Source organism: Carassius auratus, unplaced genomic scaffold (genome assembly GCF_003368295.1).
Source record: "Carassius auratus strain Wakin unplaced genomic scaffold, ASM336829v1 scaf_tig00004433, whole genome shotgun sequence".
Taxonomy (NCBI): domain Eukaryota; kingdom Metazoa; phylum Chordata; class Actinopteri; order Cypriniformes; family Cyprinidae; genus Carassius; species Carassius auratus.
In genome coordinates, this window is record NW_020523597.1 from 263,228 (window position 1) to 407,406 (window position 144,179).

A 144,179-nucleotide genomic window follows, 5' to 3' on the forward strand; every position below is an offset into this window, starting at 1 on the left:
GAGAAATTAATTTGGGTAATAGACAGAGTTGATAGTTTCTCTATTAATATGAAAACTAATAATTATGATATTTACCAAACGCTTATTTTAAATGTAGTTTATTTTACCCTCATTAAATCTGCATCTTTTTTGTCTTAAAAAATTACCTTTCCCTCTTCCTTACTTAAAAGCATAGATAATAATGACTGACTTCTTGCTGAGGTCCTGATTACCACAGTTTAAAAGATATTTCCCGACAAGAGGTAAGAAAAAAAGAGATTTGGTTTACTACAACAAATTTGTCAAGCAGAGACGAACCAAGTACGTAAACAAGCTGTTCAGACAAACTCTGCATAATTTTCATTTTGTGATCCACTCATTACCTGCTCTCGTAAACGACTTGTCACGGGGACGACAAGCAGCATCAGAACCAATATTCACCCGGCAAGCTAGCTTACATTAAACAAAAAAAAAAAGGAAAACAATAACGAAATGAGAAACCGCGAGATCAACAAGCCATTTCTGTGCAAAATCTGACATTTTAATGACAGCGACAACAAAATTCAGTCACTCTCGCTCTCGGCACGCAGCAAACAAAACTATTAATTAGGTCACTTTACACCATTACAAGAAGTGAGACACTTGTTCGACAACCAGAGACACCCCCGAGTGATAATGAGGGCAGTTTTCTTTTTCTTCACCTAGAGTGTTGAACTTTACATTAGGTGATTATGTGTTTGTCAAAGCAAATCTATGACAGTCTGCCAAAACAATATTCCACTTTAATAAGGGCTCTGACATTCGGTGAGAGGAAACACCAAAACAATATTACACAGAGTAACAGGCTTTAAATGTCTGATTAGTTCAATTTAATGAGCGCTAACAGTCCCAAATCGATAACCAGTCAACAATGGCACCATGCTGACAGTTAAACTCCATATCAAAACTAAATACTTCTCCCTCAACAACAGTATAATGACCTGTCTTTGTTGTAAATCTGATTTTAATGCAGAAAGACGGGCGCACTGACAGGCTCCAGCTGTGTGCTGCAAAAGCAGAGAGGAAAACATATTTCAGCCACAGAAAATAGAAACGGAGAAGGATTTTGGAGTGTTTATCGTGCTGTTGATCAGAGGCATGACCTTTATGCATCTGCAATGACCTTGGTATCATTCACACAGGGGAAAAAAAAGTGTACAAACCGAGGCAGACTTTTCTTTAAATAAACCCTGCTTGTTTTCGGTTCTATATTTCCTTTTATGGAGGAGTAAAAAGTCTGTAAACGTATATAGCATCGGTGCATTCGTTCTACAGCCTCTTAAGGGCTATTCACATGAGAGTCTCATATGATGGGCAAAAGTTACATAAAGATGAGCTCATTTGCATAGCACATCTGATCAAAGGATTATGGGTAGGCGTCTGAATTGTATGTAGCTCAATTAGAAGTCATGCAGGCCTGAAATGTTGACTGCATTATACTGGAGAACAACGTCGGCCCAAGGTGAACAATCATGATATGAAAGAACCTCGGAAGACGAGGGATAATTCTGAGGATGGATAAAACGAGAGAGAAAAGTGTTTTTGCAAGCAGATATTGTAAAGTACTATCAAAATTTATAAGAACTACTTTCTATAATAATATATTAAAATGTCATCTATTCCTGTGATGCAAAGCTGTATTTTCAGCATCATTACTCCAGTCTTCAGTGTCACATGATCCTTCAGAATTCATTCTAATATGCTGACTTAGTTAATGATGAATAGAAGAATATATATATTTGGAAAATGCTTTTGTACCATTATTACAAAAGTTTGAACAGTAGTGTAGATATGAAGATATGAATCAAATCTACTATTAAGTGCCTTTTGGTTCCTCTTTTACATCAAGAGATGAGAAATACTAAGCTAATAAGCTGCTCATGTACACTTCTCGAAGTCATAAAGTGCCCTTCCAAAGTTCGTCCGACCTACAACACAGACCTCTGATCTTTTCTAGGGCAGAACTGTTGCTGCAAGCATCCGTATCGCATAAAAAGTGATCTTTGAAATTCCCAGTGCTCTAAAATGTTCATTAGCATTCAGCTAAATGCAACAGCTATAGATTAATAGACAAGCATGCTAATACAGTGATTTGAGTGGGATCAAATGCAGTCTCTGCTGTCGTACCTCTAGGACAAGCACATTTGATGCCTCATTAAAAGTTGTAAATTGCTTTTAAAGTTTAAGTTAATTAAGTTAAAGATGATTGGTGTAATGTTTTGTGGCACTAGCATCACCATCATATATCAGTAATTGATTTGATGCATGTACTTTTGTTGTTTTAATGTATGTTTGATTCTGTAGGAGAAAACCAGTTTCAAGCCGGTTTAAAGCTCTGAGGCAAACATGCGGTCCACATTACCAGTTTTCCACAGGGCTTTTCCTCTGTGTCCTTTTTTTCACCAGCTCGGCGAAGCTTTAGTGTGCAGCTGCACTCATGCTGAGCTTGTCAAGAAAATCCAGTCCTCTGTTTCCATTCACCACATACGCTTAACATGTCACTTCTGAGCCCATTATCCCTATGGATGCACTGAAAAAGACTTAAGTACAGAGGAGTACAGTCTCCACATGCCATGTGACACATTCAGAGGTTCAAACGAACACTGCAGCTCCAGACACTTTAAATGAAACAGACAATGCAAGGGTTTAATACGAATTTGCACTCGATTCCAATTTTTTAATGGATAATAAATATTAATTGGCTAGAAGTATGAATCACTGCAAGATCAATAGTGTGATTCATACAGAAAATTGTTCTTCATTAGAATTGTAACTAGAACAATAATTAAATAAATGAAATATCTTCTAGATTCAGCCACAGACAAATTAACTCCAGAAATACATTTGTCTTACCAACATACATTTGTCTTTTTGTTGTTATATTGAATAATACTTAATAAAAAAGTCATTTAAGAATAAAACAATTTAAAATACATTAATAAAATATAATCTATGTATGTCTGTGTGTGTGTATGTGTGTGTGTGTGTGTGTGTGTGTGTGTGTGTGTGTAATAATAATAATCCTTGTTTCTCATCTGCACAGCCTTCAGTTAATAAATACATATTTATTCAAATATACTTTTCAATTTTGCACACATCTACAGTATATTTACAAATGTATATAAAATACTATATATTTTGAGAAATGTATATATTCTAATACATAGTTTATCCCACCTGTTAAAATAAATTACAACAAAATCTAATGTTATAATACAGAATAATCATATATAATAAAACAAACATAACATATACATATATACATATACATACATATATATATACACACACACATTTATACATATACATATTCAAATCAAGTCAGTTTTCCTGAGGAAAAAGGGGAATTTGGCAGCAAAGCAGTAAGAGAACCTTTACACCTGAGCTTTTAATCATGAGAATCTTTACAACAGGTGCTTGATGTGAAAGGAAAAAAAGACTGACTATACTCAACACCTTTATGTTTTGAAAATGAAAAACGACACGGGTGGACCGCTCTCTCACCCAAGCAGCTGGATCTAAGACAAGGCCCTGGGGTAAAGAAAGGCCGTTCAGTGATAACCATGTTGTTAGTCTTCGCTCCCCATATTTCACTTCTCCAGTGGAGTTCAGCTCTGATGTGTTATTCTGTTCTGTTTCTGATCCTGTGAAATTATGTGATGCTGGCAGTTATAGCGGTGCCTTTGAGAAGTCATCAGAATGCATCGTGAATGGCAGTCAGACTGCAAATGGCAAACGCAAAAGTGCCTTTCTTTTACAAATTACGAAAGCAGAAAGCAGAGAGAACTCTTTGTCACGGCCGTCCTCTCGCTCAAGCCCCCTTGATCTCTTGCAAACTCATTCTCACTTTCGAAATAAAACTTATCCAGACACCTGAGTCATACCATGTGGAGACAAGGAAGAGGCACAGATTTTTTGTCAGCAGTTTGCTGAAATTAAACTACTTTCTGTTTTGTTTTTTTCTAAATTCACAACCGCTAAGAATCAGTGCTCTTAACCAGCATTCCGAGGTTCCTTCAGGCCCTGTTTTGTTTAAAGCATCAGACCCGAAAGACTAATTATGATAAATGAAAACGAAATGCCTACAGAAATCCCACAAGACTAGAAAGCAGAGACTGGGGTAAACTCACAATTCAGATAAATGAAAAAAGTCATTTTATTCTAAATAAGGACAGATAGGGTAGAACTTTTAAAAAGAATCAAAGTTGGCTTAAAACAAAACTGCACACAAGTCTGATCTTTAGGACTGAATACGTGCAATATTTTAATGAAATCCAATCCAGTTGTGTGACTGAGAAAACTACAGATATTGTTGTTGTTATTGTCAACTAAAGTGTTATTTTTTAACTAAAATTTAAACATTGTAATTAATGGAAATAAAATGCAATAAATATATCGGATTTAAAAAAAATTAACTACTGTAAATGTACAAAATAAAAACTAAAAATGAAAACACACACAAAACAACAATTTTGAAGGAATTTTCACTCAGAAATAGTGCGTTTCACAAATATTTACAAACAAATTAGCAAATTAGAAAAGTAACTGAATTTTTTTTTAAGTAAAAAGACAAACGTCCAATAATCTTTTTTCATTTTTAATCTTTATATATATATATATTCATTTTTTCATTTATGCTGCATTTCACTTTTTTTTTTTTTTTATCTTTTTCATATTACTACTTGAAATCCTATGCTTGTGGTTTTATGCGGTTTTTCGTAATGTCACTAAATGGCATTGGAAAAATAGTGATTTAATCAAAAAAAAAAAAAATTTAAATAAATAAATAAAATACTCCCTTCCTGACATTCGCTACACAAACAGATAGTCCTGCCCCCAAACTCACACAGCCAATGTTAGATTTTGGATAAAAACGTATAGTTATAAATTTTTTAAACAACAAATAACATGAGTATCTTTCATAATTGGAAGAAAAAATGTATTTATATTTTAATACAACATTATATAGGCAAAAGCTGCCATTCTTTGAAATTTCTCAAGGAAACACCTGTATAAGTAGCACTTTTGGACCATAACACTCCTCCGCTGGTATCCATCCTCATCAACACATTTGTGATTCCGTTCACGCACAGTCAAGGTAATATATTCATGGACATATAAAGCAAAATCCCTGACTGCATATGAATATGCATCAAGTGAACATCTGAAGGAAGGAGAAGGGAGGCGGAATGATGTTGTACAGTCACGGAAGATATATGGAATATGACATTCCACACATGGATAAAACTTCAGTAGCATTAATTTGCTCATGAGGATTCACCTCCCCTGTTAGCCTGTTTTCATTTCCATGACATACTTATGCATGCTAGCTGAGAAAAGTGATCCGTAATATACACAATGTGTTTGCCACTGTATTTCATTCTTTACTGTTCAACTTTTGCAAGCAAAAACTATCAATTACATTATAATTTCCAGGGAAAATGTAATTCCCTGCATGGCAGCACATGCTGATATATTACATAACTGATGTATTTTTTACATAAATGATTTCTTATCATTTTTGTTATAAGTAATGTACAGGGTGTTTTATGTCAGTTAGTAGAAGTTTATCATTAGTTTAGTCATACGTTTTACCCTAATGTTGTTTTTTGTCTTTGTGTGACTCCAAGGTGGCCGTTACTGGCGTGCTACCCTAAAAGATACCGTTTTGTACTTGTACCTTATAACTTTGTACTATTTAAGGGCCAATTTTGTACCCCGAGGAACAATTGTGCACATTGCAATGGTACAAAGTTGTACCTTTCATCCTTGGGGAGGCTAAATTAATAAATAAACAAAGGCAGCAAAATCAAGAACCATCAATGCCTCCTGCTCCGGCTCAGACGTCTGGTGCACTGCCTGGATGCATAGACACATCTGATAAATTTGAGCGTGGGCCTGAGATCGAATGTTCATTCATCACTGCGCGCCAGAAACTTCCGCTCACTGTGGAACTGAATTCTAACACAAACTTGCCAATCAAAGTCACCTCTCTCCAAACTGGCTGTTCAAAGAGGCCTCTCTGAATAACATATGGCTGTAACACTGCTGTCTGACTCTGATCACATGGAAACAGTCTGACTGAGGAGCATCAAGATGCCAGCTGCTTTAAAGTGACGGATTTTGGAAACTGCAACACTAGAATTGTTCCTTGCAGAGGTAAACTAGCTTGTTCTTGCTTTCATGTAAATATAGTCAGCATGGCTTTCAGCTAGTTCTGAGCTGAATTTCAGATGACTCCATAGCTTGCTGTTGTCTGTGTTTCTTGTACATACATATACAACGTATGAAATATATAAATGCTAATATGTTAGGTGAAAGCTATGTGAAGTGATTTTCAGTAAACATAAAATATTGATGCAGTCCAGAAAGAAGCCAGCATAGGACCATATCCTGATCCATAAGAAAGCCATATAGTAAGCTATTTGAAATTCCAAATCTTTCTTCACATAGAGAAAAAAACATGCATAACCTGCCCTAAAGAAATCCTGTGGAAGAAGAATTGCATTTCTAACTCTTGGCCATACATGCATGGTAAACCGCCAGGGACCACCATAGACTTCTTTATTTCCCTGCTTAAAATCCTATGTTTGGTTTAGTGCTGCAGAAAGAAGAAAGATGCCAAAAAAGATATCTGTGCCCAGAGGGCTGACTGACACTCTATAGGCATGATGGGAAGTGTGTCAGTCAGTAGTGAAAGCATTTGAAGTGGTGCCGCTATTCTATACAATAAAATCAATATTTAATAAAATACTGTGACCGGGGCTAGTTGTCACACTTCTTTCTCAAGAAAAAAAAAAGGATGAAAATATTGAAAATATAGAGAGCAAATTTCAACTTTATAGTTTACATGTAAAAGGTTCGGAAACGATCTGAAAGGTTGTGCTACAACTGAAAAAAAGCTTTCATATGCCCAAGCAGCTGCTCCATAAAAGCATGCTTGTTTTACAGCATCTGTTTGTTTTAGTGCAACATTTCTAGGGCATTATTTCGAGGTCTACTGAGTTGGCAGCACTACTCTTTTATATCAGGCTTGCATAGCAGGCTCCCTGTAAAACTCATTTGAATACTGCAGCGTTCTCCTATTCAGAGCTTAATTTATCACTGTGTGCCTGCCCAGCATCAAATATTTGCAATCTGACAGTTTTTAAATAACCAAGAGACTTCTATCAAAACAAAACTGTTAGTGTGATATGTAAATAAGAGACTAAAATCTACTTATGTGAACCATACACATAAATATATGCAACAATTTGCTCGGGAAAGGCATTTCTTAGAATTTATATTAAATTTCATCTAAAGCCTTTATCTTTCAGCATCCTTACAAGCGACCCAAACCATTAAAGGAATAGTTCACCTAAAAATGAAAGTTTGCTGAAAATGTACTCTCCCTCAGGCCATTCAGAATGTAGATGAATATTTTTCTTTATCGGAACAGATTTGGAAGAATTTAGCACTACATCACTTGCCATCACTTCACGAATGGATTCTGTGCATTATGGTTTAAAGTTAATATACCTTGATGGATTTGATTACAGGCAGTTTTTGATTTCACAAGACATTAACTGATCAACCAAAGACGTGTGGATTACTTGTGGATTATTGTGATGTTTTCACCAGGTGTTTGGACCCTTATTCTGACGGCACCCATTCACTGCAGATGATCCAATAGTGGGAAATTGATGTAATGCTACATTTGTCCAAATATGTTCCAATGAAGAAATCATGGACGGCCTGAATATGAGAATTTTTAGCAAATTTTTCAATTTTGGGCAAATTATTTCTTTAAACCTTTGTCAGTTAGATCAGGTGTTTTAAAATGCTTTTTAAGCGATGTATTTTCATTTTTAAAGACCAATTTGCATTGTGTTTGAAAAATGAAGCATTATAAAAATAAAAATAATCATGCTTTTTCCTAAATAAATAATTCGTTTTTGTTTGTCATTGTACTTACAGAAGCCAAAACAAATTGAAATATGATGTGCAACTTAAGTTAACATTACTTTTTTCTATGAAATACTTGTACTGAATATTAGAACATGAATATATTAAGCTGGATACATATGCATTAATGAATTCACAAACGGTGTAAGAATTTCATCTTGAATAACTCATTAATGCCATCCAGAACATCCAGTCATATTTACACTAGTCTGATCTGCAGTCCACAAGCCCAAAAGATCTATAGTACTGATGAGAAGACATACAAAGGAAATCCTCAAGGCATCCAAAGAGAGTTCAAAGTATTTTGAGGTAATTCAAATGTTTTCTTCTGTATCCTCGCTCCCAATTACTGGCTCTCCATTGCTGTGTGTAATTTCTTCAAAGGCATCACTGGAAAAATCACAATGAGACCTTTTGAAATTTGCCTTTGTTTATTCGCAGTGGACTTATTTAAAATCCATTATTTCTTCTAGTTTCTCTGTCAGTGTCACTAGCAAGTGTGACCAACCGAAAGACAAACATCATCAAAAGAGCCAGTATCTCTGTATAAAATGAATATTTCAAACCAAAGCCTTCGAATTAGGGCCAAGTACATCAGAGCTTTTACATCAAAAACTGCCACTGGACAGAAACCTCACGCTGGAGAGCAAATAGTTCTAGATCACAAATACACATTAACCGCATGCAGAGACCGCTGGCTGTTCGGAATTTTACTAAAGTCCAGGCGGCCTTTCTAAAGAGCAAATCTAATCAGAGCAATATGTTGTCATATTTTAGTACTATTTATTTAAAAATATACATAATTTGTGCAAAAAGATGAAATGATAAAGGAAAGATGCTAACTTCTAATTATCTAAATATAAATGTAAAATTCTTGTGAGAACTGAGATCTAAAATGACAGTTGTAAGAAACGAGTCAGAACTCAAAAAAAAAAAAAAAGAATTACCCTTTATGTTTTTATATAAACTCAGAATTCAGAGGGGGAAAACTGCGAGATATAAACTCAAACTGCAAGATTTAAACTCAAAATTGTGAGATTTGAATATTGAGAAGTCCGAATTCAGAACTTTCCTTTTTTTCAGAATTACGAGTTTGTATTTTTGTACTTATGCATTTGTATCTCACAATCCATACTTTTTTTTCTCAGAATTGCAACGAAAAAGTCACAAATATGCAATAGACATTACCTTCACGATTACTTCTTTTTTTTAATTCTGTGAAATGAAATCCAGAGCATATGGCTGATTTCATGCCATTGTATAAATGATGCATTTAAATGCCATCACACTTGATCTACAAAAGAGTGCATCTTTAGACTGGGACAAGAAAAAAGTATTTTAACATCAAAAAGAAAAATGACACAAACCACTTTCAAGTAGTCATGCAAGCTTGTCCTCAGCCATCTGGCTTGCTCTGAGCATTGTGCCATTGGAGAAATTACCTGGTGGTGAACAGGCAGAAAACCAGATTAAAGAAACTACTGTATGTAGTGAACTACATGAAGCTCAAAATTGCTAAAATACATCAAAGCCGCTTAAAACAAACACTATACTCTTGCCGCGTCATTACTTTTTTTCATTGCATCAATTTATGTCTCCATAATACTCATGAATAATGCAAAGGAACTAACATAAAGATGCAGTGTAAATATTGTTTCATCGCAGTTGGAAGAGATAGCGTTCTTTAATCTTAATTAGACATGAAGTGATCTATATCTGATTCATGAATAACCTTTTGCCTTTTCTTAGCACATTAGCCCAGACCCGCAGTGTGGAGCAGCAGAAGAATGACCTTAATTTATAAGAAATATCATCCTTGTGAAAAACACAGCATGAGGTGTCGTCATAGTCTCATATACAGACACCACATAATAAATTGTCTGTTCGTCCGCTACATAACTGGATAGTTAATTAGAGAACGTCCTTGCCTGAGTAAGTACATAGTACGCTGCCATAAATTGTGTCCATGGTGCACTTTTCTTATATTAGACTACAGAAAATGGTGGCATTTGAGTACTCAAAGTCTAACTGAAAGTGCTGGCCTCTAAACTTTATACTTCCTCCACATTCTCTCCGGTCACATAGATCAAAAGTTTTCAAACTGGGTCTGGAAAAAGTTTGGGGTTGTTGTTTAAAATACAGTGGAAACTGTAGTATTACAATAACTGTTTTCTATTTCATATATTTTCAAATGAATTAATTCCAGTGATGGGCAAATCTTAATTTTTAGCAGTAATAATTGAAATATTTTACAATTATAAAATGTCTTTACAGCCATTTTACAGCCATGAGCAGCTCTTGCATTGCAGCGGTACAAAAGAAAACTCATATCTCAGCCGTTCTGCTCGCAATCGATACACAAGTGTTGAGTGGAGACACACACAGATCAATGCAGCAACTGCGGCTGTCCGTTTTCTGAAGAGAATCCAGCAGAGCAGGTTCTGATGGATGAAACCGCAGTTCAGAGGTACTTTCTTCCACTTCAAGAACTCTGTCATTCATCATGATGAACCTCCAGGGGTAACGAGGATGGAGATATTTTGCAGTTCGTTTAAAAAGCCATCAAAAACCATCTCGGCCAATTAAGCTATAAAGCAATCAAAGTAGATAAAGGACGCCATGTGTTGGTACTGACAGACCTGAACAACATACGTAAACGCTGGATCAATATTAAACAACACCATAATGCAATGCGTTACCGTCATGTCGATATTCTGTGGGCCTTTCTGCTTCTTCGATCGCCGACCTTGATTTTTAGCAGTGTAATCATAAGTGCACGAGAATGAAGATGCACTGTCCAAGATGCTGACCGTGGTTCCTCCAGGGCGCAGTGGCATCTGGCCGTAGAGGTGAGGCAGTCATGCTTGGGTTTGTGCTGGCTGAGCAACTTTCCATTACAACACAGAGGCCCCGAATACAGCACGATGTCCAGTTGCGGCACAGGCTTCATTACTCATTTGGAAGAACTAGACTTAAAATAGAGGCAGGCTAGTTAAGGGCACTTACGTTGCTCATCTGAGGACATAATCACCTCAGCAACTTTTTACTAATTAAATGCATTGCGTTTCTGCTGCATTATAACCTCGTGATGGCTGTAATTCAGACAGACAGCTGAATTTCATTTTATGGCATATGGCAAATCAGTTTATAAGATTTGTTTAGTTGCAAATAAAGCGTGAAAATCAATTTTTATAAGAAATCTGATTTCTGGAATTTAATTTAATTTAATAATTTAATGTTATACACAATGAAACCAAAACAGTAATGCTGTCACTTGTTATTTTGTGCACTTTATATGCTTAGCTTCACAGGTCAAAACAACATGTAACTACATTGTTAAAACTACTGCATACAATAGTGTGGTTGATATATTAATTATTTCAATACACAACAGAACACTAAACTGAGTAATAGATTCCACAATGCAGTGCACTCAGCTTTAGCTTCCATTTACGGTATAACAAATGAACCAGAAGCAATGTCCTACAGTATTTAAATAAGTATTTTATGTTAGAGCGCAACAGTCAAGTTACATATATTCAAGTACTTTTAAATACTGTATGTTTACATTTTTTCAATGTACTTTTTTTTATTCAAATCAAAGTTTGTAGCTCCTTATTCAAGACATTTCAATATATTTTAAATCCAAATAGGGAAAAATGTATGGGAAAAATACTCGGAAAAAAGCAGCTGAGACAGTGTTGCGCTATACTTTTTATTTATTCTGACCAAAATGGCAAAAACTAATCACTTGTGAAATAGCAGTTTGATTTATTAGCCTTAAAAAATAAGTAAACAAACTAATTTAGTGTAGTGTGAACCAAGCCACAATAAATCGACAAATCCATGGCATCCATGAATGGCCCGCATCCTGTTTTCTGAACTGACACCAAGTGAGAGATTTCCACCACACGGAACAAAACACTTCAGAAACACATGCCTCAGAAAACACCATAATGCCATGGCCTTTAGCACTCACATGTCCCCATATACGGTTGTCTGGACATCAAGCTCACCTATCACAGTTTAGAGAAGCTATTAAACCTACTCCTACAGTTTAAATGTCAAGTATGTCTTGGTGTTGGCCTGCTGTAGTACTGACCACAATTATATTGACTTACAGCAGTGAAATGATGTCTCACATAACACTGATGAATCTGAGTCGGCTGCATTTTACTCTTGACCTAATGTGACTTAAAAGGTCACTGACATCGGTTTTGGAAACTCTCTCCTCTCTATCTTTTCACGCCAAAAATATATCCATCAAAAGCCAGGCTGGCTTATCTCTTCCCAACACCATTCATTCCAGAGCGATCCGTCTCTTTAGTGTGAGGAAAATCCTCACCATCAGAGGCTTTAAAAGCTCCTCCTCTGTTCGCGTTCCTTAAGAAGAGAGACCGTTTTATCACAGCAATTCATCTTAGTGCCCCCTCTCTCTATCTCACGGGACTGCTGGTACCCTCATATCCAACACCCAACCCTTGCCAAAATGGGTCAGCAACCTTTCCGCCCTAATGTCTTTTTATAGAAACACAAAAGCCATTCTTTCAGACACAGCCTTTGTTTTGGTGTTTTTGTGCAAAGATGCACTTTTCTGCAGCAATAAAAGCATGCATTTTTCAAACCTGTAAACCATTTTCATGAAGAAAAATGGGCCGAATGCAGTAATGGAGTTGGTTCTCGAAGCATCTTAGATCCCTTTTCCCCTGTTAAGGGTTCAGGGATTGAATTAATAAGCATTCAAGAGTACTTGTAATGAGAGGTGAGTGAGTGGACAGCCTATATCGAAGGGCACTTTGTCTGTCTATACCGCAAGAATTTCAGCAGAATTTGAATTCACAGGCAGTCTGAATTCATCTGTCAGTGTGACCACACACCACAGAGGAGGACTTGAACAAACAAGAATATGATAAAAAAAATCTGCCTTTATTTACAATAAAAAAATAATAAATCTTTGGCTGAGGCCTATTATATGGAAGATGTATAATATACAATTTCCTGCTGTTTCAGATACCTTTTAAAACCTTTCATTTCATTTGACTATTTAAAATATTTTGTTCTTGAAACTTATGAAGGCTTGGTTCCACTGAAAAGTAGGTGTGATTTTTTTTTTTTTTTTTCTCACACAATTTTGACTTTTGCTTAGTAAGTTTAGATTTTACAATTGGCTTTTTTTCTCAATTGCAAGATATAGATTGCAATACTTACATTTTTCTCAGAATCACGAGATATAAATGTGCAATTGCAAGTTATAAACTCAGAATTGCAGGATATGAACTCACAATTCAGCGAAAACAAAAAGTCAGAATCGTGAAATAAAAAGTCACAATTGCCTTTTTTTTCTTTTATTTATGGTAGGAATGGGCTTCCATACAACCCAGCGCTGTTGTTGTTAAAAGGATCATATGATGTTGCTAATAAAGAACATTATTTTGTGTATTTGGTGTAATCAAATGTGTATTCAAATACTTTACATTATTGTTTCTACTCTATGCCCGGCCTTTCTGAAATGCTTTGATTTTTACAAAGATCATCTTTCTGAAAAGCGAGGTGTGCTCTGATTGGCCAGCTATCCACTGCATTGTGATTGGCCGAATACCTCAAGCATGTGATGGAAATGCTACGCCTCTTACCATACTGTAATGCCATGCGAAACAAAACCAACAAAACCCATTACAAACGAGGCCTTTGTTGCATCCAGTGGGGACATAATTACTGATTGTAATGACTTATACTGTGTTTTTACGCGTTGCATCACGCAGGCAGGGTAAACATAAAACCATATCTGCATTTGTAATCGGAGAAACGACAAACAAGCGCTACCCTACACTGCTCAAAACTTGCGTTTGAATCATCAGTGGCAAATTCCTTAAATTTCAAAACATACTTACAACGAAACACAAAGCATCTCAATGACGGGAGTTATAAATTATAATAAATAAATAATAATAATTTACTGCTTATGGCTGAAAAGCCATTAAAATAGTAAAATATGGCTCCCATTGTGACAAAAGGGCCAACAGCTGGGCAGAAAAGGTCAACATGAGTTAAATTACTTTTTGTCTCAAAAACTCTTGAAATGTTGTGTGAAGTCACAACAAAAATAAGACAGAAATTACAGAATAGGCTTTTGCTGTACAATAACACTTTTGAAGCTTGACACGAAAAACACAACTAGCTTGGTATCTTTGTGCCATATGACTCATCCATGAATGACTCTTCTGAGTCTAAATAAGAGATTTTTATCACACAGGGCAGAGCACTTCAGAGACATGACCTTTAGCATTCCGATGTCCTCAAACATGGCAGTCTTGACATCAAACTCACCTATCACACTTTAGAGAAGCTAAACCTACTACTACAGCTTAAATGTCAAGTGCATCTTTGTGTTTGCCTGTTGCAGTACTGACCACAGCAAGAAGTGATGTTTACCTGATGTCTAGCAGTCAACGAGCTGAATCGAGCACCTATTTAAATGGATTCCCTCCCTATCTGCCTTAAAATGAATCTTTGTTATCAATGTTATTTATTTAACCATTAATTTACCATAATGCAGTATTAATGACTGGGAAGTGCACCTGTTATCTAAGTTGAAAGTGGTGCATCAGCAAGCTCCTATAATCAAAAAGGCTGTCTGCAACATTAGAGCCCAAAGTTCATGATGTAGACAGCTTTATTGACTTTAATGGGAGCAATTTAGTTTTGTGGCATCCCGTCACACAACATACTTGCACTGTTGAATGGGTGCTCTCGTTCCAAGACCTCATAATTTACAAAATAAAGCACTGGTATCTAGAAAAGTTGTCTGCTTTGAGCAAAACTAAATGCTTGCTGTGTATATGTATATATTATTCACTAAATTTTATTCAGTTTTAGTTATATTTTTTTATTATATCAAGTTAAACTTAATAATGAGATGCCAGCTTGAAAAAAAAAAAAAAGTAATTTTTGCAATGTATGTATTTATTTAATATCAGTTAATAACATTTTATTGGCAACTAATTAGAACAAATGTTTTCATATTTTTCTTTTATTGTATTCTAAATAATGAAAATATGATTTAAAATAATAATAAGTTTAAGTAAACTATTATAACCCTAATGTGAATTGTATTAAATTGGTAGAAAAATTGTAGTGGGTGGGGAGGGACTCAAAAAATAAATTATAGTATTCTACATATTTCACATCGAGCAAAACAACATGAATCTAGACCTTCTTTACAGTATCATTTTTTGATAATCTTTTATGCCATGTGACAGTAACCCATTACGCATGCACTGAAGCATTGCTAAGATATGAACTCATGTCGTGTCATTTATTCGTTGATGCTCCATGCAAACTGTGAGATATTTATCAAAAATATTTAATAACTATTATGCAGCACTGCCTCAAGAAGACATTTGGTTAAGATACACGTTAGCAAACATTAGAGATCAAATTAGATTGCCATATGGTTCTAGGGGCTGCTAGTTGGAATAGGCAGGAAAATAAGAAGAAAACTTTGGGTGCTTGAGTCCTAATTATCGAATCACAAATGACTGATACGCTCATAAAGATTTCACCAATACCCACTTTACGCTCAGGCAGTTCCTCATGGCAAACTGAAGATGAACTAGTGCATCAGTTAAAAATTGATCTTCTGTTGGAAGCCACCACCTATCAGCGTTGCATACTTATCTGTCCACGGGAGAGGAAGGAGGATTTTTTAAAACCTATTCTCCAAGATCACACCAGAGGAAACAGCAGAGTTTGACACACATGCCGCAACACTTAGCTTTCATTACATCCTGCTGCTAGACCAGGTGTAAACATGGGTGTTAAGCGTCACAAGGCAGACTGTTATTGGAGATGGCATTTCTGTTCCATCCTGTTAACAGCTGGGTGATTTAATGATTCTTTCTGTTCTCGCTTGCTATTGGTGATCCCGAAGCATCCTCTCCCTCCACCGAATTTACCTTGATCTTCTCGGCCTGTTCTTCCAAGGGTCTGGCTTCCAGATCAAAGATCGTGTACCTGTCATTAAAATTTCAATTACACTAAAACTGGGCTCTTTCACAACTTCAATGGGTAAGCCCATCTGTCCAGTACCAATTTCCGCTTACATGAAAAGCATAACATTTATTAAGTCTGTGCCGATCAAATCCACAAAACCTTTTATCTTTTAATTCGACATTTCTAATGCAAACCTCTTTTCCTGCAAAATTCTGCACAGTAAAGGTAATCGATTTTCTACAACGGTGTTCCCTTGTAGTGTTAAATGCAATACTCATAACGCAATTTTGTCTTAATAAAATAATCTCTGGTCATTTCAGTAGCAGTCTAGAATCATACTCCAGGGAAAGAAGTGTAAGACCCTGAGTTAAAAACGAAATAATATTATAATGTATTAAAATACTAACTTGTCATTATATCAATGAATAAAACAAAACAAGATCAAATGTAGCATTACCAAATGAAATTTCAAAGCGTCTTCGTGTTTTTGTGCATCTCCTAAATGGTACATACACAAGCATCCTGTCGAGCAGTTATGGCAATCCTCCAATAATAAATGTCAAAACTATAATAATAAATGTGTTGATTTGATATCACTATTTAGTATCCTCTATTAAAAATAATGGTCCTAATCTAATAATAGGTCTGTTGCTGTATGTCATATTTAGGAGAATGTAATTCATCTGTCCGGCTTCAGAAGAATTACACTGTCTATGACCGTTTGCTCACTATAATGTTGTTTCAAAGTTCAAAACAGTTGGCTTTCCTTACTTTCAATGTACTGAGGACTGTGCTGGTGGGTTTTTTTAATCAAAGCAATTACAATGAATAAGGACCAGAGCTTTTACGCTTCATAATGGAGCCAAAATACCGTAAAATTATCATTAAAAAATATGTGCGCTGTATTAAAAGTCATCTGAAGTCAAAAAATAGTGTTTTGTGAGGAACACACTGAAATTCACTGAAAATCTTCAACTCTAGTGAGCTTCAACTGCTGGGACACTGAGTCATTTTGAGTCAGTGAATTGAACCTGAGAACCAAATCAGTTTGAATTGTCAATAAAACACAGAAACCTAACTTATTAACTGATCTGGTTAAAAGATCTGATCCAAAAGAACAAACCATTCACTGCATCCAAGGAGAGCCAAGGTAGATCTCAGCATTTTTAGGGAAATAACATCTAGTGCTTTGATGTTCATCACACAATGCTATCATATGACTCGATTACTCTGCATCATTTTCGAAGCTCCAAAATATGGAAAACAAACACAATTGCATTGCATTTCTTCAGTCTCCAAATCTCTTTTTCTATGATCCATGGACAAATGTCATACGAAACAACACAAAGGTGAATAAATGATGGGTGAATTATTCTGATGACTAGCAAAAACTGTAGCAGCATGTATAGAAATGTTAAAGCCTCTATCGGTCATTGTCTTATCGTGGTGTTCTATATGCAGAGCGCTCAATTTAGAGGACACCTTGGGCACCAGAGACATATCGTAAGTCTGGGTGACATTTCCAAACTCGGACTGGTGATTTCTCTGTCTCAAGGCCCTCCTTTCATTATGTCTGCCTAGCTGGCGGAGTCAAGCTGGTTTTATGAGTTTCATAATTCCCAGGCCTAACAGTGACCTGGGGGTCCATAAATGTCTGGCTCTCCATCAGCTATGCTACAGGACAAGTGCACACCCTCTCAATGAGCCTATTTTCGCCATGACAAAACTGAGAAGAAACCTGATGGGGAGCAGAAATAACAATATAGATGCAACTCTGACATTTTTCCCCCACTCCTGCAAGGCACACTAGGTGTTTTATCCAGGCTGCCTAAATTTGTAGTAATAATGTGGCTGGTTCCTCCTGAGAATAGTCTTGAAAGGTGAAGTCGAGAGAGGTCAGTCCATCAGCAACAACCTGAAACAGCTACTTCGGTTAAATGACCGATATTTCTAAACACGTTCTGGATTGCTCTGAAAACCAGCCTTTGTCAGAGCACGTCTGCTCTTACATTTTTTTGCTTTTTCACTCAGCAGGATAAATTGACAGCCACTAAACTAAAGGTCATCTGCAAAATTGTCTCAGCAATCTAGGCACTTTCCATTCCTCCATACCTCCCATAAAAAGCCAAGACAGGTTGTTTACGCCGACACAAATCCTAAATGATGGCTTTACGACAAGCTTCATAAAGAGAAGCGGCGCCCGAGTTCATCGATTTACGCATTTGCTTATTCATCTTCGACATTATGCGTCTGTCCCTCGGTTTCTCGCTGCCACACCAGTCACATCATCAAAGGCAACCTCGTCTCATAGACAGAGTAAAATTATGCCTTTCTCTTCTCTGGCTCACAAACAAATGAGTGGCCCTGACTATTCCATAAGACTGGTGACTCTCAGCTACATTCACAAAGAAAGGAAGCTTGCTCAATAAAAAGAAAAGCCTTTTGAGAGAGGGGAAAACTTTTAATTAAAGTTCTACCACATTGGTTCTCAAATGGTTTTGCTTAGTAGTGTAGCAATCCTAACCCTTATTTTTCTAGACATTTTCTTTTACATTATGTAGGTTTTCCTCATGGTTTGTGGATCTGAGGAACTTTGCTTGCTTTTACAAAATGTAAAATTCACACAGCATTGTCTATTTAAAAAAAATCTAAGTAAAAAAAGTTTAAAAAAAAAATAATCTGAAGTTGCAAATAAAACAAACATTATTAGAATATGGTTTAAAAGAAACACTCTAACTTCAAGTAAATACTACACCTTTTTTATTTTTGTCAGAGTATGTGTCTGGTCAAATTTTATTTTATAATTTTCTCCTGCAACCCCAAAAATGTAATGTAAAAGCTTTGTTCGTCTTTGGAACACAATTTAAGATATTTTGGATGAAAACTGGTAGGCTTAAGACTGTCCCATAGACTGCCAAATAAATAACAGTTTCCAGGTTCCAGGAAAGTATGAAAAGCATCGTCAGAATAGTCCATCTGCCATCAGTGATTCAACCATGACATTATGAAGCAACGAGAGTACTTTTTGTACACAAAGAAAAAAGAAAAAGGAAAGACTTTATTCAACAATTCCTCTCTTCTGCGTCTCTCCAAATCAGTGTACGCACTTCTGTATCAGCTGTGGCGAAGGATACGTTTTTTTTACTTCTTTTACACTTTGGTTTGAAAGCAAACAATGCTTCAGCACAGTGCGGAGCATAAGCCATCTGTGTACCCTGATTTCGAGAGACACAGAGGAGAGGAATTGTTGAATAAAGTCTTTATTTTGGTTTTCTTCATGTACAAAAAGTACTCTCGTCGCTTCATAACGTCACGGTTGAATCACCGACGGCAGATGGACTATTCTGTTCTATTATTTATTTGGCAGTCTATGGGACAGTCTCAAGCCTACCAGTTTTCATCCAAAATATCTTAAACTGTGTTCCAAAGATGAACGAAGCTTTTACAGGTTTGGAACGACATGGGGGTAAGTGATTAATGACAACATTTTCATTTTTGGGTGGAGTAACCCTTTAACTCAATCCATTATTTACCATTTCTTTGTTATTGTTTATAAATATTTACTAGCAACTTCTGAGAGAAAATAGTTTCAAAGTAAATCCTAAACCAATTTTGTTCACTGCATGTGGTTAGATGCATTTTATTACATTGTTTTTTCAACGCCTGCAACCCAAAAGCCAGTCTCATGATAATCAAATGACATTTATAGCTTAGCCGACTGGATAAAATTGTGTCTAGAACAATCAGTGCTCAAGAGCAGAAATGACAATCACATTGTGCACTTAATATGGGATCTATGAAACCGAGGAGTTATTCCAGACCTCTTCGATTCTTCAAGCTATCTTATAGGCCTATAAACTAAGACTTTTGGCAATACCCTGCAAGGGAAGAATGTAGTTTCTGTCCTCGTCTCTAAATGTGTTATAGTCATAGATTTGTTTACTACAGCCACTCCAGACATTGTCTGGGCAAACACTGTGAAAAATGAGCCAGTTTCTTAGAGTGTTTCTGCCAGCCAGCACAATTAGATTACCACCATCGTCATTATAATGTTTGTCCCTCCTACTCATCCTCTATTGTTTGGATTCTCATGGGAAAATTCACCGAGGTGTAAAGCTGCCTTTGCCAACTAGTGCAATGACTGTCTGCAATATTACAGTAACAGTATCATGTAATCATATTCATAAAGTACACTTGTGGGGACTGCAGCAGAGGAAAATGATCAAATCAATATGGTCACAAACTGAAGTCATGAGATCTACTACCAAGAAAAGGTAAGGCCATAATAAGCAGTGCTGTCCAGTTTATGCATTGAACACCAATCACAATTTCCTTTTCAGCCCAAAGCCTGATGCCGTTATTATTCAAATCACCTACAAAAAAAAATCCATGTTGCTAGACTAACTTTGAGTTATCAGAGAATACAATACAGTTATGATTAATCTTGCCTAATCGATGCAGTCTAGACTTTTTTTAAATGCAATGAAGCGACGGCAACACCAATGCCATGGGTTTGATTACAATGAAATAGCAAAGTATATTTGCAAATATAATTGCGATTTAAGTCGCTTTGAATAAAAGCATCTACCAAGGCAAAGTGACCTCAAATAAAAAAACAAGGAAGTTTATTGAATACTTCATCTCTACTTGTGCGTGGAGTTCTCAAGAACTGTGGTACACCGCTGAGTAGTAACAATCAATCAATTGAATTCACTACACCGTCCAAAAATATGACTATTTCTACATAATTATCTAACATATAAAAAAAAAAACTTTGTTGAATTTCCAAAAGCAAAAATAACACTGATTTATAACATTACCATGATATAAAATTACTCATACTTTGATGTAATATTCTGATAAGTGTGCCCACTCCTTGCACAGAGCTTTTTTTTTTTTTTTCTCATCGAAACTCAAGAAAACAGCCTCTCATCATGATGATGGGTGTGTGCGTCTTTGCAAGCGTTAGGTGTGAGGATCTAAACCTGTAATGCAACGTGTGGGTGGCTCACCACTGGCATTAAAACAGTGTGAATCATAAAATGAATCACTCAAAAAATGCTATCTTTAACGAGCACACATCTGTGCCTGGCCCATAAAATGTTAGTCATTTATTTTAAAGAGACAAAGATACATTTAACCTTAATTACACATAATTTGTGATTCACTTTATTATCACAAATTCACTCATTAACCCTTGCGCCTTCCATAATTACCAAATTTAAAAAATTTGATATTACAAAGGGACTTAAGACGAAAAAGAAAAAAAACATCTTACCTTCACCTGTGGAACATAAGTTGGATATTTTAGAAAATATGTTACTTGTTTTATTCTAATGGAAGTGTAAGAGAACATGGCATGTCAAGTTTGGCATGTCAAATAAACAAAAGTATGATAAATGCATCAAACTTAAAGTCGGATCTTTTAAATTCACAGTTGATTTGGTGCATTGAACCAATTATGAACGAATCATTCAGACTGAAATGATTCTCAACTCATTAGTGCAAATATCTTAATTAATAGGGCCATTTGATTTCCACAATGTGGAAAATGCAGATAGAATTGCAAAAAAAAAAAAAAAAAAAAAATCATTAATAAAAATGGAATTTACTGTATAATGCAGAATTTGTCAAATGTTGGATGAATTAATCAAAAGTAGGTCAAGTGCATTTAAACCAAAATGCATATGGACTAGTGTCTGTGAATATTAAACCATAAAATACTATTTAAATATGAACACATGTTCTGTGTGTAAATATAACCTCTACAACTCACTTCATTAACATTTTACGATTTCTTTTGAAAACATCTATCGTCATATCATATACAAACAGAAATTACCATCATAAAAGTTTGTTTTAGCTTGAATAAACTGTAACAGAAATATTACTTATTCTTAATAATTATTCTTAATATAAATTATTAATAAAACATTATTTTTTAGTGAAAATTCATAGGGCCTTAAATATTTAATTTGTGTTAAACGTTTAATAAATTGCTGTTAAATTGCTTACATTATATAAATTATGTAAAAAAAATTAATTGGACATGCTTTTACATGTTTTTTTTCCATTAAAGCGGTCTAGAAAAAATAAAATAAAATAAAAAAAGGACCCCAGAAAAAAAAAAATCCACAGAAGAAACAAAGTCAAAAAAGTTTGTAAGGACAAGAAGGTGAGTAAATGATAAAAGAATGTACACTTTTATGTGATCTATCCCTTTAACCACTCTACTGTGCTAAACCTTTACTAATGATGGGGTTGAATGATCGAAGTCATTGATGGGAACTTTGGCACCTCAGTTTTTGAGTGAAAACAAGCATTTTTTCTGGATCATTTTGGCAATTATCTCTCAAAAACTGAGGTGTATAAGCTCAGATCAATGAGGCCTTCGATCATTCAGTTCCAAAAAACACAAAACCTTGTGCTAATTGAATGAAATCAAGATGACAAAATGATCGAATCCAGTACTTAGCAATAATACAGCATAACAAGATAAGAATTTATGAGTATTTTATTTTTTTATAGGCTGGTTTAGTTTTTCATTTTCAAGTGTAACAAGGCAGGGGAAAATTTTTAAAAGTACAAAAATGATCACCTTTTCTGGGGCAGCTAAAAAGTCAGTAAGTTTTAGTCCAATGCGATTCTTACGGGGTCGATGAGACAAGAGTCGTTTAGATCCATTTGCGGACATTATCGGTAACAAGGTCAAACACAGGCAGGGTCGAATCAATAGCAAACAGGTAGGGCACGGGCAAAACACAAGAATATGCGTGAGCATGGGTTGATGATCGGCGAACAATATCAAAAATGAGGGTAAACCAATTTTTATGCATTTGCATTACTCATTATGATATTTTCTTTCTGGTCAGTGACTGGCTATCCTCAGTCCAGCAGCAATCAGCTACACTGCAATACATGTACTATCCAGGTTCTACATCCTGTTCCCAACTCCCCTTAGGATTTGGCTAGACAAAGTCATCCATAAAGAGGCGATCAGTTAGTGTTCTCTGCATTGTTCCTCAGACACAAAGTCAACGAATAGGGCAGGGACTCCTGGATCTCAGGAGAGCGCATTATTTCATTAAGAAGAGGACACAGTTCATATCATTCAACACTACTGGGGATATTTTTCTTTAATAGAGTTACAAATACAAAGGAGTCAGTTAGATCCTTCAGAGACTATTATTGCAGTTTAAGCACTGTGCACTTCAGCAATCAATATGTCAGAATAAATGCACATGGGTTTCATGTCATATTTGGGAATGGGTATTTCTCATGCGTATGGTACAGGTTGTACTCACCGTGAGTCCTTAGTGTGTCTCCATGCGGTTGGCCTCATTATATGTTATATCCGAATTCTGTTATATCCACAAACTTGTCTTGTATTTACTGCCACTTTAGATATATTCATTGCATGCTCACAGAATAAAATTTGTACTTCTTTCAAAAACATGGGAAAAAAAATATTCAATGTAATATAAAATACTTTAATAAGTTATTCAAGACATTTTCTGAAAACAAGTCTTAATACCTCATGGTAGATTGATCTTTTTTTTATTCAAGTTTAGTATCTTTATCTAGTTTTTCTTATAAAATATCAGATTAGGAATAGAACAATGCATCCACAGATACGCCAATCCAAGCTGAACAAAGATTAAAGTAATTGCACAAGCAAGCAGCACCATATATTGCACCTGAAATACATTCATTTTTTCCAATTAATGGACATGGTGAACCTGCATTAATAAAATGAGTATCAAGTTTTAATGTCCGTGCTTATTTGAAACAAGAAAAATTGAGGGCTATTGTTTGCACGGGCTTGTTACTGCTGTACTACTAATGGCCTCCCAACTGCCACATTTACAGATACACTTTCTTGAAGTCCGTCCAAAATTTGAGTCATCGACTTAAATGAGAGAACGGAATTAGAACATCCTGCAGCGTGGGATTTGATGAGTCTACCTCTCACTTCCCACAGATGGATAAATAGATGACTACAGATCATGTAGGCTTCTTTTCCTCAAGGGAGGCTTGACAAATCAAATGGAAGTCACAAACTTTTGCTTTGGATCCGCCAGGCTTTACGACTTTTTCCTGTAATGCGTCGTACTGCCTGTAGATTTCAATTTGACCGTCCCTGAACCCTAAGAGCTTCAAAGCGACGTTCTTCTGCATGAGGTATGATTGAAAGGCTGCAAACTGGTTTTGTATAAACAATTTAAGTCCTACCAGATATACATGTCCTCTCACACGAGAGCAGGGGCTTCATTTGGCAAACATTTCAACTATTGGTTGTGCTTTTACCCTCATTTGTGGCTAAAGAGCTTCCCGACACCATTACGCTCTTACAAGCTGAGCCTAGCACAACAAACATCAACAGGAATCCAAATGCAAGAGGGAGGCTATGATCCATTGAAGTCAACAGTACACAGTATTAACTGATCAAAACAGAGAACAAAAACGCTCAACTATTAAAAGGAATATGATAGCATAAGCTAGTGTTGAAAAGTCTAGTTTTGGTCACTTTGCACTTTGACGTTTTTTTTTTTTAAGTACAGTGCTGTTCAAACATTTGAGACCACTAATTGTAATACAAATTGTATTTATTAAAATGCAAAATACATTATTTTAAACCAAAAGTATCATCAAATAATTAAAATCAAACACAGTTTAAAAATAAATTAATTAATAAATGAATAAAATATAAATTATTATTATAAACATTAATTTACATCGTTTTTATCTGTATTTCCAGGTAATTTTAATCAATGTGGACTGAGACTTTCGGACCCCAGTGTATATGTTGTGCCTTATGCAGAATATTATTCACACACACACACACAGCCACTTCTATCTTATAGAGCCATAAGTGTAAGAGTAAATCCTACCGGCCAGCAGACATCATGCTTAGAGTGACAGGGTGACATCACCCAGGCTCAACACAGGTGTTTCACTGACAGGAAGCTCACCGCACCGTATTACCTATTCGTTATTTAGCGCTGGCAGGCCAGATTTTAACCACAGGCCCCCGTCAGCACAGCTGGAGGCCAAGATGAAGCTCAGGGACTCAGATGACATGAAAAGTCAGTTACTGGAGTCACCTCAGCATCAGTACAGCAAGAACATCAGCAGAGCAGCATCAAAACCATTTAACCCAAAGTAAAAACAAATAAAACACTTTCATGAAGACACTAAGATCTGAACTATAATACTGTTTGTGCAATGACAATGACATTTCAAGGATGATCAATACTGAATTGTGCTGCTGGTGGAGAAGAGGTAAACTATCATTATCAGTCTCACATTTTTCACTTAATTAAAGGATCCATCCATTGTTATTTTAAATAAGACCGTATTCTTGTTTAAGTAAATACAGCCTTGGTGAGCATAAGTGACTTCTTTTAAAAACGTTTTTTTAATAGACACTAAAAATAAAAAAAAATATTAAAAGGAATTTGATATCATAAAAAATAAATGCAAAAAATGGTTATTGCAGAATTAAAGAGACAATCTCACAGTAAAAACTTTTTTTTTTTGCATGATAAGTTTGAGACCATTAATTGTAATGCAAATTGTATATATTAAAATGCAAAATTAATCATTTAAATCATAAAAAATAATTGTAAAAAAATAATATATAAAATAATATCTAACAAAAAAAGTATATGATTTAAAAAAAGTAGAAATAGTAAACATTTATTATAAACACACACATATATACATTTACTACATATACATATATACATATATACATATATATATATATATATATATATATATATATATATATATATATATATATATATATATATTAATCTGACATTATCTGTCGTGGTGCTTAAAGAGGTAGAATATAGCGATATTCTGAGTTGTTATTTTTTGCTGGTGGCATTTTGTACACATGAACAAAGCATGATGGACAGCTTTAGCATCGGCTAAGAAGATGTTTGGTCCCTATACTAAAGCATAACCCACTATAAAAATCAGTGGAAGTCAACATGACTAGCTTGTACCTGTTACCAGATTCTCATTCAAGAACACTGACAGCCTTTACATCCCTGACTCACCCTCTGTAAATGGACCGTGACACCTTTCTGCTTCCATCATGTCATGCGTCCTGATGGATCTCCCTGTCAGCAGTTCTTATAAATGGTACCACGTCACTTTACATACGTGTAAAACACATACGTCTGTGACAACAGGACATGAGCAAATATTCTAGTTGCTGTCAACTTCACACACAGATAAACATCTTCTTAGCCGATGCTAAAGCTGTCCATCATGTTTTGTTCATGTGTACAAAATGCCACCAGCAAAAAATAACAACTCAGAATATTGCTATATTCTACCTCTTTAAGCACCACGACAGATACTGTCAGATTAATATGTATATATGTTTATATCTGGTACATAAACTGTAAATTAATGGATTAAAGAAAATATATAAAATGCATCTTTTGGTTCACTTTTGAATATACACATTTGGCACAACCCTGATTAAATAACAACTGCACAGTCTAGACTCATACACATAAAAAAAATTAAATGCCACATTTTTTTAGAGCCAATATATTGCAAAGGTCTTTCCTGTTAAGTTAAATATGCAAAATTGCTTCTATTTGTTGGAATTTATGATGGTCATTGTACAATATCCTATAATGCTGTGCTGCAGCTAAACATGGAGGTTTCCCATTATTTGGAAAAAAGATCTCACACAGAGATTTCCATCATCACACGCATATATAAAGTATTAATTAATGTTCTTCTGCCCTCATGTGGTAGAATTACCTCTAAACTTAGTCAGCTCCCATTACATATGAATAACAGTATTCTAAATCATTGTAGGAAACTACACCCTGAAGAAGTTAATGGATGAGGGTCGTTACAGACTGCACTGGCAGTGATAAATATGCTTTCATATGTAACCATCAATAAATATTTAACTTGAGTTATAGCTAATCTTGTCTGTCAGGGTCTGTGCAAGTGGTCGATACTAAAAAAGAAAAAAGAAAAGAAAAATGATGGCATCATCAGAAGGTATTTTGAATATGCATTGATACTGAATAATTACCAAATTATTATGATACCACAGTATTATGGCACTTCAAAAGGCTTCCATCGAAGTACCAAGCACCAAAAAGCCATAACATTATCATATTCAAATATATTCTTGAGAACGCAAAGTACACTAGCATCAGTATGGCACAAACAGTGGAGAAATGTTTTAAATCCAAAAGAGGACCCATGCTCCGACTCACTATTACCCTGGGCACCTTTGTAAATAGAATTGTTATCATCGGGTAAACAGAGAGGCCAGTGTTTCTCCAGGTTAACCAGATCTCCATGGAGTGCATGACTCTGTTCATGCTGGGAAAGGGATGATTTAACCCAGCAAGGTTGGAGAGAAGCAAAAAAAAAAAAAAAAAAAAAAAAAAAAAAACTTCTACACAGATTTAAGGTTCTAATAATGTTTTCTTCTTATGAGAAATAAAACCTACTTCAGATTCAATGTCCCACAGAGGGCCGCATGTTTAAAGCTTATGAAAAAAAAAGATCATAGATTACAAACTTCTTTTAGAAAAATTTTAGATTGTGTGTGAACAAATTGTATTGAAATTGCATGTAACATCACTTGTGGTCAAAAACTAAAATTTTAAACGTTACTGAAACACGATCTTTACAAACAGTTTTATAGATTTCCATCTTTCTCCATTCAAGTACATACAGTAGGAGCTATACTTGTACGACCAAACCTACATAGAAAACAGTTGCCCGGAGGTTTTACCAATCCAGCCACAGAGTTAACTGACCTGCCAGAGGGACTTTGAATACACTGCTAGAGAGATTGTAAGAGTACATCCTTTATTTCGTGTGCAGCGGCAGCACTGAGCATTTCCATCGACACGTTCTCCTCCGGTTGGGTCTTTGGAGACACTCGGAGAAAGGTTTTAAATCTAACGCTGCACTGGTGAGGACCTTATGAGGGAAAAATCTAATAAAACCCTGCTCCATAAAACCAAGAGAGGAAACAGCAGCCAACACAAACTCAGTTAAGCAGGCCTGAGAAATGTTTCAGGAAGAACTATCTGAAAATATATATGCCCAGTTACAACAGATATTACTTTATGCAGGATCTGGCGACATTGCAGACACTTCAAGCAGATGATCATCATGCAAATACTGTAGCAACAAAATCCAATTGCCAAGAACATCAAAGCAGATGTTTACAAAAACTGCTGATGCTCATGCACACCTACAATTCTGATTTCATTTCTGCACATTGGCTCAGCTGTGATAAAGAAAGATGGTTAATTAATCTTAGAAGAGGCAAACTCATCTCATTTACTCAGCCAATTTTAGCTGGTGGGCAACTGTAGGGATTTTACAAGTAACCATCTGATTAAACATCTGGATTGTGTAATTGCAAGAACATTAGATAAACTGTAACAAAGTGCAATAAATTAAAAGAAAATTGTGTAGACGTATGTTAGACTTCTGACTTGCAGCATAAAGTCTGGTCCAATTTGAAGCTCATTCTTGAAGAGATTACCCACCTAAACAAGAATGACCCACTTAAAGAGACCATATGAGAACAGAATTCAAATTACGTAACAAATAGTGTTTCTGTAGTTCAAGTGTTAGCAAGCAAGCAAGCTCAAGGTTGGGGGTTCGATTCCCCAGGAACACATGATAGGTAAAAAATGTAGGTAATATAATCAGACTACTTTACTTTTTATTATTTATAACGCAACTCGTTCATCACATTGATTTAAATAGGATAATATTGAACATATTGCAATTAGAATGCAAAAAAATATATATATATTCCATTTGTTATTAATAACAAAATGAATTAAGCATTACATCATGTCAAGGTTTCCCAAACTCGGGTTTGTGAAGGAGCTGTAGGGGATTTCTGAGTTTAATGAAAAGCTAATTAATTATAAATAAAATACAATTAATAACAATCTAAATAAAACACTTAAAATATATATTTTTTAAATGTGCATTTCATTTAGGCATTTTAGAAATAAAAATGTAAAAGATTTTTTTGCATTTGTGTGAATATATGTGATCAAGTAATTCATAAAAAGTAAGTGTAGTCTGATACAAAATATATATATACACACACATACACACACACACAGTTTCAGAAAGGATGCATTAAATTGATCAAATTCTGGCACATTTGATCAATTCAAAAAATCTTTAAAACTTGACACTTCTTTGATTCCTCAACAAAACACAGTTCGAGCGAACACATTATCTTCTCAACTAACCAACCCAGCCGCCATAGGGAGAATAAGATGCCTGTTCCTTTGAAAATGGGCCCATACAGTTACATTTCACATACCGTAACGACAAATGTAATAAAAGGATGGGGAGGCATATCAAGACCATTAGTTTCTGTTAAACCTTTCGTTTCAAGCACATCACGGTCGAAACTCCCACCGAAAAATCCTATATGTGAACAATTATTTTCTTCATCTCTTTTCAACACAAAATGGCAACTCTGAGAATGACAAAAGGAATTCATTTTAGGTGGATTTGTAGGGCTGGAATAAGGTAGACGATCGATTTTTAACAGCGCACGGTGGACAGAAAGTGAGAACGTGTGTGGAGGCTTTAAACGAACAGGATTTGATCTGCTTTCTCTTCCTCCCTCTAAACCCTCTCCCTCGAACACAATCACTCTCTCATTCTCCTTCGGTCTCTCAGGCTACGCAGTCGTTCTGTGAGGCTATTAGCGCAATCAGACAGCAGCTGCACACTTGGCTGTATAACAGGTATTCACAAACAGGATTAGACTTGGCAGAACTGTTATGGCTACGCTCCTGAGGACAACTAGCTTGACAGTTCACTTTTGACGGCCCAAGCGTTTCCCTCAGAGCGCCATTGTTTGCTTGTAACAGGCTTTCAGTTGTGCAGGCACAGAAGTGTAAGACATCGATTATGGCCCATGCGCTGTCTCTCCAGTCATTCGACCATTGTTAGCTGAGCTCTGACAACTAGGTGTATTTAAGGTCTGCTATCAGAAGGAAAGAAAATCAATTGGGGCTGATTTTGCGTAACCTGCAAGCCGACATTAAAAAGCCGCTTGGAGTATGGTGTACTTTGCTGTCCATCAAAAGGCTGGAGAAAAACCATAGCAGATGAACACAAGTCAGGGGGTAGAGGTTGCTTTGATTGGCAGAGTTCTTCAGGACAGGAAGTCTAAGGACAACAGAACAGTCGGTTTGTGGACAGGTACAGGACAGCATCTGTAAGGTGATGAATGCGCATCTGGGGTATCGAAGACTTTAACATCAGCAAATCAGACCGGCGCAGCATGTGGTCAAGGTAAGGGGAGTACTTAAACATGAGGAGAATGTATTTTATGTCAAACCCAAAATCAGATAGCATTACCCACAAGAAAAATTAACATACCGCTTGAAGTTTGGTGTATTTTACTGTCTGTCTATCACAAGGCTGGAGAAAAACCAAAGCAAGTCTGGGATAAAGACTCCCTTGATTTGAAGAGTTCTCCAGCACAGGACGTCCAAGTACAACACATAACAGTCGGTTTGCAAACCGGCACAGGACAGCATCTGCAATGTGATGAATGTGCATCTGGGGACACCGAAGAGTCCAGCATCAGCAAATCAGACCGGCGCAGTATGTGGTCAAGGTAAGGTGAGCACATAAAGGGGGTTCAAACTGAAAAACAACTTTATTCCTTTCTTCCCAAAGAGGGAAATCATTACCCCTAAGAAATATTAACATGACGCTTGAAGTTTGGTGTATTTTGCTGACTATCACAAGGCTGGAGAAATACCAAAGTAGATAAACACAAGACGAGGATAAAGACTCCCTTGATTTGTGGAGTTCTCCAGCACAGGAAGTCTAAGGAAAACAGAATAGTCACTTTGGGAACTGGCACAGGGAGCTTCTGCAAGGTGATGAATGTGCATCCGGTGCCACCAAAGAGTCCAACATCAGCAAATCAGACCAGCGCAGTATGTGGTCAAGGTAAGGTGAGCATATAAAAGAAGCTTAAAAAGGAAGACAACTTTGTTCCTTCTTTCCTAAAGCAGGTCATTTATTGTGCCACTAGGTGACAGGGTTTCCTGACAAAAAAAAGTCCTAAAACATGTCTGATTTAGCTGCTGTAGACCAAACCTCAGTGTCAGCAACTTCCATACACAAGCCATTACATAAATCTCGACTGGGCACCGTGACGAAAAGCACCGTCAAACAAACTCGTTAAGAGTGAAATTGAGTTGTGATTTTGTGGTATACGTCAAAGTTCTGTGATCATGTCCAGCAGAGTGAAGCCGGACTTACGTGAGTGCAAGTTTGGCCGAAGGGACGGATCTAGATCTGGTCAAAAGGGACGTTGGGCGAAAGGCTCTTACACGCATAAGCTCTGCTACCCAAGCGAGAGACATGATGATGTATTACCTCTGGTGCTTGGGTTCCACTGGCAGCAAGCTCGCAGAGACTTCCAACACCCCCTCCAGCACCAATTACAATTTCGGAGCATCTCTCGCCAGCAAGGGGCTTTTCCATTCAAGCTTCTGCCGTTCTGAAATGCACACAAAGCTTTGCGTCACTGCCTCACTCCCCAATCTGTCCACTCATTCATGTACGGTCTCTTTTTACTCTTTCCCCAATCGTCACCTCTCTTTCCCTTTCACCAAACAAAATGACTCTCCATTCCCCACAATATAGAGTATCTCCTCAGCAAGGAAACTGTAGTTTATTGAAGTGTGGTATTTATTACTACATCATGCATTATGCAGACCCCATTTCAAGAAAGAGGCTCAATAATGTATCAAGTGAACAGCGTATCTGGTAGCACACAGCACAGCATGTGTAGCCGTTCCCGGTGAATGCGGTTTGGAAAGTGGAACTCGTGAGTATTGTAGTGTCTGATGTCATAAAGATGCCCTTGTGTATGTATAACTTTCCCAGAATCACATTTGCACACGGCATGCATCTGAAACAGAGGCAGATAAACAAGTCTAAAAGGGTTACCTCTCTATCCTGATAGAAAAATGCTAATCAAGATCAAGCCTCAAGCAAACTGTGCAATTGTTTCACATGAAGTAGTTCAATCATGAAAAACAAATTAGCAATTTGACATGTTAACTGATGCATGCCACACACTGTCTGAGACACCGTAAACTCTCATTTTTCTTTACTACGGCTGCAAGTGACACTTATTGCTATTCCTCATACTAGCTGCGATGAAATGCAAGTAGCAATAGATCCTTTCTTCATTATTGTACATCAGTGAAATGCATTACTAAAAACGCAGGATGTGGATGAGGTTCAAACCATAAACTGTTGATTGGATCGAGGTAGATGACTGAAGAATCCTGCATGTCACCAGACAGAAGTCTGCAGTTTGATTAAGGATTACAAGGTTAAAAATATATATATATATATATATAAAATGAAATGCATCATGTATGAATCTTTCGTATATCGGTTGAATTTTCTTTCTGTGCGGATTTATTTTAAGACATTTGAACAAAGCCTAACCGGAGTGCTTTTCCTAAAACCAACTATGGTCAAAATTTCTGAGCACAAACTTGTGACCATAATTAGCTAACAATGCTTTTGGGAAATGCACCCCAGACCTGTTTCTAGCAACAAGCAATTGTTCCACACTGAATGCAAAAAAAAAAAAAGACACAACCACAGCAAATCGGAAGTTATTTAAAGCACAATTATCAAAAACACAATTCTGGACCGATGGGATTTTACAGAAAAATAAAAAAGCAGATCAATAAACTGCCCTATTGCTTGTTGCAGTCATGACTGGTTGGAACAAAAACTCAGATTAACATGGAAGAGCATTTATTGCTTGTCACTTTATCGGGGGGTTTTTTTCACAGTTTGCTCTAAAGAGATGAATAGTACCTGCAGCTTTGTAATATCAAGCTGCGTTATTACTTTACAAAGTGATAAGAATTTTATCTGGCAGACTAGAGCTATATCTAGAGACCATAATGTCAATACAATATTGACTTAGACTAGACTAGTAAGCAACTATCATCATTCAAATCACTGTAAGAGCCTCTTAGCTATGTTGTAGCAGCAACTCTAAACATGCTAGCAGCCATTTAGGTAAAACCTGATGCAAAACATGCTCACATTGTTGTAGAAAATGTAAAAATATAGCATTTTATAAATATTAGTATTTAACCGTTTTAGCTTGGTTTATGAAAAATGCTGATGGATACAGGTGCACAATTAATTAAGGAACTTGAACTGTCAGACAGACGCTATTAAAACATCAACATTCAAACATATGGCGGAAACACATGCTGCTTGAATAAGTGTTCTGTGTGTTCTTGATAAAAGATGCATTTTAAGTGTCTAATGAATTTGGTTTAAAAAAAAAAAACAACATTCAGCAGCTTTTAAAACACTTAAGAATAACCTGCCATCTGAGAGCTGTACAGAACCATAGGAGGTCTTAAACACACAGCGCAGTGACGAAAACACCTGCTCACCTGCTGCACTGACATTTATGCTAATTGTTTGATCCCATCTGTGGAGCGATAGAAATAACTGAAGCAAACAGTTTACTGGCAAACAATTCTGTGTTCCCAACACATCCTTGTGTCTTAAACATCCTATAGCGCTGGGTAATAATTACATTTATCGTAATGATTGCGTAATTAGTATACATAACCTCTCCACACATCCTTTCACCCAGAGTCTGATTTCAACCACCAACCCTTCCCTGCGATCTCATTACGGATCTAATTTGAATGGCTGTATAGAAAGTCTATACAGATAGGTAAGGGTTTTCTAATTTGCTTGCAGCGCCCTGGCACAGCAGATGGGGAGCAATGACAGCTCAAGATCCCTGCACAGTCTCTGCTCTCTGTACTCTCGGCATCAGAGACGTGGTCGTGTTGTAATCTTTTATTCACATTGGTCACAAATAATAGAGTGTCAGTTACAATCCAGTGCACACTGGGCATAATAGAGCTGGGCAACATTGTGAATTTAAGAATGGCCTTTGTTTCAATCCATTAGTATGAATGTGAATTGAATGCCCCACTGGTCACTTTGGAATATGAATTGGAATGACAGGAAGAAGAATAAAATGAACTGCAGTTCAACAGACTTTTTATCTGTTTCATTTTATTTGGTAGTTATTTAATAATTTTATTTGGTATATACTTGCATGTAACCAATATCATTGAAAAGTGTGGGTTTTAAAAGAAACTAATACTTTTATTAATTGAGAAAACATTAAATTGATCAAAAGTGACAGTTAATTCTATGTTACAAAAGATTTTCCATTTAAATACATGTAATTCTACTTCTTTTAAACTTCCAATTCAAAGAATCCTGAAAAAAATGCATTACTGAATTCTGTTTCGCAAACAAAAATATTAAGCACAGCTGCTTTCAGCATCGATTAAAAAATGTTTCTTGAGCACAAAATAAAAATAATAGAATGATTGGAGTAACAACTGCTAAAAATGTAGTTTTTTGCCACCACTGAAATAAAAATGTGATTTTCAAATTTCAAAAAAGAAAATCAAATTTCAAAAAAGTTTTTACTGTATTTTTTCAAAAAAGTTTTCACTGTATTTTTTTATCCAACAAATCCATCATTGGAGAACATAAGTAACTTCTTTTTAAATAAATAATTTAAATTTTAATAAACATCATTCAATTTTATATTTAAAATATGTTAATAATGTATTTATATATACAACAAAAAAACAAATTTTTTTTTACATTTTATATTTGAAGAGATGCAAAAGCCTCCAGGTGTCATTTGAAATTTTCTTCTTAAATGAGCATTTTTCTCAAGCTCCTCTGTTTATGTTCGGTTATTTCACTTTAATGGCAATGAAAAGAACCTATTGGTTGCCATTAACATGAAATTACTGAACCTACACATAGGTATACAATTTTAAATAATATACTTGAAAATACTATGAAAAATACAAACTGCAAATCTGCAGTCTTTTTGCTTTGTAAGTTTAAAAAGCATTCTAATCAGAAATTACAGAAAACCGCTTCAAACCACTTAAGTAGGAGATGCGACATGCTGATTCAAAAATATCTAAATGCTTTTATAAAGACAGAATATGCAATACTGAATAAAAGGATTATGCTATATGAGTCATGTGTTTTAATAAAGCCTTACTGTACCATCGAGTTAATCCTCCTGCTACATGATCAGGCAGAGAATTAAACCCCATTATATGCAACCATTACACTGTAATCTATTTTTCCCCATTTCCTCTTACAACCAGGAAATGCTGATTTTACACAAAATAAAATTAAGAGCAGCAATTTTGGAAAAACAATCCTCTGTGCTCACTTCCGGAATGGGCAACATTAAACCCACTTCACTTACTGGTATGTTGGATGTAATACCATTGCAGTAGCTAGCTTTCGACCTTGAATCATAGATAAATTATGCACGTGAACTGTAATGCAACCCTGGTCTGAAGCAAAAGCCAAGTGCTTTAACAGTGTAACAGCTACCTGTTCCATTATGCACAATAAAGCCCCATAATGGGCCTGTCTGCAAACAACACAGGAAACAGCCATGTGTGACACCGAACACTTTTGGCCTGGATGTGGCACCCCAGTGAAGTCAAAGACAGAAGGGAAGGACACACACCTGAACAATCATGTGGAGGGATGACTGCAATTTGAGAGAAGTGGTGATGTGCTTGAATCAAGAAAAAAAGCAAGCTGGAAGTAGGCCTGGTCCACTTTGCCACAGCTGCAGCTGTCAGAAATTAGGCTGGGGCCCTTTATAGTTTTTTTGTTGTTGTTTTTTTGTGGCTGCTGAGGTCAAAATCAAAAAGGAAGAGTTGATGTTTTCCACCAGATAGGCTTTATTACAAGTCTGTGTTTTAAACAGCTTTACTCAAGACCTCAGTGATCCCTGTTAAAGTTCTCCTAAGAGGCTACTAGCTGCGGAAAAATGGCAGACAGTTAGCAGCTCCCATCAGAACCTAAACTATGAGCCTCGGCCCTTTCCTTTCACTCTGGCTGCCCACAACAGCTAGTATGTCGGCTACTGAACCGGTGTCCAATTAAAATCACTCTGCTTGGACTGCTTCCCAGTTCAACTGCATTGGCAGGAAGCTCTAACGTTCAGACTGGGAAAGATGAAAACAAGTGTAGTCTCATTCAGCCAGACTAGCATTATCGAGATTTCTTCTTTTTTTCAGGTTTGAAAGGTGAAGATCATTACAAACCACTCGTCTTTTCAAAAAACTAATTACTTCAAGTGTTTTGACTCGGAGAAGAAATGTCATCCTTTCTCACTAGAGACTACAGTAGAAGCTTGTGGATTGTTATAAAAGCTCTATTATAAAAGCTCTATTATAATCCTAGGTGTACGCTTAATAGACTTTTCCTGATAGCATTCTGGCCTAACCGTATGAAATCAAAGACTCAAATTGCAGTATCAACAGCCATACACGAAACAGAAACTCCATACTGTATATAAAAATAAATAAATAAATAAAAAACAGATATAAAAATACACACAATATTTTCTAGACGCAGTGGTAAGGAAATCAATAGCAACACTGCAGTTCCAGCCCATTCTAATTGCGTTTCAAGTCAGGGATGTTGGGCTACTGTCTGCTGTTTTACGAGGACCAACAGCGCTCTCTAATGGAAGTTTTAAAAAGACTCCCTCTTTGGGAACTAAATGGTGAACCACATCAAAATACTTCCTCTTTTTTCACCGTCTCTGAAGATTACAAAAGAGCATCGGGTTCAAACAGGCCCTCAGAAGAAGCACTGCTTCAGCTGCTTCTGTGATCCATCAGAGCACTTGCTGACTGTCTTCGGTGCTGTAACACAAGCTGTTAGCAATCATATCAATGATGACACCTTGCCTGAAAGCCTGACCAGCTCCCACATTCATATCACTGCCAAACAAAATGGCAAAAAATGACTATTGAACCGTAGTTTCAACCACATTAATAATCACTGTTTGTTGTTAAAAGGACACAACAATATATGGATTTTACCAACGCAACTAAGTATTTTGGTGGTAACTATAGTTGCCAAGTGTTGTATATCACTGCCCTAAAAATAAAAATAAAGTATTACAATTATAATAATAACAACAGGATTTTTTTTTTTCAACGTGAATAAAAATGTAAAAATAAATACAATTAAGATTGTTAAGTTGTGATCTGTGACTTGTGGTCGTCATGCCAACATGTTTAGTACACAGATGAACTTGGAGTCAAACTGCTGCTGTTTTCAAATCGGGGAACTTATGTGGTTTGTTAGGTCGTCAGTTTCCCGTTTAAAGAAGATAATAATAATTTAATAATATGGCGGCATGTTTGGTGCCGGATTTCCCAGCTGTAAGGATTGCCTTGGAGCATTTGGGCGAGTTAGGTAAGAAACTGTATTATATGCACGAACGATTTCATACGATTACTAGCGGCAAATATTTCACGTACACCGATTTCAATATGAAGCCATCGATATATGAATTACTGACCTCTAATTTAGCCTGTGTGTGAAGTGATAAATTCTTTGACACCTTACAGATAAACGACTGAGGGAAGAAGGCGTTTCATTTAGTCAAGAAGCTAGTCACCACCTGAGAGAGACAGCTGACGCTATTAAAGAGCTGGTATTTTCAAGTATTTATATTTATTTATTCATTTTATTTTTTACTTTAATCATAAAATACATTGTGGGTTGCAAAAAAAAGGGGGTAAATATTCAGGATATTTAGTATATCCAATGTGGCATTTCTGTTACGTAGTCATGTCCTGTAACATTATTATCAATTATGAAATTCAGAATTTTAAGAGATGAAAATCATATCAAATGGTTTCTTTTGTCACAGTTAAGTCAACACTGGGGTGAATTAAAATAATTTCACAACTTCAGTTTGACTAGATGTTGCCATTTTGAGTGCAATCCACAATAGGTGACCATCTAACATAACTAACATAAAATAAATTGGTAATTTCAGTTGTTTCTTTTTATATTCCTTTCTCTAATCAAATTGTTTACTACTTTTACTATTTCTTTTTTTTTTTTCTTCTTCAATATCGTTTTAACTGATAAACACTCAGAAATCAATATCACTTTATATCCTGTTAACTGTACACCTTACAGAATCCAAATGATACTGCTTGACAGGAATGACCCATGTAGACTATGTGTTTTTTTACTATGGCATTCATATATAGGAATCTTCTAGAAAAATAGCCCGCGAGAAACTTGAAATTGAAACTATTGAGACAAGCAAGCTTCGACATCGAACAATAAACCTAGAGGATGACATCAGAAGTGAAATATCAGGTGAGTTCTTTCATAAATCCTTGGAAAACTGTTGAATCCATGAAGTATAAGTCTAAATATTGGGCCATCTCTGGCAACAACTCACCTGCAGCATAATGGTGGTTGGGAAACTGCTCAGGTAACTTCTTAAAGTTGTTATTTTTTTTTTTAAGCTTGTGTCACAGCGGCTAGAGAAGACAATGCTGCAGAGATGAATCGACTTCAGTCTGAGCTGAAAACTGTAGTAGATGACATACAATCCATGGAGGAGAAGCAACAACTCCTTGAACAAGAAAATGCTGCTCTGATGTGAGTATTCAAACATGTTGACTGAAGGGGATCATGGGAAATGTAGTTCACATTGCTATTTCTACCATTTACATCCCCCAAACTCATTAAATCTGAAGTGCATACATTATTCAGTACAATTGAATCTTTTTTCTGACTAATGGCAGTTAAGGGAAGTGTTTGAGAAACCTGTTTGGAAACAGTCATTATTTTGTTCGTTACCAAAGAAATAACACACAAACATGATAAAATATATGTTGACTTCTTCCTGCAATTATATTTCAGTCAGGAGAAAGAAAACATCAAAGGAAACTATGAAGATGATGTTGACCAGATGAATCAGCAGATGTCAAACAAAGCTAGTATACAGATGATTTTAACAGAAAAACAGAATGAGATTCAGTCATTGAAGGACAAAATTGTCCAGGTGAAAGCGGCCCAACAGGACCTAAAAGAAAACATGATTCAGAAGAGTAAAACATTTGCTGAAAGCAAACATGCTGTGGAAAAAGAGGTAGTCTGGGCTTGTTTTTTTTTGGGGGGGGGGGGGTATTTTTACTCAAAAGCTGTGATTCTGTTCATATTTTCCCTCTTTAGATAGAGGAAATTGCTCTTAAGATTAAAGAACAAAGAAAAATCAATGCAGGAACACGCAAGGAGCTGGATATCCTTACATCAGAACTCCAAGACAAGGAGGAGACAATAACACAGTGTGAAAAAGTAAGCATCTACATGCATTTTACAGTGTCTAAACAATATTACAATACTGATGGCATACAACGATTGGAATGGCTTGCTTTATTCATCTGGTTTCAGCATATATCTCAGATGGAGAAAAACATTGCAAGAATGGCAGCATCTAAAATCATGTACAAAGAATGGCTTCATGAGGAGAAAAGTCAGCAAGAGGAACTTAATCGTCAGAAGTAATCAGTGACTGGTTTTAGCATCAAGCAGTTCTGTTTCCTTCACCTCTGGTCAACAGAAATCAGCTTTTGTTATTCATAATCAACAGGGAGACTCATGAGCGTGAACTTCTTGAACTGGCAGAAGCGAGTGAGCAGAAAGTTCAGGGCCTTCAGAAGCAGATGGTGGAGGTAAGTAGAGGTAGATGTATTTGTGAAACTCCTTACACTAAACGAATGGCTGCTCCATAATACACTCTTATCGGATGAGATCCGAACCCTCAAATCTCTTTCTTTAGATGTCAGATCTGAAGCATTGATTTCCTGCCTCTGGCCGGTCCTGCTGAGCAACCATCACATTGAGCTTTTAAAATGCTTTTCTTCAAAGACACAATGTGCATAGATGACCTTTAATACAGCTGAGTGCTGGACTGCCCTTAGATGTTAGATAGTTCAAGCAGTCAGTAGATCTGCACCATGAAAATCTATCTATCCATATATCTGTCTAGGCTACCGATGGGATACAGTGATGCTGGTTATGCAAGATACAGGAGGCGATTACCTGTCAGTGTTAAAATAATACATATTGGAATATAAATTTAAAAAACAAAATGACAAGAACACATAATAAAATAAAAAGGTGAAATTAAAATGAAACTGAAATATATATTCAAAATATTAATAAATACTATAATAGTGTATAAACAATACTAAATAACACTGTTTCTGGTGCAAAATTACATATTTGTTAAAATAGGAAACATTATGAATGAAGCTTGCTTAATAAAAAGTTTCTTAATCAGTAACTGTATATCAATAACTTAATCAGTTATATAAAAAAAAAAGTATTATGACAATTAATAAAACACCACTATCTAGTGGTGTTTCAGTTAAAAAATAATGATCTATATCTGGTGTTGTAAGAGGTTTGGAGATAAACCTAATTTAACTTTTTTTTTCACTTACATTTTTATTTATTCATTCATTCATAAAGAAAGAAATGAAATGATCTGTCTATTTAAACTTCAGGGGAGGATTGATTGTACTGAAATTCATTTATTCTGATTTTAATAAAACAATTGGACAGGATGGTTTTCAATATGTATGGTTTTCAATAACATTTTAATGACATTTGTGGAAGGTGCTTGAATGTCATGCAGAAAAACTATATTTTAGGTATATGTTTTTTTTATGCATATTTAAAAAATTCAATATATAATATAATGCTTAATATTCATTTATTATTTTAACATTGTATAATGTAACAGATTTTAAATTCTTTTGATTTTGGGGATCTAATCCATCACTTACGGCTCGTTTTCACCGAGAGATCATGGTGAAATTTAATCTGGCTCTAAATCCGTTACCTAACACTAAGCAGCTGTGATTTCATCTCAGATTGAAAATGAGATAAAGGAAGAACAGAAAGTGAAAAGTGCTCTATCAGAGCCCCTCGCTAAACTGTCAGACATCTTCAGCACTCAGAGGAAAGAGGAAGATGACATGATTGCTGAACATCACAGTCTGTTCAAACGGTACATTCATTTCTTTAATACTCCTTCTTCATTGCTTTATCCTGATGACTAACTTGAAATGTGTTCCTTTGTTTTAGATTAGAGGAGAATAAACTGAGACGTGATGAGGATGTTATATCCATTGCCAAATGTAGATTTGAAATCAAAAACATGAAAGAAGAGATGAGACAGCTTCACGACGCTAACATGTATGAACCTGTCTTTTGTTTTATGACTTTCTCTTACTACATTACATGTAAATAGTTTGATACCTTTATCTGTGTGGTCGACTCTCAGAATCAATGCAGATATGTTTGAGAAAACTCTGGAGGAACTGGAAGGTCAGTTGGCCAAACATAACATGAGCAGGTCTGTTCAACATCTTATTTTAATCTTTAATGATATATCTTCTACAGGGAACTAAACTGCAAAATGTACTTGAGAAACAAAATTGTGCATAAGAATAATAATAAAATAATAAATTAATATACCAAAAAATAACAGTAGTACTGAAAACATGAAAAACAGTGGGTTTATCTTGAATAAAGCTTCACTTTGTTAAGAAATTTGTTTTTTATTTTTATAAATTAATTTTATAAATTAATTAGTATTTTTTTTATCATGCACAATTTAGCTAACAAGACAACAATGCAGTTTATTTAACTTTTTAGAGAGAGAATAATCAATTCAATGAAGAAAAAATAATAGAATACATAAAACAGATCAATCATTTTACAAATGAACAAATAAAGTTTCAGCTGGTTTAATTCATGTTTAAATGTGGTTAAATGTAAAAAAAATAAATTAATAATGTTTAAAACGGGTTTATCTTGATCTACATAAGTCACTGGACAGTTAACAATGAGAATTGTTATTCATCCTCAAATCATTGTTTACATGGTCATTATAATTTTTATATCCAGGGCAGCAGTTGAAGCTGAGAGAGAGAAAATAAGTCAATCTCACAAAACCCTTAAAGAGGAACACGAAGAGTATGTGAAGGAGATCAATGCAGCCATCGAACAGGCCCAGAAGAAATATGGAGAGTTGCTTCATGAGGTCCGACAGAAACACTAGACAGAAGTGGTGGAAATGTAAAGAGACATCACTGTATCTAAGGCATGTTGTTGTTGTTTTTGTAGAAGAAGAACCTCCAAAACCATATATTATTGAATTCGGTTATAATGGATCTTACAGAAGAGCTGACAAATTTAGAGGAAGTGGGAAAACAAATGGAAATGAACTACCAGGCTGAAATTCAACAGCTTACAGTAAAGCTTACAGAGAATCCATATTCATACACTTATTTTAGGCTCAATAAAACATTTCAAGATGGATGTGGTTAAGCTAAGCGTGCATCTGAAAACTAAAAATGCATGTCTTGTGTCTTAAAAGAGGGATGTAGAATCAATCACTCAAGCTCATACAGAAAGAGAACAGGAGCTCAAGGACCAAGAGTCGATTTTAGAGACGGTGCAGTCTCAGTTTGACATTGACCACCTCAAACATCAGACTTTCAAAAACCAAATAACAGGTACTAACTTCATATATATTCTCCTCATGTACTGTAACTCAACACTGCATCATATCGGAACTATGGAGTCATGAACTACTTCTCAGCTACTATTAGATATGATTTACAATATACTGTACAACTGGGTCATTCTATAACTGCAAATAACTGAAAAGAGAAAGAATAGAGATCGACTTTTTCACTGTAAATGGATGTTTTTGGCCATTTTGAATTGGCAAATTCAATGGCAATTGTAGAATTAACTGAACTTCTGTTTTTCTTTTTTTATCAGAGCTGGTAACCCAAAGAAAACTTATTGAGGTCTCCATTGAGAACTTCACAAAACAGACTGCTGCTCTCCTAAAACCAAAGGTCAGCATTGACTAAGAATTTTCCAATCGTGTGCTAGTTTACGTGATGGTCTAGTGTCCATTTGTATGTTTGTAGGAAGATCTAAAAAGAGAGTTAATGACTTTGAGGGCCAAGCATATGGAGATGTTAACTGCCAACGCTGCAGTGATCAGTGAAGTCGAAAAAAGCATCTACGAGAATAAGGTCATGCTGGAGCAAGTTACGATGGAAAACAGTCGCCTGCATGTGGTGAAAACTCACACTAATCAGCACACTGACACATACCCTTGTTAGCACGCCGCCTCAGATGTTTTCAACAGCAAATAGTTTTTGTTTTTTTCAACAGTGCATTGAACAACTGAAGGAGGAAATATTGGATGCAAAGAAAGACAAGGAAAAATATATGCACGAAGTCAAATGGATGAACGAGGAAGTGCAGTCTCTCTTTAGTAAGTCTTTTGACAATGACTTTGAACATTTAAAAAAAATATTCTGCTCGTAATATAACGATCCAGAACAAATAATGTATATTTTCCATTCCTAGAGACTCTAACGGATACCTGGAATACAAATATGTTGCTTACTGAGGTACGAGAAAATGTCAAAACACAGTACAGTTAAGGAAGGTTCCTGGTTCAGTAATTATGATCTCAATCAATAGCACTTGTGGAATGTTGTCAGTTATTTCTCGGTTTGTCCCTCGGTTTATAACAAAATACATAACTGTGTCTAGAATAATGCACTTACGAAGCAAGTCAAATGGAAGCGTTTCATGCTTGTAGAATCTCCTGTAAAGAGAGGGATGCCAGAAATAGTTTCCATGGTAACTGGCAACAGAAGTTATTCATCAGGATTAATGCAATGAATCTGGAACGTTCCTTTAAACTGATGAACTTGCATGTTTTCTGATGTGGCTATTAAAAACCTTTTTCTGAACTTGGTGTTTTGCCATAGGACTTCATCAGATGTTACTGTACAATAAATGAACTAATTTATAATCTTTTATATTAGAACTCTGCAAATCAAGACCAAAAGATTGTGGATAATATACACAATCTCATAGTGAGGATTCAAGAAAGAAAACATCACATCAGTGACATCAACAACAGACTGGAGAAAGAGTTATTGGGCATGAGCTCCGTGTTAGAGAAGCCAAACTTCAAGAACACTTAATTTCACATTGATATGGAACAATGTCTTCTGACATTTAAAAACTATTTTACAGAGACCTCAATTATTAAGAGCAGCTTTTAAATATTTTATAATAGTTGAAAATGTATGATTATAGAAAATAGGGTAATAATGTTTCATTTCTGAGCATTTGAATACATGAACTAAAAATGAGCAAAATGTTTATTACATGTATTAATCTTTGTTCATTATATCACACCTATGCAAAAATTGTTCACAATTTATTCAACAAGTCAAATGCAGCTGACAAACATTAATTTTGTATAACATGCATAACATATACTACTACATGCTGAATAAAACTGTAAAACAATATTATCTGTAATCATTCCATACTTCTCTGTAGAAGGTATAAATATCCATCCTTAATAAGAGAAATCGTTAATCAAGTTGTGAGGATGAGTGTCTGAGAACACTGGAAACTACATAATTATTCTCAATACAGTGTGTGTGCAGATTCACATATTCAGCAGCAAAACAATCCTATAATGCCACATGCAAATTCGTCACAACATACCTTTTATAGTGTTAAGCTTTTAATACATACAATTATTTTTGGCACAACAAAGTTTGTCATGTGAAAATGGCTAACATTACTTCAGGACTCTCAGGAAATTCACAGACCAGCTGTTTTATATTTAACACACAAAAAATACATACTAGCAATATACTATATCATGAGCAGTGACTATGGCTCTTTGGTGTCCATGCCAAAGGTTTCATTAAATTAAACGTCTCTAACGTTAGTCTGAGGGAGGTGAATCTCCTACACAGGAAGTGACATCAGTGTCCATTCCCACCCTCTGACAGAATTCTGTTTGGCTCTGTGAACCTGGCCGTCAGCAGGTAGAAGAGAGCGGGTCCAGGCACCAGAGCCAACAACGGCAAATCCTGCCCCAGTTTATCCAGTCGGGATATGGAAATGATACCATATGCATGGAGGAGCCAATGGCTGAAGAGAACCACGAGGCGTTTCTTCTTAGCCACAAGGTTTTTGAAAGACTGTGGGAGACGAGTCACAAAGAGTTTTAGCACATCTTTAAAAATGAAATAAAAGGAATTATGGAAGAAGAAAAAAAACAGTACACAATGTATTTACCTGTATCTCCGAAGCAGACATGTAAACTGCCAACGTGACCAAAGATAAGACCAAAATAATATATGGAAATGCATAATCTGATGATAAAAAAGAAAGGGAAATACAAAAACAGAAGTGTCAACCGGAGATATTAGAATTAGCAAAAACCATAAAACATTTTACCTGAAAGACAAAAATATCAATAAAAACACAAAAATTTTATGTAGAAACAATATACAGGAATTTTACAAAAGCTGATAAAAATGAAACTATTAAAACTGTTACAAAACTAATAATGTAAACAATTTCAAAATAATTTTAATTAAAAAATAGTTAGCTGCTGATTTTCATTTAGTTTAACTTGATCTATTAAAATAACTTAATCTGAAATTAAAATGACTAAAAACTTTAAACTCTGTTTTTATCAAACTGACAAAAACAACAAAATTACTAAAATCTTAAAATCAACAAAATTAAAACAAAAATATTAAAATAATTAAAGAATCATGATATTATTAAAATCTCTATTAGTATCTCAGTGATCAGTAAAATAATACTGATGTCAACTAGGAACACTTTCAAATGTTCATTAAAAAAAGAAAAGAGTGACGCTCACAAAGAAGTCCTCCTCCAACGGCCTGCAGGACCGTGAGGATGGGGAAGAAGTACAGCGCTGCGTAGATGCTCCTGAAACGATCGGTCTTGCCTAAACCACACGCAATCTTTTTAACCAGAAGTGGCCGCAGAAGCATCATAAGAACCAGACAGAAGGCGTAGTAGATCAACACGATGGTGTACCTGAAAGAGCAGGTCATCAGAAAGCAGCAGAAATAACTGGTGTATCAAAACAAATAAAAAGTCATTCTGAAAAGGCCACTCACAGAGGGAACACAGCCTCCTGCGTGCAGTGCAGAGTGGTGACGTAGTCGGGACTGGGGTTGTACAACATGGTGTACCAGTCAGACATCATCTTAACCTTACAGGAACGAATATACAGGGAGCCGACAGGATCGTTGAGAAGCAGAGTCACTATGGCAGCAGCCGTGCACTCAAACAGAGCAGTAATATGCTGGAAAAGGGCACTAGAACTGGAGATGATATTAAGAGAGCATAGGTTAGTTTGAAGCTGCGTTTAAAAAATGCATTATTCAAGTTTAAAGGGACAGTCCACCAAAAAATGGAAATCTAATTCCAACGCTGTTTTTTTCCATGGAACATAAAAAAAGATATTATCAAAAATGTTTGTAACCAAAAAGTTTTGACTTTAACCTATTAACTGTCACCCGTCCGCTCTGTGGGACACCTACATTTACTTCACTGTATTACAATTAAATCTAATCTAATCTTGACAAACTATATATCGTTGGAAAGGTCTAAGACTCCCAAAATATATATTTTATCAATGTTTTTTGTAAAAAAATATGTAGGAAAAGTAATAGATTAATTTATGACAAGAGTGCACCCTCAAAAATCTACATTATAACAGGAATTTTGACCTTTGTTAAAAAAAAAACAAGACTTCTTTGTTGCCTTTTTCTCTATCACTTTTTAGAAATCATGAGAAATTATATATCAACTGAAAACTTAAAATCTCAAAATTCATCCTTTAAAACTCATTTTAAAATCAGACATTTCCTTACCATGTAAATGGTACATCAATATCATGTTACAAAATGTTTTCAGTCATGAATTATAAAAATTTAAGTTTGGATCGTGCACTACAAAGTCAATGTTCAAAAATATGAGTCACAGTTAAGGGGTTAAGTCGCCGAGAACAGAAACATTCTTCATATCATGCTTTACATGGACCACAAGAGAAACAGGATTCTTTCCCTTCTACAAATTAAGGCATGAAAAGGTCTTTAATCACAGCTGAAACTCTTAAATTCATCAAGCTTTGGCATTAAATGCTGCATGCGCTACAAAAGAATAAAGATTGATAATAATCTTCCTCAGTATTTTAGTTCTGTTTGCCAATACAAATATCTAAAAAAAAATGCATTTGCTTGAGATGAAAAGTCTTGTTTTCCGAGAAACTAAACAAAGTGAATCAAGTTTATGCTTATTACAAGAACAAACATGTCACCGGGGTATGAAAACTTGCTTTCCCTGTAAATTAAGTGGATTCTTCTGAGCCCATTAGCAGATATTTGTTCTTGTTTTAATCACAAACTCACTTAATTTCGTTCAGTGACTTCTTGTTTTCTCATTTTGCATCTCAAGTAAATGATTTCTAAAAAAGTACTGAACATCACTTTTTTTTTTTGCAAAAAAAGTTATTTCTAATGAGTTATTTCCATATTGTAATGAATCGCTACAAAACATTTAGAAGCCGTATAGATGTACAGTATTGTATTCCATTCAATTTATTCTCTTACATTTTCTTTACTTGGTCTTAAATCTACCTTCATAAAACCTGCGGAAACCCTGAAGAAAGAAAAGCATGAAAGTGTGGAAAGGATGAGTAAAAGAGGACTGATTTTTCATTTTTGGGTGAACGATCACGTTGAGGGTGATGATATTGCAAAACAAAACACAAACGAATCAGATCCGCACAATAATATTGCCACATATATCATACTATTGTTTAGAAAAAGAAATTCTGCCGACTACCTTTTCTTCCCAGAATACCACTCAATAAAGAACCAGTGCAGGACCAGAGGCAGCATCGCCATGAAGCCCAGGTACAGCCAGTCATACAGCTCTGGAGAACCACTGCACTCCTCACATATCTTTTGATAGTTAGTTCTCTGACCACGAGGACAAACCTTGATAACAAGAGTGATGAAGGTTATTAAACCCCTAAATAACTAAACAATTGTGAACTAGTAAAATGTCGTATGTACATAATCGTGCTGTTACACCGTACATATGAGTCATGAGCTTTTGCATTAGTACACATTGTAACCATGCATTAAACAATCTGTGTGTGTTTTATTTGGACCGATTCCTGTAAAAAGAGGCACTTACCCCACATTCTCCTACAGCAGAGTTATTTATGAGGGTCTTCCCGCAGTACAGCCCAGGACAGGTGAAGCTCATCGCTACAGCTGCATGACACCCAGAACAAAACAGCATTCAAATAATCATACCCTTAAATTCAATATAAAACATTTGAATCGTGTTGTCATGGCAGTAAACTGGAGCCTCTATCAACAGCAATGAATTATATATTGTCACTTGCTGATTGCAAACATTCGTGATCTTTTTAACATACCCATGTCATACGCAGCATTAAAAAATATTCAATCGCTGAGTTTATTGATATAGCTGATTTCAAGCTGTATTTTAAAAAAATACGTAACAGAAACCGGAAGAATATAGAATAAACGCCTTCTTCTTCTTCGTGTGATGTGGAATGTGTTACCAAAAATTGAATCGTTTCACAGCGCCACTCACTGGTCAGAAATACAGTCTGCTGGTATATGAATAATACATAAAATATGACAATCATTCAGGGGCCTGTACCATGATGGTAGCTGAACAACATGAGGGTAGCTGAGTTACAGGATTAGTTTTGAGTTGAGAAAACCCAAACTCTCCAATCTGGCTTTGTTGGTACCATGATGCTGTTCATCAACTTTCTTTATCAACTCGACCTTTGATCCTGAGTTTGTGGAGAGCATGCACATGAATGTGTGACATCACTGGTGAACAGCCAATCATGAGCCTTGCAACACAAAGCAATTTTGATTTACTTCTTGCAAGAGACAGCGAGATTCAAAACTAAAGGTTGAAGGTTTTGCTGAAGGTTAAGAAAGAAATTGAAGAATACGACAAAATTAAACGTCATATGAAAAATGAAGGAGGACAAATAAAATAAATATTCTTGCTCTATCAGTGCAGTGAGAGTGAAACTTGTTATCTTAGTTTATACATTTGAAAATATATAGTGACTGAGACTCGAACATGTGAGGTCAGATTTTTTATTTTTAAAATAGTGCAGTCTTTTGATACTACAGCTTATTACATGATCTGCATACATTAATATTTATTTAAAATAAACTATAACTTAAACTAAAATTGCTTGTGTGTATTTTATTTTATTTTTTATTATTATTATTATTATTTATTTTTGCATTAGTGACCTTTAATTTGGAGCAAGATAAACTGGAGTGACTGTGTCAGACGTGTCACTTTTCTCACATCTGACTGGTTCAACTTCAGTTTGAGATCTCTAACCCAGAACATAACCTGACCCGGAGCAGGTTAGACGTGGAGTGTAAGTTACTATGGCAATGAATGCAGCTAAAAGCCAAACCACTTACCTGGTACGTAGACTCAGGATTGGTGCAAACTAATCTGAAACTTACCTGGCCAGCCAGCTAATCTAGCTTCATAGTACAGGCCCTGGTCTAGTGTTTATATACACCACCATAGCATCTAATCCTTAGATTAGATGCTTCCTTAGATAGATAGATAGATAGATAGATAGATAGATAGATAGATAGATAGATAGATAGATAGATAGATAGATAGATAGATGGATGGATGGATGGATGGATGGATGGATGGATGGATGGATGGATGGATGGATGGATGGATGGATAGATAGATAGATAGATAGATAGATAGATAGATGGATGGATGGGTGGGTGGATGGACGGATGGACAGACAGACAGATGAATTATAAATTAAATAAAACAAAACGAACACTGTGCGTTTATGGCAAAGTTTGCAAGTCTGCATCTGCTGCTGCGTGCGTAAATTAAACCAATCTTCATTAGAAAGTGCGTAATTCAGCTGCAAAAAAAAAAAAAATCAGGCCCGGTGTCATGGCAACGGCTTCAAACGTCATGGGGAGGTTCAGGGTCCTGCATCTGTATCACAGAAATAAAATAAGCTTGTAGAGCGGCGATTGCATTCATACGGGGTCTAAAAATGCGTGGGTCTCAGCAGCGACTAGCACACTTTTATATGTCTATGAGGCAGAAACAGTAGTCATAGCAAATAAGCGATTGACAATTCATCTGAAAACTATTTATTTATTCATTCATTTATTGATTTATTTTTATTAAGCGGAGAATTTGATTCATTGAGGTAGTCTAGGTGATAGCGCAAACACTGCTTTATCAGACAGAAGCTACCTGTAACTTTTCTCAGCGCTTGTTAGAATGGACCAATCAGTCGCTGGTGTGCACTCGATTTGTAATTTTAAATAAAAAATTTATGGACTAAGCTATGGGAGTATTACTTTTGCAAGTATATTATAAAACTTGAAAACATTAGGGCGAAAATATCAAAAACATCACAAAACTTAATGAAATCTAAATGCGTCTCGATGGTGAATTGGCTTTTTGGGCCTCCAAGCGCCCCCTGGTGGAATAACGACGTTCACAACAGCATTTTCAGCTCAATCTTCTGTGACAGGGGAGGGCACGGGGAACATTCTTTACTCCAAGCACATTGTATGGCAGAGGACTGTGGCATCGTAGTGCAGACTCATTTTTACTGTGATACGGACACGGGAGATACTGACGAGGGATGAATCCTCTTCCAGCCCGTGGATGCGCCCTAACCGTGTCCAATGGATCTCCCCGGCATCAGCAACGCGACTGTGGACATGTCGGGCTCGGGCTTCATCTTAGAGATCGTGACCATCAAAGCCGTTGTAAACAGCCTGAGCACTCAGGCCAGCAACTATACAGCGGGCGAGGAGCCCAGCAACACCCCGGTGAGGAGATCGGAGGGGAACTCGGTTCTCCAGGGCATCGCGGTGGCTTCGCAGGCGCTGCTGCTCCTGGCCATCTTTTTACTGTCCAGTCTGGGCAATTCAGCGGTCGTGGTGGTTATAATCAAACACAGGCAGTTGAGAACCGTCACTAACGCGTTCATCATGTCCCTGTCCCTCTCGGATTTCCTCACGGCTGTTCTTTGTTTACCCTTCTCCTTCATGATGCTCTTCAGCAAGGATGGCAAGTGGATGTTTGGGGAGCCCTTCTGCGTTGCCAACGGCTTCTTCAACACCTGCTTCGGCATCATCTCCACCCTGACCATGACTCTCATCTCATTCGACCGCTATTATGCTATCGTTAGGCAGCCGCAAGCCAAAATCGGCCGCAGGAGAGCGATGCAGCTCCTGGCGGCCGTTTGGTTTGCAGCGGTGGGTTTCTCGTTTCCTTGGTACCTGCTTAGGGAGACCTCCAGGCGCTTGGTGGTGCACAAACAGGGGTTTTACCATTGCATGTACGTGTTCCACTCTGGCACCTCCAGGATGGGTACTGAATACAGTGTAGCTTTAATAGTAGTGTGTTATCTGCTTCCCTTCGCCCTCATGTGCTTCTGCCACTACAACATCTGCAAAACCGTCCGACTGTCGGAGATCAGGGTGCGACCGGTGACCACTTACGCGCACCTGTTGCGCTTCTACAGCGAGATGCGCACCGCCACCACCGTGCTCATCATGATCGTGTTCAGCATCTTCTGCTGGGGGCCCTACTGCCTGATGGGCATCATCACCGCGCTCGGGAGCTACTCCTTCAATCCTGCTATGGACACCGTGGCCATCTGGATGGCGTGGGCTAACGGTGCCATCAACCCGCTGATTTACGCCATAAGGAACCCGAACATATCAATGCTGTTGGGTCGCAGCAGAGAGGAGGGATACAGGACTAGAAACATCGCTGCGTACCTGTCCACGCAGACGCAGCGCAGGGACACGGTCCGGAACCGGGCGGACCGGACTAGAGACCGGTACGTGAGCCACCACGGCGCAAACAGCCGTCTGTCTTCCTCCAGCCCGACCAACGGCGGAGATGTGGCCATGTGGGCCTGTAAAAACCCGGCGGTGTTCTTCTGCAGAGATGCGCATCCGGACACGATCACTGAACCGGCGGTGCCTAAAGCTTTGACTGCTGACACCAGTTTGTAACGCGCTCACACTTTATGATGACGACGTGGGAGCTAAAATTACTTAAAAATGTCGATTTTCGTTTCTTGCATTGGATAACAAAATGTCAAGTCATGTTTACACATTTAACACAAACTTTTCTAATGCAATGCTATTAATGCATCAAGTGTAAGTATAATTGACTTCGAATGTATCTCTTTTCAGTTCCTTTACTTTCAAACTCATTTTGACATAGTCTAAATATTTTTTTATGATTTTATATGACATTCACATTGGTTTCATATACAGTACCAGAGGCTGTTTAACCTAGAACCTTAATAGAATTCTCTTGTTAAGTGACATTTATGCTGTTTTTCTGTTGTTGTTTTTTTTGTTTTTTTTATCTTCCTTTTCTTGGGCCATTTTATCTTAAAAGAGCTAAAGTGTTTTATTAAATATTCTGTTAAATAACTAAGCTTTTGTCAAAAAGAGCCGACAATCGCCAATCTTTAAGTTGTTGATAACATTTTTCAAAATTTTTCTCTAGGGGTTCACTTTTGATATATGTAGCTAATATGCAAATTTGTAGATTTAAATTTTTTGCGTTTTTAAGTTTTTATGTTTTCATTTATTTATTTATTAAGCTACGTTCTGTAGTTTTTTTTATAACGATTTGATCTTACGTATTTTATTACAGCAGTATACCTCCCTTCAGATTTCAGTAAATCACATGCATTTAAATAAACTGGAACACTAATCAAAGTTTCATGTCAGTTCCAAATATCTGAATGTTCATTACCTAATAATATTATTATATGATGTTTAAATAAACATTATTTTGTGTGTGTTTTTAAAGCTGATGTAGTAGACTAATATAGACGTCACTAGCAAACTCTAAAAGTGATGCTTTACAGAAAAAAAAAACATAAACCCCGCCCCCAACTCACGCCATTGGTCGAGTCAGTAGGACTAGGCTCGCTCTTTTCATAACACTGTTAAAACTTTACATTCTTCAGCTTTAAATATAAATAGGCCTACAAGTAAAAATATCAAAGTTTGAATGTAAATTAATTTAAGATGCATATTATATGCATTATATTATTTATTAATAATTATTATGTACATTTATAAAGTGTTACCATCTTTTTACATTTAATTTTTCAACCTATATTTGAAATCAGACTCTCCAAGCATGAGTTTATTAATGTTATGAATTAGCAGATAAAATGTGTAGACTAATGTGAGGTGTGCCAAGATGAAAGTCACTCTTGAATGCATGAATTAATGTAAATGCTTTAAAACACTGTGAATGAACTGAGGAGTTTACAGTAATCTCTCTCACAGCCTTAAACCATATCCATGCTGTTCATCATCTACACTGACCTGGAAAATTACCAGTGAAACATATAAGAGTTGAGAGAATTGTATGACTATTTAATTAAACAATCAGTCATAATGACATGGTCGTTTAAGAAATAGGGTTTTTTCATAGTAAAATGTCTTAGCTTTAAGATTTACAAAATTAAATCTTTTGGATTGCCTTTTTCTGTAATCATTCCCCAGTATTTATATAATTGAATTATATAATTTTTTTTATATTAAAGACCAGCTTTATAGATCTATAAAGGTATATTGTGTTGATAATCCAATCTGAGAAAAGCACAGGGTCTTTTATATGTGAAACTTTCATTGAAACATATTTTAGAGAAAATATACGCAGGCATAAAATAGTCATGAGCCTATTAAATGTTTGTTTTTACCATGCTGGTTTCATTAATAGGAGAGAGATGCATTATTCTTTTCAAATACTCAAATTAGAATTTTTATCACTATAACATTATGTCTTTGAAAGCGTTTCAAGTTTGCCTGAAATAAAGTTTGAATATGTTTTATCCATTTTATGTTTGATTACTATTCACAAATCACTCTGGCACTAGAACTAATCCTTCAGTTGCAGTGTTGTTGTGTAATTATGAAGCACTTTGCTAACCTTAATAATTTCTGGTCGACAAATCAGCAGTCAAACACTGTTGCAGTGACCCTCAGGGTTTATTTATTGATTACGTATCTCACATCCAAATGAATTCTTAAATAAAGAAAGCAAAACATCAGGCCAACAGAAGAAACTATTACAAAGTGATACAATATTACAAAGAACTATTAGTGAAAAAGATTTAATGGCATCTGATCAACAGGGTTATTAGCATAAAATAGTAGTGTCAAGGACTAAGAAAAAGCCTTGGTCAGAAGAGTTAATAATGGATATATGTACATATATACAACCTTAAACACTAACAAAGGAAATTACAAGAATATACATGCACGGCAGACAGTTTGGTTTGCTTCAGATGCAGGTTTTGCATCCACAGCGGTTTTTAACGAAAAGTTCTTTTTGGATTGCAAAAAATATTGCGTCCTTCTGTCATCCTCTAAAATATAGGTATTTGCAATCAAAGTTTGACCGTAGCATTTTTTTTTTTTAAGTATAGTTCCTTTCAATACATTTAATACATGGCATCTGTAGATTTATAATAATTTGATTTCAATAACATCTTATACAAAATGTTGTTTTGTGGAATTAAAGTTGTGCATTGTGCTTTAACAGGTCTGGAATGGACAGTTTATTAACAAACAATCGCTTGTGCTAACAAAAGGAAATACTCATTACAAACAAATCAATTACATCATCCAATGATATACAATTATCACTGCATCCCACATTTTCAAATCACTTTTGCTTCCAAAACACTGACTTTTAGTGTTTAGCACACCACATATTGCAAAACAAGGCCTGTTTTTTGAGTGCACAGTGTACACCAACAATAACTAAAAAAAATAAAATAAAATTGTAAGCAGTATCTGAGCAGACTCAATAAATGGGGTTTATGGCTGTCAGGCAAGCAGAACTGTGAAAATGGGTGTTCCTGGATTTCAGCAGCAGTTTGTAGCCCTTTCTGCTCATTATAACTGTGGTGCACAAGCACCATGCAAACTCCTGTCATCTTCAGCACAGACACGGTCACAACTGATTTACATCTTTAGAAAAATCCTTAGGGAGTATTTTGGCAGTCAGCACATAACAGGTCCTCTCCAGTCCTGAACTGAGGTAGAGCTGTTGCACGCGTGTGTAATGTCTCAGCTCTACCAGCAGGAGGCAGCACTCGCTCGTGCAGCTTCCTCAGAAGTTGAGTTTGGTGATGGGCCTCTCTCTGCTGCTCTCTGCGCTCTGCTTGACGGGACGCTTACGGTTGTGTTTCATCTTCGACAGGTCTTTATCAAACACCTCCCCGGATCGGAGTGCGGACACCAGATCGTCGAATTCTCCATCCTCCTCGCAATTCTCTTTGGCCTTCCGGGCTTTTCTTTCCTTCTCACGCTGTTCCTTGAGCTGTCCACAGAATATTTTAGATTAATCAGAACAGGGAGGCGTTTAGTTTGCTTAATGCATACTACACAGTGTACAATAAAGGCAGCATACTTTTTTTTTTTTTTTTGGTCAATTTGAGGGACAAAATTATATTACATCCTTGCTCTCATTCTGCTGAATTCTCAGATCAAAGGATAACTAGGATTTTTACTGGAAAAGCTGCATTTTGTCCTGTAAATGTTTAAATATTTAGGGCCCATTTCCATATTGGACTTTCTTTATTTTGGAGATGGACACAATGCATGCTTTTTGAGACTTTACCTGCGCCTCCATGCGGGCTCTACGCTCTTCCTCCTCCTTGCGTCGTCTCATGTTCTCGTTGTCCTGTTTAGCTTCACTGAAAGCCTGCAGGAACTGATCAAAGATGCCAAAGAACTCATCGGGCTGCATGCGAGTGGCGTCCTCACCGAAGTGCTTCACAGCCTTCTCAAACTGTGCAGAGTGAAGACAAAGACATTCAGGAGAGTGATTCTTCGTCATATAATCATTATTGTATCTTTGGTACTTGAACTTGGTAAGTAATAATACAAAAATTAAAAGAAGAAGTAAAAAATAGTTGAATTGTCAAACTCCAGGCTGCTAGAAGTATCTAGTGATCTAGTCATATACACTACAGTTGAAAGGCTTGGAGTCAGTAAAGGTTTTTTTTTAATGTTGGTTTTTGGTTAATATTTTCCATGTATTTTAAATTAATTTCTTCTAAAATTGTATTAATTTCTGTGATGACAAAAAAACAGCTAGATCCCAACATAATATTCAACCACTGCGGCAGCATCAATCCATCCCATGTGCAGCTTCATGAGCTGGGTCGGACTGGAGGAGACAACATGCCTTTGAAATGGATCTTTAGCCTATCGCAGTTCCATGTTTCCAGAGGTTCCAATGTCCACACAGATGGACAGAAGCCCAATAAACTCCAAGAAGTGAAAGCAGTGATTTAACATCTACAAGGCTAAGTTACATGTGCCAGCGTACAGCGGGGGGAAAGTCTGGCAACTTCAAAGATGCAGCAGAGCAACTTTATGATAGCTCTCACATTGAAGAGAACAGATAGAGTGACAGGCCTCGCTATGTTCAAACCTCTCTTCTATTAGCGCCTCAGGTTCAGTGAACTGTGGTGCGCTTGCTTTCTTACCAAATCCTTGGCGTCCTGAAGAGAGTCTTCCACCTCAGAGAAACTGAAGCCAGCCACAGTGATGAACTGACTCACAACAGACACAAACTTATCTCCGTAGGTCTGAGGCTGACTCTTCTGGTACTCCAGCTCCTGTTCAGAGAGAGAGAATTAAAGAATAATTGAATTCAGAGCAATCTCAAGCACTCAAGAAAACACCTTAGAAACCTAGCAAGAATCTCAAGGTTCTTTTTAGTTTTCATGTGTTGTAAGCATATGATACTGTTGTATTAATAGATACATTTGCTACACTGGATGACCTCATGAGCTGTAGAGTTTGTTGTAATTGTAGACAAAATGAGAGGATGGCGCTTACCGTCTCCACGCTTTTTAGGCCAGTGTGCAGATTGTTAATGTCTTTCTCCAGTTCAGTCATGCTGGGAAAAAAGGAAGAAAAATAAGTTGTAGCGCGAGATAATGAGAGATAATGTTTCACCAGACAATTTGCAGACTCTTTAATCTCACTTCGAATGGCTTGGGAACGAATTAGATCAAACAGTATCTTCACACAGTGACTGAGGTTTTGCCAAATAGGACATGTTCCTGGATCAACAAATGTTGTTGGTGCTGGAACAGCGAACCCCATCCCAAACTATAAACTACCCCTAAAACGAGAGCCAAATGATAGGCTGAAACTGTTCAAGCTCTCAGCACTAACCTCATGCCTAACATCTGATTGGTTGTTATTCCAGGGTTCAATACAATGTTCTGTTGAAAAGTTGGGTGTTAAGTATACAATTTTTTTTTAAAGACAGATTTTATTTATATGAACAAAAATAAAACCAGCAATATTGGGAAATATTATAATAAGCTAAACTGAATTTCTTCAGCATCACATGACCTTCAAAAATCATTCTAACATGCTGACTTGCTGTTTAAGAAACATTTCTTCTCATTAATGTTGTGCTGCTTAATATTTTTGTGAAAACTGAGACTGATCCTAACAATATAAATACTTTACTGCCACTTTTGATCAATTTAATGTGTCCTTACTGAGCAAAAGTATAAAAAAAAAAAAGGAAGCATGTGTGGTATAAAACTGATTACCACAAAAACAATTACTCATGCCATGATTAGAAGCAGAAATGTGAAGGCTATGATTTTTATAAAAGCACTTACATAAATTATCCTATTAAAGCCTGTGTATTTGAACTTTAAAGTTGTTTAAATCATCTTTTACTGTCGGGTTTTGGTTTAAGGCATTGCATTGTCTTTACAAATCTGATACAACTTTATACAGAAAAGGTCAGTGAGTGAGTTTTTCATACTACAATTATGCTAATATTGCATATTGTTTGTCACTTTTTGCTGCGCTGTCGATACAGTGAGTATTTCACCTATTACAGATTGTCCCTAAAAAATCTTGTTTAAAGGGATGAGTGGAAATTCATTTTTGTGCTAAGCAACATCATGCCACAAAGTTCTGTCGATTAAGCTTAACTTGTACTAAACCCAGTGTTATCTCTCCATTACATACACTCTTTTTGGAGACACAGAAACTCTTAAGCGGATGTAATAGTGAGACTTGATTATTTTAGGTGCGTACTTGACTTTGGCTGCTTCTGGCACGTCGTGCAGATCCTCATGAATCAGGCTGACTTTAGGGTACTTCTGCTCAAGAATGGTGATCAGGTAGTGCAGCAGAGTGACGTTCCTATTGAGAAACACACAGCTTGTGTAACTGCATGGCTGGTAGGTGATTAATACACAGTACTCGCTCAAACTGAAGTCCTGTCTTACTTGTCGATGCTGGACTTGGTGTCGGCGATCTTGTTGAGAGAGGACACTTTGAAGCCATAGGCACTGCCCCTCTGGCCTTTGTTCATGTAGTTACCGAAGGCCAGCACCACCTCCAGAAGCTGGCGAAGATTCTTGCTCTGAAGAACCTCCTTAGAGGCTTTACTGAGAGCTGAGGGAGAAAACAGCATTTTTAATATTACACCTATTACACACAAGTCCAGTATAGATGAACAGAACTGTATAAGAATTTACCTTCTACTTTCGGCTTGATTTCTGCTATTCTTTCTGCAAACTTCTTTTTGAAGTAAAGAGACTGCAGTCTTTGCTGGTAGTGGTCGATTCTGTGGTTTAAGAGCAGAATTGAAATAAAACACCATCAACTGTATGATAATATCTCATCTACATTTCCAGATGAAAGTTTGGATACAGCTTAATTTAAGCTTCTTATGATCTTAAACCTAAAGGTTTCTACTTAAATGAAATTAGTTTTGGTGGCAATTACAAATTGCCTACATTCAAATTCCTAATACTAACATTTCGATTCATTTAACATTAATATTTACATTATTTAAATTACTTTCACTGGAATATGGTTAAATGTGTCTGAAGAAAACCTCTCGATCTAAAGGCTTCTGGTTAAATGTTTGAAATTTAATTTTGCCGACAAATATAGTGTATACATTTTAATTGCTCCTGCTAAATTTATCAACTATAAGTTCAATTTCAAACATTATTATTTATGTGATTTTTTTTTGTTTTGACAACTGCACTTTTATTGTAAAATGTGGGAAATGGTCTAAATAAAAAATACATACATTACATTACATTTTTACAATGTAAAAACAATTGACTGGTAGTTTATATCAAATAATATTTCATATAAAATACAAAGCATACTAAAGTAGAAGAAAAATAAATAGTGAAAGAAAACTGACCATGTCAGTTTACTTACAAGGGGTGTACCCATAATGCATTGCTAGAAAACATCTAAAATATATTAACAGCCAAATATTCTTCTGTGGTTTTTCATTGTTCTGTTAAAGCATGCCTGTTCGTGAGAGACGGGTCCTGTTTTCCGTATTAAAATAGTCCAATAACACCTGCAACTTGTTTATTTTTTATTAATAAATGGAGCCACCCATTCTTCATGGCTTTTAAATGTATGTCCTTGTGGGCTGACATTCTACAGAGATGGCAGAATGAAGAGGTCAAAAAATGACGACATGTTTCCAGCCCTGTTTCAGCCAATTTCAGGCTTCATGCCAAACTGAAGAAAACCGCATTTGGTAACTGAAGTCGGCGATTATTATAGCATGAAACTAAACAGACCATGATAAGAACGTCATCCTGTAAAACAGTTTATTTTCCAAATACTGACCTCTACACCACCTTTAGCTTTGAGTGGAAACACAATTCAGGACATACTGTGTGTTTTGATGGCTCTGTCCAGTCTGATGAAAGATATCTCTATTTATTATGTCCCACACAAAGTGGCTTTTCATGACCTAACTTGATGGTTACCTGCTCATCTCATAAAGGAAGCGATCTGCCTTCGCCATCCGCTCCAACTCATGTTTGTGTTCCTCCAGAAGGTCCACGTCACTTTTTTCTGGCACAAACTTCAACAGCTGCAGGGGAAGAAGGCAAGCATACTAATGACTAAATTGGGCCAACCAATCAGAAATCATTTTGAAAGAAAAGTCTTAAAGGTACAGTACCAGAACACCCTGTTTGTTCATAAAATAAAATTTGAGAATAAATTAATGTGGCACCATTTATGGACTACATATCCTCGTCACAAAAAAAAAAAAAAAAAAACTTGTACAATATTAAAAGGCTTTGGTATGTTTGATATTTTTACAAACTACAGCAAATTTCCCCATCAGTCAGAATGATAAATGCAAGGATGATATGATGTCTTGCCAAAATTGCTTCTGCAAAACAATAATTGCATGCTGGCTAGGGACTGCCAGGCTAATGTAATTAAACTTGCAGCCTGTGCAGGCGCTCGATCAGCTAATCCCAGTTCTGCAATGTTTGACATCAATCCACTGCAGTACAGTTTGTTTTGTACATGAGCCACCTGGAGTTCTGAATTAAAGTGTAAGCTAAGTGATGAAGTGCGATTAATCTCACCTGCTCCAGCATATCCTTAGGTAGGTCTTCCTGCTCATCCATGGTCAGTATGGCTCTCTTGATCTCCTCGTTGGAGAGTTTTAACCTGCAAACAGGAAATTTGAGCAAATCAGTGCATGTTGCACTCCTCGTTTTTGAGTGACCCATACAAAGAAATAATCTATTCAAATTTCCATATCATTTTCCTTTTGAATTTGGGGGGAGGGGGGGGGTATGACATGGGTTTCCATGAGATTGACCATTTGACATCTAATACTACACCACACACATGCAAAAAGATTAAAAATAGAGATATAAATAAACCAAAAGAAATACAATAAATAAATACACCAAAATAAACAATTGAATAAATTGATAAACAAAAATTTAAAAAAAAATAATAAAAGCAAGACAAATAAATGAATACAGTATGCACAAAAACTATGTTCTGAAATAACTGAACCAATGTTTCTTGGTGCAGTAAATGTTTAAAATCTAGGCTTTATTAACAGCTGTACATTTTAATCAAACACATAAAGTGAGCCCACTCTGTTTATTGCCGCTGCTATGGCGACTTGTGATGCATCAGAAAAAAACCCTGGCTGGGATCATCTTATGAATAAAATGCTTGGCTGCAATTGAGTTTTAAACACATCGTCAACCGTCAGAAACTAAATGGCTTAGGTAAACAAAGAATTGTTCTATTGTGAGTCATGCCGTTTATTACGGTGAATGAATCTTAAATGGTCAAAGATGGCGGCTGTGGGTGCCTTATTTACAGACTCACTTGGAAAGAAGAATGTTGCAGTTTTGTGCACGCCGTCCATCGATGACAGACAATTCTCTGACCTTTTTAGAAGTGACGGTGTCATCCTCGGATTCTTTCTGCAAAGAACGAAATGCATTGAAGGTCGAAAAGGAAGAGGAAAATACTGAGAGAGCAAGCTAGTGATGATTTCACACTTGAGGGTTTTTGGTGAAAAAGTTTAAGTTCTTGTCAGCTGTGACAGACTAAAATGTTTGCAAGCACAGCGTGGTTCAGAACACCATTAAAAGAATAAAAACAGAACCATATTGATCAAAATCAAATGCAGGTTTGGACACAGAATGCGAAAACAACAAGAAACCTGCCATCTCAAAGTAAAAGACAAACAGTAATTTTTCAAACACAGGACAACTTGCTCATGACACAACAACAGAGGCTGAAAACAGTCATCTCTTGCTCTTTAGAGCCAGATGGGGAGCAGACAGCAAGAAATTGCGTGTTTAGACGATGGCACGTCGGGTTTTATTTGGAGGAGGAAGAGGGTGGAAGAGAATGTGTCCATGAACAGGGGGATATTTGTTTTTTAGTTGGTGGAAATCTGTCTCCTTCGCTGTTGCATAAACTCCAGATGCATGCAAAAGCAAAACCAATTGCATGCCTCATAACCAACTTGGCTAATTACGAACAGAGACATCTTGAAATGCTGGCTAATAAACTGAAATAGGTATTTTGCTCATTTTAAGCTATGCTACAAAAGGCAACAATAAAGAATGCACTGAACATAATATAAAAGTACATAATATAAAAGTATGTAATAGATAGTACATTTCAGCACAGACAGTTTAAGGCAAAAAATATTTTTAATATATCAAACATGATTTTAATGGTGATTTTGGGGTGAAACATGATCAGAAAATGTATTTGTAAGATTCAAGCATTTATGTCACTACAACAAAGTACTTCAAAGAATACCATGTAACTGCATGTCCGAAAAGCATGGCATTACCATGGTATCACCACCAAACTAAAGAGTGAGGTCCGAAGACCACTTACCCGTCTAAAGATATTTAACAGAGAGTCCTTTATGGCAAGCGAGAAGCAGGAAAGTGTTAGTTAGATCAGGAATTAAATAAAAGTGCAGGAGTAAACATCATGCAGAAAAAAGGGTGATACAATAAAGAGGGCTGGACAGAAAGTGCTTGACACTGCAGTATTTCTCATAGAATGCATCTGGAACGACGTGTGAGACGTTTATAATAAAAGAGCAGATGCGTAAGGATTCTCATCTTCCCTTTATGTCACTGATGAGTTACCTGCTGTCTCTGGTAAGCCGAGAATGTTTTCTCAATATCCTCCAAGTCCAATTGTTTGAAAACTTTGAGGTCGTCCAGGTCCAGCCACACAGTCCCTTCCAGTTTATTCTGCGATACAGAGATAATAAGTGAATAAACTATATTTAATAAAATTGTTTTGATTCAAAGTTTGTGAGAGTAGGTCTTAAGCAATAATCTATGTACTCACTTCACTGAGTTTGGTCCAGTTGAAAGACTTGAGCGGATTGGACGGCTGAGGAATGTTCTTTTTCTTCAGCATGGAGCCCATAAGTCCTCCAGGGAGAGGAGGAGCACCAAAGCCAGGCAGGCCTGGTGGAGGTGGTGGTCCACCGGGGGGAGGGGGTGGTGGTGGCGGTGCTCCACCTGGAGGTGGTGGAGGAGGAAGGCCAGCCAGACCAGGAGGTGGAGGTGGAATACTACCAGGAGCCAATGGGACGAGTGGGGGGCCTCCTGGGATATTTGTCCTCTGAAAACACAAGACAAAATAGGATTGTGAAGCAAAAGTATTAAGAGGCTTAGAATATGAAGAAAAACAATGCAAAACCACATTTCAGTCTGATCCAAAACCCTGTTGACAATGCATTTTTAGGCCCAGTTGAGAAAGTGTTTCAAGACTTCAGTTACGCTGCCACAAACAAACAAGTACTACAGGAAATACCATGATTATTCTGGATATATATATATATATATATATATATATATATATGCAACTATATTTTATTAAGAACCAAAATGTACGAAAAAGAGTTCAAACTAATTAGGAATCAACTTTTTCACACCAATTGAAAAAAAAAAAAAAATCCATCCTTATTGTGGTTTTCTGGTCTTAGTTGGTTTAAGGTGGCCTGGCCTCTCAAACAGGCCAAGCTAGGGTTCAGCTGGATTATCTGGTCTTCTTTTACACCAGATCAGCCTAAGTAGAAGCCAAAACAGGCCAGCTAACCATCATAGGATAGTTTACACAGGTTTTTTTTTTTTTTTTTTTGGCAAGGAGTTGAGTGCTCGTTCCAGTTCAAACTCTTGAGTTTCCATTTCAGTTAGGTCGCTGTAGAGAGAAACCAATTCACTGATTTTTGAAAGAGGCATATTGTGCATATGTAACATACATTACTCATCTCATGTAGCCGGACTGAAAGGTCAGCAACTTGCTGCTTAACAAGCTTATGTTCGCTGCTTTCTTTCTCCAACTTCTCTTTCATCTTATTGAGAGTTTGCATCATTTCTTCCTTCTCTTGGGCTTTTGCATCACACTCCCTTTCTTTCTTCTCCAGCTTCTGCTGAAGTTCATTATGTTCTACGATTCAAGCCAGAGGAACAAAAAAAAAGAAAAAAGTTGAAATCAAAATGAACAAACGCTTCAGTATTTGACAACATCAGTGATTCCCATGCTGATGAAAGCACGTGTAAACACATTCAAGGCCTCCTGAGGGTAAACAGTCACTTAAATCAATATTCAGATCATAGAAGGCATGTACCTTTTCTCATTTTTTCCGCTTGCTCTTTCCATTGTTTCACCTCGTTCTCATTTACCAACCTGTAAAATCAAACAAGAGAACAGTATTGGGCACTTCTGAATGGTAAAAGGGAGAGTTCACATAAAAATGAAAATCCTGTCACCATTAACTCTTCATATCATTAAAAACCCATATGATATTATTTTTTTTCAGTACAAGACAAAAGGAGACATTTGTGTTCCACACACGAAAGCAAAAGATCACAATTTTCATTTTTGGGTGAACTATAATTTTCAATGTGTCCCTAAACCACAAAACTTGGAATTCATAATTCATAAAAAGCACAAAGATGACTTCATATTAGTCGGGTAGGACCAGCAGGAAACCAAGGAACTTTGGTGCGAAACGTTAAGCGATCAGAGATGCCCCTTAAAATGAGAGTCAAACTTCAGCTCTGTAACATTTGATCAAACCACCAAATGTTTTCCATATGCATTCTGCATATTTGTTTTTATTCGACTGAAACTGTCCCAGATCGTCTCTCAGCTTTCGACTTGTTTGAACTGTCTGAGTGAAGTTGTGTCTCACTTCTAATTAATCCCATGCAGAAAGATGACACAAAGATGTGTTTATTTGAACTCTTGTACCACCCAAAAGCAAGCAACTTTTTTAATGTTCAATCATATTCTGGATGGGTCTTTGTATATAAACATCAAGCAACAAAATCTGAGGTCTGGCTCTTTCCTAATATGTGATTAGATACAGGTGAATGGCTACTTGCTTAAAAATAACTTGGGGTCTGGATTATGGATTTGGGATTATATTTTTTTAGCTAAATTACTTAAATCAAAAAATGATATGACAGATCATTTTGGAGAGTATTAAAACTCAGGATATTAATAAATGAGAAAAAATGAGGACACCAGGGTACAATTTAGTTAAATGTAATGACACGCATCTCTCACTCACATTCGCACTACGTTTTTCACGTCAAAGTTCTCAAGAGGAGCCACATCGGGGTCATGACCCTTGTCGTTCTGTAGGACAATCTGCTGGACAATTCGGTCGAGGAGGAGCCAATACTGCACAGTATTTCCATTTCTTTTGTCTGAGTAAAGAGAAGAGATGGTGGTCAACACTTAGAAAGCAGACTACACAATGTTTATTATAGTGACTGATATAATGCATATATACTGTATTCACTACCATTCAAAGTTTTGGGCTATGTAGGTATTTTTTTATTGCTTTTGAAAGATTTTTTATTGCTTTTGCATTTATTTGATTAAAAATACAGTAAATATTCTGAAATATTATTACAATATAAAATAACTAACTTCTATTTTAGTACATTTTAAAATGCAATTTATTCTTGCGATGCCAAAGCTGATTTTTAGTGTCACACGATGCTTCAGAGATCATTCTAATATGCTGATTTGGTGCTCAAAAATATTTCTTATTTTTATCAACGCTGAAAAAAATTTCTACTGCTTAATATCTCTGTGGTAACAGAGTTTTTTTATATTATTATTTTTATTAATATGATTATTTAATAAACAGAAAGTTTAAAAGAACAGCATTTATTGACATGTCTTTTTGACATTCTGGCTGAATAAAAGTGTAAATTCCTTAACTCTTAACTGTCACCCATCCCCTATGTGGGACGCCTACGTTTACTTCACTATATTACAATTAAATCCTAATCTAATCATGATGAACTATATATTGTGGAAAGGTGTAAGTGTCCTAAATAGATATTTTACCAATGTTTTTTGGTAAAATAGTAATATATTAATTTATGACAAGAATGCACCCACAAAAATCTACTTCATGACAGGAGTACTGACCTTTATCAAAAAAAAAAAAAGTCTTCTTCGTTGCCCTTTTTTGTCACACTTTAGAAATAAAATCTCAAAATGTAACCTTTAAAACCCATTTTAAACCATGAAAATGATACATGAATATTATGTTATAAAATGTTTTCGTTATAAAAAATTAAGTTTGGATAATGCACTTTCAAGTCCATGTGGAAAAATGTTAGTGACAGTTAAGGGGTAAAAAAAAAAAGGAACAAGAAATAAAAAAATATCTTACTGACCCCAAACTTTTTGAATGGTAATGTAAAGTGTAATTTAATGCTGACTAAAATTCACTAAAAACATTAACTTTTTCATAAGAAAAAATAGATAAACACTGTACATGTCCCAAACACATGGTTTTACTATAGGTCCATGTTCAAAATGATATGCCATGGTATTATTTTGTATTCTTTAGTGGCACTTGTTATGAAGTGTTTGTTCACACTGTTGTGGCGGGGTCCATGGACGTGACATCACTCACAAGGCATATGAAGACAGTGCTGCAAGACGGACATAAAGTGCGGGAAGGCGTCCGTGTGGTTTATCCTCTTTCGGACGAGATCAAACACCTGAGTAGCACTTTTAGTGTCTATATGAACCTGAACCAAACAAAGAGACAATGAAATTACTTTTGGGAAAAAAGGGCCAGTATTTAGAGTCAAATTAAGACAGCAAGCGTACATTCTCAAACCGCTTAGCTAAGGCTAATTCATCTTCATTTCGTAGCATCTCAAAGAACTCCAAATGCCTGAAGAGTAAGAAAAGACGACTGCATGTTAAGCTCAACAAAACCCAGCCAAGTACTTGAGGATGATGGGTCTCAAAATACAGCACTTACCGATCTAACGTGGAGTTTTCATGGGACCGTAATTTATCAATCACTGGTTGGATGCCCAGCATTAGAAATTCATACCGCAAATGAATTCTGAACTCCAAACTGGTCTGTAAATGAAACGTTGGAAATCATGGAGAAACTCTTGGATGATTTGAATCTAATGAGATGCAGATGTAGAGAAAGTAGCGCTTACCTCCCCTGCTCCTTGACTGAGGACTGCGTTGATGAAGGACATGATTGCCGTCTTGAGGTTCACCTCATCTCTGTAGCGGCCCGTACTCTTGTCCAAGTCATTTAGAAGGGTCTGTGTGAAAACCGAGAAGATGGGGAGAAAGAACGAGAACAACAAAGGGCGAAAGACCTCTTAATATTTCATTCATAAGTCTCAATGGCCTTATTTATGAACCAAAAGCAGAACGAATTTCTGTGTAAATCGTTGCATTCACTTCAAAAGGAACTATTTATGAACAACTGGTTTTATGAATGATTTACGTTTAAAGAATGAGGCCCAATGAGGGGAAACAACCAAGTCTCGAATTTTCCGCCCACCTGAAATCGGGTCCGTTCGCAGGCGAACTTCTGATAGTGCAACATGGCTTCCAGGATTTTCTTGTGTCCTCCGGGCACCAAGCAAACAGCACCCATGATCTCCAGAACAGCCACTTTGGTCTTGATGTTCTCGGTGGCCAAGCTCTGAGCGATGATGTTGATGCTTTCTGAATGTGCGAGCACATGGGCACGTCCCTGAGAGTTGTTCATCAGGGCTTTAATGCAGCCGATCAGCGAGGTGTGGATCTGAGATTCGGTGGTCTCGTAGTCCATCGTTTTCAGGAAGTTCAAGATGCACGTCAGTCCATCGAGGTCTATGAACCGTGTCACAAACCTAGAGGAGCACCACAAAGGTTCGGCCAAACGGATGAAAACACATTATGACTCCGGTAGAAGAACACATGGAAAATTTTACTTAATGTCCTGAATTTTAAGTGCAGAGAAGCACTGCTGTAGCTGCAGAGAAAGTTGCATGAGAAAAGCTGCTGAGGCCTTTACCACCATGATGGAGGGGCAAGCTAAATTAAGTCGCTGGCCCTGTAAATGGTCTCTGGGAGACAGCTATACAAATTCTTAATCATTTTAGCAGCTGTCACAGTGCCTTAAAAAGCATGTTATTTAACTAAACTTGGAATTTATCTGGAATTAAGTCAATAAAATATGCTCAAAACTTTAGAAAAATTAACATCTTTTGTACAATCACTATTAAGGAAAATAATAGTGATTTTTCTTTTTTTTCCTACTGATTTCGATGTGATATCAGAATTTTTTGTGAGAAGCACTTCATATTATTATGCAAAGAGCATAAACGAATTAGTCTCAGCACAACTGGAATAGAGCAAAAGATCTAATACTCTGCAAAGACTGTACTGTATGCACTTAATGCAATTTAATGAAGCACGAAGTGAAATAGAGAACCTCCATTTGCACACAGCCATGAGCAAGGCAATGTGCCTAATTAGAGTTATTAAAAAGAATTATACTGGCCCACAGAGTGTGTGTGTGTGTGTGTGTGTGTGTGTGTGTGTGTGTAAGGCAGTACCTCATTGGCTGTGTGCGGAGAGCAGTTTTCAAGCTCTCTATGGTCTTACTCCTCTCCTCCTCATCCTCCTTCTCTAGGGCAAGCAGAGACTTTCTCTGGTGGTGATATTTAACAGAATATAATTAATGGACTGTCCAAAGTTTGCCAGGTAAAATCTTTTTTTTAAATTACCTGACTGCATATAAACTGGAAGGGAAAAAAAACACCACAAAAATGTTTTAGATGTAATACAAAAGGAAAACTGTGCTATAACCTGAGTGAATTTATAGCTTCACCAATTATCTGAGCATCAGCGCTATGAAATATTTATAGTTGTTTACCACTCGATAAACACCTACATCCCCAACAACTTCCTCGAGGGCAACATATGTGAGTTTAATGACTCCCTCTCGACTAAGAGACTTTTATATCCTCAGGGGCAAAGACGGAAACGAGTGTGGTCAGGGAAGTGTTCATTATTTGCTGTCTAGTTTGTTTGTCATACTTACAGCAGCCATAGAATTGATCTGATCGATGTAGAATTCAGGCCAGCTGGTCGCCCCCTTATTCTCTTCCTGATCCTATAAAAAACTAAAGATTAGCCAGATAAAACTGAAATCATATAAACACAAATTTATATAAACAGACAGAAATTTCAACTAAAAAAAAAAACAACAACAGATAAGTATAATCTAAAATGTTAGGCAAACACTAATTATTGTAAGACAATGTTCATACAGCACAACATGTTTGGATAGACAACGTCAGATAGAATGATGGAAAGAACAAACGATGGAATGATAGACAAAAAATGATATGATACAGTAATAAATAGAAAGAATGATAGAGAGAATGACAGACAGTGAGTGGATGTTGAAGAGGAGGAATTAAAAAATAAGAAGGATTTACAAAAGATTATGAATAACACACAGATGAATCATTCACAACAAGAAAGTTAATTGGGTGAATTCTGATTTGAAACACACAAACATCCCTGTACTGTCCTCCACACCAACACAGATCTCTTTGTACTGCCAGGTTCTCAAGCACTTCCACAGTCACAATGTGTGAGAACATATCTTATCTAACCACTGCGATTCCCACAAAATCCCATCCAACAATCCAAAAGTTCTTGTGAACCGATATATTTTATGTGTGTGAACGTCCACAGCTGACACCTTGCATGAGATGCTTCTTGTTACCTGAAAACAGACACCAGACACTGAGCTTCGGCACTACTACACTCCTAATGTTGAGTTAAACGCTCTGGCAGAGTGTTAAAAGGCTACAATTCAGTCCAAAACATGCCTTTTCCCAGAGTAACTGATTTCTTAAAGCTTTTAATACAAAGCCAGGGGTTGGGAAACAATACCACAGTGTTTAGTGTGTCTATAATATAACAGCTGCTTGCTCTTTCAGGCTAAGATTGACTTGTGCTGGCCAGGGTAAGTTTGGAATTGGGAACCAGGGTTGTTTTGGGGGGTTTCACACACCACATGAGCCCATAAGCTTCCAGGAATCTTATTTAACAAGTCCCTCCATTGTTTTATAACCGCATTCTGCAATTATACAATTTAACTAAACTATTTTAGACCATAGGAGTTTAGAGATTAATAAAAGTATAGCTTGAAACCAAAACACAGGGTGAGAAAGATCTCATTATGGTTATTATTAACACAAATACTTCATACCAGACATTCACATGTACTTTGGCCTCAACATCTTGATGGTAGTTTTAGTACTCATTATATTGCACGGTGCTGGTTCCACATGTTGCTCAGACCCCAAAACTCCACTGGGAGGAGATTTGATTCAGGCCTTACAGGTGTAGTTGGCTGACACGCTGCACTTAGTATTTTATGGAGCTGGGATAATGCAGCGTACTCGTTTTTCTGAGACAGGTTGGGTGTAAAATAAAATAAAATAATAAAATAAAATACAGCGAAAGATTTGGAATTTTTTTTCTTTCACAAAACACATCTCACAAAATTAGGACTTTTATTCTCAGAACTTAGAAATTTATAACTCACAAAATAAAGTTATAAACTTAAGTTAACATCATGTTTTTATTTTTCTTCTGTGATCTGTGAGTTTATATAATTTCAAATTATAAACTCACAATTGTGAGAAACTCAAATCAGAGAAAAAAATCATCTTCTTGCTTTACGGCAGAAAGCAGACTTATAAGTGCATTGTGCCACCTATGTCTATAAATGTCTATAAAATGTCTGTGTCACCTATGTCTATAAAATCGAATGCGGTTGTTTGTTATGTCCACAGTTTGAAGCAACCCCAATACCAATAACATGATATTTAGCACCTAAAATGCTAATTTTACCAAGGCAACCCTTCCAAAAAATTTATATTTTAACCCCGGGAAGCAATTTTTATCGGGGAACCTCCTGGTAACGCGCTTGGGCTAGTTTTGGACTAGTTTTGAGAAGCAACTGTGCAGGATTTGTTGTTAAAACCTGGCAGCCCTGATCTGAACGCATGTGATGGAGATATACTTATAATTACAGAAGCATCTTTACTTATGAGATGCGCATGAAAACTGCATTCGATTTTTAGCACAGGCCTACTATCTACAAACCAATCGTTCAACCTGATAGAATGCAATTGTTTGAGTTCATATCTCTGATTGTGTTCTACTGAAGAAACAAATTCACCTACATCTTGGATGCCCTGGGGGTAAACAGATAAACATCAGACTTTCACTTTTGGGTGAACTATCCCTTTGAACTCACAATTGGGAGATATAAATTTAAATTCTGAGAAGAAAAGTCAGAATTGTGAAAGATAATCTCACAGACACAGTTGTGAGAAAAAAGTATTCTGAAATAAGTCACAATTACCTCTTAAAAAAAAAAGTTTTCGAGACATGCTTTAGTCAGCCACAAGACCAGACCAAACTAACAAGACTTCAAATCTGATGAGTCTGTCTGTATTTTTTCTGTAAAACACAAAATAACACATTTGGAAATCTGAGCCCCACTGACTTTCACTCTATGACTAAAAATACTATTCATTTTTTTATATTTTATTTTGTTCTCCATGTAAGAACCAAAATCATACAGGTTTGGAGGGACATGAAGTGAGTAAATGATGCCATAATAATAAATATTTGATGTGAATTATCCCTTTAAACCAGAAATAAGCTTTAAAATGTTAACTGAAATTCCATCTCTACCAGTGTATAAGCTTACAAAGCCTTGATCCATCGCACAGAACATCAACATAAATGCTTGCTTAAACATATAAATGAGAATAAAGTTCGTTCCTAACATCATAATGATTGACAGTATTGTTTTTTATGTGTTCTAGAGGACAATAGGTCAGCAGCTGAAGAGCTCTCCCCTGGTGAGTCGTGACCAGGTAACTGGTCTTATGCTCCAGCAGCTGTAGAGAAACCTCAGACCACTGCTGTGTGGTTTGCTCTTTAGTTCCACTGGCGTAAATGCCTCCTATAAACGAGAGTTTACAGAGTGTGTCACGGCAGCCTGGGTTCTGTTACCTCTCACTCCTCAGACCCAAATCACACGTACTGTGAAAATAAACCCTTGCACTCAACACCACTTCTCTGTCCCAAAGCCAAGCCTGTACTAGAGCAGCAGCATTTATATTAGGTCCTTTTTTGGATGTACAGTACGACTGTTCATACATTTAGCTGTTCAGTTTCAAACTCCACAGTCAAGCCAGATGAAATGTCTCCGCAGGAAACGGAGTTGTTTTAGGAAACTTCTATGCATGGTCAATGCCAGGCTATATGTTCAGGTCTTTCAGAAAATGGAAAAGGCATCTGTAATGGGAGTCCCTGCCCAGACTCGTCTAGTGCCAATTACTTACCTTTTTCTTGCCACAGTAGATTTGCCATTTCTTCTCGGCAGGAAGGGCAAACATGGCCTCTCTATGTTTTTCTGTGAGATCCAGCTCATCCTGAGAAGAAGATGATAGGTTTTAAAACAATGCATACTTTTTCTACTCAATCACCAAAAAAAAAACAATTATAATAATAAAAAGTCACATTCTAATACAGTTAAATAACGAAAATTTACACTTTAGGTTGCTTATTTGGAATATAATACAAATACAATATAAATAACATGAATATAATATAAATCCTAAGATGAATATAATATAATATAATATAATATAATACATTCCTTAAAAACTATGATTGCTCAATTTTTTAGACAGACAGACAGACAGACAGATAGATAGATAGATAGATTCAAAAGAATATACATTACCGTATTTTCCGGACTATAAGTCACACTTTTTTTTCATAGTTTGGCTGGTCCTGCGACGTATAGTCAGGTGTGACTTATTTATCAAAATGAATTTGACATGAACCGAGAGAAATGAACCAAGAGAAAACATTACCGTCTCCAGCCGCGAGAGGGTGCTCTATGCTGCTCGGTGCTCCCGTAGTCTACTAACGAAAATAGAGCGCCCTCTCGCTGCTGAAGATGGTAATGTTTTCTCTTGGTTCTAAATGAATGCGACTTATAGTCCAGTGCGACTTATATATGTTTTTTTTCCTCGTCATGACGTATTTTTGGACTGATGCGACTTATACTCAGGTGAGACTTATAGTCCGAAAAATACGGTATATATAATCTAATAAATAATAAGGTTTGATTTTGGCAGTAACACACACGGGCATCCTATCCAGTCAGTTATAAGGCATGACAAAACAAACATTTCTTAAATTCTGACATCAGCCTCTGTATATCAATGACCCTCAAGCCGGGGTTAATTTCCCATAATTCTGTGTGAGATAGAGAGTCCTTGTTTCCTCACGGCAAAGAAAAGATTTAGTCATGTAAACCATCAATGAATGCTTGTACACTCCTGTGACCTCTGTGCATTCCCATGATGCAGTTCTGGCCCAAGTTGGTCATATTCAGTCCAGATGTTTGGGCACAAGTTAATTAACATCATGTGAGAGACACATACAACGAGCAGGTCCCAAGACCACTTTAACAGGCTGCATAAGGAAATAATGAGGATAAAAAGAATGAAAACTACAGGAAAATCGTATAATTCAACTCATAAGCACTCATGTATATTTGAGCAGAGATTCCAGAGAGAGAACATCATATCCAGACACCACATCTATTGCAGAAGCAGTCAGGTCAAAATCTGATCTTGTCCAGACTGTTCTCTCATAGTTTCTCCCTGTTTATGTCTCTGCAGGAAAAACCTGAACCTGAGATTTTGATCTGCTATCCTTCACACTCACTAAAAGCCATCAAGATAGAAGCAGCTATCCGTCAACTTCATGATTAGGACTGCTTTCTCACCTCCCTCAAATCAACACATAATCAAAAGCCTGCTAGAAGCATTTTCCTATTTAATCAAGTCAACATGACACAGATTGAGGTCTCAGTTGTGGTTCACTGTGAGTCCTCAAAGAATCAGCAGGGGACAGGCTGCGTTTGGGACAGAGTCTGCTGCATGCAAGTCATCCATGAGCCCATCTGTGCCAAATGCCTGCTGGTCACGCGCTAGTGGGCATGAGACATACAGACGTTCTCCTACTCAATGGAGTCTGCAGAGCTAATGAGGGAACATGCATTGTCTAACACTCTTTACTGGACCATTAGCAGAGAATGCTTGGATTCCCCATATCACGGCGTCCAAGACAAGCACTGATTCACTCCACAAATGGAGGAATGGTGGAGCAAAGCAGTGCTCAACTGAAGAACAAGCATTTTTCTAACTATTCCGATGGGATTAATGTGAATGAACCCACTTAACAGGCTCCATTTGTGATTTTTGGCCATGTGGGCTTGCGTGCTTATGAAGTCTGTATGTTCTGTCTTAGCGAAAAATGCAGTGGTGAAAGCTCACAGGATATAAAAGTGTTGTTTTAATAGTTTATCCTTAACATACCTTCCAATATAATGTTTGACAAAACCAAAGACCGGATTTGACTTTCAAAGTAGCTTTTGTCCAAAGATATACACTTTATCAAAAATCGATTTAATTGTGCTGTAGGGCTATGCGATTAATCGAAATTGTCATAAAAATCTCAATTTGAGTGTGCACGATTTCTAAAATCGCTTTATAGCACGATTTTCCCAACCTCCCGCAGTATGCTATCCGAACCAATCAAAATGCATTGCACCTAAATGGAGTGCGAGAACAGAACAGATCAGGCATATGTAATACCAGGATAACAACCCCGTCTGTGATGCATATTTTTCTGCACTCATACAATAATGTGCTCTTGACATTTGTCATTAAAATAACGCCATACTCCAGGAGCGATGAATCTGCAGTAGTCATGTAGTGATCATGCTGCAGTGCACACGCTGAAGTAAAGTGACCACAAAAAGTTTCATGTTACAAATTAACATGGATTGTCACGGAAATGTAGTAAGTATACAAATTATAATAATTAATGTCTACGGTTTCACAGTCAAACGTGACTTTTTGGCTAGTTTTAAAACAAGGAAAAGTGCACTTTTAGATAAGGCAATAATTGATGGCACTCGTGGAGGTAAGAAAATTAAGCTATATTTATTGAGTTTAAATGTGAATATGTCTATGAAAGATTGTATTTCTGTATTGTAATCAAAATTATGGATAAATGTGTTTGTGTTAAACAGCCACGGATCTGGAGAGGACTGCAAAGCATCCTGTGCGAAAGCGAAATGAATCCATGCTGCTTCTACGCAGTGCGGACAGAGTATGTGTGAACCTGGTGCAACAAATCTATTTCAACACATGAGGCACCGCTACAACGAACTCTATGACCAATGCATGGCAAAAAAAAAAAAAAAAATGTAAAAATCCCTGGACACAGGGTTTTTTTTTTTTGGACATTGTCACATCTTTACTAAGTGATTATTTTGAATGATGTCTGTTCTAGAGACGTTACAACTTTTTGATAAAGCTCTAATTGGATATCTTTTGGAAAAATGTTTCAAATTCAACACTGAACACATTTATGACTGTAAAGCATGTCTGTAGGTGTCAAAATTGTGATTAAAATTGAAATCGTAAAATTGATCAAAGAAATTGCGATAGTTTTTGTTTTTCATATCGCACAGTCCTAATGTTAGCCAACTTGAAATGTTAAAATGTACTTAGTGACAAGTTGGATATTTGAGTTGACTAAACCTAAAACACTTATTCTTTTTAAGTTGAAACAACTATTCTTTTTACAGCAAATAGAAATTTGAATAAAATACATAAACCAAAATAAAATTTGACTACAATGAGTGCTCTATATACCCATCCATCCACTCATCTACCAATCAATCCATCCATCTTTTCATCTATTTATATAACTACCAAGTACCTACCCATCCATCTATTCATCCAATTACCTATCCATCCTTTTATCATCCATCTTTCAAACAATCTCCATACCCCAAAATCCATTTATCAACCATCATTCCATCCATTCACAGTAGGGATGCACGATAATATCGGCACAACATCGGTATCGGCCGATAAAAGCTTAAAATGACAATTATCGGTATCGGCCGATATGAATATTTCTGCCGATGAGCCAAACCGATATTCTCCAAGTGAAATAATTGACCTGTTTTTCAGATGTGAATGTCTGTCTACATTTGTAAAATAATAAATTGATGGTAGAATCAGTACAGAAGAGATACATGGATTTCTCTTCAGTAAAATTAAAGTTTAAATATATCAGTATATATTTGTATATATATCGATATCGGTATCGGCATCGGCCAAAATTATTTAGAAAATATCGGCATATCGAATATCGGCCAAAATCCAATATCGTGCATCCCTAATTCACAGTATCTATCCATCCATCCATCCATCTATCTACCCGTCAATCAGTTTGGGAAATAAATAAAACAAAAGAAGGAAAACAAAATAAAAAGTATGGAGGTCATGGTACAACACATACCACCAATTCAGTGAACATGGCATCCAGTTCCTCCGTGGGGGGCATGGGCAGGGTGGGCTCCATGGTTTGCAGTGTGAAGTTGCTGTCATGACGGAGGCGGTAGGTGATCTCAGGATGGTTGCTCTTCTTCAGGCAGCAACAGAGGAATGACAGGCCCCGCCCTCCTCGCTTACGTGGGGCCATCATGGCCAGAGGCCCAGCCAGTCAAATGTGTTCAGCTTTAGCTACGACCCCCTGTGCAAGAGAAAAAAAAAATTAAGGATGAGAAAAAAAAAAAAGACAATTAGGACGGATGACATCGAAGCTACAAATAAACAAAAAAACTGACACTGTTAATAATTTCTTGGTTAAGTGAAACTGTGGATGGCTATGAGGAGACAGAGCTCAACACAAAACATAACACAAGTGAAAATCATACCGCCACCCAGGGCTATTGGCAGCCATATGTCACATGAGATGTGTGATGTATTTAAACTAAAATGTTACTGTATTAAGTACACTCCTGACTAACAGGTTACATTGGACCTCCAGCTTAATAACAATAGCGATATGCAAAGTATCTCCACTGGTGCATAAAATCTCCCAGAAATTAATCACAATCAAGGCTTTGATTATACTTTGCACAGTTACACTAGCACTCATAAGTTTGGGTTCATAATTTTTTTTTTAAAGAAATAAACACCTTTATTCAGCAGATGCATTACATTACTAAAAAAAAACAGTAAAAACTTTTTCACCGTTACAAATAAAAAAATTCTAATAAAAAGTACTCTTTAGTGACACTAAAGAATAATTCCTAGTAAAAATTCAGCTTTTCCATCAAAGGAATAAAATACATCTTATATACGATATCCTTAGGGGGGAAAAAATGCATTTAAAATTGTAGTAAAATTTCACAACACTATTGTTTTTAATGTATATTTCAAATTACTGCAGCCTTAGTAGGGATAAGAAATTATTCTCAAAAAAAATTTGAAATCGTACCATCCCCAAACTGTTTTTCCTACAACAAATGAGAAGTGGGATTATCTATGCGTGTTTGTGCAGTAAGACTCATAATGCCAGCACTGTATGATCTTATAACCAATTACAACGCTCACATAAGCCTGATAAACTCCAGCAGTACACAGCAGCATAAGTCAACATGCACAGTGCCATGTAGACAGATAAAACAGCTATAAAAGCAATGAGCTATCACATTATACTACATGTGAATCACTTTAAGAGAAAAAAAAACTTATTTGCAATGTGCATTACGAGTAATAATCATTCAATATTTAACTTGATCTGTATCTAGAAGTTAAAGTAAACTGCAAAGGAATATTGCAATTTAATAGTGGAAAACAGAAAAGCTCTTCACAAGGACTAAATCATACTGCTAAAGCAACAAAATCAGAGCCTGATGAAATTTTATTTTTACTCTCAAGAGTAAACAGTTGTTTTTGCAAAAACCAAAGTGTGGTGGTATAGCATGAAATACCTTTGGGAACCAATGTGAAAAATGCATGAACGGTTGGTTATTTTACATGCAGCGAAACCAAATTAAGGCATGAGAAGTTTCAAGAAGCATCATCATAAAGGTAATGCAGCAGTGCAGGTCTTCTAAAGCCAAAGCCATATGATAGCTATGAAGTACAGACCAAAGTGTAAAATGTGAGCTTCTGCACAACTTGATATATAGCATGTTCTTCACACAAAGCTATTGTATGGCAAAAGAAGACTTGAAATACAGTGCATAAACCACCTTTATGGTGTTTTTTTTTTATATCCTTTCTGGACTGAATTAACTTTTTCAAAACTGATGTGGAACAATATAAGGGTGAGGAAATGCTGCTAACTAAATAAAACAAACAAAAAAATGGGGTACTTCAAGGGACTGTCTTTGTAATTCGGTTTCTCTGTGTCTGCCAAATTACTAATTATTACTTGGCCACATCATCACTTTGTTTGATCTACATCCCCAAATGTCCAAGATTTCTTAATTTCTTTATCCTCAGACCTCACACAATGGAACTGGCCCTGACTTTTTAACAGACTAAACCTTGTTCATCCCCCCTTTCTCCATATTAGGAATGATGACGAACGTTACCATGTCCAACTTTGTCTTCATCCAGTTCTGTTTTAATGAGTACACCAGCCTGAGCTCCAGTGCTAAGGCCATCACAACCCAGAAGAAGTCAAACATAAACTTCACTCTGAATTTACGATCAGACCCAGAAGCTCAAAGTGACCAGATGTTTCCCTTTTGAAGAACAGGGACATAAAGGTTTGAATGGCTTGAGGATTAGGCTGGAGTTCAGGGTATGTGTGTTTGTGTAAAATGTGCTCAGTGTACTTGACCCTGCAGAGCAGGTTTATAGTGCCATCATACCCAAACACCGACTTAAACTGATGCACAACATGATCTGACCCCTGAATGTTTGTCTGCAGCTCATCTGAGAAAAGAAATGCTGGAAACAATTCCATCAATTTAAAGTTCCACTTTGTTTACTTTGGAATTATACAACAATCTGAATCAGAATATATAATGTAATTTTCTGAGGCTTTTGTCTCTTTTATTTAGAAGATGATGGAGAATCAGCAGGAAATTATGAGGATGGATGGAATGGATGGATCAAAAAAGAAATTCACCCGAGCTAGACTCATACTCAGTCAATTTAAATTAAACAACTAATGAAACTCAATACATACAAAAAACTATTTATCGAACTGAATTTAACATTAAATTACACAACAGTATTGAACTGCATGTTTATTTACAAAACAAATGCAATGTCAGACAAGGAGTCTGTGAACACTGATAATTCAAATGAATCAGTCAATCGTTTCTTTTGAACTGGTTCTTTGAGAGGAATTTTCAGAATGATTTGCTAAAAATCTAATGAGCCTTCCAGTACTTTGCAATCAAGAAAGTATATTCTATGTGACTGATTATTGACTCAGTTTATTAAGATATAAGGCTGCATGCACAGTGTGCATTAAAAACTGTTTTGGCAGCATCTGATTGAAGAAAACAGCTAGATACCGGAAAAGCTACAGTAGAAAACATTTGAACGAGAAAAAAGAAAGGAAGGAAGGAAACCGAGAAGGAAGACAAAAAAGAAAGCAAAATTCCAGAGGAAACTCTTCTGTGTTTTTTCTGAGTGCTGAAACGAATGATTCACTCAGCCATGTCAACAATCTGGATGTTCACACTAACATGGCCTTGCCTGATTTTTTTCCCAACGCGGAAGAGAATCTCGATTCTCACACTGTAACTATTTAGCAGAGTAGACACAGCTGTTCCCCTGAGCGAGGTTTGGAATTTTCTCACCGCTGGGTTTATATCATGGTGTGAAAATAGCTCCGGCCTGGCTAGTTGGTCTAACAATCAGTGAGCAGAGACCACACACTTCATCCCATAAGAATGGATTCCACGTCTATTATTAGATCAACTTGAACAGCAGACAACAGCATTTTGATTTGTTATAGGTTGCTCTTTTTCAAATTTGTCCCCTAAAATCAGGCTTTGAGAATGAAGACGTTCTCCGCAATTCAATTTTATTTATTTAGCAATTAGCAGATGAGTTCACTAAAACATGGCCAAGTCATATTCCACTCCATTTCTTTTTTTATTGATTTTGGTAATATGTTTGTGAATTTTTTTCAACTGAATAATGCAAGTTGACAATATGCCAGTAAATCATTCACAAGCGGAAGATTTAAATCGATGTCCTCAATGTCTGATCCAAACTATGACACACAAACATCGCTAAGCAAATATTCTCCTCCTCTATTCAAACCGCATGCAATGCAGAAGCTTATCTGATAAATGTCAAAATAAAAACGGGTAATCCAAATCCACATCTTGTCCAAAAGAAGCACTGGGATTAAACAATCTTGGGAAACCCCTGAAATGTAAACTTCTTTTAAAAAGACTAGCGTAGGAAAGTTATTATTACAAAACCAACAAATGTGTGAAAGTATATAAAAAAAAAAAAAAAGCAACAGTCTGCTCCTCATCTTTCAGCTCATGTGCTCATGGGATACCACAGTCTGTACCGAGACAGGTGACTAAAATATTTACAACTAAAATAGTAAAAGAATCAGCAGCTAGCCTAAATGAAAGCAAACATGTGCTATGAACTGAGCATAACATTTTATCCCTAATAAAAAATGACATCTTTCCCGAAGCCCGAATGAAATAAGAGTCTAGCTGTGCTTGTAAAACACATAAAACAGCCAGTTTGTTTATGTATAAGCCTGACTTTTCTGAATGGACATCTGTTAACTGAAAAAAAGCATGTTAAACAAATTCTGACCACTACAACTCTGCCTTTGTTCAAGTAAATTTAATTTGACATGCATCCTTGTGAGTGTTGTTGTAGTTGTTAACCATTAATAAAATGTTTTTGTTAATTGAAATAAAGCTGAAATAAAATATAAAGATGGAAAAACTTTAAATTGGCAACTAACAAAAATGCAATTGCACATAAAATGACTAAGTCTTACACTAAAATTGAAAATAAAAACAAAAAATATCAAAATATAAAAAGCTTATTTAAAATACTAATACATACTATCTATAATAGCATATAAAAAAAATACCAAAATAACCCTGTCCTTGAAAATAGTTAACACACACTCACAGCATTAATACTCCCAGATTACTCTTCCAAAGCAATTCAGATAAATTGTTTGAGGGGAATGGTATCAAATTCTGCAAACCTTGTACTGTCTCTATTAGAGGTCAGTCCTAGGAGACTAAAATCAAAGTTTACCCATGACTAGGGCTGACCCGAATAACATTTTTTGAGCTTTGAAGCTTCGATAATCATCATTACCGAATATTCGAAGCTTGGGAGGGAGGGAGCCGAACATATTCTTCTCTCTAATAAAGGCAGGAATTTCTGTGTGTCCGTCTGTTTGTATTTTTATTATCCAATTGACAATCACTTTTTCACAATCGGGCTGAACCGTTCTCTTTGCTTAACCATTCCAACCGATCCGGGCCAGTCAGCACTGATACGGTTTAATTTTCCACTGTAGTGCTTATAACGGAGCTCTTTGGATGCAATGCAAATGTGTCAGTCCTTGCCTTGGTAACACAATTGTAATATAAACAGTGATATGGGTGATGATCATATATTTCTGGTTTTGGGATAGCTTTTTTATCTGATATTTACTTTGTTCAATAATAGGAAAAAGACAACTCTATGTGAAGGATAAAATAAACGTGAGGCGACGATGAGTATAATATTAATAAGCATAAACATTTCTTACACAGAACAAACTGTCTCCAGACATTTTCTTTTCTTTTTTATATTGAACGTAGCGTAACTGTTTACTTGGCTGTTTGGAGAAACTTGTAGCCAGGCAACAGAGTGGCGACGTCATGCACCCTTAAAACCGTTTGGCCTGATAGTAAAAAAGCTGCTATATTCAAGCGCAACCGTTTCGTGGGGGGTGGCAAGTGTTAAAAAAAAAAAAAAAAAAAGATTATTAAAATCTCAAAATTTAAAATCTAATCCAACTCACAGAACGAATATTTGAATAATCAAATATTCTAGTGCAGCTCTACCCATGACAAGACTGATATTTTGCTGCAAAAACCATGCAAGTGTAAACAGAGTAAAGAAGGGAATACTGACAACATTGAAGAAAAGTGGGAGGGAACACCTGAAGGAAGGCAAATCTCAGGTAATGTGCATGTGACTGCCATGAAAATGCCTCCAATAACACTCGTCTTATGAAATATCTCTGTCATACCCCAGTGGAGTTAATCCACGAGAGCTCAGCCCGCGTATCACCGTGCTCCACCCAGGTGGTCAGGCCTCTTTATGTAAGCAAAGTTCAATCTTTATGAACGGCAGTATTGATCCTACGCCGGAAAGCAATTCCCATGCTGGATCATAAGTCAGTGCACTATGTAAGGGTGACCATATGTCCTCTTTTCCCCAAACATGTCCTCTTTTTCGGCCTAAGAAAATGTGTTTCTAAATCACCCAAATGTCCAGGATATGGCTTTTACTTTCTACAGTCAACGTTCATTGTGTGAGTTTTTGTATTAAAGCCCTGAGCAGGACTGTTTTCTTAAACCCCCTCCCAATTTCTGACCATTACTCCCTGCTCTCATTACTGTATATTCAATACATTCTAATACTGAATATAATTTCTGTGCATCAGGGAGCCACTATCAATGTGCAAAGTATTCAAATCAGTTTGGTTGCAGCTCGTGTTGGATGCAGGTTTGCCAAATCCGCATTTTTTGCATGGAGTTGGGCCGATTTTAAACTATTGCAGAGGGTTGATTTAAGTTTTGTGAAGGATGCTGGTAGGAATCCTTAGCGTGTTTATTATCAGTCTTCATACGGTGACTGTAAAATATGTATTTTAGGTATGGAAATTACATATTTTGGTCAATGTGCTAACCCCTGAACAAATATTATGTAATGTAATATTATGGAATCTGTATGAAACATGCAGACAGGTACATCCACTACTGCACTACTGAAAACAAAGACAGCACTAGTTTATCAATAAATTATTAAAATTTTAATACAGTCTCCTTGCTGTTTTTCCCTGACACATTCGTAATCATTACTTCTGCTGGTGCTGTGGCAAACTTTGTGTGTGTGCGTAAATACGTATTAAGCTATGTGGGCTATTAAACTCTCATTATTATGATTTTAATTGTTTATTAAATCAACGTGCCATTAGACGTCTAATGCTTCAAATGAATGACTACTAGTCGACCTGACAAATTTTTAGTTGAGTGCAAGCCCTACTCAGAAAAGTAAAGAAAGAAAGTGCTAACGGCATTTGTTTATAAATGCCACTTGGTTTGACACTTTATATCAGATGCAATGACATTCAGACATTTTAAATCTGATTTCACCGTTCAAAATCTTGTGGGGCCACTGTACAATTTATATTTCTTTAAAAAGCATTTTGTGAGCATCTGTAGAGCTGCATGCGGCTAACCAACAGCCATTCAAATTAGGACATCTGGTGACTAGAACTTGAACAATGGCAGGATGTTAATTGTTTTTATATGCTCTGACAGAAGGGTTTGATTTGCTTTAAAGAGTTTATTATCCTCAATCCACATACAGATTTTAGGATAAATAACCAAAAAAAAAGCAACTACAATTTTTGCCAGTCTTGCACAAAATATTGGTAATTGTGGTCATGAAGTTCATGAACACTTCCGCCGCTTCAGTTCACAGAGCACTTTGTCTTCAGTTGTCGACAAAGAGTCTTTCTAGGTTGTTGTTGGTTATCACTGAAAACAGCTCAATGTGGAGAAGACTGAATCACCATCCCCAATGGAATGAACAAATCTGACATGCATAGCTTGCAAGCAAAGCATTTATAAAGATTATTAAAATAGGTAAATTCTTCAAATACAGTAGATGGAAAGACAAGAGTGCCTGTTTCAGCTTTGTGTGCTTAAACTAAAGAGTTGTAATCGCTTTCATTAACAGTCTCACCACATGTAGGCACCATCTAAAGAGTTTGGGCGGTTGGATTTATAAAAGAGAGGGTTCTCAAAGAGGCACATTATGTCATGGGAAATGTACTGCTCATGGGCAATTAGCATTTTCTTTATTTGCTGGTGCAAATAACACTGTTGTAACAGGAATAAGATATTTGAATATGCAGTCTTAAAATTATTTTAAATTGTGTAAATTTTAAACTTCAACTTTTTTTACTACACTGCTGAGTTAAAACTAAATTAAACTAAACTAAAATTAAAACAAAAATTTGGTTGGCTTAAAATGGACCCAAAATAGGGTAAAATCATTGGGTTTGTTCATATTACACCCAGAGCTTGGTTATTTTTAAACCAGCATTTTTTTTTGAGTATAAGAAATCATATTTTAGGTTGTAAGGTATAAAATGTTTGTATTAAACAACAGCACCAGTTAAAGTAAAAATATAAAAAATGTCAATGCCAAATATATATATTTATCTCAATTGATTATTTTATTCATCAAGTATGCATTATATTGATCAAAAGTGAATATTAATTATAATAATAACAAATGCTTTTGTTTGGTTTTGTTCTGTGGCACCAAATCAGAATTTCTGTAGTAGAGCCCGACCGATATATCGGCCGGCCGATATTATCGGCCGATATGAGCTAATTGCATTTAAATCGGCATCGGCGTTTATAACGGCCGATGAAACATGAGAAACAGTCTCATATTCTTCACTCATGTTATGAGTGTGGCATAGTTTGCCCACCAGAGGGCGGTCTGCAGCTCCAGAGTTGCAACAGCGCCAGGAAATCCACAAAGAAGAAAGCGATCAGCCAAGCCACCCAGGTGAGTCTGTCGTTCGTCATGTGAAATGATTGTAGATTTAGTTCATACACTGTATATAAAAACGGTGTGGTAGTTCTAGTTAATGGTCCTATCATTATCACTTCTAAATATTCTGTAACATCACTTACAGCCGCTAATGCATTGCTATATTAGATTAGCCACAAAGCTAATACCATGTTTATCAGTGGAAGAGCGCGAACGTTAATAAGAGGTCGAACTATAAAGTTAGCGTTTAGTGCTTATTCTATTGCGGTGTGTTTCCCACATAATGACCGCGTAATGGGCCTTTCACACAGGACGCGGTATGCACAGCGCTTGGCCGCTGGGTTTAGCGTTGCCCTTCAGATACAACGCGATTTGCCCTGCTCTGCGCTATGGCGTAGGCAGAGTTTTAAAAACTTTTAGCGGGAGCTCTTTCATAGTCTGTTGTTCCTCTTTTCGGTCAGCAGCAAACATGTATCTGTCCCGTTGTAAGAAGCGAGCGATAGCGCTAGTCCTGCTGATGAGAATTAAGAGAGAAGCAAGGAAGAAGAGGCTACCCTCAGGCCCAGGGAACAATTTGGTGAATTCAGGCTGGTTACGTTACTCTAACGCTAATATAGCTTCCTTTTTAGCAGGCCCCTTAAATGCTTGCTATTAACTTGTTTGAAGGTGGTTCTTCTCAAAATTGACAGCGGTGTGTTCATGGCACTAACGTTAACCATTTTGATTCAGACTGCACAAAGAGAAGAGGAGAAGATATACGGGTCCGTTGTGAATGTGTCTGTGAGAGCAAATATAGTGTAGTTACAGTAACTACAGTAGGTGCGTCAGAAATGATTAAATCAGAGGGGACATGTAAATAAATGTGAGCTGAACAAGCGCTTTTTTCTTTTCTTTTTTTTTCTTACATATTGTTTCAAAGCAGCTTTACAGACATAACAGGAAAATGTTGAAATAATATTGTTAAATATAAGGAGGTTAATACCTATTGCTTGACAAATAAAAAAATATATATATATTTCTCATTTTTGCCTATGTAGGAGATCCCTGTTTATTATTATTATAATTCTAATGATGACATGAGTAATGATACATGGTGATATTATTAATACACATGCTTATTCTTTCTATGTCTCTCTTTCTGCCCTACAGATGGCTGAAAAAGGTGAATGATGTAGCAGCAAAAGTGTGGGACTACTTCTGCAAATACTTTAACTTTAACTTTAGTATTATAATTTATTTACAGTACACACACAGACTGTTAAAATCAGCTTCAACTGGAAGAAAGTAAAAGAGTTAAATGTTTAAAATCAGACTGTTTTTTGATCGTTAAAAAATATATACTTTTGATGTGCAATTGTTTAGTGATTGAGACCGTAATCTAAGGCTTTTTTTTTACATAAATCCCTTCTGGAAAATGGTTTATACAGCCCACGTACATAGAACAGGCAGATATTTTGCCATTGAATGTTATGTAAGTGCAGCTTATAGGAAATGGGTCTAATATCCAGTTTATTTTCAAAATCAAAATATCGGCTTATAAATCGGCTCTTTTCAAGTTAATATCGGCATCGGCATCGGCCCCCAAAAATCCATATCGGTCGGGCTCTATTCTGTAGGATCATGACACTGAAGACTGGAGTAATGGCTGCTTAAATTAAGCCTGGCAATCAGAGAAATAATACACATATTAGAATAGATATTTTTAATTGTATTAATAATGGCACAATATTACAACCCCAAACTTTTGAACAGTGCATATGCTAATGTTAGTTGTTCGCAAAGAGCACAGTGAAGGCCTTCAAAGACAGTTTAAAGATCCTGCGCCTTTAAACCAAACCAACACTAATGCAAACATCCCAGAACAAACATCACTCAAACATTGGAGCTCCATAATAACATAATTGCATGGCAATTGTTTGGACAAATGAAGCAGGATTTTGAGGTCCCATGATGTAGCCAACAGTCATATCTCTTCCAGGATATGACCTAAAGAGCTCTTTCCCTGGGGAAGATCATCAGTGAAGAACATCACTTCAACATTAGACTATCTCAAATGAGCGTGTGGCTGTTAGTCTGTCTTTCCTGATTTCCTCTGTGACATTTTCTCCCGCTGACAGTGCCATTCATTTTGTGCCTGTATCATCTGCGTGGAAAAAAATCCATCATCATCAGTGCTCTGATATCAAATGCAGTCACGAAACTAACACTAAACCAACAGCTCCACAGGCTTGTGACGTCGTCTGTAATTTTTTGCCTCTCTCATTAAAAGCTAATCCATAAGTCTGGAAGCCTTGATTGGTGGGCCTGCAGAAGAGCGAATGGGTTTCCATTTTAGAGTTTACGTAATGGAGGTTATCCAGTGCAGCTCTCAGGCCAGTCTAGGATCAACTAGAAAACAAACTCTGGCCTTTGGTCTGTCATCTAGCAGTCATCAACCAATGTTCCTAATGGCAAGTTACAGTATTGATCCCTGCTGAACTAATCAAAGTGATGTTAAGTCTGGTATTGACGTGCAACCACGAGATTCATCCGGCATGCAAGTAAACAAGATGGAAAAGGCTAATGGGAGCTTTTAGTAAACAAATGCATTAAAGAAAGAGTTTTAAAAAGAACAATTGCATTACATGTAACAACAAAATGAAATATATGAAACAAATGAAATAAAACAAGAAGCAAGAAAAGAATAAAGGTAACACAAATGAAAATAAGCCATTAAATGTCATAAAACTTAAAGCTGCAGTCGGTAACTTTTGAAGCTCTAGCGGTTAATAAACAGAACTGCTTGCGTCTTGCGGAAGATCATCGTAGCCGGAACTACTTCTCTCTGTTTATGTCTATGAAGAATCACAAAGGTACTGGGTTACTCCGCCGCGGTACCCCCGAAGCAATCTAAAATAGTCCGAATATAAACACTTATAGGTGCACCCTAGTGATTCAGGACAAGCTAAAAACACGGTTTGGAAAATGGATTCATGGTGTACTTGCTTATTATATACATTTTTCTACATTTTGAACACAAACAAAGTTACGGACCGCAGCTCTGATTGGTTATTTTTTACCGGGAGCGGATGCCTTTCTGCAAATGGCAATAGGACCACTGGGAAGAGCCAGAGGAGCTTGATTTTTTCACAGATTATCTGTCTCATATTCTACTGTCAGGACATAATGACAGGTTTAACAAATATGTAAAAAAATATATTGAAGCTTTAACAAGTGCATGCGCACACGCGCATTGATCTGCATTTGATTTTGATCCGATAAATTACAAAATATTTTTCTTACCGATTTCTTAAGTTACATTAAAATCAAATTCCTAAATTTATACATTCATAAATGATTTTCATAAAACGTATATTTATTAATTTAAATCAATTTAAAATTAAATCAAATTCAAAACATAAATCTATTGTAACTGTTTGTTGTGTAGCGGTTTACATATATTTTGTTGTATTTTTCATGAATTCACAAAACAAATATGTAAAAAATTATTAAATAAATACCACCCATTCAAATGTATACATTTTGTATATTCAGATTTTATTGTTTAAAGTTTGTTTATTGTTTTTTTTTTATATTTATATTTTTTTAACATAAGATAACCTAAAAATGATCAAAAACATGTCACGTTAAACACCCACATGTGATCATCATTGATGTTCCTGTTAAATCAGATAAATAGTAAGCTTGTGTGTACCGGATGCGGCATAGCCACATTTAAGCTCAACTGGACTATATGGGAGATCAATAACATCAATCAGGACAGTAGCTAGGGTGTCCCACATAGTTCACAGACCGCACCCCTCGGGGAATCTGAGCACATAGACAAAACCAGAAAAGCAACTAAAGAGGAAAGATGCAAAAATGTTGTCCATCAGGCAGATAAGTCAAATAGTCTTTAAAACACAGACCCCTGACCCACATTAGCTTCATTCCAAAGCCACATTTAACCCGATTCCCCAGAGTCAGACTCTTTCAGAATCCAGAGAACCAGTGTTATCCTGAACACGCACACTGTCTGCTGTTGCCAGGCACGCTTGTGATTCGGCAGCCTGCATTACATGTGCTAATCCTGTGGCTTCAATACTAGAGATCAGTCGAGCTGAGTATATAATGACTTTCCCCAAGTTCAACTGGGATTGGACGAGCAAACACCAAATCACACATGCTGATACTGGTTATTAATTATGGAGGGTCATCAACAGGTATCGGTGGTTATTGGGAAGTAAACCGCCATCCAAGTGTAACCATGGTGGTAATCACAATGCAACACGCTACTGAAAAGGACAAAAATACTAAAAGTAAAGGTTCCAAACGGTGGGGGGATTGGGGTTTACAGAATCATTCTGGGTTTCCAGAAGGACAGTTCTTAAAGAACCATTTTTTTTTTTGAATAATCTAAAGAGCCTTTTTTCACTATATTTTCACTACTTTTTTCACCTGTTTTCCAATGGAATGGTAAAGGTTGTTCATGCACTCCTAAAAATAAACACTTTTTATTAGAATTTATGGTTAGAACATTTATCTTCAATAGAAACGTTCCATTTAGCAATAGGTTCTTTATGATGGAAAAATGTTCTTAAGAGTTTTAAAATGCTCTTTACAGTTCTGTAAACAGTTTTTTACGGTTTACAATATCTTTTATTAACTGTTAACTGAAAGGTTTAGTGGGGAATCAAAATTAGTTTTTTTTTTTTTTTACAGTAATGTCAATGAAGAACCATTTTTGGTCCCCCAAAGAACCTTTGAGTTGACCGTTCATAAAAGAACAATTTTTAGTATTAACATTTGAACAATCTAAAGAACCCTTTCCTCTAATGTCCTCTAATGGTTTCATAGATGTTAAAAGTTCTTCATGGAACCATCAATGCCAAAAAAATAATCTTTATTTTTAAAAGTGCATGGCATCGCTGTGAAAACCACCATTTGAAAACATTATTTTTAAGAGCATCAAACCAAACATGCCAATAAAAAAAACTTTATTTTAAAGCATATAGTATTGAAGTAAACATGTGAACACATACATACACACACATATATATATATAGATAACTAGCTATAGATGTCTAACCTCTGACCTACAACCAACAAAAACAGATCAGAACATTCAAAATAGACACACATAAATCAAAGTACAAATGGTAACAAATTAGATGAATGAATCATCAACAGATTGTTTATGAATAGCTGATTAAGTATGTAATTATGTCACTTGGCACACCCACAGGAAAAATGCACACAAATCTCAATCCATTCATAATACTTCCTCAGCTGAGGTCAGAACATTACTTCTGTTTCCCCTGACTCACTGAGCTAGGAGCCAGGGACGAAAAAAGACAAAAGCACACACACACACACACACACATACACACCAGTTCATCTGAGGCCAAAGGGTAAGTATGCATAAAGCTTATCGGCAACGATCCATGTATCTTCACATGGCAACACACACACAACAAATTCTAACAGAGCTAGGCTAGCAGAGACAAACATCCAGTCAAACGTCAATGTTGAACTGACTTCACATTTTGATTTCTTTAAAACAAAGACAGCACGCTCACCTCTCAGTAAGGCACGTCAAGACTCAAGAGCACATCGTTGTGTGAAATCCAGGCAGCGAGAGCTATGTTGATCTCAGCTCTGAACGCTGTGGTGTGGGATGCATGCAAACCGCAATGGCTCATACATCTCTCACCATCAAATCTGGTCCTGAAATAGCAGGCGAAACTCCCTCTACTCCACAAGATCAACACAAAAAAAAAAAAAGAATTTTCTAAACAGTACGGTCTCGGTTTTAAATCTCCAATGGATTTACAGTATAAGCAGTCTGAATATTTTAATATATGACTACAACTGTAAGCTTGAGCTCAGAGTCTGAATAAGTGCACCGTCTACACACACACATACACAGATGTTCCCGGTCTGACTGGGACCACCCTCTTCCTGTATGCCACGCCTCCTTTCTGCAATTTTTAATGGGAGGGCAATAAGAGAGACTGCAGAGTTTGACTACACCCACAATTACAGAGCTGACAAGTGTACAGTGACAATAGATCTGAGAGGTTTAATTATTTAATTCAATATTAGGTTACACATGGACTAATAAAACTGACAAAAGCCCATTACAAAATGTCAAAAACTTAAATATTAAATAAATAAATAAGAAAGTAAAAGCCATGTATGAATAAATGGCTTACTATAATAATAATAATAATAATATAATTTTATATTATATAATATTATATAAATATTACTAAGAAAAACTTTTACTGAACTATTAATGTGATAGACATGAATAATACCTTAAATCTCACTTAGGATTTTCAACTATTGGCCATAAAATGAACAAAACAACAATAACAACCAAAAAGACACCACAAGCATGAATATCTTAAAGACTTGGACAGCCACTTTAGAAACCACTTTTTTGTGGAAAAAAAGCACCACACATTTTCTCCAGAAAACATAAAAATGTAGTTTAAACTGTTTAAACCATTTATAAACATCATAAACTACCTTACACTGCCAACAAAGTACAAATCCTCACAAATAAAGATGTTTTCTTTACAAAATGTCTCTGCGTGCCTACAAATAAAGCTTGCTTTTGTTAGTGGGTGCAGTGAAGATAGTAAACAAGTTAAAGCAGATTTTGCAAGACTTGATTTGAAATGCTCATAATTCTGAATGCCTTCTGTCTATTAACATTTTACAAACCTTTGGCTTAGAAACAGCTGGAGAGGACGATTAAAAAGCCGAACAGCTGTCACAGAACATCTTTCCTGCAGATATGTTAGTGTTTATTTCCTTTTTTTTTTTTTGGACCTTCTGTAGCAAAGCACTACCAAGCTCTCAGGCATTTTAGGCAAATAGGCCTTTTCAGGCAAATTAATAAATCAAACGTTTTTGGGTACTGATTTCAAAAACACATTCAATTTGACAAGATATGCCATCTGCAACAAATTTTATTTTTGTAATGGCTTTTTTAAGTTCAACTGGACTGATTAAAGTTTGAAAAATAAGGATCTAGGTCTGGATGAGAATGCTGTCAATATTGGTTATAGACATTGAACACCAGCTGAAAAAGAAAGTTGTTTTAGAGCCTGACCAAGTTATTAAATTTTGATTCAAAAAATTCTTAATAGCATGCACTGCTAAAATAATCTAAAATAAGACCAATATCATGTGTGGCTTATGTTGACTTAAACTGACACTCACACAGAAGATGTCTGGTCACGTAGTGTATCTTAAACACTGAGTGATTATTCAGTTAACATCAGCCATATCACTCAGCAACTGATTAATCACTAGTTAACGTCACTCAATTGACCTCCATCATCCAATCAGCTGTACTTACACACAGACGCACACAAAAACACGTACACAATGTCTGGGTGCATTCCTAGAGCACTCCGTTTCAGATATGAAATGCCATTATTTTCCCAGAATACTACTTAGAAGCAATAATGAAAGCCTTGGTTTCCAAGAGAAGATCAAATTTCCTCTGTTTAAAAGACATGAACCAGAGTGCATCTGGCTCTTTCCTCTTCTGTGCTGAGCACAGGTCACCAAGGTCAGGTAAGGGTCATCATCAGGAAGTGTGGGCACTGCTAATGGTGATGTATGTCTGTTGACAGAAATTATTGATCACGGACTTTGCTCTTTGCATCAGTGGAGCAGACAAATACAATCACTTCACTGCATCAGCACAACAACCGCTACCATCTGAGGTCAGAGTCTATGCCAACATTATGCCAAATACATTTTTTACAAAATACAAGTACAAAAGTAATAAAAAAAAATTGTTTTTGCAATTAAATGCACAACAAAAAAATCTGATAATGATGAAACATTATGAGCTTATTAAAAATTAATTTAATTCAGATTCTGACCATGAGAGCACTGTAATTGAACTATTTATTTGACTGTCATATCAGCATGAAACGCTATTATTCATTTCAAAATAAAATAAAACAAAATACAATTTGCTGACCTTTTGCACTTACACAGCGGAGCACCAGCCTTTCATAACCGCTCAACATACCTCAACTCCCACACCTTGACAAGGGGAAACTATTTCAATGTTTCAAGCTTTTTTAGACATAAGTGTTCATTGAATCAATTGTAAAATCAATTTTCCATGTCAAAAAAGAAAAAAAAGTTTCCTTTTTCAACGTCAAATAACTGACGAATGCAAAGAGAACGCTGGAAACACATAAGTCAGCAATATTTATTATTTATTGGCATGAAGTTTCGTGCAGAATAACAAACAGCAACAGGAGTGTAACATTCTCGAAAAAATATATATGCAAGAGGGGACGGCTGCCATAACAAAAGAAAAACATCTCTGCAGGCTTCAACCCGGCTGCATTTATGATTTAGGCAATTCAAAAATCATTTTAAAAAATGATTCAATCCATTTCAAACAACTGTTCAGAAAAATGAAACTTTAAATGGACTTGAGAACAGGCCATGTGTGTTTTTTTTATTGAACGTAACCGACACTTAGTCTAGGCGGCACCAGGCAGGCATAAGGAAATGCACCAAAAGGCTAGGACCATTACAAATTTATTGGACAGGAAAACAAGTCGATCAACATTTCAGGGTCCAGAGCAGAGCATTTTTTATTCACTGTATGTCCAGCTGTTGAGAAGATACGCTCCGACCGCACTGATGTCCCAGAGACACTCAGCAGCAGCGCAAGGTGGGGGTATCGCTGTCAGCTTGCAATGGTCCTTTTCATAACTCAGAATCTCCTGTAATTAGATGCACGAATGAGGAGAATTCACGTCTACCGCGCCGCGAGACCTCCAAACGCATGTAAACGCTTCTTTACATTGACTTAACATTGAAATCATTCGCGCCAGACGCTCTATTCACGTTTGGTGTGAACGCAGAGAGGCTGCTTTCGACGTCAGTGGGATAAAATTTCTGGTATTTTATATCTAGCTTTCGCAACGCATACTGCACTTTCAGAATTCATTATTTTCTTTTCTGCTTGTTTGTGAGTTGTTACATCTATATTTTTTAATTGTTTAATTCTTTTAAAATTAATAGTGTACATATTTGGTTAAAATCGATTCCCTATTTTCATTTTCGAAACTTCTTTTGGTTGGTCCGATCGATTGTGCAATCGATTTTCGAACTAAAAGTGACAGCCCTAGTCTTGAGTAAACTCTGAGAGCAAAAACATACAGCCGTCTCCTCTCTAAGGGCTTTCTCACACCCTTAGACTGTCAGGTATAGAGACGGGTGTGGGAAATGGGTGTGCCTGATGACAGCATGTGCATCACGACCCATGGGCCTATGGGAAAGTGTTTATAGCATGACCACACATTAGAGGGTTATTCCACCACCCACCTCTGACCTTGCCCCTGATTATCCCAGAACAACCTCCCTGATCCTTTCAAAATACAAAGTGAAGAAATAACACTGTTCCCTTTGGCCGAAAACCTCTTACGATGGAATGGATAAAAGCTGGAATAATTCAGAATTGGAAAAGTATAAAGGTTGCAAAAGGCCAGAAGAAATCACTCATCTCATTTACTCAAGAGTCATATCAACACACCCACTCATTACACAGCAAAAAAAACCTCTTTTGTTGCCATAAAAGAAGGGATATCCTGTTTCCTCAAAATAGAAACAAGCATAAAGTCACTTTCCAAACAGACAAATCAAATTCTAATATAAAAACGTGCCAGAAAGATCTTGAAGACGCAGCAGCCAGTTCAAACCGGTGAAAGTTTTCTGTCCTCATTATATGATACGATACAAATCTAATCCAAAGCAGTCAGAGCTTTACATTAATATAGTCATTGTTTTGGTCCATGCATGAAGGAAACATTTTTTTTCACTTTAGATGTGTCACACACACAGGAGAATGAATTCAAGGTGTGACGACTCAGAACCTCGCCCTTTAGAAACAACCTGTGATTTATTTAAACATACACAGCTGTATAGCTGTATATGACAGCCAGTGTTGACAAGCGCCATTTAACCATCAAGTCTGACAGCTAGTGGTAGCTAACATGGAAATAATTAAGTTAGAGACATGACCCAGCATTCCCTAACCCTACCGCAACTATTATCGGCCTCATTAAATATGGCAGAAAGAGAATGAATAGTTTGGTTTTTCAAAAACAGTTCTGGCGAGAATGGCGGCATAAATAGTCTTGCTTTTGTCCGTAGTCGAGGGGATGAAAGTGGGAGCTCTGTGGCCTTTCTTCCACGCCGCAGGACAAATGTAGTCAGTTTTCCCCACCATTATCGCTCTAATGTGCACCCTGAAGGGCTTCTAGTCATTGCCAAACCCGAAGAAGCATATTGGTTCACCCTGGTAACAAAAAGGCCAATAAAAATCCCCCCCGACAATCACACTGCCACTGGCTACTGTTTGGAAACACCCTACCACATGTGCCGGCACCAACCCAGAGCCAATTAGAGACCTTCAGACTTGATTGCATTTTCAGCCTCAGCGGTCTTGTTGAGAACTTGCATTTCCACTTAAGCTAAACCCACATTTGCACACATTTCATGGCCCACTGAAATGTTTAGTTAATGCTGGCTGGTCGCAGGCATTCCCTTCTGCAAAGCTATCTAGCTTCCTCAGTTCTCGAATACAATGACCTCCCAAACATCTTTGTTTCAATCCCCAAGCATATTTATTGTCGGCCTGTCTTCCTGGTGCAAGTGGAGTTGAAGGCTTACACAGTTTCTTGCTGCTTCAGTAAACTACTCGAGCCTCTGATTCAAAGGACAATGGCTGTTGGGCTCCACCTTCATCTAGTGAATCCATTACTTCATAACTACGTCATGCTTCCCCGTGTATCACTGAGGCTAGAGGAATCTGGAGGAAGAAAAATACTGAAGAAATAATTAATAAAAAAATGTAAATTAAATTAATATATCTTGGTTATCCAAACAATGGAGCAAAAAAATGAAAAGTAATGGAAAAATGGAAGATAATTTTTTTTTACATTTTCTGCTCCCACAGAAAATAAAATAAAATCTCTCAGCTGCCCTAACAATTAAAAAAAGAAAGGGGATAAAATAAAATATAATAAAATAAAAAGCATCAAAGGGTTTTTATGCAATATGTCTCTGAGGGTTTCTGGCATCAGAAAGTTTGAAAACCACTGGCTTAGCATAATAACTCTGTATTAAATAACCACTTAGTTTTTACAAAAGCAAAATTAATGGTTTCATGGTTTAATTGTATAAAATATGACTAAGAATACTACATACCCTGAAAACGTATATGTTCTACACCTGTCCTGTGTAAATATTAGATTGGCCTTTGCCATTTTTGCCTAATTTGGAAATGGCTTTGGATTTTGTTTATCTAAACTGGCACCATTCCACCCTCCGTCAAGCTCAAAGTCTACATACTGTATCTGGGAATCCTATACAGCAAGGAACCTTCATGAATACCAGTCAAACTGCACTGTCAAAGGCAGACATTTACTTGTTCTCCATTAAGGAATGTTAGCTCTTGCATCAGTTGTAGATTGCAACAGGATGCCATGGGCCGTGGCAATGCTTGATACTACTGGAACTTGTAAAAAGGACAGATTGGTTCAATGGTATGTGTGTCCCCTGCCCAACCTGAGAGCCATCTACCAATGGTTGTTAGAGCACTGGGGTGCAAGACTGCGAGATTGTAACATTAACAACATGAGATCAGAGCATTGTCTGAATTTTATCCAGGAGAGAATGGCAAATTTAAACCGCTACACTGGGCTTTTGTTCCACTACACTGGACAGAGCTGGGATAGGCCTCCCAGAACACCTCCTTTATCCAAGTCACACAAACCCTGAGGCACATCCATACACACACACACACACATACCCTATCAACTACTTCTGCAGGCTTGTGCAGTACAGTACAGTACAGTACAAGTCAAACACCACCTTATGAAGAAGAGACACCAAGACACTACTGATATAACAGATCGAAAGGAAAACAAACAGTGGGTGTCTTTACAATGACAATATATAAAGTTTGCTCATAATGAAACTGAAATTAGTCAAATGAATATACGGGTCATATTTATCCACTAAATAAAAAAATTAAATAAAAAATTATATATGTTAGTGTTGGGCGATATGGTCATTTTTCAAATTGTCATATCGTCAGCCCATGAGATCGACGATACATGATATTATCGTGCATGGGTGGAGTAAGAGAGACTCTTTGTTCTAGGCATAGCATAACTATTTGGTGTTTTAAACCGCGCAGTAATGTTGGACATAATTAAACATTCTAAATATATAAGTATTCAAAACAGGTAAGTTCATGTGTTTGGAGTAGAAGTGAACTGATGCATCAGCCATACAGAGCTACGGAGCGCACGCCTCATGATGAGACCGACGCACCGCCACAGAAACAAGAATGAGATGATTTCTAACATAACTGTGGCATTAAACTCAGTTAGTGAGGGCTTGTTTAAAATATTACACACATATAGACTGTTCAGATTACTTGTTAAAGTGCAATGAAATACCTTATATCTGCAGACGATGTATGTCTGTTTGTGGATGGGGACTTTGTAACGGCCAAAACTATGTATTTTGCATGCATCACGATCACATTATAGAGCGGAGTGCATGACAATAATAACAAGGCAGCAGAGCAAACTTATCATCCATAGTGGTTCTCACATAGTCCTTCTATGTCATCACCACATAGCGAGTTATATAAGTTAAGTGATCAGTCTTTAAGTGGTTACTACGGGAGAACCAGTATGGATGATAAGTTTGTTCTACCACCTTGTTATTTTGTCTTTACTTCATTTGAAATGGCAAGAAAGAGTTAATCTCTCGTCTCGTGTATGAGAAGTGCACGTTGCCGTGTACCAGCCTTTAAATGTGTGTGACACAAATTCCTCGTTTTTTATCTTTTATCCGAGTCAAAGCGTTACAACTTCATCGACTACAAGCTCCAATCCTCTATTGCGCTGTTTTGGCAAACAGAGAATGTCAAACTGAAAAAATAAATAAATAAAAGGTGTACAGCATAGCACTTTAGACAAACTAGAGACATCCTTCACAGAGCTTTGAAGACATCTCTTGTTGCCATGGATACAACAGAGAGGCTGTCATGGGCTTGAGGGTTTTGGGTGTTGTCTTCAAACTTGAAACAAGATTAAGGTTCTCTATTTTAGCAAAGCAACATGAGCATGTGATAATCAGACCAGAATATCCAAACCGACTCGTCTTTCTCTTACTTCCAATTGTGTACACACAGCAAAACTAAAACAGCTCCAAATGCCACAAAACGCAGACATATTACGTGTCTTTCTATTTACAACATATTTCATCATACATTATGCACTCGGGAGACACAGAAACTATGCATAAACACCACTTAAAACCTAAAAAAAGCACTTAACCAGATTAGCTCAGAGGCAGAGCCCATGGGAGGGTGGAGTCTTGCGTCTGGTATCGGTTGCACTCTGAAAGAAGTCCCGGTATCAAGTCTTGGCGCTACTTTGGCATTCTCTAGCACTGAGATACTTCAGATGTGTTAATGTGACCCCACCTCAGTAATTGAAGACATTTCCCACACGTCTAATGTCAGCATCTCTACCAGCCTCCCCAATCAAGCAAAACAAACTCTCGTTGCTGTGCAAGACATGCATGCACACAAACCCTTCTATCAGCCCTGTCCCAAAAAAAAAAAAAGAAGACCGAGGGCTGGGACTGCAGGCATGCAATTCTGGGCCATGCTGGAGGGATTTGGCTTATTGCCTAGCATGTTAAGCACTAGAGGTGTGACTAAACGAGAGACGCTGAACACAGCACGCTGCAACAAATTAATAAGGTCAAACAGCCCCGGATGAGCAGTCGTGGATATAAAGGAATGTGGCAATGATTTTCGATGCGAACGAACCTACATTACATCCATGAGCGAGCAGCAATTTCGGTCAGATCAGAGATGCTTCTTTGCTTTAATATCGCTGCAATACTGTTGTTGCAAGTCTGTGCTTGTGAGCTTGATCATAGAAGAATGTTATAACTGCTTGTTATTGCAATAATTTAAAATGTTGAGGTGGATTGCTCACAGATGTAATTGTAACAAATGTAACAGATTGTAACAGATGTAAGAAATCTTAGGAGAATTATTTTCATCATCCAAACCATCAGGAAACAGACCCCACACAGGTTCAGTATCAGTCTATGATCTTTGTGGTAAAGCTACGGCACGTAAAAGACCCCATGAAATTGCTTGACAAGCAGTCTTTCTTGCCAAACTGACATATTTCATTTTGAAGGAAGGAAGGAAGTTAGAATCAGGAAGAAGATTTAAAGGAATAGTTAACCCAGAAATGAAATTTTGCTTCACTCACCCTCAGGTCATCCAAGATGTAGATAAGCTTGTTTCTTCATTGGAACGGATTTAGCATTACATCACTTTCTCACCAATGGATCCTCTGCAGTGAATGGATGCCATCAATATGAGAATTTTTCCTCCTTTAAAACTTTATTTTTATCATATTACAAAGAATACCATGGCCTCAGTTTTGTCCTCAACAACCTCAGAATCAACCCAGGAAAGAGAAAAAAAAACTACAACAGATGCGCCAAAAACCAATGCATACTCCATCAAGACCACAAGTTACTAACAATCGCTGTGCTCCATTGCACTAAACTTAGTGCATACTTCTGTTGTGAATAAACACCATCTTGCTCCTGATATTTTAAGTTTCACTGCGTAAAACATTTCTTTATCAAAACACAACTCGCATCAAAAGCAACAGTTTTTCCAAAAAGCATTTCTACTGCCGTGCATGAAAAGTAGATCTTCATTTGGTTACTTATTAACTTCCCTTTGTCCTTCATGAACTGTAGCAAAACATCTGGTAAAACAGTGACAACCACTGTCTGAATTAAACTGAAGTAAACCTAGCGTGTAAATGAGTTTTAAATGGCAACACTGTATCAAACTGTCATGAGTTGGTAAGTAGACTAAAGAAAAACACTATGAAGTGCACTTTCTGACGTGAACTATCAAAGTGAAGAAATAATCACAAACAGACAGGGTTTCAATACAAACAAACGTATCGAAAATGAAAACAAATGTATTTAATTTGTTTTAGAAATTAGACGAGCGTCATTCGTCCGTTGAACCGCCGATTTTGCATGCATCTCTATGTCCCACCCTTTAAAGCCAAATCACTTCAAAAGAAGTCCAAAGTCGGCTGTATTTATACTGTTTGTTTTTCTGGACGTGTCATGTAGCTGTCAGTTTGAGGTCTGAGATTGAGAAGTTACCTTGTAAACAGTCCCATCCTCCCCGCGAACGCTCTGGGCTCGTGCGCTCTCATTCCCCCTGTGCAACAATACAGCACGATCCGACAGGCAGGTGACGTCATCCCTTTTAGGCTTGGGGGCTTGACGTCGGTGCGCATGCGCAACGTTGGGACGCATGTTTATATGGGTAATGTAGTTAGAAAACGAGGATGAGCGATGTTTGGACATTTAAACCACATTGAAAAAAAATACTGATTGAGATGCAATTCCCATAGATAAAAATAGACAGGCTGTAAATCATTATTATTATTTTTATTATTGTAAAACAAAAGATTAAAAGACCAATTAGTAACTTATTCAAATCTTAAATTCTTTTCCATTCTGTAACACTGAATTACTACAATCATTTATGTTCTAATGTGAACACCTGGAAGTCCTCTCAGTGGTTGATTTGAGTAGTTAAACACAAAATTAGTTCAAAGGAGCACACAATTATGTGACCATTAACATAATTAACACTAACTGGCAAGCAAATCTTACATTAGACCAATTTGCATTGTTGTATAGAGCTGAAATACATCACTCAAATTTCTTTCTTTCTTTCTTTCCTTATTTACAGTTTTGAATTCTTGAAAAAATCATACCAAACAAACCAAAAAAAACTTGCAATGACCTGAAGCATCAAGCATGGCGTGCAATGAGTCAAGAGGTAAACGTCGTAACATATAAAACACGTTAAGAATATTCATTTTATTTTTTTATGCATGAAATAACAATTGAACACTGATGTCCCATTAACATGCTTTCCTTAATGCTTTGTATACATCACATGAAGCTCAATGTAGTACTCATTGCACTTAAAAGCAATTGAGGGAAGAGATCCATAGGATTTATTTAGGCAGAAGCAGGCCACAGACAGACTTACAGAGGATTATGGGAATGATTGTACATGGTGGGCTGTCTGGTGGAATTACAGACATGGCAGCAGCTGGTGATGGAGTTTGGACCACACTAACCCATGATCAAATTTTAATTCCCAGAAACTACAGTACAATAGCAGAAATACTACCTGTTCTAATTTGTTTACAGGAATCAATGTTAGTAAAAAAAAATGGACTCACCAGAGTTCCTCTCTGAACATTAGAGTCAATAATTGATAATTATTTTGAATCATAGTGTTGTCTTATAGTTATTTATTATTATTATTATTACTAATTGTCCTTGTGACTGATATAGCTAAAACACTGTGTATATTGTTGTTGTTATATTTTATGTAAATACTGTAATTACATTGAGTATTAACTCGTAAGGTTCATATATCCAATATTTAATAGAAATATTTTTAACACAGTTAGAATGTTTAGCAAAGGCTATAGGACTTATGGGTCAGAAAAACAAGTGCGCAGCCACCTTTAGAACTTTGTCTTTGAACTTCTAAATTTGCGGCCGCTATAGCATCACTGTAAAGAGTAATTAGCTGACGAGGTAGATTTAATTATTGTAGAATTAACGAAATTGATCATGAGCCCTGCAATGTCCGGAGTGGATGCCATAACTAATGGCAATAGACTGGCAGTCTGGCAAGACATTAAAAAGATTGGTTCATTATTTATGATGCTGTGGTAGACAGAAGACAACGAGATTGTCATCATGATGTTTTGAACATGACAACCAGAGTAACTACACAACGTTCTCTGTTCTCACTTCTCCAGGCAAACTTTCCACTTCTTTTATTTCTATTTTTATTTAAACAAACGTGTCATACTGTTTCTGTCTCCACTCCCTGCTACAACTGTACATAATCACTATCTCTCCTTCAGCTATTTTGGCAACAGATCTTTAGTCCTAAAAACTCACTAAGGACACGTAACTTGGCTTTCATCGTGCCTCATTGTCTTGGCAGTCAGTAAATGTCTTTTCAGAAGCCAAAGCTGTTTCTTTCACTTCAGCTCAGAGTCAGTACGCCAGACTAGAGCCGTCATGGTTGGAAGGACAGTCTGTTTAATGTATAGAGAGGGCAGCACTTCTAAGGACTAGGCCGAGAGCATTAGAGGTGTGTAAATATTTAAGCAGCCCAGGTCTGCATATCGTTACTTGCACAGAAACTAATGGAAACAAGTCTGAGCTCTCTATAAGCAGCTCAAAAACAAACTGCTCTTTCAAACTGCTTAAGCCAGAAGGATTCAGTCCAAATTCTGTCTGGATTACAAGACTTATCTGTGACACCTATTTGACCCTTAAACTAAGACTGTAATTACTGATTCTGAGCATAATTTGTCAAAAAGATTAGTAAAACTATACTGTAAAATATTATTTCAAATAACTGTTTTCTGGTGTAATGTGTCTTAAAATGTGATTTAATCCTGTGATGGCACAGATGAATTTTTAGCAGCCATCACTCCAGTCTTGAGTGTCACATGATCCTTCAGAAATCATTTATGAAAGACGACTTTATTATCAGTGTTGGAAACAGCTGTGCTGCATGTATTTTTTCCGGATTGGATTTACTATCACTTTTGATCAATTTAATGTGTCCATGCTGAATGAAGGTATTAATTTCTTTAAAAAATCTTTTGAACAGTAGTATAAATTAAACATTTTCAAGATGCTAAATAGTTAAGGCAATAAATCATTTTGGACTTACTGTATTTAATCACGCATGTGATGTTTCAAACCCTCATGACATTTGGCAGAATGTCAAGGCTGCTCTTTTCCATTCAATGAACGTGAAAGGAGACTGTTGCGGCCCAAAAATGATGTAAAGCACTATGATATAAACATCTAAAAGCAGTCTATACACTTTGTGCACTATATTCTATGCCTTATTAAGTCATTATGTTAAAAACAGACAAAGAATGCAAGTATTATTTGCTCAAAAAACTTTGCTTGTTCACATTAAAACAAGGTAGATCAAAACAAGTAACAGCAAGTTTGCCCTTAACTATGAGACATGCAAGAACAAATGGCTTCTGACATCGAACCAGGGTTTATATCCATCATATTTTACTATACATTTTTAGGTTGCGACGGTCTCATCCTTCACTTTCATTGTATGGAAAAAGAGCAGTCAGGATTTTCTGCTGTGGTGTCCACTAAATAAATTAAATCACATGGGTTTGGAACAGCATTTATTCATTTAACTCCTCACAGAGAGCACAAAAAATCCATAATTTAGGCATTAACTTCAAGCTTTATCTTCCTCTGCAGAATACCATTGCCTTGCGTATTTAACAACAAGCTACTCTTGCTGTTGTGCTTGTTTCAACCCGAAATCAACCTTAAGAGTACAGATGAACAGAGCCAGAAGTAGAGTAGATTATGGGCCCTCTGTGGGACTCAGAATCAATCTCATAATGTTGATCTGCATTTAACCCTTAAGACTGAGATCTGTGAGAAGCTTAAACGCACTCAACTCGCAAAGCTGTTTACGTCTGTTTAATCTTGGCAGAAACTTTTATACCCACAAAGAGCTGGTACCCTAAACGTTACTCTTATTCAAGCTATTCAATAATGTATAACTAGATAAACATTCTCATATAGCACTCATTTCAAACAATCATCAATCAATGCAAAAAGAACGCTGCTCATGTCAGAAACAGAACAATATCTTAACCACAGTAAAGTATCTTGTATGCTGCCCAGCATTCCCAGTGCACCATAAAGCATTTAATGTAGCTACTACAATCACAGTCTTTGTGCTAACACAATTACCTGCCTTTTTCCAATCACATGACAAAGTACTTGGTAATTTCATCGCTATTAACATGGATCATGAAGTCCAGCAGCCTTTGGAAACAAAGTGGCTCCTGAGCTACAGCCGGTGGTTTGCATTCCACTGTTGCGTCTGCAGTTTTCCATCACTTCCAAAATCTGTTATAAAAGCTTATTTCTACCATAAAAAAGGATAATTGTGCTTTTTTTTGTCTCACTGTGTCTTTCTGATTTTTCTTGCAATTTTGACTCAACTGTAAGTTTGTATCTCTCAATTCAACCATTTTCTCAGAATTGTGTGTTTATGTCTTCACAACTCACAGTTGCCAGAAACATTTCGAGAGAATTATGACAAGCTTGTTTGCACCAATAATAAAACAAATAATAATAATAAATTCCTTATACCTCACAATTCTGCTTTTTTCTTGTGACTCTGAGTTGTATCTCACAATTATTCCGACATTTTTTTCACAGAAGCTTGTTTCCACCAATGATTTTTTGAAATTTGCAATACCTTACAATTCAGACAGTTTTTTCACAATTCAGAGTTTATATATAAAGATTGTAAGATATAAGCTTAGAATTGCAAGGGGGAAAAGTCTGAATTATGAGATAAGTCACAATAGTCTTATTTTTTTATTTGTTTTATTCTGTCGCTAAAATAAGTTTCATTAATCTGAAGACTTGCTTTCAGGCAAACATGAGAAATTAATTTTAATTTTATTTTATTTTAACTTTTACACACAGGTAACAGTTAAATGTCTGTCTTAGATAATAAAATGCATTATTTTATATTAATCTATTTTATGATGTAGCCATGTAATTATCATGCAGAGATATATACAGTTGGTTCAACAACAAAAGTAAGTTACTACTGTCCTAAAAAACATTGGTCATAATTTGTTTAATTATTGAAGTGTGAACACTAGGACACAAATATCAAAACAGACGTTAGCACCACTTGCTGGTTACTGGTGGTAAGTGACAAGATTCTGAGGTGATAAAGGATTTTATTACAATATTTCACTAAACCAAGGTGTTACAGAAAATCTTAAGATTTTGTCTAGTTCTGGATGTTTGCTCAAAACAGACTTCTCTGATACACAGGCTGCTCTCAGCTGTTTAAAACGCAGGTTATCCATATTATCTTTTGATTTACGTTTCACAACATGTCAGCACAACTCAAAGCAGATGCTTTGACCATTTATCTCAGATGTGAGAATCTAAAGATGTGGTCATTTCCGGATGACTGCCTGTAGATGCTGCAGCTGAGCCAGGTTCACGCTGCTGCCCCCACACACGATCATTACCAGCGAGTCAAGCGGTTTAGGAAGGCGTCCCTCTTCCTGTAGCCTTTGGATGACACCGCTGTACACTGCAGCCAATGATGCTCCGCAGGCCAACTCCACCAACACACGCTCCTCATCTGAATACAGTACACAGAGATCGACTGTGAAGCAAGCTTTGTTGTTATTGAGCTGTTTGATTGCCTTGATCACCGTGATGAACCTACCCAGGAACAGTTCCACTGCCTCCAGGGCCTGTAGGTCTGTCACCACCTCTGAAATAACACTGGGCCGTTTGCTGTACTCAAATGCTTGCTGGCATGCTGTTTTTGCTCCCAAACATGTTGCTTCACTAGCAAGCGGAGATGTGCAGAAACAATCAAACATTTAGTGAAAATTGTTAATGGATTCAAGATGATTTCTTAATTAGTACCTTGTAATGTCAGGCAGTGTAACCAGTTCTCCGGCTTTCCGAGCAACATTGAGACAGTCGGCACCCACAGTCTCCATACACAGGACAGGCACATCTCCCCAGCCCACCTCATCCAGACCTTCCATGATCCCACAAAACAGACCTCCACCCCCTACGGACACCACTATAGCTCCAGGTTTGGATGGCAGTGAGGCCTTGAGCTCACGCACAATACTGGAATGACCTTTCCTAAAAGATTCGAACAGCTTTCCATCCTTGAGAAGTCCAAAACCATGAAAGAAATTTTAGGTTGTACAGCTTTAAAGTGCTGTATCTGCAAACTCACCAGACTAGAGGATGATTGAATGGGTGTATTACAGTAAGACCTTCACTTTGAGCCAAACGTAGGGCTTCAGCATTTGCATCATCCCATACCTACAATATCAGATAAAGATCTGTCATGTTTATGGTTTAGAGGCGGATAAGATAATGTAACTGCGTCATATCTAGAATAAAGGCATTTAGGATAACTGTGGAGGTACTTTGCTCTTGCCTTGCCCTTAACTTTGACCGTAGCGCCCTGGTCCTTAAGTTTCTGAACTACCAGTTGGGGAGTCGATGAGGGCAGAACAATGGTGACTGGCAGCTTGAGCTTTCTTGCTGCATACGCTGTGGCCATACCAGCATTCCCACCTATACACACAAAGACAATGAGAATTTTTTTTCTTATCCAAAAATGCTGGTAAACACAATGAATAATTGATATGTCGGTGTTAAACTGGTGAGAGGGTGAAAATTGCATTTTAGATTTGTATAAATTGCCCAATGGTCAAAGGAGTCTGTAGCTACTAAAGAAATATTTAATGGAAATACAATTAAATGATTACCATTTCACTCACCTGAAGAACAAATGACACCTTTTGACTTGTTTGAACTTGCAACCTTATAAAGAAATAAAAATACATTTGAATGTGAATTGTAATTTGCAGTCGTTCCTTTAATGAGCGCTAGATGTCAGGGCGAACGTACAATACCTACTGTAGCCTACTCGACGTAAACGTTTGTTTTGTTAAAACTTAATTTAATCATGGAAACACATGAATATACACGCCATTGTCATTTTGAAATGCAACTTAGTGCTATACAACATTTAGGAGTTATGTTAAGTCAAAAATAGTTGTGGTCCTTCAACCATTTTAAGAAACGGATCCGTATTTTTCCTCACATTTTGACACATGTATCCTATTCCACGGATTTTGAAGGAACCGGTGGGTTGTGAGCTCTCCATCTTCAGATACACGGTGGTCCCGATCCGCTTAGACATGCCCGTGCTTTCGATAAGTGGCGTGACGACATGAAATCCATTTTGCTTTGACATTTTTCTAAAAATTTTCTGAAATGCATGCAGTTGATGAGGAAATATGTACAACAATATGCTCAAAATGGTAAAGCACTAAGCGCACAAACAATTACAAGTTTTGGATAGGCTTCTCGCGTTTTAAAGTGAGTTACCTCAGGTTTTCTTTTGTCTTAGGCAATCATTCAGTTAAAACGTAAAATATACAAACAAAGCCGTTTTTCTCACCTGTTGCGTTGAGCAGGTAATATGACTATCTATTGCCTGGAAGTTCAAAGTCCATTTAATGACAATAAGTAACCTAGAACTAATGAAATAATGTCCAAGACCGTTAGATAATACATGACAGCTTGCAAAATTATGTAATGTAGGTTAAACTAGGGCAAGTTACTCATTCATGAAACAAAGTGCGCAACTTGAAAGTGAGAAACTTGTAAATGAAAGACTAATTAAATATTAAACTTCTATTATATTATATTATATTATATTAAACTTATATTAAATACCATAAATATGGACATTTTTGTAAACCTACACAACTACGAATTTTTTATTTTACTTTGAGGGTTACAATAAGCATGTATTTTCAGGCTAAAATTAAGCAACAAAAAATTAAACAAGTTCATTAATACAGTACACATTAACACTTAAGTAATATAATTTAACAAACTTCACAACAAGACATCAGTATTGCATTTATTGATATTTGTCAATATGATTTTTTTTATCTGTGCAGTACACAGCATATTCCTGTACAGAACGGGAAAAATCCAGTCAATACAACATGTGACTTTGTCCCAATGTGGAAATTTTATTGTGCACATATACATGACATGTTGCATAAATGGCTCTAGTATGGCAGATCCTGCCGGTTTTGACAGCCATATTAGCCTATATCAAGCTGTTTAAAGATTTTTTTTTTTTAAATCATTTTATTTAAAATAAATAAACATCCCTTAAAGAGGGAAACGATTTAGCAAAAAAATAAAATAAAATAAAGCCTGACTTGAATTAAGCATAGGAATATAGGTTTGTGATATGTTGTTTGATGGAAAACAGCCAATGAATTAGTTTTTATGGCATCAGTTTTCTGCATCCATTTTAAAATCCTCTCATAGACGACTCCACAATTTCACCTCCTCAAGCCACATAATCCTCCACACGTAAACATATACATGTTTCCAGACCAATCCACTTCCTTATTATCCATCAGTTGCTTGACCAGCCTGAAGGCCTCTTCTAAACACTTTCCAGCACCTTCCTTCCTTTCCCCTGAATCAGCAACTTCCTAAACCTTGGGAAGTGAAACATCAGTCACTTCGGTTTCCTTTTTGCCTGATAAAAACCACAGAGCATGAAACACTGGAATCCAAGACTACATTCTCTGTCACCAACTCTTATCATCACATCCACGTCCCATTCTGACAGTCACATCCCACACTGAAACACTCACACACACATATACTCAGGAGGTTTGCACTGTGGATGAGGACAGAAAAGCTAACGTTCGTCAACAGAGATATGGGTAAGAGGGACACTGCAAAAACAACACATCATAGTGACGAATAAAATCTGGGATGCAAACAGAAGTCCACTGAATTCCCCACTGTTGGGTAAATCCATCTTGTCCGACACCAGACGTGCTCCATCATCTTGCCACCCCTGTGGGCTCTGTGTTGTGGTGACGGCAAAGACAGGGCAGAGCGCCACCCCGCAGCTTCATGCCAAGTGCTGTTATAGGAGCTTGCGCTGTCTCTTCTGGCCACCTATGCCAGGGAACGTTGCCTGGGTTTGATCCTTGGGTACAGCTACAATGACAACAGATTACAGATTTACAGGGTTGTTTTTTTCCTCACTTTGTGACTTAAATTTTAACAAAACATTTTAATGCACAACAGTGCAGTCTAAAAATAAATGTGCCTATACAGATATCCTACCCCTAACAAGTTGCGTGGTACGTAGCCCTCCTTGTCATTAAGTCTGGCCCACCACCACTCTGTCTCGCTGTCATCTCTACGGCTCATGATGGTGAGAGCATCGCCCTCATGGAAAGACAGCTCATCTGCACTCTGAGCTTCATAGCTCCACAGGGCATACACCGTCCCTTTATTCATTACACCCAGTTTCTCTTGCACACCTGGAAGGGAAACAAAGAAGAGTAGCCTTTCAGAATCATTTACAGCAATTATTCTAGAAACACACCCTTAATAATAAAAAAATAACACCAGTGATTGCTTCTGATATTACCATATAAAAACTGAGAGCACTGGACATAACCCTCCTCCATCTCTTCGCACTTGTCTGCTGCCGTCTCCACATCACTGATAGTAGTGGCAAAAATGGCAGCTCCAGACTCCACCAGCAGCTTGCAAAGATGAACATTGTTGCATGACGCTGCACAGTGCAGGGGCGTCCTGATCGCAAGTGAGAAAGAGAAAGCAACTGGTTAATTGGTGTTATTCCATAATGCAGACCAAAGTGAAGAGATAAACCATCAGACAAATGTGATAGTCCTCACCATCCATCACTATCTGCTGCGTTGACATTGACCCCAAAATCCAGCAGGAATTTCACAATATGGTGGTGACCTGCACATACTGCATTATGGAGAGGCGTGATACCTTCATCATTTGGAGTACTAGGATTGTCCACCTAAGGACAGAGAAAAAAGTTGAGGAGGAAAAACCCCTAAGTCCAGTTCAAAGTAGGTGTAAGGGGTGTATGGAAGCTGAATTGTACCTCATAAATAATCCTTTGCACCAAATCAAACTCGCCCTCCAAAGATGCATCCAAAAGCAGTGCAAGAGGATTGAACTTAACCCTCAAGCCATGACCTGTCCTCTCAGAGCCGGGCTTCTTCAAGTTGGTGCGCTTGAGCTGTAATGTAAAAAATTCTATTAGCCTTTATATTTTGAAGAATAACATATATTTTGAGCAAAAAAGTCAAACTATAGATACATTCCTATGCAGAGGTAAGCAAACCATACTGTCTAGATGTTACCAGATTAAAGGACTCTTTATATCAATTTTGCTTGTATATTAGAATAAGGCGTTAGACAAGCATAGCCAAAAAACCTAGTGCCAACTCACCGTAGATACACCAGGAGGAGTGGCTGGGTGTGCTGTAGTGTCCTGCTCTGCAGGGGAATGAGGTTCTGGTACTGAGCTAGATTGTGTGTCTGTAAAATATGTGTGGTTGTTGTTATGATTGTCCTTGTTGTTGTCCTTAGGAGAATGGTCTGAGGTGTCCGCAGACTGGGCACCCCCTGAGTCACTAGATAGATGTGTCAGCTGGTTCTCCTTATCATCAGCTGTTGGTGACACGGATGAGGTGGGAGGAGGGATTGGGATTTCTGGCTCTGCTGAAGGTTCAGCTAAGATGCTTGATTCCATCAGGTTCCCATTTGGAGTGTCCACTTCGCCCAGGGTTGTGGCCATGTAGTTCATAGGACTGTCAGGCTGGTAGAAGGGTGTACCACCAACTCCATTCTCGATTCCTCCTGCAAGGGTGTTGAATCGCTGATATAAGAGCTTCTGTATGTTGGGTCCACTGGGTCCTTCTGGTTCTGTGATGGAGCTTCTCTTCTTTAAAGGTCGGGGAGCATTGGCTAATTTCCTTCTAAGCAACTCCAGGTCTATGTCACTTTGGTAACGGAGAGGGGAGTGGGCCACAGGGGTCAGTTTAGTTGGACTGAGAGGGCGAGGGATGTTCTCCACACTGGGTGGAGGTAAGGGAGTGCTTTCTTGGGCCACCTCTCTGTCAACCTCATCTGTGGTGGAGTGTTGGTAGAGTGGAACTGGAGAAGGAGAGGTGGAACCAGGTAAGACCGGTTTTCCATATACTGAAAGAAAAGGCCAATGAAAAAAAAACTACATTTAAAAGAAGAGAAAACACCAAAGCTATACATATGTCTGGAAACAATGCAACAACTTCTTACCTGCTTTAACTGCAGCTCTACTGCTGATGGAGTAGTTTTTGGCTGTTGGCTGCTGCAAGTACATATTGTAGATTGAGCTGGAGTTCATAGTGGCAGGACCCTTCCTTGGAGACTGGGGCCGGGACCCCCTGTCCGGAATAAAGGGACGTACTGCCACAGCAAGAGGAGGCTCTGTCCTTTCACCCTGATGGAATAGGGGTGACCCCGATTGAGGTGTAGGACTGGGAGGCACTGTTATCCGCTGCTGGATCTGCTGTGAAGAAGAACCAGAGGCAGGGGGTGCTCTCTGCCAGCCTAATGTGCCAGGAGCAGAGCGAGGCAAAGAGCTGGTGGCACAGACTGTGGAGTGATGGCCTGCACTGGGATAAGTTCCATAGATGGGTGGAGGCTGCTTAGACAGTGCTGTTACTGTCCCTAACAGCTTAGGGGCTTCCTGTAAAGAGACAAAACCACGTGTTAAGCATGAACAAGACTCAAAGATGTCTTTCACACGAACACTTGTGCTTAAGCTCTAAGGAGACTGTTTAATCTCACCTTGTCTGAGGTACCCATCTTGCTGGTATGAGCTTGACTTGTGTCCTTCCAGTCTGGAGGTTTTAGAGGAACCCTATTATTGCTGAACGAGGGCCAGACTGCATCATTAGCTGTAGGAAGTGCAGAGGTATGAGTTAGATGGACAGAGACAGAGACGTATATGCTCTTTCTCCTGTCAGCCTCATTATGGCACAGACTGACCTGCTCAATGGGTCATTAAAGCAGGAGATGAGTCTCAAATGGGACTACACTCACATCTCTGACCCCTATGACATCAGGACACTTCTAATCATGGGTATGAGTGGGGAATATTTTTGTCCTGTCCTCTGCCCAGATCCAGCTCTGTTTGGGTTAAATGGATTACTAAGCCTATGTGTTCAAGTCCACTGCTCTGCTTGTCAAAGCCATGGGCGATGACGCATGTTTATCCCATTCGTCTGACAGACACGCCATCAAACTCACTGGCAAGTCAACTGCCAAGTCCTACAAAGGAAAATGCAGTGAAGCAAAGGACTAAACTATATCAAATATACAGTTTTTTTCTCTCTTCATGGGTCAAATTCTTCTAGTGATTAAATATGCTTAAGGATAAATACAGTATTTTGTTTTGGATTCGTAAGGCCAGCCTTGTATCTCCTAGACTACTGACAACAAAAAAAACGTTACATAATTTCTACCTCTTTTTTTTTTTTTTTTTTTTTACACTATTTTAGTTCAGGGTTTTTGGAGTCCTGTGGATCTAACTTCAGTGACTACTAGGATATGGTAAGTGTACTGCTTTTTAAGATTAATAATGGGTGGTGCTTAAAATTCACATGTTATGCACTTGGTTTGTCAGTACCCATGAGGTAAGACATTATATGACTTACATCATCGGTACTGACAAACTAAGTGCAAGCTAGTGTAGATTGATTATCTCAGTGTTTGTGAATAATTTATGATCGAATCGATTCACAATGTCTTTATATATATTATTTAGCTACACTTTAAAATGAAGCATACCTTTTAAACTGTTTTCAAATGCCAAGCACAAGAAAATGTCTGTGTTTTAAATATAAGTCCAGCCCTGTTTTATATATTCTGATCAACAATTTCTTCTTGATATCATGCCCGAAAAACTCACTAGAAGTACAGTCGGAGTCTGTGGGGGCCTCTGGCCCCTCTCTAGGCCCTGAGGTCGGCACCAGAGGGTCCACTATGATGTCTAAGTCTGAGACCTTCCATGGGCCTGCAGGCATCCTCACCCTCTCTTCCTCTGTCCCGCCGCCCCCACATATGTGACAAACGAGCATGAGAAAAGAAAAGGAGGAGGAGTAGAAAAGGTGACAGACATGAGAAAATGGAAAAGCATGTTAGCAATAAAGACTGGAAAAAACAAACAAAAAGATGTTTTAGTGTGACGTTAATGAGAGTATCTGAATAAAGATATGTTTTAAAAACTTGGGGTTTAGGAGCTGCCCCTTTTAGATGGAAATTGATACTGCATAATGTGGCATCGGGAAAATGAGAGAAGCATAGAAAGAAATTAGAACTGATCTGAACAAATGATTTTACAGCAGTGGCTTTCAGAGCTGGCTTTCTGCTCTTAAGTGATTGATACACACAGCCTTCAAGATGCAAACATATGATATGTCTTTCATCATTTATGTAGTAGCATCTTCCTGAATGGGGTCATGAACCTAGTAAACCCATTTGATGCTCGTAATTTTTACCACAGAGAGCTTTTCTATGAATGTTTTCTGTGTGAGAGCAACAAGAGTGTTCTCAACTATGCATTCTTGTGGACAGACCTCTAGAATTTCTGTAGTATTTTTTTATCACAGTCCTGGAAAGCAACAAATGCAAAAGTAGAGGTAGAAGGACTGACCTGACTTGGAGCGAGCATGGTTGACTGTAGCAGAGGTGGAGAGAGACTGTGGCTTCAGGGGATCAGGCGGTAAACTGTAGCCTCCTTCCTTTCGCCCGGGCACCGGGACCTGGATGTAGGGACAGACTGCTGCCACTCGCCCGGAACTGCCTGGGGTGGGCTGAGGGGAGGGAGGACCACTCATTCGGCCAAGCTGTAGAGAAGAGGATTAGTTAATCAAACCCCATAGAGACAAGTTTGCAAGGCTAATCAACATTTTTCTAGTGTTTACACCTAAAAATATTCAGCATATATATCAACAAATATCACTAAATGCAATTTTGTATGCCTCTGGGGGTCAAACACTTTGCTTTGAAATTCTTTGTGCTTAAATCACAGGGTTTAACCAAATCTAGGGTATCTTAAAAAAAAAAAAGCAAAAAAAAAAGCAATGATTAACAATCCAGCTCATTGTAATAATACAGATCAAGTGCTCAAACTGGACGTGGCAATTTAGCTGCAGGCTGTTTCACTTGCCTCTGCTTTTTTCTTGTGGAGACGCTCTCTGAGGTCCCCAATACGCTTGTCCATCATGGTCACCTCCATGTTGCGCTTGTTAAGCATATCCTTGTGTTGCTGTAGCTTGCTGTTCTGTTCCTGATTTAGCTTGTTCCGGATCTAAATGTTAATCCAAACATACACGCGTCATTTTGTTACTTGCATCTGAATATTTTTCCATCTCATCAAATGTCACATATGCAACTAATATCTTTGGAGTCTGAAAACACGCTTGATAATCTGAATATTTTATGCATTATCACTGTGGGGCTCAATGTACCACACACAACTTCAGAGAGGATTGAGGAAAGAATAAACAAGTGTGGCAAAACAGGAAAGCCCATTCAAATCAAAGTCCTTCAAAAAAAATCACTGGGGAATTAAATAGTTTTTGATGATCAGACAGCGTTAACGGATTAAACGAAAGTTTATTGCTTATTATGTTTCTCATATATTTAAGATAAACTGAGTTGAATTTTTTTTTTCAGAAAAATGGTGGATATTTTTTGGTCATTAGATATCATGAGCTGACTGCAATTGAACAAAACGCATTACCACCAACAAATAATGTCAATCTCTCTTTGCAGAAAATCCCTACCTGCAGTTCCTGGTAGAGTTTGCGTAGTTCCAGGGCAGCATTACTGGTCACCGGTCCCCCCAGAGGCTGCAGTCCATTGAGACGTCCCCGTTGCAGATCGTCTAGCTGCTGTGTGAGATGGTCCACCTTAAGCATGGCTGACTGCAGCTCTGCCTGCTTTTCCTGGAACAGGCTGCTAACATGCTCAATTTCTGCAGCTGAAAGACACACATGAAGCATTCCGATTATAAAAATACTATCTTTGTGTGCAAATGGATGCACGATGGTTGATACACTTCATACATGTGTCTGGATTTTTCAAGTGGGTGTGTGTTCAAGCAAGTATGTAGGAGTGAGGTCCAGTGCAAACTGCTTCTTGGCCAGATGTCCACTCCCCATGTCCACATGTCATAAGACAAATTCCAAATAGAGAGGAATGGTATTGTGATCTTTGTTTTTATCTCATGAATGTCTTGAGGGGGGTGAAATCCACCCCAGGCTGTTCCACACCCCAACCAGAACTCCTCCTTTTAAAGTTGAGAGAAGTTCCTACCGACTGATGCACTGCCAGAAACACAGATGGAGTGGATAGCAAAAAGCAACTGGAGCAAGGGATGAAATTCCACTTGTGTTCTAACAATAGTAAAAACTGTTAGCTTAAGAACTAGCGGTTTGATTTCTTTAGAGTAACTTTCTTGTTTACAGTTGCCTTGGAATGGTGATATGAACCTATTAAAGGGACAATCCTCCTAACAAAATATTTCTTGCTGAAGGGCTTGTGACTTGATATTTGTGGGTCTGAACTAGCAAGTATCCAACCCTGAAATTTAAAAGATTGCACGACCCAACGAACCAGAATCTGTGACCTATTTTGGCTCGTATATGCGAGTGAAAGGGCTTCTTGGACAAGTAAAAAATGTAGGGTGGAGACTTGATTTTGTCCTTTGGGAACTGATAGGATCAGTATAATTTGCTAATTGCTGCGATCATCATGTAATTGACAGGTTGTTGAAGGGGAGAGGTTTAAACTTGTTTGGACATTAGATAAACTTTTGCCCAACCCTTGTGCCGATTTATATTTGTAATCAGAGAAGAGTAGTCAGTCACTGCGAGGAGAAAAGGATATTCAATTCTGATTTCATGTTGACTTGTGTTAACACAGTCCTTGGTTAAAGGACATATGTGACCCTGGACCACAAACCTAGTCTCAAAATTGATATACATCATCTTAAAGCTAAACAAATAACTATTCCATTGATGTATGGTTTGTTATTATAAGACAATATTTGGCCGGAATACAACTATTTGAAAATCTGGCATCAGAGGGTGCAAAAAAATCTTTACTTAATATTCTAATGATTTTTGGCATTCAAGAAAAAGCTATAGTTTTGGCCAATACAATGTATTTTTGGCTATTGCTACAAATATACCCTAGCAACTTAAGACCGGTTTTGTTGTCCAGTGTCACATATATGATACTTAAGCAAAAAAACAGATATTGTTCTTGGTAGTGCAGTTGGTCATCCAAATACAAAACATCATATTCCATTTATACATCAAATACCAACATATAGTCAAATTCATTTATAAAGTGAGCAATTTCAAAAGCATTTTTGAAGTCTGGTAACATGTCTGTACATACACAGGTTGCCATTGATGAGTTTGCTGTAGTCCACTTGGCCCCTCATGGCACGGACCTTCTTGAGTTTGGCTTCTTGACTTTCCACTCTTTCCCTCAACCTCTGGAGCTTCTCACTCTCAGACACGGACTGGCCCTGACGGGGGTCCTGCTGCTTCCAATACCGCAATCGTTGCTCCTAAACACAGCAAGGAGAGGAAAAGGGAGGAAAGGACAGGAGAGGGTAACAGTCAATTTCAAAATGGGAGGGAACATGCTCCACAGATGATGAAAACAAACACGTCACCGATCAACAAAAGCCCTTTCACACACCTCACTACGCACAGTGGAGAGCTGCGAGAGAATGGGATGAAAACAATAAGGAAGGGCCAGGTAAGATGGTAAAATAGAGAAAGGAAAGACAGAGACAGGAAATAAAAGAACATCAACTTCATTTCAAAGCCGTTACAGAATATGAACACAAAAGATTTCTGTTAGCAGGGCAGGGAACAAATAAAAAGGAACACAAATAATACTGTAATTACTCCAACTGTGAATGTATGATGAATGAGACTAAAATAGAAAGTGGAGGGAAACACGGGCGTTCGTGCTGACTAGCACTTTCAGGTCTGCTTCAGAATGAGCGAAAGCAAAGCCAGGCCTAACAGTCCCAGAGTGTTGACTCGACACAATCCAGTGTTAAATGAACAGATGAACGAACAAAGCATGTTTTTAACTGCAGAGCTACGATGTTTACAGCTACGTAGAACAGGTTTGTGGAAATAGGCATGCACTTTTTTCTTATTCCTTTATTCACTCTACAATCTATAGTCATCTATCCACAAAAAAAATCTGTATTAAAAATATAAAACCAAAATTAGCCTAATAAAATGTGAGACTGGACCACAAAACCAGTCTGGTATATTTGCAGCAATAGCCAAAAATACATTGTATGGGTTAAAATTATATATATATATAGGATATTAAGTAAAGATCATGTTCAATAGCATTTCATCAGCACCTTTACCTGAAAAGCTGTAAAAATACATGCATTTTTTACCTTACAACATTAGATGGGTTGATGACCTCTTGATACTCATTCATGGAATACACAGTCGCATATACTTCAGAGATCATAGCTAGGCCTTGTGACGCTTGTCTGCAATTTCCAGAGCATTCTGATACTTTTTCCCGGGAACTGACTACACCTTCGTGAACACACATGAACACTGGAGTACAATCTCCATTGGACTTAACGTCCTCCCTCTTCCTGACAGCTGCAGTTCAATGCTGATCTCATTTCCTAAGTGAATGAAGTCTCTTTCCTGTTGTTGTTTAAGGAAAAGAACTTTGCGTCAAGGCAACACGCATTGCTCTCCACCACCACCTAAGCGTGATACTCAACCACTACACACTTACCTCAAGACAATATCTCAATCACAAAGACATGGTTCTCAAAACACAATATCGAAAGAGATAAATAACTGAATGACATCAGGCTTGAGTGCACTAGCTGCAAATTTAGAATGCAAATCATTTAAAGGTATTTAGAAAATTCCTGACATGGCCGTATGGAACCAGGCTAGTATTATTAATCAAACATGACAGTTCATGCACTCCATATGATATGACCATGTGTTCACATACAGTATGCCCCTTATGCATGTGTGTACACCTGTCTTAGTTTTAAAGTCAGCAGAGTAAAAAAAAATTAACAGATCTGAAAATGAAAGATGCATATCCACAAATAAAAGTGGTATTTTGGAATTTGACAGTTTCTTCTCAACCGTACAGTTCAGACATAAGAAGAGGAAAAAGATCTGAAGACATATGAATAAATAAATAGATATGAGGATTCATATGGTGGCGCCTACCTTAGCTATCAGCATCTGCTGCTGAGTTTCGATCTGCTGCTGCTGTCGCATTGCCATCTCCTGCAGCTCTGACAGAGTTAGCTCCACACGCGGATTCCCCACCTACACACAAATACACACGCAAAGTATCACAGAATTAGCCTTGCACACAAACAAGCTGAACGTCACTTGTTCAAACAAATAAAGTGTGCAATTATTTAATGAAATATTTACAATAAAATAAAAATCTTTTGAATTAAATGGTGATGAAGGTAGTTTCAAACTAGTAGTCAACAGACATAGCCGATACCGACAATATGTGTAATGCAAATTAATGATGACAAATAGACAAACACAAAAATGGTAACACATAAAAAGGTAACATATTTACTCAAAAATATTAGAAAATGAAATAATTCCGAAATCGGAAAAATTTTGGCAACTTAATTGTTGTTACATTGGTGTATCACTGGATAATGTCAAATTCAACCTATTTTGTGTTCATTTTCAAACAAAACAGACCGTACTCAAAATATATCCAAAGTTAATTTCTTATTTTATTTTTAGACACATTTTATACTGCTGTAGTTATACTGGTACTGTATGTCTGGCTCTATCCTAGACAAGCTAAGCAGGTTCAGACAGCCTTCTTAAAAGATCATTATATGTTTTGTTTTGTGCATCTTCACACTAGTTTAAACCAGCAACAGATCACCATTGTCCATTTAAAACTAGCTAGAATTTAAGGTTAGAATATAATCTGGTCCAAGCTGTTGCTTCCAGTAGGGTGCTGGTTGAGGAGAGACCCTCCCCCCCACATATAAATGCATCATTCTTTCATTCATTCATTCATTCATAGGGTGGACTGCTGTGTGGCATTGGGTACTAGAAATAACAATTCAACAAGTACAGACAAACAAAAAGACACATCTAGAAATCACCACTGGTTCACGAGGAAATGCCTAGAGAATGGGAACAGGATGTGTATACTTATGCAATGTCCTGCAGCTGTATGAACTCACCAACTATACATGCTCTTTAACATTCACTCTTTACTAACAATATAAGCACATCATGCATACATACTCAAAAATGCAAGTAACATGAGCCTATGTATCAGAATATTCCTGAATTTCATAAATCCGAGACTGTTTTTCTGTCTGACATGTCAGTATGGCACACATTCAAAATAACTGAATCATTGGCTTGTCTCAATTCCCATAACTGGCTCATTGTACACGTTATACTTATAATGACTAAAACACATCTGACAGGCCCTAGTGAGTCAGAGGACTGCAAAAACCTCATTTTCGTGTGGAGGGTACATTTATCTAGATGATCTCATTGAGGCATCACTGAGATTTTCTAAGAAAAGTCAATGTGGCAAGCCCATGTTAAAATTGGGGTTGGCCAGCTAAGAGGAAATCGTCACCAGATATCCTCTGAGAGGTCTCTGTTCTGTCAGATAAAGCAGAAATGCTCAGCTCTGAAAGAATTTTTTTAGTCAATATAACTGCAATGAGGTCTATAATAACTGGAAAAAGCTCTGCTAAAATGCTCATTTCATCCTAATAGCTGTTGACTGACTGACTAATGCAGGATCCCCTAGAAGTCAGTCGTATGAAATCAGCCAGTTTTGCTCATGGGTGCTCAGTTCTGCTGGCAATTTATTTAATTAATCACTTGATTAATTGAATACTGGTGGATTCGTAAGTACAACGGCAGATGCATTCAAGCCATTTTATTTTTTTATTAAAGGGTTAGTTCACCCAAAAATTTTAATTAGGAAGCAAAGTTGACTGCAATGATGGAGCTTGGAATAGCCAGTACAGTTTTTATTACAACTCCGACTGGATCGGTTTGAAAAAAGAAACAAGTCATATACACCTACAGTAGGATACAGAAGGAGTAAAACGGGGTCTCATTCCATTTTACTAATTTTCAATTTTGGGTGAACTAACCCTTTTTAATGTTTTTCTTCAATTTATGTTTAAATTCTGTCATAATTGTTCCATTATATTGTATTTTGTGCGTGCAACTTAGGGGTTGTTTACACAAAAAATGTTTAACTAAAAACTGAAAACTTTTTATGCGAAAGGTTTGCAAGGTGCAAGCGCAAAGTGTTTCTTTGCAAAGTGGCATCTCCAACTACTGTACTGGCATGCATAATACAGTTCAGCATTTTTAGATTGGGCCAATCATTTACATAACAATAGCAAACTTGAAAAAAAAAAAGGGTTTGAAAGTGCTAATTATAGGTATATGCACAAAGGTATAGTTTTTCCTAATAATGCGACATTGCTAACTACTGAACTTGCATGCGTAACAGCGTTTTCAGTAGTTTTCGTGGATCTGTGTGAACAGGAGCAATATCACGTAACCGTACACTTATTTTTATTGTAAACATAAAAAATTATAATATCACTGATTTCAACAAATTTACTGTCAATACTGCTGCTGCATCTAAAGTGCTCTCTCACCAACAGGTACCCAACTCTGGGCTTAAAGAAAGCTCAGGGTTTCCTGCTCAAAATAATTACTTGCGTTGGCGTGCGTCATAAATTTCAATCTTTCTGACGTGACATGAACACACCATGAGGAAATCCTGGGAAAGCACTACAGGGAAGGAAACACTTAGAAAAGCATCAGACAACACGTGTCAGCCAACAATGTGTCATAGATTATTAGTTTCCATTCTGTTTACATTGCGGATAATTTACCACCAAAATACAAAGGCCTGGGCTGACATATAAACACACATTCTTTCAAGGTAGTATCTCAATTCTTTCAGGGAGTGCCGCCCTTAGAAACCTTGGATGTTCACTCTGTGGAAGGATTCGCCTGAAATGTGGCTCTAGCCACAGAAAATGAGGTCATCCCTGGGGCCGTTGAGGTGTTGGTGAGCACCTGGTGGCTCTGAGGGAACAGGCCCTTTTCAGAATGAGATCATACACAAAGTATTAAACACGCTCACCCATTACATATGAACCCATGGCATTAACTGAAGCTTGTGAGAAATGTTTTGAAATATCTTACAGCAGAATGAGTGAATCTATGACTAAAGCATATGTATAAGTGTTTACATTATAGCTAATAGTGCCTACTACTGTATTATCTGCAGGAGACATAATTCTCTCTTTTCCTCCCTCCTTTTCACCCTTTTTCACATATGACATAGTCCATTAGGTCATCGCTTGCCCGCAGCCACTGCTATTCATATCTTGTCTGACAAATGAGCCGTAGTTAGAGTACTTTTAGTTCCCCCGTCAAAAGAACAATTCTCACAAATGCACTATTTGAAGTCTGACATGACAGCTACTTAAAAAAAAAATCAGTTTACACAGAGATTCAATTAATCACGCACAATATTAATGGCACATTTGTAAACGGGTTGCTGAAAATAACATAGAGAAGAGAGAAGTTTAAGTTTTAGATTGTGAACTCTATCACATAACCATATAAGCCCATTCTCTGTGATTGAGAGATTCAGAAGTGATATAGATTTTATAAAACAAACTTATTTAGGAATCCCAAAGTAAATTTTAGATGTGGCAAGTAACATGATTTAACGTCAAAGCAAATTGATTATTTTTTTATCCAAATATATCAAGCATATATTTTTTTTATAAAAAACAATATGTAATCTATAGCCCATGAATTATTAAATAAAAGCATTTTCCTCGGAATGTTTTAAGGTAGCCATTAGTCAACTAATAGTAATAATGAGCTCTGATATTATACATTAGCTACAATTGCAAAATAAAGACAGTTGTGTCATTGCAGATATTTAAATAATTTTAAGTGTAATAATACAGAAAGTGTTAAAAGGAGCTCTCATATACAGTTAGAAGCACAATATCCACTGCGGACTCTCCACTGAGATCTGCATGTATAATGATTATACATATAAAAATGTAGTTTAAAGTAATTTCAGATGAACTACAGCAATAGACACACTCTATGAAATGAAATCTCTATGATTTGAAATGTCAAGTCAGCTACCCAGATATTACATGTCAACTGACAGTACGCCTTACCAGTACAGTACATACAGCTGTGATCTATCAGCTCATGTAACTAGACAACAAAGTAACCTGATCTAACACTTTGACACATAACAACTGGTCAGTCCTTCTTCCTATTGATCAGCAAACAGGCTGAAAATCTGAGTAAACCGGTTCTGTGCTTCACAAATCAATGCTACACAGAGCAACGCATAAGGGTCCACTTAAAAGATGAGCGCTGAAATTACCTGGTTAGAGTCCCAGGTTATTCTGCATGATCGGACCTTAATTTTGCTGCATTGTCCTTCAGCTGTGAATTCCTGCACAGTCTCGACATGGTTCCACTCCATTTCTAACAGTGTTTCCGAGTCTGTTATGTGAAAAGCATCGGCGCTGTGTGGACGGATGCAGTGCAGCTGTAGGATCTGCGGTGTTGTGTTTGTTATGAGACCCCAGAGTCACACTCACAGCCGCAATCCCCTCTCCAAAAAGCAGGAGTGAAGTCATCCAGCACATTAGCGATGAGTCAGGCTGTCATCCCCACTCTGCGCGACTCACTTTGCGTGTTTTTGTTTACTATAGTTATCTACAGTTTCGTGATTCTGATGAGCAATTACAGTACATTAAACAAATGTTGGATAGAAACACGTGACCTTTGTAAAATGTTAACGTGAATGCGTGATGATGGAGACTGCGTAAGTTTTTCCCCCCTCAGGCTCAATTTTGACGTGCAAGCACTTCTCTCGCTCTTAATGTGTGTGCGCGCTTCTCCTGCCCAGAGAGTAGACTGCAGTAGTGATGTCCGAATCATCAACGAATCATTCGTTGGAGTCGGATCATTTCAAAGAATTGGTTGAACAAGTTCTAAAAAGCCAGGCTTTTTAGAACTTATTCAACCAATTCTTTGAAATGAGTTCCCAGATCGGAATCGTTAACGATTCAAAAAGTAAAAAAAAAAAATCTGGATAATTACACTGAAAATTCACTTGTTCAGTGCCCTAAACAAAAATCACTGATAAATCCTTATTTGTCGATAAGATTGACTTAAAACGACCTGAGAATAACTTTCTCTGATAATATTTTAAGCAAACAAGTCTTGTCAGCTGTTCAGAATCAGAACTAGCGATGCCAGATTCACCGAATTAATCTTTTTTATGCAAACGGTCAAACGAGTTTGATTCATTTGGGCAGTTCACTCACACACTGAATCATTTACAGCGGTGTCTCACACCGAAACTGTAACGGGATGTTTTATAAAAACTGAAAGTAAAAAAGAGGAGTGAGGATGGATAATTGTAGAAAAGCTTCCATTGTAGAAAACAAAGCTGAGAAATGTCTTCTATCGTTTGTCAACGACGAGAATCTTGCGCATGCATCTTGTGGATGATTCTGTGACGCAGCCGGTCAATATCACAAAACTATATTTTAAAAACAGTATTAAACTATGGCAAAACACCCCTGGTGTGCACCCCTGGAACGATGTAACAATTCACTGACTTGGCATCGTACAATCTTGAATTTACAGAGAGAAGGCATTTCCGATTAATTTCAGCGAATCGCTTTGCATAGCTAATGGTTCTATTAATTTCTGTAATCGCTACAACAGGGGAAAAAACTATAGCCTAATCAAGTTTAGGATTTCATCGTGACATATCCTTCTACATATGCATTTACAGGGAATTTACAACAACAAAGCAAATCGGTTCAAATGGTCCGAGTCAATCGGTTCAAAGAAATGATTCATTCGCGAATCGGACATCACTAGAGCACGCACACACAGACCCCTCCTCTCCCGGGAGCTCCGCTGTCAGACTGCCCGTGCTGCGCCACAGCTGCCCCGCACTCACTCACTCCCACATGCGTGACGCTCTCCAGAGAATCTACCATTAATGTTTGCAGCTCTGCGACACAACTTTTACAGCATGCGCGTGCTTTCAAATGCACCATGCATTACAGTACACAAGAGGAGGCTGATGAAATTGATATTTAACAAGGAAACACGTCCATTCCATTAACAAAAAGTACCACCGTACATTGATTATTTTATGACACCATGTTACATCTTACTCCCCTAAAGAGGTTTACTATTCTTTATCTCGAATAATACCATAAATGTCCAAAAAACGTAAATGGCTAATATAATAATATAAACGCAAAAGGTGCGTTTTTAATATAGCTAAAGTTTTTGCCATTATAAAATAAAATTCAGTCAGATTTCAATAAGTAGCTAAGTTACAAGAAGGAGTAAAAATGCACACATTTGAAATGCATGTCTCTCGGCAAGTTGTGATGCTCATGTGGGCTAATCCATTATATTAGTATTCCAACAGCGATGAGCAATTGAAGACCGTTTTTTGTTCCAGTTGGCTTAGGTATCTTGGACAGAAATGGGCACAGTCAATAAGTGCTATTATAATGCTGAGCCAGCCATTTAGCTCCATCCGCATTTTAATAGCTCCTGACCATGGTCACTCATGACTGACCTTCATATGTCCATATGCTGAAAAGTACAGCCAGTGCCACAGGGCAAAATCTGTGCTCTCAAATTCAGCATACACACTGAACAATATGCATCAGACTGGCATGTACTTCAGAGTAATGATTTGGTTTGGTGAAAAAAAAAGACACTTTTTAGTATCCACTAAAATCAGTGGTTTTCAAGGTTCATGACAAAAAACGTCAAGGTCTGTTCTGGTATAATATAGGGGTTTTAATGATATTGAAATAATAAATAAATAAATAAATGAAATAAACATTAACTGATATTTTATTTTATTTTAATTATTTAAATTAAATTATTTAAATTATTAAATTTTTCTAATTGCCAAGGCATAATTTCTCATTTAGTGTAACTTATAGCACTAAATTAACTAAAATAACTATTTATAAATAACTGAAATGTAACGAATATGATCTATATATAGACATTTTTTAAAAAACTCATACAAATGACAAAAACCATATAAAATCACTAAAACTTTAAAAAGGAAAACAGAAAATATAAAAATAAAAACTAATTCAAAATATTAATAATACAAATTATAACAGTATATAAATGCTAAAATAACACTGACATGGTATTGAAAAGCATTACATTTTAATGCAACGTATAAAATGCAACAAAGCATATAATTGTGCATTAAGGCATATAAAACAATTCAAAATTTTGATTTTAATGATGTTTTTGGTTTAAAAGGACGATTTCAGTTGTGATTTTGTCCTAAAGGAAAACCAATTGAGAATCACCAAATTTCAGGACAAGTGCTAGATGTTAATTAGAAGAATCCCCAGTGCTGTCTTCAAATGCAATGGCACTTTAATTGACAGTATTTGTTTTCTTTTCCTGCTGCATTTAGGCAGAAACACATTGCTCTTTCATGACTATGCAAAGAACCCTTAGGGACAACATGCCCAGATCTTTGGGAACTTTCAAGGGCTAAGCATTCATCTCCACAGATGAAGCATTTGCATTCTCACAGAACTTCTAATCGCGTTTTACGGTGAATTTTGATTATCTAACAAAGTTTTATCTGCAGGGTGCAGGAGGTGCAGTGCTAAATGGTTACTCTGAGCGTCATCACAGGGAATGTTACAGGAGCACAGAGGAAGAAAAGAGAGAGTGAAGGTCAATGATAGTGATATCAGAGTGGGACAAGGTCATTGAGCTCTGAGACAAAGCTTCCAGATGGACCAGGCTTGAAAACCAACAATGTGCCTGATGAAAGATCTCTTTATAATATTGCATAGCCACACTTTTAACTAACAGCATAAAAGTCTTGTCCAGATTGCAGCTCATTCTGGCCAAGATTCGCCCACTTAGTCTGACTTACAGTAAAGACACCAACCACAGTTTGTTTTGCTTTCACATGCCACATAAGAATGGATTCATCTAAAACTAAATAGCATTTAAAAAATATATATATATTTATAGTGATGTTGTAAAAAAAATGGTCTGAAAAATTGACAAAATGTGTATATCTGACCAAAAATAATATAAAATTTTCTGCCTCAAAACAAAACTCTGATTTTGAATTTGTATGATGCAAATTAGCATAAAGCAAGCACTTGCTGTATTTTTATTGCTGTATCAAACATATATATATATATATATATATATATATATATATATACTTTTTTTTTCCGTGTAATAATATTTTTACGTTTGGTCAAATAAATGCAGCCTTTGGAATGGTCCATCCATCTATAAAAATACACACAGATGGGCAAACAACACATGCTGACATGTGCATAATGACTTGAAGCATCCTGAATAAAGTCTGATGCATTCTGACCCTGAGAGAAATACTATATAAAGATACATGACTGTCAAATGCACAGTGTACACAGTCATTGTCAGCTGCTCGGCTGTATTATCAGGGGCAGGAAGAGACTTTTGGTGTGCTGAACATGTAGCTAATATTTTGCCTTCTGGCCCTTTGACCTGGTTTAAAGTAGAGCACACTTGCAGACTTGCGTATTACATTGGCAGTTTTAGAATAAGAATATACAATCAGGCCAGCGCAGAAGTCCAGAAGTACTAGAGTTTATTGGCCAGATGTAATTAATATATCATCACATGATACGGCCTGAAAGAGAAGCCCCCGCTGCCTGGATTATCTGTAATAACAGCTGCATAATGGGACGTGGGGAGGGCCGCATATCGGGATGTTGCAGTGAGCGTGTCACTCATTTATAATATAACTGATGACGCTGGGAAGGTCCCAGTGACCACCTGTTCAATAGCTCTGCAGCTTTATGGGTATTATGATTACAGTCTTGTGGAATGTTAATCAGTCTGGAGATCTGGAATATATACCTACAGACATCAATTTCCTTTTTCTTAAAATACAGACTTGGATACTGGCAGAGGAATGTAGATGTGCGTTTCTGAGCTCGGAAAAAGAGAACAATACCTCCTTTTTTCTGGATGATCTGTATCAAAGACAGACATATGGAGTGGAATAGGAAGCGCATGGAAACTAGGCAGCGTTATGTAGTCGAGTGATCTTTTGGGAAACAGGGAACCCTGTGTACTCTGTTTCTCTAAAACTTCCTGTGTCCGCCATATGAACCAATCCGCTGCATATGACTTTGGTGGGGGACTGGAGCTTATCAGCACATTGCACACAAACTCCCCGCTGCGAAGCTTCCGACTTCTAACTTCCAACTGGAGCATAATTATATGACAACTACAGTCAGAACTGATTCTTAAAAGGAACAGTTCACCCAAAAATGTCAATTCTGTCATCATTTACTCAACGGTTTCAAACTTGTGAAACTTTCTTTTGTGGAACAGAAGTCGTTTTCTTACAGTAAGAGTGTAAAGTCATGATGGCCTGTATATCTCCAAAGAAAAAAGAAAAAAAAAGACTTTTATACACTATATTCCATGCCTTCTGAAGCAGTGTTGATCATGTTAACTAAAACTATGTAAATTATACTTATTAGAAAAAAAAAGAGGGGAAATGTTGCCCTGGAAACGAACTGAATTTAAATGTAATTTGAAGTACTTACATTTCTAGAAAAAATTAATTCTAAAAAAATTCTATTAAAATAATTATAAAAAATATAAAAATAAAACATCAAAATTAATAAAATGAATTTAACAAAGTAAGAAAACTATTTTAAAAACATAACAAAAATTTAGAAAATTTAAAGTAATTTAAATGACAATGAAAATGAAAATATAAAAAGATTTATTCTAAATATTACTACCAATTAAAGTAGTTAATATAATAATAAAATATGAAATACATAAAATAATAAAATATGAAATAATATATAAACTATATATAAAAAATCTCATAGCTGACTCAAGAATTATGAAAGATTTCTTTTAACAAACCAGCAGACAAGTATTGCATACTACTTTAAATTAAAATGAAAATATGAAAAGTTAATTTAAAATATTAATACTAATTATACTAGTACATAAAATAATAATAAATATATATAAAATATTAAAATATGAAACAGTAAGATAAAATATATAATTGTATAAAGTCATTTTAAAATTCTTAATTTTCTCATAGATGACTCAAGAATAATGAAAGCTTTCTTTTAGCAAACCAGCAGACAATATTGCATACTAATTTTGTAATGAGCACAAGTTGTGGGTAAGAGTCTATCACAGTATATACAGAAATACTTAACATTCCCTTTCAATATCAAAGACAATATGAAAATAGATGATACATCCAAATTTCCTCATGTTGACGAGTGTCCATAGATAAATTAATTAAAGCACAAATTAAGGAAGAGTGGGCAAAAGAAGCCAATGAAAACACAAAAAAGTGCTTTAAAGCTTTTTTAGTCATTTTCAAAGCAGTAAAAGCAAAAACAAGAGGGCTTTACAGCTTGAAACATTTACACCATATAGAAAATACACACATTTATTCCACAAAAAGAAGTGCTGAACTTGTGTTTTGTCTATGCAGTTCCATCACAATTTAACGTGGAGCCTCGGCGAGCAGCCCTCATTATGACTCTAAAACAGTCCAGAAGGAAAGTGTGACAGAACAGCGTGAATGTGAACGTACCCCATTCTCGCAAGGCTTGTCCGAGTTTCCCTTGCTCTTCCTGTCTTCCTGCTCTGAAGTTTGACTTCCTGCTGGAAATAAAACAAGATTACATCATCACCCCTGCACTCTAACAATGTCCAAACTGTTGCATAGCTTAAAAACAAACATAGTCAGTGCTACTGGACAGAGGGGCATTTTTGTATTGATAAAACATGAAATAATAAAACACCAGTCGCACGTATGACTGAAAAAAGAAAGAACAAGGGTACCTTTGAATCTAATGAGCATATGATCCAGCAGTGGGATTTTGGCTGGCATATTTACCCTGATTACTCTGTGCCGAGACAGTGGGTTGTTTAAACGTTTCCCAACCTCTGGTCATTTCTCTTTTGTGAGCCTTTGTTTCACCAGCACTCTCAACTGTGCCATCTATAAATAAGCAGGAGCTTAATTCTCTAAATCCAGAGCTGTGTTATTATGTGTAATCCTGTCAGAGGCTCTGGAAATACCAAGACCTTCATGGACCGCGCCGCCTCTGATAGGCTTGTACACAATCCCACTGACCGCCCTCTGCCCTCACAGACTAATTTAGAACGTAGTGATACGATGAACTAGAAATGTACATTTTAGTGTCGCTTTATGTGCAAAAACTTACTGCAGCAATGCTGCCATGGTGTTACTATGAGGCTGCTACGGTGTTATGAGTGGCTTTAATGCATTGTAATGCAGTTGCTAAAAATCAAAATAAAATAAAATCAAATCTTGAGTTGAAGAATTAAGAAATTAGAAAATAAATATAATTATTATTATTATTTTCAGTGTTAATACAATTAATTCAAACTAAAACAGAAACCATATATATATTATATATTATATATATATAATTTTAATATCATATTTTAATTTAGTTTAACTTGATTTACTAAAAGTGTAAACTATATGCACATATATTCAAATAAAAAAAAACTTTACTAAAACTTTAACTACAAGTGAAATTAAAACATAATATATAAAATAAAACCTGATTCAAAATATTTGAATAAGTACCTCAATGATACTAAAATTTTACAGATTTAGAAAACAAAAATTTTGAAAAATAATTTTATTAACTATATTATTATAATATACTATATACTAATAGTACAAACAATAGTACACTAGTACAAAATATATATTTTGTTAAATATTTTTATTTGATAACAATAAATCCATAATTATCATTTTAAAGCCATATTGAATGGGTTAAAAATAGTGGGAATGTAGACTATAAAACCTACCTACGTGTGAAGAAAAAAAAAAAAAACCTTCACTCCAGCTCTAAAAGCATGGTTTGCACAGTAAGAATAAATTTTTCAATATTTTAATAAAATTATTAAGATTTTCTTTGCAGATGCTCTCCCCTAAAAAATCACCCAAATCATTCTGTTTTCATATCCCAATATATTTGACAGAAAAGCTTATTTTTGTTATTTAAATTTTTTTTTATTATACAGCCCTAGTTCAAATCACTTATCCTATGTATGAGCAATATTAATAGTGATGCATTCTCTCATTTTAAAACTCAGAGTCTGTATTTCTCTGTGGAGGTAAGACAAGCATCAATGCTCCTCGTCTCCTCTAGTCTGATGGTCTGTCTCAGGTGCAGATACGAGCGCAAGAAGGCGGGAGACCAATTACACACAAAGAGGATTAGTTACGTAACTGCAGATGACTGCAGAGAAAAACTCTGCAAAGCCCAACGCTCAAGGGACTCTCACTTAAAAGAACTGAAAGATTTAATAGAAAGTTACTTATCACAAACCTCAACTACAGATTAGCAAGAGTTAACAAGTTTTTTGAAAGTTCTGAATATCTTACGCTATTTCCAGCCAGTACTTTCATTCAACAAAGATGCATTAAATTAATCAAAAGTGACAGTAAGTACATATATAATGTTACAAAAGATATTTATTACTGTTTTCAACATTGAATGATTTCTAAAGGATCATGTGACTCTGAAGACTGGAGCAATAGTGGTTGAAAGCTCTTCTGTCACAGAAATAAATTACATTTTAAAATATGTTTAAATAGAAAACATTTATTTTGAATTGTAATAGTATCTCACGATATTACTGTATTTTTGATCATTTAAATGCATACTTGGTCAGTATTCAAAAACATAAAAAAAATCTTACTACAACATTTTGAATGGCGGTTAAACAAAACAGGACAAAAAAAAAAAAAAGGAACCAAGCAACTGACAAAATGCCCTGTTGTGGTCATGGCCAAACTTTCATCACTTTTGCCAACCTTGAGAAGCGTTTGCGATGGGAGACTCCTCGTGCCGCAAGTAGAACTTCACTTCCTGTCTCCTCGGACCCCATTTCTGTAGGTGCTCCAACATCAGCTGATCAAAAGGGATCGCTCTCTCTGTGAATAAGAAAACAGACACTCTTTGTTACAGTCAGGCTATAAAACCCTGCACTCTATCCTTAGCACAGAGAATGTGAATGTCAAAACTATTACAATACTTCCTATTTTAAACAAATCCACATGACATGAAAACTTCAATAGGAAAATGTCCTTTCTATTACACAATAGTCCCGTAGCAAAACACAGTGGCATGTCCAGATGAAAAAGGTCTGGCTATCCTTGCTAAAGGCTATCTTTACTGTCTTTGACAGAGCGGGCTGCGTGCCATGTGTGGGACACTAGAATAACAGGCCCGCAGGGGCCATGTAAACAAACCTAGAGGCTGCGGCCCAGGCCCTGAGACGTTCTGACCCACATACTACCACCCACTGTCTAGGACAGACTTTGACAAGGACGTCATTGTTATGTGATGATGGACAGAGTTGCTTTCTCTGTGGGATCTGGTCCATGAACATTTCCATTCAGTGCTGTTTAGTGATGGAACAGAACAATCTGTCAGTCATACTGAGCAGAGCATGAAGAAATCTGACTGAACTGTACATATAGCATGTGTCTATATTAACTGACTAAAGAACAGTTGACTCATGAGAGTAGACTAGAAAGTTCTGTGTAATATGTTGAATCCACATTAGTCTCAGACTCAGATGGTTCAACTACGGGCCAGGGATGAATTTAGAAGCCACCAAACACTTGCATGATTTCCCTATTAAAAGACCATTACATGAATAGTTACACGAGTAAGTATGGTGACACAAAATAAAACGTGACGATGAAATTACTATGCCAAGGTTGAAAATTCTGCAAAGTGCTCTTCCACCATACATTATAGTAAAAAAAAAATAACCGCTTAGAAAATCATCATGTTTTATTTTGTGTCACCATACTTACTCATGTAACTACTCGTGTAACCGTCTTTAAATAGGGAAAACATGGAAGTGTTCGTTAGCTTCAAAATTCATCCCTGTTTGGATCCTAAGGAATGAATTGTGTAAAGCTAAATGCTAGCATAGTGGTGCCGCGCGCTACAGTGACTGAGTTCACAAACCGAGACGGGACAGAAAAGTTGAGAAAAGAACATAGTGGAATATTGGAAGATTTTGGCGTTTTCCTTTTACAGAACTAGTCACTCAATAGTAAATATAGCACCACATTGCTGAAAAATGTTCAGACTCTACATCGAAATTTGCATACTATCCATTCTAAACTTAGAAGATTAAATAAAGTTAAGACAGATGGAGCCCAGATGGTATACTAATTTCTGCAGATTCAAGCATACTCTTTTAGCTAACATGGTACATGGTAAATTAATGAATGCACATTAATGTACTTAATTTAGCCAGATGCTAACACTTACACTTACTTTTCCACATTAGTAAAGTGTTTCTTGGAGAGCGGACCAGACTTTATGCTAATTATCAAAATTCTGGCTTTGCAAGAATAAGTCAATCATACTAGCTAAAACTGTTTATATTATGTTTATATATGACCAGGAAGTTTATATTGTATAAATTCAACCAAAGCCACATAGAATATTTATATTTAAACTACCATTTATATGCTTGGGGTTGGTAATATTTTTTTTTTATGTTTTTAAAGACGTCTCTCATGCTCCCCAAGTCTGCATTTATTTGATCAAAAATACAATAAAACAATAATACTTTGTAAAATATTATAACATTTTTACATAACATTTTATGTTTGAATACATTTTTAAATATAATTTATTCCTGTGAATTTTCAGCATCATTACTTCAGTCTTCAGTGTCACATGATCCTTCAGAAATCATCATTCTAATATGCTGCCCTAGAAACATTTATTATCAGTATCAATGCTTAATATTTTTGTGGAAACTATAATAACATTTTTATTTCAATATTCAATAGGTTCAAAAGAAATGAATTTTTTTTAAAAAATAGAAATCTTTTGTAATATTATAAATGACTTAATGGTAATCTAAATGGTAAACCCTGACCACGAACTGTTTAACCTCCTCCCCTCCGGAAGGCGTTTCAGGAGCCTCCGGACAAGGACCACAAGATTCAGGAACAGCTTTTTCCCTAAAGCTGTCTCCTTGCTGAACTCTGCCCTCTGACACCCCTCAACACCCCCCACACCACACATAGACTCCTCCCCCTCTTCAACACTCTGATTTATTTATTTACTCACAACAAGCAAAAAGTAACTTGTTATTACTTGCACTACTGCCTGTTCATCCAGGAACACTGTATAATCCATTTGCACATTGAAATATTTTTTTCTATGCACTTTACTGTCCATTGCAATACTGTAAATTATGTTCATAGTTCTGCCTATAGTGTACATACACTTTTACATAGCCCATCTGTATAGTATGTTCATAGTACACCTATCTGTATATCGTGCTTATAGTATTTAATATCTGTAAATTATGTCCATAATACTTACCTGTATAGTTATTGTACATATTATAGACCTTTATTCTGTACTTACTGCTTATTGCACTTCTGGTTAGATGCTAACTGCATTTCGTTGCCTTGTACCTACATGTGCAGTGACAATAAAGTTGAATCTAATCTAATCTAATCTAATCTAATTTCTGATCAATGTACAGTAGTGCAACCTTAAAAAACATCTTAATGGCCCCAAACTTTTTAAGGTTATTGTACTATACAGTATGTGCCAACAGACTCATACCTTTTCCTCTCCAGACCTCAGCGAGGTGGCAGCCGCTCTCCCCAGCCTCTTTGCAGAACTCCACCACATCCTTACAGAGCGTCTCTGGGGTAATGGGCACCTCCGTCAGCAACTGTTGATTATCACTCAGGAATACAGTCAGAATCATCTGTAAAGAGGAAAGAATAACATCTTTGTTTGAGTGAACTTCCAGCCTCTCATTTTGACTGTGCGGGCTTCTCCTTAATCTCTCTTGCCTTGTCATAATTCTCGAACTGTTTACGTTCTTTTTCGCAGTGGTCTGCACCACAGCCGTCTCATCAAATGAGTGCCAATTGCAAAGACAGATGAGAGCTAAAGAAAATAAATTCAAAAGTTAAGCTGAAATCAAGGGAATTGCATGTTTATTCTACACACTGCCAAGAAAAAGTAATCATTATGCCTGATCTATTATCTCCCACGTACCAAAACATGTTGGCAAGAATTTTAACCAAACACAAAATGGAAAATATCTAAGGTTTCTAGGAGATTTACGAAAGAAACCTTCCAGAAGGACAGCAAAGTCTGCCTCATTCACAGACGTCAATCTACAAGTTATTTTATCTAGTTATTAGATGATACTCCATCATTCAGTGGGGTTTCTATCAAAGAGGATTAAACTAATGGTCAGGAAATCTGGATTAAGAATGGCCCAAAAAATTTAGAAGAAACATTGATGAAGACAAAAAAAGGGTTGGCACCATCAGATTTTGGATGGTGATTACCTTTAAGTGGCAAAACAAAATAAAATAAAATAAAATAATATAAAATAAAATGCTTTAAGTACCCCATTAAATCAAATTCAATTAAATTAAAATGCCTTTATCAATATTTAAAAAACATAAATCTGTCACTTTGGATAAACATCAGAGCACAGTATAATGATTGTAAAAAAATAAATATTTTTATAAAACCAGGCATTTGGGAAATGCATGTATTTTATTACAGACGTCACCAATAAAACGTAAACACATTGATGTAACTTCATCCCGCTTCATCTGAATTCAACCCCCCCCCCCCACCCCCCCACCCCCACGGGTAGGCTTCCTAATGTGTAACACAATCCCTCTAAACAAGCAAGCAGCAGATTGAAAGAGAAATTCTGTGAGGGTTGGATTACAGGGCAGAGCTATAATAATCTGATTAGACGGGGGTGCAAACATGCGAGCGTGTGGCTACAGAGAGCGATGGGAACTGTTTCGCTGGCTGAAGCCAAACAAATCCAGAAAGGGAAAGGCTGCTGTGATCTGTGAAGACAGCAGATAATCCCAACCTGGACAGCTGCCTGGAATTTTATTGTCACAAAGTTTCATATTAAAATAGCACAGGGTGCCAAAAAAGAAAAAAGAAAGTCAAATGCTTACACTCCATCTGAACAATTAAACTACTTGGCCAAAGACAAACATTATAAATCAATTAGAATTAAAGGCATAGTTTGTCCAAAAATACAAATTCTACCATCATTTACTCACCCTCATGACATTCAAAACCTCTGAACCTTTTTTCTTGAGAACACAAAAGGTCTAACTACACTGGACAACTTTGACTGTATAGAAAAATAATTCTCAAAATATCTTCTGTGTTCCACAGAAAAAAAAACTGTGGAAATGGGAATGACACTGATTTAATGAAGAAATAATTTTTATCCCTTTAAATAATGAAAGAAGCAAATCAACAGGTAACACTTAACATTTAAGGGTTCATTAGTTAGAAACATTAATGCAGCTAATGATGAAAAGTATTTCTACAGGCTTTATTAATCCAAGTTTTTAGTTAATTTCAACATTAACCAATCAATTTTTTAAATCAGAAGTTTTATCTGTTAACTGATATTAACAAATATGAATACATACTGAAAAAAGCATAATGTTTGTTGTAAGTTCATGTTGTCTTGTATGTTAATAATGTTCACAAATGAAACCTCATGCAAAGTGTTACTGAATGACAGTCTGTGAATCCTGTAATATAACAATGTAATATAACATCATCTTTTACTGAATGAAAGTTCCAGATTCTATTTAAATAAAAACACACAGAAACTCATTTAAACTTGTCCCTCAAATTGCATAAACAAACAAACAAAAACATAGAAATGATGTACTTATAATGGAAATTGGAAATACACCCCATACTCATCTTAGACGTTTGGATTTCTGTCAACATATTTTTCGTTTGTTCATTCAAATTGAGACAAGGCATAAACAACAAGCCTTTCCCAGCATGCCACAAACATGTGTGTGAAATAGCACCCTTTGATTTAACATATCCGTGATCCGTTCTAACTATAGCAAGACTCAATTTAACACTCCTCCCTTACACATGCACTTAAAAATAAATGTCATTCCTCTGAAATCCGCCATGTCCCAGACATGTCCCACTATTTTAAGCCACACACAAGTGCCTAAACTTCTATCCTCAGTCTGCCCCTATCTTGCTTGTCTTAAAACCTCTGGACTTTCACCTTAGTCACCCCATGTGGTACCTTGAGCTTCCGGTCTTCCTTCCCCTGTGCCCGCGCTCTCTTTTGCAGCCAGGGCCTGGCCTTGGAGGTGCTGACCAGGCTGCGTAGCACCATACTGATGAACCTCCTCATGGAGCTCCGAGGCTGGGGTGGATGGATTGGAGGAGCCGGGAAGTCCAGGTGCTCGGGAGCTCCCTGCTGCCACTGGAGTGTGTCTGTCTCTCTCTCTCTCTCTGGGTGCCTGGCTGTCTGTCTGACTGAGAGTGTGTGAGTGGAGATACTATAGAGTGGTCAAGGAAGGGGAGGGAGTTTGGGGGCATTTTGGGAAGGGGAGGGGGCCCGGTGAGGGTGGGCTCTCTTTCCCAAACTGCATTCCCTCAGGAACAAGCAGAGGTGCCAGGGGAAGATAAGAAGAATCCGATGACAATACACAGACTGTCCTGTGACATGTCACTGATAGAGCGGACCGAACTCCATGTCACCCTCACTCAGACTAAAACACACACTTCGGCATAGGAAGTCACACTCATGCCACTGAAGTTATCGAATTAAGCAGAACAGATAGACAGTGTGCACTTAATGTATGCAAGGGCTTTAAAACTTGCCGATCATCCATTCAGATTAAAGATCTCATGAAATCAAAATTTACTTTGTTAGTGCACATTGTTTGATGGCTTGGCCATAAAATCCTTAACTGAAAAAAAAAAAACCTGCACTCTATTCAATATTCCATTTCTGTACTTGGAACGTCACAATACTGAAGTTGGCAGCAACTTGCAGTTCATGTGGACTTTAAAAATTTTACAAGGCATTGCAAAATGGATGCTAGGGTTGTTGCCAGAGCATTTTCTAGGCAGTTTCTAGCATGTTCTGAATGGTTGCCAAAGCTTTGCAAAGCAGTTGGTAGGGTATTCTACTGTAGATGTTTACTGAGTGTTGCTAAATGCAAAGGTGTTCTGGGCGGTTGCCAAGGCATTGCTAAGTGGTTGATAAAGAGTGAGTACTGAATGGTTGCCAAGCAGTTGCTAGGGGTGTTCTAGGTGGTTGCCAGGGAATTGCTATGCAATTGCTAGTGTAATCTTCTGTAGATGTTTACAGAGCACTGCTAAACGGTTGCGAAGGTATTCTGTATAGTCAGCAGCTGTTTCTAGTGGGTTCTAGACCGTTTCTAGCATGTTCTGGATAGTTGAAAAGGAATTGGTGGTGGTTGCTAGGGTGTTGTAGGTGATTACAAAACACTGCTAAGTAGTTGCTAGGATGTTCTGGGTGGTTGCATGCTTGCTCATGTCAAAAGTGTCCCTACCACCAAGATATTCTGGTCTCTATATATATGATTTGAATCCTGCCTTAAAGGGTTAGTTCACCCAAAAATTTTAATTATGTCATTAATTATTCACCCACTTGTTGTTCCAAACCCGTAAGACCTTCGTTTTATCTTCAAACACAAATTAAGATATTTTTGATGAAATCCGAGAGCTTTCTGATCCTCTATACATAGCAATGCAACTACTACATTCAATGCCCAGAAAAGGTAATTCTTAAAATAGTCCATGTGTCGGTGTTCTGATGTAGACCCCAGATGCATTGTGATTTTTTTTACAAGCAGAGGAGTAAACACGCATGCATCTTGGTACTGTCGTGAATGCGTGAGCTGAGTGACAGGGAAGAGAAGAATTGTTGAATAAAGTCGTTGTCGTTTTCTTTGCGCACAAAAAGTATTCTCGTAGCGTCATAAAATTACAGTGAACCACTGATGTCACATTAACGGTTTTAACTATATTCTTCGTTTCTGGGCCATAAAACATGTCACTAGCAGTGCTCTTAATGGAGGGTCAGCGAGCTCTCTGATTTCATCAGAAATATCTTAATTTGTGTTCCGAGGATGAATGGACATCTTACATTTTACATCTTACAACCCTAATGACAGAATTTTTTTTTAGTAATTTCTTTTCCTTTTATGTCTATTGGACTTTTGTCATTTTGTCTGATGAAAAAGTTGAATATCTGATTGCTTTGAAATCTCAGCTCTGGGAAAAATAACCCTAATGTAGTATGATAATAACAATAGTGATACATGCTTTAGCATTAGCACCACTAATAATCAATATGGACTTTTTCTTAAGTGCCAAGCTTCTTGTTCCTCTCTGCTCATGACGATTGCGCAGTTTCTGCAGAAGGTTTTCTGATTCCAAAGAAGGAGCTGAAGTCGCAGCACTCACTGCTTTGTCAATAATAAATCTCAGGACAGAGGCAGGCCTTGCAATGTGGGTCTTGGGCATCCTGACGAATAGAGCTCTGGCAGGGACACGTCTGACCGGGTAAAGCTGCCCAGTTTCCACTGTAAAAACAGTTATTGCTTCCTTTAGTTTGTAACGTTCTTAAATAAGAAGTTTCTGTGTGAAAAATCCTAAAAAGGACATCAAAACACTTCTGTGAACATCATATAATACTATCAAAGTGCTTCACACCGAAATGCCTCAACATAATTTAAAGCATTTTGAATTAATTTGATACAGATGGGATATGTGCCCCTGCTTAAGCATTGTGGGATTGTTGACACTGTGAATGCTCACCTGATTTACTGTACTGAGCCATCAATAGGGTGTCCATAGCAACGACTGCATCCACAGAAACATGCCAGTTCCCTTCACTTCACTGCCGTTCAAAGACTTGCATAGTTAAGAGCAACTAACAGCCATAAACAGCACAGTCAATCTCTGAGCATTTTAACGGCCCTGACAGCTCCTTGTTCTCATGGATAAGTGACACCTGGACCCAGTGAGCTCGAAAACAGACCAGAGTATGCTTGGATTTCCCATTTAATGGAAGTTTTGGGTTTGATGGCATGGAAAAAGAATAAAAGGAATGAAAAATGGTGGAAAATAAGAGAATAAATCATTTTGAATTCCAAGAAAGAATTCATAAATAACTCTCATACAAATGTTCTGCCAAGCACTATATCATGTAATTTGTGCTAATGATATTCATTATAAAATGTATAGTTTCAGTCCTAGCTTCTGATTCATAGCAGAGCTGATGTTTACCTTATTATGTTGCACCCATTGAGGACACTGACATCATATCATAACTTCATAAGTTTACTGCACTCTCATGTTGAAATATAAACAAACCTAGTCACAAAATAAAGTAACCGTTAATGCAAAGGTGAAGCACAGGAGTCGATCCCCTCAAGAGACTCAGCAATACTGTGAGGTCGCAATTTCAATAATGAGTCTCTGGGGAGATGTGAGCGACTCTAGTGAGGACTAATAACTAAAGCACACACTGGCGCAGCTTCCTACTAAAGTGACGTGGGACATATTAAAGATCCGGAGCTGCCAACACTCTCTGTTCTGAGTGCAGATGAAGTTGTAATCTTGCAGCAAGAAAACTGCTTGCCAGAGAGTAAAGCACAGGCAAAACACACGATGAGACAGTCAAAATGTGTATGCATCCACCTAGGGCACAGTTTTATCAATTTATAAATAGGAATTGACAAGAAGAGAGAGATTTGTGTTCTCACAGCAAATTAAAATCCATCATGGTACATCTAGAAGCTTTAATACTTGATTCTACAGGAAATGAACAAGCTGTGAGGTAAACACAGCACATCTTCCTATTTACTGCCTCAATATGCAAACGTAAACTCACTTGTCATAGCTTATAGCTGTCATAGACTTTGCACTATGGGCGGCATGGAGGTTTATGAATATTCAAAATGCTTTGAGCGATTCTACATAGCAAAACAGAATAACTCTTGCTTATTGCAGGCGGCAAGCTTCTGTAAATTCTCCAGACTTTAATTAACTTAACATGAAGACGGATATATTTCTGCTTGCTTATCATATTTGATATTTTATTTATCTTGTCCCAAAGGAAGAAAATACTTCTGCATTTCCCATCTGGCACTTCTAGAGTTATAAATATTCATATGCACAGTAAATCAACATAAAACCCCAGCTCTGGCAATAAAAGATTGATCTGGGTTAGTGACGTAAGGATTGCAAACATAATGTTTTTTTAACCCGTTTTTTTTAGGAAACTGGATAAATCCATTCACCAAATTAAACTGAATCACCTGAAACAGTTTGCAGCTCTAGTCAGCACAGCTCTATAAGTTACTCAATATAAACTCACTCTCAGATGTTGCCGTCAATCACTCAGACTCAAAATGAGCCAATATTCAAGAGTATGAAGGTGTGTGGTCAAGTCCAACTTACAAACTTTCTGCCGAGGGTTTAAAAATGTGTGTTTCTGATGTCTTTTACTGAAATGGATAAAGTATAACAAATAAAATTTATTGAACATACAACAGTATGAACTAAGAAATCTAAATATCCTTGATCTTTTGATACATAAGAGGTCATTTTACTATAAAAACATTCTGTAAATTTCAGAGCTCAAAACTTTCTAGATTCTAGTCTAAAAACAGCTAATATTGAAGACAATCTGCCAAAACGACATATACTTGTGGAATATGCCACATTATGATGTAATTGTGTGGATAAATGCCACCTCCACAGAAGAAGTTAAATGCCTGCTTCTACATCACTGCCTGTTTAGCCCCGCCCACTGAATCACACATGCAGTGTAAATAAAGAGACAGGTGTACGCAGGTAAAAAAAAACAAACAAAAAAAAAAAAAAAAATATTCCTTTTGATGGAACTTTATTTTTAATAAAGTGATTGAACCCGGTCAATAAGAATTTCATCCTTTGTTCACTTTATTATACTGGGTATTGTTAACAAACAAGGCTCAATTTCGTTTTTCAAAAAGATTGAAACTAAAAGACGATGCTGGGCTTATTATATTGGATCCGATGTCGCAACTCAAGTGTGGGTAACTGTTTTCATTATGTGGTCACTATTGCTTTTTCTTTTTTACAGATCTTTTGATATGTGCCCAGTATGCGTTTTAACGTAAATCACAGCAGCGTCCATCTATGAACAATTCAGGCTGTTAAACATAGACAACTGTTAACCAATCATAGCAGTGGGTGTTTACTTTCGAGTCTACAATCCACAACGCCTATTCAAACAGAATGGTAGAAAATATCCTATTACTTCTAAATTAAATCTTGATAGCATTATAAGTGGAGTAACCCTTTAATTTAATTGTTTATGCGTGACATAAACAAACTGGTCAATCGGTTATTTAAATTAATTCACTGAAACAAACCAGTTGGCGGAAATAGAATAGGACTTCCCATCACTAATCTGTGCATGTTGGTTGTTTGTCAGATCAATTCTCAAGCTCTAACAGAATTTAAAGACATCTAAGATGTGGTACTTTTATAATTCCATGTCAATCTGAAGACCTGAGGTTAATCGCACATGTCTGCGTTGGAGTTTGACATGTCATGGAATCATTCCTGCTGTATACTAAAGCCAAAAGGGGGAAAGATGCAGCCGAAAGTGAGGGAATCTCTGTCTAATTCTCCACTGGGGAAGTGTGCAGTCCATTAACTCTATTAGTTAACTCTAAATCCATTCTGAGTTCAATCTGTCTGAACTCCAAATGTAACTGCCTGTGCAAAGGTGAAAGGTTAACTTCAGTATAGAGGATGCTCCTTTCATTCACCTTTGATCTTTGACCCCATCTGGTTCTCCCTGTAATGCTCTGATACGTCCTATTGAGGGACACTTCTGCCTCATAGAGAAGGAAAATAAAATGGCAGTTTCTACTCTTACAGCATGCTGTTGGAACTACTGGAAAAAGTGTTCAAGGAGTTGGGGTGTGAGGGATTTAAAAGCACACAACCCTGAGAGTGTCACAATTCAGGAATTCTGACAACTGACCCAACCTTTCCACAGCTCACCGCACGGTGCCTTAAAATACTCCACGCAGGCTAATGTTTCATTCAACACAACCACAAACTGCATCATTCTCAAACAGAAACAATGACAGTACAAGAAATCTGACAGGATGAGGAACACAAACACAACCAGAATGTAGAATAAATATCAGTAAAAGTGGAATGAATTAATGAAAATACATAGTATTTATTAATATTTGGGTGAACAGAACAATCTGGTAACACTTTACAATAAAGTTTCATTGGTTAACATTAGTAAATGTATTAGCAAAAATTTACTAACACTGAACAATATATTTTTAAGCAGATTTATTAAAAAATATATTTATTCATATTTGTTAATATTAGTTAGTAAACATATAATTGATCATTGTTTGTTCATGGCAGTTCACAATTCTTTAATTAAAGTTAAAGGTATAGTTCACCAAAGAATATAAATTCTGTAGTATTCTGTACTAACATCTTTTGTCTGCTAAACACAAAAGAAGATTATTTTAAAGGATGTTGGTAACCAAAAATTTCTCCACACTGTGGAAGTCAATGGCCGACAACTGTATAATTATCAACATTCTTCAAAATATCTTCTTTTTTATCTTCAACAGAAGAAAGGTTTTGATCAACTTGAGGATTAGTAAATATGACAGCAGAATCTTCTTTTAGGGCATGGAATTTTGTAGTGATTCCTTGCATTTTTGTAAGAAAAATATCCATATTTCAAACATAAATACTTTTCTCTCACTCCTGTTGACTGTCGTAAGTGGGAGCTCTTCCAGCGGATGACGTAGGACATATGCGTCGCATGCGCACGCGCCTCTGAGACATGCTAGTCTCACAAGTTTATTTTCAGGAGCAAAAGAAGCAAAATTTCCTTACTTTAGCAAAGGAAACCCCATTTACTCTTGGCTATAATTGAAATCCTCCAACATTTTTCTTTACAAATCCTCAGTTTGTACTTCTTATTCATGACCTTTTTAGGGCCCGAGCACCGAGGTGCGAGGACCCTCTTGTATCTGCTTTGTTTTTTATTAGGGCCCGAGCACCGATGGTGTGAGGACCCTCTTGGAATTGCTCCGTTTATTATTATTAGGGCTCAAGCCCAAAGGGCGAGAGGCCTATTGTTTTCCTTAGGATTATTTTTTATTATTATTATTATTATTATTATTATTATTATTATTTTTTTCCAACGTCTCGGGGGCTTTTGGGGCCCTTAACGTGCTTAAAAAGTCTTGAAAATTGGCACACAGATTGGAACCTGCGGCCATTAGGGCCGGGCAGAGACTGATACACGGGCGTGGCACAGGGGCTCTACAGCGCCCCCTGGAAGATGGAGGGCCATATATCATACATTCTTGCTCGTAGACGTATGAAACTCGGTACACATATAAATCTCATCAATCCAAACAACTTTTGTATTGCATATCATAGGCTCCGCCCAACAGGAAGTTGGCTATTCAGGGTTTAGTATTCAAATTTTTCGTCAAAGTTGTGGGGGCTTTTGGGGTCCTTAACATACTCAAAAACTCTTGAAAATTTGCGCACACTTTGGAATCCGTGGCCTTTAGGAGCCTGCAGAGGCTGGGACCCGGGCGTGGCACAGGGGCTCTACGGCGCCCCCTGGAACACAGTCAGAAATGTTGATGTATAGCTCACACATACTTGCATATTTTCATATGAAACTCAGTACACATATAGATCTCATCGTGCCGAACAACTTTCGTATTGAATATCATAGGCTCCGCCCAACAGGAAGTCAGCTATTTAGAGTTATGTAAAAAGCGCATGCTCTGGAATTTGAAATACTTGTCATAGGTTTTTTTCTCGATTGCCGCCAAACTTGGTCAACATGATCTCAAGACACTGGGGATGAAAAATTGCCAGGGGATTTTTGATATCTCGAACGGTTTGCTCGTGGCGAGGCGTGGAAATTATGGCGAGAAATGAGAAACAGGAAGTGTCTAATACCGTCCACATACATTTCCTGATTTTAATCAAACTTCATCAGATTATTCGTTGTATGATGTCGATCGCATATATGTGACTATTAGGAGTCAAAGTTATAGCGCCACCAACTGGCAGAAGGAAGTGTGTCATTTTCAAAATGATTTGAATTCAGCATCTTATTATTACTCGATTTGCTTCAAACTTCATCAGAATAATGTTAAAACACAGCCGATATAAATCTGCAAGGGGGATATTGATATCTAAAAAATTGTTGCCGTGGCAACATGTCAAACTGGAATACTTCTCAGGTGATTTTGAGGCAAATAACATACTTAGAATTTCACAAAACTCTGAACACACATCAGTATTTCTGATAGGAACTTAAATTGTGAATGGATTTTGGATAGCTTGAATGGTTTTGCCGTGGTGATTTTTTTAAATGACCTTACAAAGGGAAACATTATTGTATTTTTAAATTGCAGCTTCCAAACACGTCAAAGAATTTTTTCATACAGATGAAAAAGTCATTCTGAGGAAATATGCATAGTTTCACGACTTTACAACACTGTATGGATAACAGAAAATTAAAAAACTGTCAAACATCTCATCTCACTCTGTCCCTCAGTTTGAGTATATGTGCTTAGACTTCCATTGTCTGAGAGAAATAGCGCCCCTACAGGTTCAATTCCCGGACTTTTACTTTCACTTTTAAATCGGTTAAAAATACAAACAAATACTTAGATTTAATTCACACTGACAAGCTAAACCAACATATCTGATTATTACCGGTTCAGGGCTCATGGATAAATTATTTCTGGCCAGAGATACGTGAGAAATAGGAGAGATGAATCACCGCTGTGATCACGAGCGTCTGGAGTAAAGAGCTCAGAGAAAACGAATTTATTCCTGTTTTAAAGCTTTTAAAAATAAATTATTACAGCGATATCACACAATCAACCAATTAGAACACACCAAGAGCTAAATTCAGATGTTTTTGAACTGTTT

General features: G+C 36.9%; 6 protein-coding genes across 20 annotated transcripts; 2 read left to right on the top strand and 4 right to left on the bottom strand.

Moving 5' to 3' along the window:
* The first annotated feature begins 37,187 nt into the window (after positions 1-37,187).
* On the top strand, positions 37,188-44,067 carry ccdc175 (coiled-coil domain containing 175). Its single transcript, XM_026243753.1, has 19 exons — positions 37,188-37,356; positions 37,512-37,597; positions 38,166-38,277; positions 38,430-38,565; positions 38,830-39,058; positions 39,142-39,264; positions 39,361-39,470; positions 39,560-39,641; positions 40,848-40,984; positions 41,062-41,172; positions 41,261-41,332; positions 41,887-42,022; positions 42,106-42,234; positions 42,359-42,497; positions 42,769-42,848; positions 42,924-43,076; positions 43,174-43,276; positions 43,372-43,415; positions 43,839-44,067. Exons 1-19 carry the CDS (start codon positions 37,290-37,292, stop codon positions 43,998-44,000), a joined length of 2,211 nt encoding a protein of 736 aa, XP_026099538.1. The 5' UTR covers positions 37,188-37,289; the 3' UTR covers positions 44,001-44,067.
* A 159-nt stretch (positions 44,068-44,226) lies between these two features.
* On the bottom strand, positions 44,227-48,463 carry jkamp (jnk1/mapk8 associated membrane protein). The gene is made up of 7 exons (XM_026243754.1): positions 48,314-48,463; positions 48,067-48,146; positions 47,710-47,864; positions 45,978-46,184; positions 45,713-45,894; positions 45,118-45,194; positions 44,227-45,020 (listed from the first exon to the last, which is right to left on the bottom strand). Exons 1-7 carry the CDS (start codon positions 48,315-48,317, stop codon positions 44,802-44,804), a joined length of 924 nt encoding a protein of 307 aa, XP_026099539.1. The 5' UTR covers positions 48,318-48,463; the 3' UTR covers positions 44,227-44,801.
* A 1,870-nt stretch (positions 48,464-50,333) lies between these two features.
* gpr135 (G protein-coupled receptor 135) lies at positions 50,334-53,480 on the top strand. Its single transcript, XM_026243755.1, has one exon. The coding sequence runs from the start codon at positions 50,625-50,627 to the stop codon at positions 51,966-51,968; it is 1,344 nt and encodes a 447-aa protein (XP_026099540.1). The 5' UTR covers positions 50,334-50,624; the 3' UTR covers positions 51,969-53,480.
* A 476-nt stretch (positions 53,481-53,956) lies between these two features.
* daam1a (dishevelled associated activator of morphogenesis 1a) lies at positions 53,957-99,760 on the bottom strand. 5 transcript variants are annotated; one of them, XM_026243757.1, is made up of 26 exons: positions 99,659-99,760; positions 76,098-76,331; positions 72,044-72,133; positions 68,707-68,778; positions 68,219-68,313; positions 67,177-67,510; positions 66,821-66,931; positions 66,631-66,734; positions 66,474-66,540; positions 66,274-66,391; positions 64,906-65,044; positions 63,958-64,016; positions 63,589-63,776; positions 62,670-62,948; positions 62,462-62,569; positions 62,202-62,228; positions 61,170-61,267; positions 60,404-60,488; positions 59,789-59,895; positions 58,520-58,608; positions 58,268-58,436; positions 58,074-58,181; positions 56,844-56,904; positions 56,489-56,620; positions 55,615-55,785; positions 55,105-55,314 (listed from the first exon to the last, which is right to left on the bottom strand). In XM_026243757.1, exons 2-26 carry the CDS (start codon positions 76,281-76,283, stop codon positions 55,105-55,107), a joined length of 3,207 nt encoding a protein of 1,068 aa, XP_026099542.1. In that variant the 5' UTR covers positions 76,284-76,331; positions 99,659-99,760. The 5 variants fall into 5 exon arrangements, with proteins under 5 accessions (XP_026099545.1, XP_026099542.1, XP_026099544.1 ...); XM_026243759.1 differs by lacking the exon at positions 99,659-99,760 and adding an exon at positions 98,734-99,318; XM_026243758.1 differs by lacking the exon at positions 99,659-99,760 and adding an exon at positions 89,950-90,306.
* A 4,581-nt stretch (positions 99,761-104,341) lies between these two features.
* Positions 104,342-106,748, bottom strand: sdsl (serine dehydratase-like). Of its 2 annotated transcripts, none has more exons than XM_026243763.1 (8): positions 106,632-106,748; positions 106,272-106,439; positions 105,946-105,988; positions 105,600-105,739; positions 105,393-105,481; positions 105,068-105,295; positions 104,862-104,986; positions 104,342-104,774 (listed from the first exon to the last, which is right to left on the bottom strand). In XM_026243763.1, exons 2-8 carry the CDS (start codon positions 106,422-106,424, stop codon positions 104,584-104,586), a joined length of 969 nt encoding a protein of 322 aa, XP_026099548.1. In that variant the 5' UTR covers positions 106,425-106,439; positions 106,632-106,748; the 3' UTR covers positions 104,342-104,583. The 2 variants fall into 2 exon arrangements, with proteins under 2 accessions (XP_026099548.1, XP_026099547.1); XM_026243762.1 differs by lacking the exon at positions 106,632-106,748 and adding an exon at positions 106,559-106,629.
* A 442-nt stretch (positions 106,749-107,190) lies between these two features.
* Positions 107,191-135,679, bottom strand: ppp1r13ba (protein phosphatase 1, regulatory subunit 13Ba). Of its 10 annotated transcripts, none has more exons than XM_026243765.1 (19): positions 135,418-135,679; positions 132,939-133,086; positions 130,142-130,261; positions 127,871-127,938; positions 117,349-117,450; positions 115,808-115,828; positions 115,499-115,673; positions 113,878-114,074; positions 113,259-113,399; positions 112,743-112,935; positions 111,999-112,130; positions 110,876-110,985; positions 110,342-110,774; positions 109,494-110,245; positions 109,143-109,280; positions 108,922-109,055; positions 108,651-108,817; positions 108,341-108,540; positions 107,191-108,211 (listed from the first exon to the last, which is right to left on the bottom strand). In XM_026243765.1, the coding sequence occupies exons 1-19, from the start codon at positions 135,547-135,549 to the stop codon at positions 108,170-108,172; spliced, it is 3,405 nt and encodes a 1,134-aa protein (XP_026099550.1). In that variant the 5' UTR covers positions 135,550-135,679; the 3' UTR covers positions 107,191-108,169. The 10 variants fall into 10 exon arrangements, with proteins under 10 accessions (XP_026099550.1, XP_026099549.1, XP_026099553.1 ...); XM_026243764.1 differs by having other exon boundaries at positions 127,871-127,941; XM_026243768.1 differs by having other exon boundaries at positions 127,871-127,941; positions 135,439-135,678.
* Between the last annotated feature and the right edge of the window lie 8,500 nt (positions 135,680-144,179).

Bases quoted from the DNA above. Each gene is read 5' to 3' on its own strand.
- ccdc175 (XM_026243753.1), top strand. From the start codon at position 37,290: ATGGCGGCATGTTTGGTGCCGGATTTCCCAGCTGTAAGGATTGCCTTG. The intron at 37,357-37,511 runs GTAAGAAACTGT...GACACCTTACAG, and splicing joins GGAGCATTTGGGCGAGTTAG to ATAAACGACTGAGGGAAGAA. The intron at 38,566-38,829 runs GTGAGTATTCAA...ATTATATTTCAG, and splicing joins CAAGAAAATGCTGCTCTGAT to TCAGGAGAAAGAAAACATCA.
- jkamp (XM_026243754.1), bottom strand. The intron at 46,185-47,709 runs GTAGTCGGCAGA...TATCATCTCCAG, and splicing joins TGGTATTCTGGGAAGAAAAG to TTCTAGTGCCCTTTTCCAGC. The intron at 45,195-45,712 runs GTGAGCGTCACT...TTTTATCATCAG, and splicing joins CGTTGGAGGAGGACTTCTTT to ATTATGCATTTCCATATATT.
- gpr135 (XM_026243755.1), top strand. From the start codon at position 50,625: ATGGATCTCCCCGGCATCAGCAACGCGACTGTGGACATGTCGGGCTCG.
- daam1a (XM_026243760.1), bottom strand. From the start codon at position 76,283: ATGATGGCCCCACGTAAGCGAGGAGGGCGGGGCCTGTCATTCCTCTGT. The intron at 62,949-63,588 runs GTATGTTACATA...TTGTGTTTTCAG, and splicing joins GGCTACATGAGATGAGTAAT to AGGACAAATATCCCAGGAGG. The intron at 58,437-58,519 runs GTAAATTCTTAT...TTTCTCCCTCAG, and splicing joins AATCAAGCCGAAAGTAGAAG to CTCTCAGTAAAGCCTCTAAG.
- sdsl (XM_026243763.1), bottom strand. From the start codon at position 106,424: ATGTCAAAGCAAAATGGATTTCATGTCGTCACGCCACTTATCGAAAGC. The intron at 105,482-105,599 runs GCAAGAGCAAAG...CTGATATTGTAG, and splicing joins CGGTCAAAGTTAAGGGCAAG to GTATGGGATGATGCAAATGC. The intron at 104,987-105,067 runs GTACTAATTAAG...TCCGCTTGCTAG, and splicing joins ACACTGCCTGACATTACAAG to TGAAGCAACATGTTTGGGAG.
- ppp1r13ba (XM_026243764.1), bottom strand. From the start codon at position 135,549: ATGAGGAGGTTCATCAGTATGGTGCTACGCAGCCTGGTCAGCACCTCC. The intron at 117,451-127,870 runs GTACGTTCACAT...ATTTGTGTGTAG, and splicing joins ACAAGCCTTGCGAGAATGGG to GTGGGGAATCCGCGTGTGGA. The intron at 110,986-111,998 runs GTGAGTTTTTCG...CACTTCCTACAG, and splicing joins AGACTCCGACTGTACTTCTA to CTAATGATGCAGTCTGGCCC.